This window comes from Lampetra fluviatilis, chromosome 21, assembly GCF_964198595.1.
Source record: "Lampetra fluviatilis chromosome 21, kcLamFluv1.1, whole genome shotgun sequence".
Classification (NCBI taxonomy): domain Eukaryota; kingdom Metazoa; phylum Chordata; class Hyperoartia; order Petromyzontiformes; family Petromyzontidae; genus Lampetra; species Lampetra fluviatilis.
The window spans coordinates 11,358,399-11,484,983 of NC_136295.1; the positions used below are offsets into that span (position 1 = coordinate 11,358,399).

Here is a 126,585-nt window from a genome sequence, read left to right on the forward strand (position 1 = left end):
TAAACAAGTCCAGGGTTTGCTTTGCATTTGTATACAATGCTGTTGGGATATTAAATCTAATACACGTGTGTGTGTGGGCATTGGGCCTTCACATCGCCTTGGTTTGCTTTGTCCCGTAAACGACACGACATTGAAGCGTCACGCAACACTCGTCCGTTGCGGACTTAACACTCCACCGAGTTATAACATCCACCTGTCTTGACCGTCTGTTCACAGGCGCCGAGTAACTCTCAGCCCCCGGCATCTGGCGGCCACGATGGCGATGCGGCCCAGAACGTGGTGGCGCTGCTGCTGGCTCAGCTGCTGCAGGGCGCGGGGGGGCAGGAGGCCGGGGGGCAGCAGCAGGGAGGACTGGGTGGGAACAACCCTCTCCCAACGCCGACGGCGGAGCAGCCCAAGCCCCCACCACCGCTGCCCACCACTCCCTCCACGCCCGTCACCGTGGCGCAGTCCAACTCTGTTCCGATGCGAGCGGCGGAGGAGGCGTATCCACGACAATCGTACCAGCACAAACCGGACTCAGGTGCCCGTACCATGTGTTTTTCTTTATTATCACAGGTTGCTGAGTGCAATAGCAAAGGTCCAAGATGCCAAGAGGCCTGGACGTCACTTTCTGCTGCTGTTAGCCATGGTCAGGAATCAAACTCGGGTTGCCAGGTTCATATCAGTGTGCCAACTGATGTCACCGCTCCACTCCCGTCCCATACAGAATACCAGGGATGTAGTGAATTCAATGAAAGCTGTCTCGGGTGTGGACCAATCAACTTCAAGGACAGTGCACATTGTCAGAGTTATGTTTTTTGTTTGCATTATGACTGCAGGTATTGTGGTCTATGCAAACATGACTCGTAAAAAAGGTGTCAGTTTTGTTGCCAGATAGAAGGGTAAAAAAAAAACAATTATCAATTCAATGAATTTTCAATATATGGGGGTCGCGATTCGATTCAGAATGGATATTCTTTTGTATCGTCGGTCCCGTATGTTCTGTCACACGACCTTCCTGTGTTTCCCCCGACCCAGGCTCTGATGGCTTCTCTGCCCGCTCGTCCGCCGAGCTCTCCAACGTGTCCCCGTCTCCTCCGGATGAGCAGCATCAACCGGCGCTGCCTCCTCTACCGCCGTCGTCAGCGCCGCACACGCCGCTGCACCGACCGCGCACCCCGCAAACTCAGCCGCAGCAGCAACAGCAGCAGCAGCGCATCCTACCCCCAAACCAACGCCCGCCAGAGCCCCCTGAACCACCGCCCTCCTCCTCGTCCGATGCCGACTTTTCCGGCACCGGCCAGGACTTCCGGGAAGACAGCGACGGCAGGCCGCCTCTACCGGGCGACCCAAACGCCGGCGTGAAGGCGGCGCTGATGCAGCTCCTGGTGCAGCACCGGCAGCAACAGCAGGGTGACGGCAGCGGCGGCGCCGAGGACTACGACTACGACTGCCGGCGCCAGCTGCCGTCCGACGTGTTTGGCGGCGGCGGCGGCGCCGTCGGGAGCTCCTACTCCAACGAGGGTTACCGCAGCGCGGACCGCTACGGCGGCTCGGATCACTACTCCGCCGCGGCGGAGGGCTACGGCTCTGAACGCTCGCGCCACCGCATCGACAGCCTGGGCTCGACGGCGGGCGGCGGCGGTGCGGGCGGCGGGGCCTACTCGGACCCCTACCCCCCCGGAGCGGCCGCCTCCAGCTTCCTGTCCGGCGGGCAAGCCCTGCAGCAGTTCCTCGGCGATCAGGACCTGAGGTTCGAGTTCGGCCATCGGCCTTCGGCAGAATCGGCTCTGCGGAGCGCCGGGAAGCCCCACGTGTACAGCGACGGCCCGGCGTATGGGGCCGGCGGCGGCGGCACGAACTCTACGGCCATCGGCGGCGCGGGGCAGCCGGCGGGAGCGACGGTGAACGCTTCGGGACTTGCGCACACGCCTCCTGGAAATGCCGCCGCCGGCGTGCCGGCACCGGCATCCTGGGGCTCACCGAAAACGGGCATTGGCTTCTCGCACCCGGCTTACGGATCGGACGGGAACCGTAACCGGGGTGGATACCCCTACTAGCGCCCCGGGGACAAGACAGGATTGGAACAGAGGGAGTGATGAGGGGCCAGCCCAGCTGTCTTGCTTGCCTGCCTGCTCCATCGCTCTCTCACATCCGCGGAGAGAAATGCCCCCCGGCACAGTGCTGTCCTGGCTGCATTGAATGTAGATCCTTTGCCAGGAGTGTCTCTAGGGCGAGGAGAAAGTTGCCCCCACCCGGAATCTGTTGTTGTGAGTTCTGTACGATAAAAGGAAGTTACATTTAAACGTAAAAGGACGTTGTGTGAACATACGTTTCGGTAAACTCAACCGCCGTTTAAATTGTTTTTTTTGTTTGCTCTTTTGTTATAGTATGGATTTTAATTTCGTTTTTGTACACAATATGAATTCAATACGAATAAATTTAATACCTAATGCATAAAAAGAATACGGAAAAGCTTAAAGTACGGTAATTATTAACTGAATTGAAGCGCACGTAATTATTCCGTAAAGAGCTGAACTGAACATTGTTACACAACTGATGTGACGACGTCCCCTGAAATGGGGTGGGCGGCTTCGACATGAGACTGTCCGTGACCTTTCGTCCTTCTGCCACAAGGCCAGCAGGCTCCTTTGGCGCGTGCGTCCGCCAATCTTCACTTGTCCGCCATCCTCGCTACAACAAGCGGTGGCTCCAGTGTACGTCACCGCCAATCCAGAGCCTCCACGTCCCCTCCATCCCTCCTGCTCCCCTCCCCCCGTGTAGTCTCACGCGACGCTCTCGATATGTGAATGGTTTCGGGACGAGAGAGGCGGCCAGAATATACCCAGGCATTGCTGCTGTAACGGGGGACTGCCCGTCGAATCGCGCGCGTGTGACGCCTTTTGCGAATGCTCGATCGATCGAACGAATGACCGAATGATCATCGGACGAACGAAAAATAATGCACTGTCCTTGTTTAAGGTGAACCTCGTTGGGGGGGTTGGGATGGGGGGGGGCGGGTAAGCGTGGTGGTCGGCGTATGAGGCCACGGACTCTGGCGTCGGGCTTCCGCCGCACATATCCCCTCGCCAAGGGGTCTGTGCAAGGGTCGGGGGGGGGGGGTGTCCCCTGTGAACCCCTGATTTGGGATCCAGGGCGCAGTTGTGCTGCACTGGGCAAGAAAAGCAAAATTCCCTGTAAAGTCCCTTCTCGTGTGCTGTTTATTACGATATTTTTACCGCAACAAGGAACTGGAGGGTGGGTGGAGGGGTTTTTGGTGGCCGTCGTTTCCATGTTCCAGATTTGACCGATGAGCGCTCCTGTGAGCGTCTAGGCATTTAGGGGCTGCCCAGCCTCGCCACGGAGCGTTTACTGCGAAGTGTGACGCAAAGAAACACAAATAAACTTGTATGGGAGGGCTGTCTGCACACCCGTTGTTCGTCTCCATGTGTGCGCCTGTTTGTGGATGTGTGTCGGTGGTGTGGGGATCGGTAGTCCGCCCTGAACCCGGCGACCCGAGTTGAATTCCCCACTCAAGGCCACCAACACCGGTGACGATTATCTGAACCGGTTCTGGGCCTCCCTCCTAGGTCGACTCGGCCTCAAATGAGTACCTGGTGTGGTGTGTAAACATCGCCACTCGGGAGGCAAAGGCGTTTGGGCGTGTTGCAGGCCACTCCCTAGTGTGCCATGCCGGCCTTCATAGGTGCTCTCGCTAAGCACTTGTGCTAACAGTCTGTTAAAGGCTATACGGGAGATCTGTGTAGTTAATGCACTGGGCTACAAACATGCAGACTTAAGTTCAATTCCCAGCCTGGTGCAGTTTGTACACCTCATTCACGTGGGGAATAAATTTGGATCATTGGAGTGGTATTCAACACCACTGCCCTTCCTGTGCTTTGCCCGCCTTTGCGGGTGCTTGCCAACCGCACTTTAGAAGCTTGAAGATAATGTTTTCGTGGGTAAATTACCATTTTACTGGTAGGAACCACCTGGTTCCACCAGCCCACAGGAGATTATTGTGTCCGTCCGTCGTGCATCAAAAAATGGGAGGGGTGGGGCTGGGTGGAGAGGGGAGGGGCTGGGTGGGGAGGGTGGGGCTGGGTGGGGAGGGGCTGGTCACCCCGTGGTGCCCTTTTAAAACTGAACGTTTAACCTACTCACGCCGGCTTGTGCCCGCCCTCAGTCAGGCATATTTGCGGAATACACCACGCCGCCGTTGACCCTGGCCATTGACCGAGCAACCCAACGTTCCTACCAGCTCCCTCCGCAGGAATGTGTTCCCATTCACTATTTGAGGATAAGGAAAATTTGTTCTCTTGGTAAGTGGTGAAAGTCTTCTCGGAAGGAGACATTTGATGAATAAATATACAGGGTGCTTCAAACATTTTTAACACTTGTGAGAATTTGCAACAATCCCGCAAGAAATGTGCCTCCGGGCTCTGGAGACCACCTTAGGAAGATTCCAGGCACATGTTGACAACGATGACGAACAAGTGGAGACTGACTTTTTGGACCTATTAACATCATATTTGTTATGTGGCAGAGTTATCCGTTATGTTTGCATTAAAAACGATAGTCCGATGTAACTGTTAATATTTGTTTGAAGCACCCTGTACTGTATATGTATTATCTGGGCTGGGAATCGTAAGTCCACCTGGCACGAGCACTTGGTATGATGTATGTGGTCGACGACGGTAGCCCCTCGTTTGTACGATTTCGGCCACGACACATCATCATTGTCACATGGTAGCCCCGAGTAGGAGGCGCTCACCTTGGCGGCACTTTCCTCAACAGCCGGTGTGTCACGCCGTGGCACGAGGGACGATTTTGAGTTTCTCCACCAAACCCACCCGCACTCAAATCTCAAGTGGAAAGGCTGCACAGGCCAGGTGGCATGTGGTTGAAGTTCAAAATATCCCGAGGGTTGGTGAATAACTGCCACAAAAGGATACAAAAAATAATGAACAGGATGCCATACTGTCGACGGTTTTTGTCCGTTACCTTAAGACGGTGCCTTTTTAACTATTTTGTAGGCTTTTATTTTTCGATTTAAAGCTTTCGTGACTGCAGGGATTCATCTTCTTGGTTCTTGCGGTAAAGTCACGTAGAAGGGAAATAATAAAATAAAATAAACATAAATTTATTTTATTTTATTATTTTTATTATTGTATTATTTCCCTGCTACGTGACTTTACCGAAAGAACCAAGAAGATATGTTGTAGGCCTCAAGTGATTTCCTGCTCGAATGCGATCGATGGCGGTGCTCAACAGCAACATCCAGTGGTGTATATTCTACATTCCTCTGGTGGGAGCGATTATATCCACAGGACGACCAATCTTGACTTCCCCACAAAGTGGTTTACTCATTTTTACCAACCCCAGTCGATATGTGCAATACCCAAATCCAATTTCTTTCGTATGATTAGGAAAGTAAAAACATAAAAACACGGAAATGCATGCAGGTGGGTATAGGGGACCCTCCTGGGAAATTATCAGAACATTTTTCATATTCAACTCTTACCGCTGGATATTAAACCCAATGTCCATTTTACTTTTTGTCCAAAAGCTGATGCCAAGACACTGACATGCAGCTCCTCTGCGATTGTTTTCCCCAACTCGCATCTAGTGTGTAACCGATTCGCCAGCGTTTTCCCGACTTTGGAGGTTGCGCGTCGGGTCGAGACGAGTTGTGGCGATGGCGCCGGCGGTGCCGTTATCGGTGTCTGGAGGAGAGACTGCGCTCGCAAACACGAGCCTCTCCAACTGAACCATCGCTTAAAAGTAGCCCCCCCCCCCCCCTCTTGATATGCATATTATTTTGTCAAGGCGCTCTTTTCCCCCCTTCCAACCTAGCTTATATATATGCTCCAAGCACGTGTGCTGTTTCATTCAGACGCTGTCGCCTCGACAGACCTGGTTTTCACCTGAGGACGGCTGCTTGCGTTGTGGCCGAAACGTTGTGAGAATTGTTTTATTATGTTTTATTTTTATTATTTTATTACTTCCTTCTACGTGACTTTACCGAAAGAACCAAGAAGATAGCCCCCCCCCTTCTGAATCGCAGAGCCTTTGCAGGTTCAAGTCTCCTCCATCTGGGAAGGGTGTGTCAGATGGACCCACGAGAGGGCTTCCACGGGGGAGACCAGACGGTTGCAATGAAATGAAGAGCGATCATTGAAGGCTGTCAAATTGCAGCTCGTTCTGATCGCAGCTGCTTGACCTCTGAACCCATGGCCAATCGACGCGACGTGCGGTTGCCACGGTGGCTAGGAGATGTTAACTACCTCGCCTGGTACACAGGAGGTCGTGGATTCGATCCCGACCCTGACGCCTGTTGCTGTATATTTGGAGGTTGCGTGTCTCTCTCATCATCATCACGGTGGCTAGGAGATGTTAACTACCTCGCGTGGTATACAGGAGGTCGTGGATTCGATCCCGACCTTGACGCCTGCTGTGTATTTTGAGTTTGCATTGTTCTTCCTGTGGTCGCGTGGATTTTTATTCGGGTCCTCCGGTTTTTCCCCTCCATAATTAGAAACAAACTCCTGCTTTAAATTCCCACGTGATAAGCCACTTTGTTGAGCTATAATTTGTGGCCATGTCGCTTCTAAAATAATAACCATATAACTCGGCGGGTCTTACCTGGCAAAATAAACATTTTCGTTTATACTAGTTTAATGCATTACACAGCCCTCCCTATCAGGGTCACAATGCTCTTGCCTTCGTTTTTCATTAACAGAAAAGGAAAAACACATGCCACCTGATATTACTCCAAACGTCATGCAAACGAGTGGACGGGAAAGCGATTGAAAATGGAGAGACGAATCGCCCTTGGCTAGGTCACTCGGAGCATTTCGTGAGACGCGGGCGGGAGACCGGGAGGCACGGGTAGAGGAGAGACACGCAAGGACAGACGGAGATTTGTTGAGACACTGGAGCGACGCATGGGGAGACACGAGGAGAGAGACACTTCTCGAGACCCAATGCCATAGACTAGCACAGAGAAACGTTGACTCACATCGAGACCCGCTGAGAAACTGGAATGCCCTGGTAGTAGCTTCAGTATCATCACCGCTTTCTCCACCACACGGACGCTCGAAGCCCACGTAGCTTCGCAGGAGAACTGGTCTGGTGGCGCCCAGCACTTTATGCATCATCATCACCATCACCCACTGCTATTGTGATCCAATTATTATTAATTCGCCCGGAGCCCAGGACCGGCACAACATTATCACCACAAGTTGACTTTGTCCTCCCAAATACCAATTAGTGCCATCGACTCGTTGGACTCGTGTATAGTTAGAAACCCATACACTCACACGGAGCACCATACACTCACACAGAGACCCATAGACTGGCACACGTAACAACAGTGTCAATCAACTGGATCGTATTGTGTCGTGCACATGGGTCAGTTCCAACGAGGTTGCATGCGATGCGTCATCATCAGCAGCCATGGTCAGTCCACTGCTGGATGAAAGCCTCCCTCCCCCCAACCTCCACCATCTCCCACGATCCTGCTATGTGATTTTAATTCTCCAGGACTGCCGTTGCGTGCGGGGGAACGAGTGTGATGCTGCTTGCCACGTGGCCTCACGAGAGCGTCGATGAGACATCGAACGTGAGATTTGAAAACAACGCTGACATGGCAGTGCTGCACAAACACAGCTTATTTTAAGAACACATTCCTCGTTAATAATGCAGAGTGTGCGTGCGAAGAGAGATTGATTTATGGGGAGGATGATTCCGAGGCGTGGGGAACCACAGACAACTATTTCCCAAGTTCTGGTGTCCTATATCTGGATGTTTGTGATCACCTCCATGAATGCAACGGTTGTGCGTCCTGTGGTTACCAGGGTTGTCAGCTGTCCCGTATTTTTCCCGGATTGTCCTCGTGTTGTTGGGGGAAGTCGCCGCCGCTGTGCTCGGAATTCTGCCAGTCTTCCCAGGACATTAAAAGTCCCGATTTTTAACCAGTTGTGTTAACAACAAGTCACAATACGACTAAAAATACACCACTCGCCGAAGGCTATGCTTTTTACATGCGGGTCCCCCCTCTTTCAGTAATATGAGATGTTGAACTTGAATCACACACACACACAGAGGCAACAACGCGTGTTATCTAGTAAAGGGAATAGACTTTATTAAGCACCAATTGAGGTTTTTTTTATTCTAAAATAACCTGAAATTCCTCAACAAATATACCCATACATAGTTTCAGGGGAGCTTGTTTTTGTATCTTAAAAAAGCGTGATATATATTATGTCAATCATTAAATATTGCATATATTAATACGTTATACGTTGACATGAATAGCACTTAAAACAGGATAACGTAAGTTATGATAGAGACCTGGCAGCGATGGTTTAACGCCACGGCGGTTTTATTGAGTTGAGATGCAACTACCAGAGTCACAGAACCTGCCCACCACTCACCACCAGTCACAAAACCTCTCCACCACTCACCACCACCACCAGAGTCACAGAACCTGTCCACCACCATCACCACCACCACCACCACCAGAGTCACAGAACCTGTCCACCACTCACCACCACCAGTCACAGAACCTGTCCACCACTCACCACCATCAGAGTCACAGAACCTGTCCACCACCATCAGCGTGGACGTCGTCCGCTTTCCGTCACGAGCATCATCAAAACTCCATCGCTCACCGCAACCGGTTATCCAACGACCCCTTCTCGCATCAGCACGACCACGCACCACTCACGCCTCTTCAACACCACCACCACCCCCACCACCACCCCCACCACCACCCCCACCACCACCCCCACCACCACCCCCACCACCACCCCCACCACCACCCCCACCACCACCACCACCCCCACCACCACCCCCACCACCACCACCACCCCCACCACCACCACCACCCCCACACTTCCCATTTCTACCCACGCTGCACCAACCAGAACCAGCCCCCCCCCCATCACTTACCAGTCCTGGTTGGAATCCCCTCGCATCGTCTCTTTTCCAAGCTCGCATCACCTCGTTCAAGAGACGCACGAGCTCTGATCTATTCACGATCTATTCACGATCTATTCACGATCTATTCACGATCTATTCACGATCTATTCACGATCTATTCACGACTGTAACCGTGCTGCTTTGTTGCTGGAAGTTTGGCGTTCTGTGTCTTTGGTCCCGTGCCCAGCAACCGGCGTCCATGCATTAGAAGAATACAAAAAGGAAAAACACTGAGCTGGAATAGCGCGGTTTAACACGTAGCAGGACTTTCGCGAACAATATCATCCATAATATATAAATATATAAAAGTGTACAGCGCACACCGGTGTTGCTGTACTCGTGACGAATTGGCCACGTTCTGTTTACGTGACAACCCTTACTAGTTGGCTGTGTCGGGTGGTGGCGGGTTTAACGACACGTTTATTTAAAACCTCTATTATGAATTTATGCAATATAACCCAAAAAAAACCTCTATTATGGATGGCATATCACTGACAGCCTAAGGGGCCGTCCATAAATGAAGTCACTCGATTTTGGACGATTGTGACCCCCCCCCCCCCTTCGTCACACGGAGTCACAAAAAGTCAGACCCCCCCTCAAATATGACGTCACAAAGCTCTGCCCCCCCCCCCCAAAAAAAACATGCCTCAAATCGCTTTAAACTTTTGTCATTGTAGTGCGTATTTAATGTGGCGCTGAACTCTGTGGTAGGAGAAAACATTTATTTAAAAGTCTATTGAATTAAGTAGAACGTGTTATCTACATTTATTTAAACTTGCGCATTTTTACGTGACGTCACATTTCTCAAACCCCCCCTCGTCACACATTGTCACAACAAATGTCTGACCCCCCCCCCCCCCCCAGGTGCGTGACGTCATTTACGGACGGCCCCCTAAGTTAAAATCCGGGTGTGAGCCAGCTGTGATTGACACCGTGTTCTCAAGCAGCCTGCGTCGTCACCGACTCACACGCGGCCGCCTCTAACCCAGCGCTGTGGAGGCAGCAGCGAGCGTTGGTGGATCACCGCACAGATGGTGCTGCGTCCCACGAGGACGTGCCAGTACCCTGCTTGGCTCGCCAAAGGAGGGAAGTACAAACAGCTGGACCGGTTGCCATCTGTTTCCGTCTGTAGGGGGATTGAGCGTTGCCCCCTCTCGCGCGTGCGGGGTTTCTCCGGGTGCTCCGCTTTCATCCCCACGTTGTAGAATAATAATAATAATGAACACAACTCGTCGTTAATTTGTCTTTAAAAGATCTGAACATAACAAAACCGCAATGCAGCAGCAGGACCCTTCTTCCAAAATAGTCCTACGACTCAGCGTGGCTTCTCTGGGTAAACCAGTAATTTACCATCTATTCCTTTTAGATTTGAAGCTTTCGTGACTGCAAGGATTCATACTCTTAGGTTTTTTTCCGGTAAAGTCACGTAGGTAAAAAATAAAAATAAAAAGTTAATAAAAGTAATAATGGAAATAAAATAAAATAATAAATCACGACGTTTCAGTAATTTTAGCTGTGACGGTCCCACCTGATGACGGAGACTTGTGTTGCCTCCGAAACGTTGTGATTTATTATTTTATTTTATTTCCATTATTACTTTTATTAATTTATCATCATCATCATCATCGCCGTCAAGAGTCCCGAAGAGACCTAAACAGAGACACGTCGACTCAGGGCGGACAATCCAAACTCTCGCGTAACACCGCGGCTCTTGATACATTTGTATAGTGGGAGCAAGTGAGGTCATCGGCAGGAAAGAGCTGGATGACGTCATAGGGTGACGTCATGTCACCCAGAGAAGAGGGGTACTTAAGGGGGGGGGGGGGGGTCGTTGTGTGGAGCCGAGAGGACACGGACGACACGAAGGACGCGCCGCGTGGCACCGGACCCTCATCCGGGGTCGATCAGTGGGGAGCTTGGGTCAGGAGTTAAGCGGGTCACGGCACGGTCCACGCGAAGGACCACGTGTAGAAGCGTCTACCTCTGGCGTCATCCGGTGACTCTGTACGCGAGTGTAGCAGTTAATAAACTGGCAATAGCCCTTACAGAGAATCTACGTGATGAGTTTACACCTCGACACGTTTATTACACCCTCCTGCAACCCCGTCGGACGCGTCGACGCGCCGACCCTAGGCGCACCCGCACGCCTCCGCCACCGTGTCGGGCACGTTCCTCTTCACCACGTGCTCGCCGTCGTCGTAGTAGAGCAGCGACATGGCGCCGAGGCGCGTGGGCACGCAGCAGGCGGGCTGCGAGTTCGCGGGCAGCAAGCCCCTGAGGCGGTACTGGTTGACGAGGACGCTGTGGAACGACGCGGCCGTGCCCGGGGTGCCCGCGGCGTGCGGCGGGCACGCGCCGCGGCAGAAGTTGGCGAAGTAGCCGTCGGGTACGAGGATCCAGTCGTGCCAGCCGATCTTCTTGAAGTCCACGTAGAAGCGCTGCAGGCAGCAGCGCCCCTCGCTGGCCTCGCAGGCCGAGTCGCCGCCGTCGTGGCGACGGACTCGACTGGACGACCACGAGGACGAGGAGGAGGAGGGGGAGGAGGCGGCTGAGTCACCGCGAGATCCGCGCATCACCAGGAAGGGTCGCTGGCCAAGGTCCTGAAATGGCTCCTGCTGCTGCTGCTGCTGCCCCCCGGCGTTCTGTTCGCCGTGCCGCCCTGTCGCGCCTCGCCCCTCGAGCCGCTGCCCTGCATCAGCTCGCTTTCGACGCCGCTGCTGCTGCCCCGGATTTCGCGGCGTGTTCTGCGCGGACCTCGCCCCGTGGGCTCGCTCCAAGCGGCGCCATTGAGCGCGCTGCCCGACGACACCGCTAGCACCGCCACCACCTCCGCCATCGTCATCACCACCATCGTCATCACAGCCATCGCCGCAGCCGTCCTTCGCAATCACCAGGGCGAGGGTTCCCTCCCCACGGCGCAGAGCGGAGCGCACCGGTCGAGTCAGACGCACGCGAACCCAGCGGCTCGGGTTCGACACCCGTACCCGGACCTTCCAGGGTGTGCGCCCCGTAGCCTCCCCGCTGCCGTTGACACCGCCAGCGCCGCCAGCGCCACTGGAGGTGACTGGTGGGGACGAGATGGTGACGGTGCAGTGGCCGAGGCCATTGACGTCCGCCGCGGCTGCCGCCACGTGGAGCCACAGACGCGCCCTGCTCACATGCAGCCCTTCCTCGAGTGGCAGAGAGAACAGCAGAATGTGGCCCGTGGCGTCTGTGGGGAGAGGAGGATAGGAGGCAAACCTCGTCGCGATTTCACCTCGTCGTGATCTCACCTGGGCCCAATCTCACCTCGTTACGAGGCACACCTCGTCAAGTAGCTACTCCACATGTAGTAGTTACTACACATGTAGCAGCTATTACACATGTAGCTACACATGTAACAGGTATTACACATGTAGCAGCTACACATGTAGTAGCTACATATGCTACGGGCCCGCACTTTCAAGGGCCCCGCGCTAAATGCTTTCAAGCGATCAATTCCGGTTCAGTGATTCTGCACTTGCTCTATTACTATAGTACTATACCGCCTTCAACTTTTATGACTGGGTTCTTAAGGTTAGCGATTTGTCGTATTATCTGGCAGTATAGCAAATGAAAAAATACAAATACTTTACTCTGCAAGTTACAAATTTGATTGTAATATTCATGTTTAATTTTATTTAGGGCCCCTTTATAACACACGCTACAGGCCCCGCACTAGCTTAACCCGGGAACTGATTGCACCCGCTCTGCCATACGAGAGTAACGTTACTTCTCAGAGACGGAGTTCAGCCAAATTAAGTGCCCAACTTGAGCCAAGTAAGCTTTAGCCAGAGCTCAGTCTGTGGAACTCTCTGTAGTCGATATCAACATTCAGTCTATCGGGCTCTGTGTACGTCATCGGCGACTCTGCTAAGCCCATCAAACTCGCCATGCTCTCGTCACAGGTGGCTGATATCTGGGTGCGGACTCAGGTTATCAGTCTGGTTGGAAGCTCAGCGTTCTAATTATATATTTATATATTGATATATGCCAATGGAAGTTTCTGGGCACGGGGCCCAATGGCTCAAAAACGCCAAGCGACCAGCAACAAACGTTGTTTAATTGAGCAAGTTTGTTGTTGTTTTAAGGAGCTTGAAGGAAACGACGAAGGAAGGGAATTGCAAAGTGGAGCAGTGCCAGAGAAGAAGCAGAAAGAGCAGTGAGGCGACCTGCGTGAGTGTGGTGAGTGAGTGGGTGAGTGAGCGGGTGGGTGAGTGAGTGAGCGGGTGGGTGAGTGAGTGGGTGAGCGGGCGGGTGAGTGAGTTGGGCGGGTGAGTGAGTGAGCGGGTGGGTGAGTGAGTGAGTGAGCGGGTGGGTGAGTGAGTGAGTGAGTGAGCGGGTGGGTGAGTGAATGGGTGAGCGGGCGGGTGAGTGAGTTGGGCGGGCGAGTGAGTGAGTGAGTGAGCGGGTGGGTGAGTGAGCGGGTGAGTGAGCGGGTGAGTGAGTGAGCGGGTGGGTGAGTGAGTTGGGCTGGTGAGTGAGTGAGCGGGTGGGTGAGTGAGTGAGCGGGTGAGTGAGTGAGTGAGTGAGTGAGCGGGTGGGTGAGTGAGTGAGTGAGCGGGTGGGTGAGTGAGTGAGTGAGCGGGTGGGTGGGTGAGTGAGTGGGTGAGCGGGCGGGTGAGCGAGTTGGGCGGGTGAGTGAGTTGGGCGGGTGAGTGGGTGAGCGGGTGGGTGAGTGAGTGAGCGAGTGGGTGAGTGAGTGAGTGAGTGAGCGGGTGGGTGAGTGAGTGGGTGAGCGGGCGGGTGAGTGAGTTGGGCGGGTGAGTGAGTGGGTGGGTGAGTGAGTGAGTGAGTGAGCGGGTGGGTGAGTGAGTGAGTGAGTGAGCGGGTGGGTGAGTGATCGGGTGGGTGAGTGAGTGAGTGAGCGGGTAGGTGAGTGAATGGGTGAGCGGGCGGGTGAGTGAGTTGGGCGGGCGAGTGAGTGAGTGAGTGAGCGGGTGGGTGAGTGAGCGGGTGAGTGAGCGGGTGAGTGAGTGAGCGGGTGGGTGAGTGAGTTGGGCTGGTGAGTGAGTGAGCGGGTGGGTGAGTGAGTGAGCGGGTGAGTGAGTGAGTGAGTGAGCGGGTGGGTGAGTGAGTGAGTGAGTGAGCGGGTGGGTGAGTGAGTGGTTGAGCGGGTGGGTGAGTGAGTTGGGCGGGTGAGTGAGTTGGGCGGGTGAGTGGGTGAGCGGGTGAGTGAGTGAGTGAGTGAGTGAGTGAGCGGGTGAGTGAGTGAGTGAGTGAGCGGGTGGGTGGGTGAGTGAGTGGGTGAGCGGGCGGGTGAGCGAGTTGGGCGGGTGAGTGAGTTGGGCGGGTGAGTGGGTGAGCGGGTGGGTGAGTGAGTGAGCGAGTGGGTGAGTGAGTGAGTGAGCGGGTGGGTGAGTGAGTGGGTGAGCGGGCGGGTGAGTGAGTTGGGCGGGTGAGTGAGTGGGTGGGTGAGTGAGTGAGTGAGCGGGTGGGTGAGTGAGTGAGTGAGTGAGCGGGTGGGTGAGTGATCGGGTGGGTGAGTGAGTGAGTGAGTGAGCGGGTAGGTGAGTGAATGGGTGAGCAGGTGAGTGAGTGGGTGAGCGGGCGGGTGAGTGAGTGAGTTGGGCGTGTGAGTGAGTGGGTGGGTGAGTGAGTGAGTGAGTGAGCGGGTGGTTGAGTGAGTGGGTGAGCGGGCGGGTGAGTGAGTTGGGCGGGTGAGTGAGTGGGTGGGTGAGTGAGTGAGTGAGCGGGTGGGTGAGTGAGTGAGTGAGTGAGCGGGTGGGTGAGTGAGCGGGTGGGTGAGTGAGTGAGCGGGTGGGTGAGTGAATGGGTGAGCGGGTGGGTGAGTGAGTGGGTGAGCGGGCGGGTGAGTGAGTGAGCGGGTGAGTGAGCGGGTGGGTGAGTGAGTGAGCGAGTGAGTGAGCGGGTGGGTGAGTGAATGGGTGAGCGGATGGGTGAGTGAGTAAGTTGCTGGATTAGCGAGTGAGTGAGTCAGTAGTTGTGACCTGCAGTGTGGTGGTAGTGCTTCTTTCGCGCCATACGCTGCCAACCGCGCTAATCGGATGTGCGGGGTAAGGACGACAAACTAAACACAAGAAGCAGTTCTCAAGAAATGAGTCGTTCAACACAGTGTGTAGCGTAATCAGAGCCACATTCATGGGAACTGTAGCCACGGTAGTAACGATAGAAGACATCCGATCCACCCAAAGCATTCTCAATAACGCTGTCACCATCTCTCTCAGCCACCGACTCACTCACAAACTCACTCCCTCTGTCACTCACCCTCTCAGTCACAGACTGACTCACAAACTCACTCCGTCACCCACTCTCTCACAAACTCACTCCCTCACTCCGCCACTCACTCTCTCAGCCACCGACTCACTCACAAACTCACTCCGCCACTCACTCTCTCAGTCACCGACTCACTCACAAACTCACTCCCTCTGTCACTCACTCTCTCATTCACCGACTCACTCAAAAACTCACTCACTCACCCTGTCACCCTCTCAGTCACAGACTCACTCACAAACTCACTCCCTCACTCCGTCACTCACTCTCTCAGTCACCGACTCACTCACAAACTCACTCCCTCACTCCGCCACTCACTCTCTCAGCCACCGACTCACTCACAAACTCACTCCCTCTGTCACTCACTCTCTCAGTCACCGACTCTCTCACAAACTCATTCCCTCACTCCGCCACTCACTCGCTCACCCTTGCACCAATTCTCTCAACCCACCGACAAACTCACTCGCCGCGTCTCTCCCCGCTCACCACCTCTCCCGCACTCCGGAGCGCAATCTCCCACCCACGACCTCGCCGTCTCCACCGCACTCTCTCGCCCCTCCTACCTCTCTGTGCAAACCGCACGAGCCGCACCTCCTCCTCCACCTCCTCGTCTCTCCGACGCCGCGCGCTCCTCTCCGCCTCCTCCATCACCGCTCGGAGCGCGATCCGCGGCAGCGGGGCCCTGGGGCCCCCCGCGAGGCCCCCCGTGGCGAAGGAGTCCCCGAAGGAGCGGGGCCTCTCCTTGAGATTCAGGGTGCTCAGGATGTGCCTCTTCGCCGCCTCCATCAGCACCTCCTCGTCCCACGCCGTCCGCGCGGCCGGCGACTTCGAGGCGCACGCCGACGAGGAGTTCATCACGAAGCCGCCGCCGCCGACGACGACGAGGAAGAGGAGGGGGAGGACTCCGAGGGAGGTCATGCTCGACAGTGTCCGGAGCTCACGCACCCCGCGCTCGGAGGGGATAGGAGTGGCACGAGAGGGGCCGTGGTGGAGGTGGAGGTGGTGTGAGTCTGGAGACACGGGCAAGGAACTTTCCAGAGTGGTGCACCTCTCTTGTTTAAACTCCCCCCGCCGCCCCGGCTCCTCGCTGGGAACCCCTCTAGCCCTGTGCACGCAATAGCCACGCTGTGGACACCTAAGGGGTAGCAGATGTCGGGAGAGTTCCAGCGGATAGGGGTTGTCTGGCTCCCAAATACCCCTGACTGTGGACCCCCCCACCCCACACCTCCACACACCTCGCGATGTTTTGACAGAACCCCTCCGCGTCCACCCGACCCCGGTGCGACGACGACGATGATGATGACAATGAATGATGATGATGATGACGATGATGATGACGACGAAGATGGTGATGATGATGACGACGATGATGACGACGACGATGATGATGATGACCTGGTGGGTAACTCGGCGTCTGTGATGCGTGGGCGGCGTGGGGGTGGCACGCGCCGGGGGGGAGGGGGAGGGGGTCGAGGGGAGGAGGCGGTTTGAAGGTCGTTGGTTAAAGTCAGCAGCAGCTGATGATGATGATGTTGATGATGATGTTGATGATGATTGTTGTTATCGTTGTTAAAACAGAGTCAGCGTCTTCATTTATCCTGTCAAGCACTGTCGTTGTCATCTTTCGCATCGTTTTTAAAATAAATTTTACAATTGGCCCACTGGTGCTGCGCTTAGAATTGTCATCGTGACCATCGCTATCATCACGATCCCCGTGTCCCTATCATTGTCATCCTCGCTAGAGGCCAGCGAAATCCATTGTTGGTCTGTGTGGTAGCGATGCCGTGTGTGGTGATGTTGCGTGCGATGATGATGTGTGTGATGATGTTACGTGTAATGTCGATGTGTGTGCGATGGTGATGTTACGTGTGATGTTGATGTTACGTGTAGTGTTGATGTGTGATGATGTTACGTGTGGTGTTGATGTGTGTTATGGTGGTCTGTGATGATGTTGATGTTACGTGTGGTGTTGATGTGTGTGATGATGATGTTACGTGTGGTGTTGATGTGTGTGATGGTGGTCTGTGATGATGTTGATGTTTCGTGTGGTGTTGATGTGTGTGATGATGATGTTACGTGTGGTGTTGATGTGTGTGATGGCGTTACGTGTGATGTTGATGCTACGTGTGGTGCTGATGTGTGATGATGATGTTACGTGTGATGTTGATGTGTGTGATGGTGGTCTGTGATGATGTTGATGCTACGTGTGGTGTTGATGTGTGTGATGACGTTACGTGTGGTGTGATGTGTGATGATGATGTTAAGTGTGGTGTTGATGTGTGTGATGATGTTACGTGTGGTGTTGATGTGTGTGATGATGTTACGTGTGGTGTTGATGTGGGTGATGGTGGTCTGTGATGATGATGATGATGATGTTACGTGTGGTGTTGATGTGGGTGATGGTGGTCTGTGATGATGATGATGTTACGTGTGGTGTTGATGCTACGTGTGGTGTTGTGTGATGATGATGATGTGACGTGTGGTGTTGATGTGTGTGATGATGTTAAGTGTGGTGTTGATGTGTGTGGGTGACTGCTGCTGTGTGTGTTGTGGTGATGACGCTCCGTCCGTTGGTGGTGTGTCACGTGTGGTGTGTACGTGGGCGGCTGTGGACGATGCTGGTTGAACTTCTTTCGCACCGTACGTCGCCGACCGTGCTAATCGGAGGTGCGGGTTCCGATGCGATGTGATCACGGTGTGTGTGGTGATGCCGTGTGAGTATGTCAGCGAGATTGGCGACAGCATCGCGCAAGATAAAACTAAAATGCTCAACTATAAACTCGTTTTCTATTTTACCAGGTAAGGTATTCACCGAGCGCTGGAGCTCTTTTTCAGAAGCCACAAATTATGGCTCAACGAAGGTGGCTCATCGTGTGGAAATGTACAGCAGTCAAATACTCGAAACGCGTGATGTTGCTTCTACACATGGAGAGGAAAACCCGGAGGACCCGGAGAAAAATCCACGCGATCACGGGGAGAGAAAGAGACGCGCAGACTCCAAATATACAGCAGCAAGCATCGTCAGGGTCGGGATCGAACCAACGACATCCGTCATAGCAGGCGAGGTAGTTAACATCTCCTAGTCACCGTTATGATGATGAGAGAGAGAGACACGCAAACTCCAAATTTCCAGCAGGCATCGTCAGGGTCGGAATCGAACCAACGATCTCCTGCACACCGGGCGAGGTAGTTAACATCGTGGTGTTGGAGGTGGCGTGGTGGTGGAGGTGGCGTGGTGGTGTTGGAGGTGGCGTGGTGGTGGTGGAGGTGGCGTGGTGGTGGAGGTGACGTGTTGGTGGAGGGAGCGTGGTGGTAGAGGTGGCGTGGTGGTGGAGGTGACGTGTTGGTGGAGGGAGCGTGGTGGTGGAGGTGACGTGGTGGTGGAGGCGGCGTGGTGGTGGTGTGGTGGTGGAGGCGGCGTGGTGGTGGAGGTGGCGTGGTGGTGGAGTCGGCGTGGTCGTGGAGGCGGCGTGGTGGTGGAGGCGGCGTGGTGGTGGAGGCGGCGTGGTGGTGGTGGTAGCCTGTTGCATTTCGGTTCAAACGCCACGTGGAACGACGGCGCGATGGAGAGTTGAGTGCGGCTATGAAAAAATAAGAATCAGCTGTTCCCTCTCTTGCAATAAAACGGGAGTCGTGTTGGGATGTTCAGACACCAACTGGAAACCTTTGTTTTGCAAGTTATCAAGTTACTGCATTAACCGCACACGGTACTTGCGGTGAACATGCAAACAAAACATGCTCCGATGATAACGATGGCATCGTTTTTGAAATCGATCGGTCTACACCAGAGAAAACAACGGCCTTCTTTAGAGTCTCGTCTCACCGGTGTCAGACCAGAGAACAACGCCAAAAAGGCGAACAGCAACAAAGACAATGCCACACGTATCAAGAGCACTTACAGCTCGGAGGGTGGGCGGGGGGGCGGGTGTGAGCAGCTTACAAAATGAGACTTTTTTTTATATACTGCCAAAAAAAAGGGTCCCATTTTGAGTGCGGGTGATGGGATGGTCGCGGGCGCCCTCTGGCGGTGAGTGCGAGGGCCCTGCCGACGAATCCACGCCGGCTTGGACCAGGTTGCGCTGTGCCCAGAAGCTCACAAAATCCTTGAAAGATCTCGACACGTTCCGTCTAGTGAGCTCCTCCGCCGGGTGAGGGGCACGTAGCCCGCGTGGCCCAGCCACCGCGTGCCCAAAGCAGCTTCTGTTTGGCCGCATAGAGGAGGGTGGGTGGGGGGGCTAAACGGGCACGACGTATTTACACCATTGGAACCTCATTTGCTAGTAAAAAATATAATTGGTTTTTTACCCTTTTATCTGGCAACAAAACTGACACCTTTTTTTACAAGGAGTCATGTTTGCATAGACCACAATACCCGCCTTTTGGCGTCATGTGGTCCAACACCATGTGAGACTAAGGAAAGCTGTCTCGGGTGTGGACCAATCAATTTTAAGGACAGTGCGTACATTATCAGAGTTGTGTTTTTTGTTTGCATTATGACTGCAGGTATTGTGGTCTATGCAAACATGACTCCTTGTAAAAAAAAGGTGTCAGTTTTGTTGCCAGATAAAAGGGTAAAAAAAACAATTATCGGGCACGACGCAGTCTGGAGAAGAGATGGAGCTGATGCGGTACAGGAGGATGTGGAGCTGAGCGGACTTGCCGAAGACTGGCACCGGCGGTGTCAAGATCGGCCTCTGTGGGGATGCAGGTGGAGCATCTGCCAGTCATCTCAGTCAACCCATGGCACCTGGGTCTGTCCTGTGACCTCCTGTCAGCGAGCCTTCGACACTTCACGTGGCCTCAAAGTGCACCTGGCCTGGTACAGGGATGTTTGGCCCGATATCAGTGACATTGTATGGGGGTTTTTTTAAGCGATGGGAGAAAACACAGACCAGGGGGAGAGGGAACACACACACACTCCACGCAGAAAGGCACCCCGGTCGGGAATCAATCCCAGGCCCTTCTCGATGTGCGGTGCGAGTGTAAGCACCACGCCAGCCTGTCGCCATGGCTTCCTTCCTTCTGCCAGATCCCTCGTCGTCGAGCTCGAGCGAAAATAACTGAAAACTAATTTCTTTAGAATTGCTTTTTGCGTGCGTTTAGTTTGTTGTCCTTCCCCCGCACCTCCGATTATCAAGGTTGGCTACGTGCGGTGCGAAAGAAGTTCAACGTACACGCACACAAAACAGGACAAGACTCACAAATCAGGCACGCGTGGACAGAGCGATTTGCTGATTTAAGATGCTCCTTTATTAGAACTTTTATTTGACTCTCGCGAAACTCTCATCACCAGATTCGTCTACAGAGCAAACTGCGTCGACGGCATGCGAGGCGGCCATTGTGCGGCGAGGTGGACTCAGAACTCCTCCCCCTCCTCCTCGCCCTCTCCCTCCACCGAGTCCACGCCCACCTCCTCGTAGTCCTTCTCCAGCGCGGCCAGATCCTCGCGGGCCTCCGAGAACTCGCCCTCCTCCATGCCCTCGCCCACGTACCTGCGGGCAACAGTCGTCAACGGCATCGTCGGCATCGTCAAGGTCATCGGTATCGTTGTCATCGTCGGCATCGTCATCGGCGGCATCGTCATCGGTATCGTTGTCGGCGTCATCGTCAACGTCATCGTCGGCATCGTCAACGTCATCATCGGCATCGTCATCGTCGTCAACACCATCAGCATCATCGGCGCGACCGCCAAAATCAGTGGTGGCGGTAAGATCGTCGTCATTGTCATCATCGCCGTCACATGATGACCAACAGCAGCATCAGTCATAGCATCGGCGCAATGATCTCTCGGCAGCATCAGTGTCATCATCGTCGTTAGTAGCAGCGTCGTCATCATCGTCGTCATTATCTTTACCATGCGGCAGCATCACCAGGCACGGCATTAGAAACCCCAACCCACACCGTCTTCGTCCGTCAGCGGTGGGACTCACGCCACCGTCACAGCGGGGCCCAACCGCTCTCCAGATCTCGCACGCAACCGGATTGCCCGCAACCCAATAACCCGCAACCGGATTGCCCGCAACCCAATAACCCGCAACCGGATTGCCCGCAACCCAATAACCCGCAACCAGATTGCCCGCAACCCAATAACCCGCAAGCAGATTGCCCGCAACCCAATAACCCGCAACCGGATTGCCCGCAACCCAATAACCCGCAAGCAGATTGCCCGCAACCCAATAACCCGCAAGCAGATTGCCCGCAACCCAATAACCCGCAACCAGATTGCCCGCAACCCAATAACCCGCAACCAGATTGCCTGCAACCCAATAACCCGCAACCGGATTGCCCGCAACCCAATAACCCGCAACTGGATTGCCCGCAACCCAATAACCCGCAACCAGATTGCCCGCAACCCAATAACCCGCAAGCAGATTGCCCGCAACCCAATAACCCGCAACCGGATTGCCCGCAACCCAATAACCCGCAACCAGATTGCCCGCAACCCAATAACCCGCAACCAGATTGCCCGCAACCCAATAACCCGCAACCGGATTGCCCGCAACCCAATAACCCGCAACCGGATTGCCCGCAACCCAATAACCCGCAAGCAGATTGCCCGCAACCCAATAACCCGCAACCAGATTGCCTGCAACCCAATAACCCGCAACCAGATTGCCCGCAACCCAATAACCCGCAACCAGATTGCCCGCAACCCAATAACCCGCAACCGGATTGCCCGCAACCCAATAACCCGCAACCAGATTGCCTGCAACCCAATAACCCGCAACCAGATTGCCCGCAACCCAATAACCCGCAACCAGATTGCCTGCAACCCAATAACCCGCAACCAGATTGCCTGCAACCCAATAACCCGCAACCAGATTGCCTGCAACCCAATAACCCGCAACCAGATTGCCCGCAACCCAATAACCCGCAACCCGATTGCCTGCAACCCAATAACCCGCAACCCGATTGCCCGCAACCCAATAACCCGCAAGCAGATTGCCCGCAACCCAATAACCCGCAAGCAGATTGCCTGCAACCCAATAACCCGCAACCCGATTGCCCGCAACCCAATAACCCGCAACCAGATTGCCTGCAACCCAATAACCCGCAACCAGATTGCCCGCAACCCAATAACCCGCAACCAGATTGCCTGCAACCCAATAACCCGCAAGCGGATTGCCCGCAACCCAATAACCCGCAACCAGATTGCCTGCAACCCAATAACCCGCAACCAGATTGCCTGCAACCCAATAACCCGCAACCAGATTGCCTGCAACCCAATAACCCGCAACCAGATTGCCCGCAACACAATAACCCGCAAGCGGATTGCCCGCAACCCACGGACGTGCGTGCACGAGCGGGCGAGATCAGGAGAGAGCGATTCTGTTGCGCAGCCGACGGGCTCAGGTGTGCGCGGAGCCAACTCGTTGCGGTGGTGATGGTGCACTGTCTACACCTGTGTACACGGTCGACCGATACCACAACAACAACAACAACGGCGGCAGCGGCGGCAAGGCACGTACCAGTGGACGAAGGCGCGCTTGGCGTACATGAGGTCGAACTTGTGGTCCAGGCGAGCCCAGGCCTCGGCGATGGCCGTCGTGTTGCTGAGCATGCAGACGGCGCGCTGCACCTTGGCCAGGTCCCCGCCCGGCACCACGGTGGGCGGCTGGTAGTTGATGCCCACCTTGAAGCCCGTGGGGCACCAGTCGACGAACTGGATGCTGCGCTTGGTCTTGATGGCGGCGATGGCGGCGTTGACGTCCTTGGGCACGACGTCGCCGCGGTACAGCATGCAGCAGGCCATGTACTTGCCGTGCCGCGGGTCGCACTTCACCATCTGGTTGGCGGGCTCGAAGCAGGCGTTGGTGATCTCGCCGACGGACAGCTGCTCGTGGTAGGCCTTCTCGGCCGAGATGACGGGCGCGTAGGTCGCCAGCGGGAAGTGGATGCGCGGGTAGGGCACCAGGTTGGTCTGGAACTCGGTGAGGTCGACGTTGAGGGCGCCGTCGAAGCGCAGCGAGGCGGTGATGGACGACACGATCTGGCCGATGAGGCGGTTGAGGTTGGTGTAGGTGGGGCGCTCGATGTCCAGGTTGCGACGGCAGATGTCGTAGATGGCCTCGTTGTCGACCATGAAGGCGCAGTCCGAGTGCTCCAGCGTCGTGTGGGTGGTGAGGATGGAGTTGTAGGGCTCCACCACGGCGGTGGACACCTGGGGGGGTGGGGGCCGGGGGGGCGTTGCGCCGAGTCGGTGAGCGGTTTTCACGATCGTGCAGGGGGGGGGGGGGGGGGGGCGCCGTCGCTGATGCGTTCTTGTTTTACTCTGCAGCGGTCGTCGGCCAAAAACTAGATGAGAGGACGTCAGCCCAGGAGAGACGGAGCGGTGACACCAGGGGTGGATTATTACTTATTATAATGATCATTTAATGTTGTTATTACACCGTTGGATTGTGAGAGAATGGCGACTGCTTGGGGAGGCCGCCTCTGATAATGATGACGACGACGGCGACGATCGTGACGACGATCGCACAAAGACGGTCACCACGTCGCAAACTTACGAGTGCGCTTCTGCGGCCGTCTGGAACGTGCTTCCTTCCGAATTTAGAAAGCCACTGGAGCTATGCACTTTTAAATCTCCATTGAAAACTCATTTCTTCATCGCTTTTGTGTATTAGTTTGTTGTCCTTCCCCCGCACCTCCGATTAGCTCGGTTGGCTACGTACGGCGGCGCGAAAGAAGTTCAACGTACAGTACATACATACGGTCTGTTAAGGCTATGTGGAAAATCTTTGGTGTTGGGGCGTGGGGGGGGGCAGGGAGGGTGGCCACCTGGGGGGCCGGGTAGATGGAGAACTCGAGCTTGGACTTCTTGCCGTAGTCGACCGAGAGGCGCTCCATGAGCAGCGAGGTGAAGCCCGAGCCCGTGCCGCCGCCGAAGCTGTGGAAGATCAGGAAGCCCTGCAGCCCCGTGCACTGATCCGCCTGGGGCGGGGGGGAGGTGAGAGGGGGGGTGGAGAGGAGGGAGCGGCGAGCGAGGGAGCATTAGGTTGACACCGAGGTCTTCGCGAAGCTGGGGATTGTGAGTGGAGTTTTTCTGCAGCTGCTCTGGTTTCCTCCTCCCTCCCAGCTTAAATAGACGCTCCAAGCCTGGGGTGTGTCATTCAGACTCTGTCTTCTCGACAGACCTGTTCATCACCTGAGGACGGCTGCTTGCGTTGTGGCCGAAACGTCGTGAGAATGATTTTATTATGTTTTATTTTTATTATGTTATTATTTCCATTCTACGTGACTTTACCGAAAGAACCAAGAAGATGCTCTGGTTTCCTTCGATACAAAGGTGGCCCCCGCCCACTCCCCATGTCCGTTCGCAGGCTCTTGCACCCAGTGAGGCCGACTGATCAGGTCCTGCGGTGGTTCTCCACGCGCCGACATTTAGCGCGGCGTCAGCAAGGCACTTGTTCCGTTACTCGGTAGTTGGTGCGTCCTGTCGCCGCGCCGTACGACATTTATCCTGCACGGTATCCGTGCCGCAGCCTGCGCTTCCCCCTCAAAGGCCCTGGTGCCCCCTCACCCCCCCCCCTCCCCCCAAAGAAGGATTGAGAGCCGCTCGTTACACTGGGGCGCTGTTGTCAATGGGCGCCTGTGTGTGGGGCCTTGTGAAACGGGGCTCCGAATGCGAGGTCATGGCAATGAAAAGGGCGATGATTTGGAGGCTTCATTGTTTAGGCAATGGAGGGCTGCCTCATTCGGACAATCTCCCACCCACCCACTGCCCAGCTGCCCCCCCCATCTCCCATCTCTCCCCCTGCGTCCACAAACTCCCACACTAATCCCTGCAGTTCTCCCTGCGCCCCCCCCCACTCCTCTCTCTCCGCCCCCGCCCGCTCTCCTGCGGTCTGTCGTCAACTCGCGTGAGTGGCCAGCGAGTCGGAGCGAGACGACAGAACGCTCATCGCTGCGCCGGCGATCGCGGAGGAGGGCGCCGCCGCTTGCTGCGTCTCGCGAGACGCGGCCTGCGGTCGTTCCACCGTTACGGGGGGCGCCGATGCTGCTGCTGCTGCCGCTGCTGCTGCCGCTGCTGCTGCCGCTGCTGCTGCTGCTGCCGATGCTGCTGCTGCTGCTGTGCGCGGTCCCAATCGGGCAATTTTGCGGCGTAATCTTTCGTCTGTCCTTGCGCGCGCCGCAGCGGCGTGTTCGGGAGCTATCGACACCAATGTGCTGCTGCTGGCCACAACGAGAGGGTCTGGGAGAGCGAGAGAGTCCCCCCCCCCCCACGCCCCCACTAAGGTCCCCCCCACCCCCTGCCCACCCCCCCCCCCCCGATTACGGGGTTTCCGCGTCGCCTTCAGACGCCACCACCACCGTCGCCGTCGTCCGGCGCGATCAGTTGAGCCGAATGGGATATCATCGTCGCATTTCGCGTCGGCGTTGTGTTTTCAGCTTCTCCCGAATGAACGCTTTGAATAGGTGGAGACTTGGGAGGTGATGACTCCTCCACTCCCCCTCCCCCCCACGCCCCCCCCCACGCCCCCCCTGCTCACCAGCTTGCGGATGCGGTCGAGCACCAGGTCGACGATCTCCTTGCCGATGGTGTAGTGGCCGCGAGCGTAGTTGTTGGCCGCGTCCTCCTTGCCCGTGATCAGCTGCTCGGGGTGGAAGAGCTGGCGGTACGTTCCCGTGCGCACCTCGTCTGTAGAAGAGGTGGCGGGGGGGAGGGGGCGTGGACAGGGGGGTTGGGGGGAGGAGTGAGACAGGTTTGCACCTGGCACCGTTTTTTTTCCACTGCCGCACCCGAGCCGAGCCAGAAGAAAAACTGATGACGTCCACGTACGTGCACGCACGTGCACGCACGTCATCGGAACGGGAAAAGGGTTGATTGGCCACCACAGCGCGCCGCTTAGCCTCTCAACAACCACCGTGGGCTTCCAAGTCGTGTTTTTTTGGTTTTCGCACTGCGGCCGTTTGCTAAGCCGGAACAGAACCGCGGCGACGCGATGCGCTGCTGGCCTGGGCAGGAAGGCATCAGAATCTAGCTCGGGGGGGCCAAAGCAGGGCCGGGCACGGGTCTGACGACGCCTCCGTTGCGTCTCGACGACCAACGGTTTGCCGTGAGCCTCACGCGGCCGCACCGCGCCATCCCGCCTGCACCTTGACGTGAGCGAGCCGCACCGAGACGTAGCCCAACTCAAGATTATTTGTCTAGCAACAAATAGACGCGAGCCGGGGCCTAGATTCTCGCTGGATATTTTGAGACTCGGCCAGGGGGCACGCGACCCGTATGCGTGTACGTACGTTGAACTTCGTTCGCGCCGTACGTAGCCACCGCGATAGAGAGGTATTCTGGATGCCACCGTGTGCTCGTGTGCGAAAACCCTTTCCCGGGTCACCAACCCGGACAGAAATTCCGTTTAACAAACACAAAATCCCACCGCACATCACTCGACCGGGATTGCACCGAGCGTCGGTGAATCGCATCATCCGCGACCACCACCAACCATTCCATTCCTCGCCCCGAGGTGCCCGTGCCATCGGTCCGTGGTCTCTCCGCTGCCAGCTTGTCTGGCTTGTTATTTTTCAACCCTTTCCCCCGTTCCGCAACATCTGCAAGTTGCACGGTAAGGAGGTGGGGGGGTGGGGGGTGCCGTTCGCCGCTGAACGCGCGAGAGGTTAACTTTAGAGAGGCGTAGTAGCGCCGTTGTTTTTCACGGCGTTGTTACTCACCGCAGAGAGCCGTAGCGACACGACCGCCGCACTCTACGATAGCCGGCGCCAAACTGTGCCACCACGAGCCCTCCCCCGCATTGGCCCTTTATACTTCTGATTCCGTTCGGAATCTATTCCGTTCCGACGACGCACACGCGCGCGTAATTGGAACGTTATCGGAAAGAAAAAGGAATGCCTAGCATGTCCGTGCACGTATGTCGTTGGCACGTACGTGCACGCACGTGAATGTAGGTGCATGTACGTCATCGGCACGCAGGTGCACGTACGTCATCGGCATGTACGTCATCGGCACATACGTCATCGGCACGTACGTCATCGGCACATACATACACGTACGTACACGTAGGTGCACGTGCGTCATCGGGACAGGGGAGAAGGGTTGATCGCCGCTTAGCCGCTCACCGACCACCGTGGGCTCCAGGTCGACAAAGACGGCGCGCGGCACGTGCTTGCCGGCGCCCGTCTCGCTGAAGAAGGTGTTGAAGGAGTCGTCGCCGCCGCCGATGGTCTTGTCGCTCGGCATCTGCCCGTCGGGCTGGATGCCGTGCTCCAGGCAGTAGAGCTCCCAGCATGCATTGCCGATCTGCACGCCGGCCTGGCCCACGTGGATGGAGATGCACTCGCGCTGCGCGGGGAGAGGAGGGGGGGAGAGGAGGGGGGGGAGAGGAGGGGGGGAGAGGAGGGGGGGAGAGGAGGGGGGAGGGGAGGGGGGGAGAGGGGAGGGGGGGAGAGGAGGGGGGGAGAGGAGGGGGGGAGGAGGGGGGGAGAGGAGGGGGGGAGAGGAGGGGGGGAGAGGAGGGGGGAGAGGAGGGGGGGAGAGGAGGGGGGGAGAGGAGGGGGGGAGAGGAGGGGGGAGGGGAGGGGGGGAGAGGGGAGGGGGGGAGAGGAGGGGGGGAGAGGAGGGGGAGAGGAGGGGGGGAGAGGAGGGGGGGAGAGGAGGGGGGGAGAGGAGGGGGGAGAGGAGGGGGGGAGAGGAGGGGGGGAGAGGAGGGGGGGAGAGGAGGGGGGAGAGGAGGGGGGGAGAGGAGGGGGGGAGAGGAGGGGGGGAGAGGAGGGGGGAGAGGAGGGGGGGAGAGGAGGGGGGGAGAGGAGGGGGGGAGAGGAGGGGGGGAGAGGAGGGGGGGAGAGGAGGGGGGGAGAGGAGGGGGGGAGAGGAGGGGGGAGAGGAGGGGGGGAGAGGAGGGGGGGAGAGGAGGGGGGGAGAGGAGGGGGGAGAGGAGGGGGGGAGAGGAGGGGGGGAGAGGAGGGGGGGAGAGGAGGGGGGGAGAGGAGGGGGGGAGAGGAGGGGAGGGGGAGAGGAGGGGGGGAGAGGAGGGGGGGAAAGGAGGGGGAGAGAGGAGGGGGAGAGAGGAGGGGGGGAGAGGAGGGGGGAGGAGAGGAGGGGGAGAGGAGGGGGGGAGAGGAGGGGGGGAGAGGAGGGGGGGAGAGGAGGGGGGGAGAGGAGGGGGGGAGAGGAGGGGGGGAGAGGAGGGGGGGAGAGGAGGGGGGGAGAGGAGGGGGGGAGAGGAGGGGGGGAGAGGAGGGGGGGAGAGGGGAGGGGGGGAGAGGAGGGGGGGAGAGGAGGGGGGGAGAGGGGAGGGGGGGAGAGGAGGGGGGAGGAGAGGAGGGGGGGAGAGGAGGGGGAGGAGAGGAGGGGGGGAGAGGAGGGGGGAGGAGAGGAGGGGGGGAGAGGAGGGGGGGAGAGGAGGGGGGGAGAGGGGAGGAGAGACACGAAGGTGATGATTAGAGGGTGGCGACGCAGCGGTAACCCTGGTGCCTCGCAGCGACATGCCGCCGGGTTCGGCTCCCGACTCGGACCGCCACACTGTGCGGAGTTGGCGTGTTCTCTCTCGCTCTCTCTCTCTATCCAAGTTTCCGCAATGGATTTCCTCCGGGTTCTCCGGTTTCCTGCCATAGTTAAAAAAGAAACTAAAGCCCTGTAACGATGTGGCCGGTATTTCCCACTGCTGATAAGCACCACTGCAAATTCCTCTATTTGGATCGCACGCAGCAGCAAGGAGGCCCCCTTTGGCAAACGTTTAGCGGCACTCTCCTGAAAGAGAGTTGCGAATCGGTGAGGCCTTCCTGGCTACACGAGCGGAATAACACCGCCAACAACAACAACAAATAAATTAATATTAAAGGAGTGAATCAATGAGGCATTCATGAATGGAGTTGGTTAAACGTCCCCAATGTAGGACCGCAGAACTTGGACAATGTTAATGGCGCCGGCTTTGGCTGCATCCCACGAACGATCGATTGCCTGTGCATCCCCCTCGCGCCTCCGTGTTACAAATCCTACAGCGGCGTTTGGATATACAGGGCGCTGAAAAAAATGTTAACACTTACATGGGACTATAGTTGTTAACGGAAAAAGAACGGATAATAAATACACTGCAACACGGTAACAAATGTCATGTTAATAGCTTCAAAAAGTCAGTCTCCACTTGTTCGCCATCGTTGTCAACGCGTGCCCTGGAATCTTCTCCAGGTGGTCTCCAGGCACATTTCTCGTGGTGTTGTTTTGTTAACATTGTTTTGAAGCACCCTGTATGTTGTATACACGTAGATATATCTTCAACAATATTTGTCAATGACACCACCGGAAAGCGAATGGAAGGGCCGTTGCCCGAAACGTCGCCCACTGTTTTATCCGTATATGGCCAAAGTGTTATTGACAGAGAATGCGTTGATTTTTTTAAATGTATTAGTTGTGCTTGTGTACCGCTGCCAACGCAGCAGCGGCATCATCGTCACGAAGTGATTTGCATAATTAATCAGGCTGGAAATCAAGCAGCCGCGTAACTGGGCAGGTAGGCAGACTGGCGGGTGGAAAGTCAGTCACTGGATCGGGCAATCAGCCGAGCGGGCGGGCAGTCAGCGGGCCGAACAGGTAAGCCGCCGTGCAGTCAACCGATTGTGCAGTCAAAGAGTCGGTCACACGAGGTGAGTTGAGCTAAAGGCGCAGCCCTGCAAGCGCTCGCTCGCGCCACTGCTGGCCGAAGGGCCTCCGCCCACCAGAAGGGAGCTCTGTTCTAGAAAGCCTCTCGAGTGAATCACAGAGGCGGTGAAGGTGGCATTAATTCCGTGCAACGATTAACGCGTCGGGCATGCACGCACGGATGATGCAGTCAGTCAGGCATGCGGCGAAGCAGTCAGGCATGGATGCAGTCAGGCATGCGGTGGAAGAGGCACTCAATCCCGAAGGCAATCAGGCATCGACTCAGGTTTGTGGTCTACGATTTGTGTTGCGGAGCCGGCGAGGAACCATTGAGATCTACTCGACAGGAAACCCGATCCGTGCCACAACAGATGCTCAATGTCGGGGATGGGGCTGGAGAGGGAGGGGGGGCGATGCAAGAATGGAGGGAGGGGTTTGGTAGCCAGAAAGAGCGGGGAGATGAGTGAATGGGAGATGCAGCGGGCCAAGGGGAGAGAGGGAGGAGTGTGGAGGGAGATGGTGGGAGGGGTGAAACAGATACAGGCAACGAGAGAGAGGGGGGGGGAGACTACAAAGGGAGGGGCGAGAGCGTTGACGGGGGAGCGGGAGGAGATAGCGGGGAGAGAATGGGAGGGAGGGGAGGGGAGAGAGTGGACGAGAGAGAGAGGTGCGAGAGTGAGGGGAGGGCGCAGGGAGGGAGGGAGTGTGCGAGCGAGGGGCGTAATTGAGAGGGAGGGAGGGAGGATGATTGGGTGGGGAGTGTGAGAGAGGGGGGTGGGAGGGAGTGAGGGAGCCAGACCCCCACACCTCCCCCCCCCAGCAATGACGCAGGAGATGTAAATCTGGGAGGGGCCCGAGGAGATGATGGGAGGATGAATGGAGGGGAGGGGGCGATGGGGCTGAGCCCCTGGACACAATGGAAATTCTCGACGACTCGGAACTGTGCGCATCGAGTCACTGACAACGCGACGGGCGGAGCGACGACTCGGATCGGATCTCGCAGCTTCTATCGAACGGGGATCTGCGCGGCTCGTGGTGCTACGTCCAGAAGAGTTTTGTTTTAATATTTAACAACAACAAAAAGAGATCGATTCGCGACTCCCCCGGGCCGTCACTTTGCGTGCGCCTCCGGTACGAGGGTGTTCTGAGACGTGGGTCACAGCGCGCGTGATTCACTGGCCCCAACAGTCGTCGCTGTGCTTTTTGCGAGCACCTATTAAAGGCCCGCGCGGCCCACGACGCGTGGATGTGGTCAGCCACCATGCCCCCGACCGCCTTTGTCTCCTCGGTGGTGATGCCGGGTTTTTTTGTTTTCACACCGAAACCCATTTAAGGCCGAGTCGACCTAAGGGGAGGCCCAGAACCGGTTCACGATAACACTCGTTCGCTGATGTTGGCTGTGGCCGAGAATCGAACTCGGGTCAACGGGATCGTAGCGCAGTGCGTCATTCACTGCGCCATCGCTCCGCGCACAACGATAAAGACAAAGATCACCCGTGTAGGCGACGTAGGCTGTTGGGGCAAGTGCCGTTCGCGAGCAACCCGTTAGCGAACAGCAAAAGGGCCAAGACGCACACGCGCACACTAAGACACACACACCATCATCATGGTATAAATACAACAACTGCCTCAGCGATAATTCGTAACGTTAACACAAATAAAAATTTTTTTTTTACAAAAAACCCAATACAATCGTCGCTTCCGTTATCCGCCGTCGCATCTCGCCATCCCTACCATGTTGACGTCGGCGGTCGGCTAGAGTGTGCCTTGGGGGGAGAGACAAAGACGGCCGAGTCGGAGGGAGGAGGAGAAGGTGGTGGTTGACAGTCTGCGCCGAGCGCTCACGGAAGGCGCGATGTGCCGATGGTGAGTGGGACGAGACTGGGGGGCCGAGGGAGCGGTGGGGCCTTTAAATACTGGGGGCGCGGGGGTGGGAGGCGTGGGTGGGTGGGTGGGGGGACTTTCGTGCGGCGCGTGCGTCTCGTTGTGCCGCGCGCTGCGCGAGACGCATCAGCGGGTGGCGAGCGAGCGCATTGGACGGGGCCGCCGTTCTCGCGGGGTAGGGGGCCCATGGGTGAGGAGGAGGGAGGGAGGATGGATGGATGGGTGTGGAAGGATTTGGGGGGTGGCAAGGGAGATGATGGTACAAGGAAGAGGGGGGACGAGATGGAGGTTGCTGGTGGTGGAGGAGGAGAATTGGATGTCGGGAGATTTTGGAGGATGATGCTGCCGGATGATATGGAGGATGAGAGGAAGATTCGAGGAGGATGGGGATGCAAAACGAAGGATGCGGAAAGAGGTGGGGGGGGGCAGGATTGGGGAGGAGGATGGGGAAGAATGGGGGGTGGGGGTGGAAGGAGGAGTTGGTAGATGCGATGGTGGAGGATGGGGGAGAAGGATAAGATGGATGAGATGGAATATGATGGGGGGAGAAGATGTGAGCATGAGAGGATGGGAGGGAGGAGAATGGCGGAGATTTAGATGAAGGAGGATGGGGGAAGATGGGGGGGGGAGGATGGGAGGATGGGATTGTGATGCAGGTTGGAGGATGGTATGGAGGGTGGTGGAGAGGATGGGGGAGGATCGGGAAGATTGAGGGGGGGGGGGGTTAACGAATGTTATTTATTTAACAAATATTTCACCGGCGTAATTTATTGATATGGAACATCTCATTTGCACGGATGTCCAGGGCATGGATGGGAGGATGGCATGATGGACGCTGGGAGGGGGGGGGGATAATGGAGGGCGAGGTGGGGGTGCGGAGAGGATGGGAGGATGGGGGAGGGGATGCGGCAAGATTTATGGGGCGGCCATTATTTTGTGGCAGCAGAGTGGAGCAAGGATGGGAGAGGTGAAAACGAGGATGGTGGAGAATGAGTGAGAGGAGACGATGGGAGGATGGGGGGGGGCAATGCGGCAGGGATGTGGGGACAGGTGGCGGGGGGGAGAGCTGTCATTGTTTCTATTCGTGTGGAAGAAGGCGGGGTGGGTGCGCTTATTGTTGAGAATTCGTTCTGAATTCGCGATGCCTGCGGTCACGCGGGGATTCTCATTTTAACATTTGACGCAACAAAAACATCGTCACCATACAGCTCCCCGACCCAGCCCCTCGCCTCACTCCCTCCCTCTTCCTCCGCTAAGCCCTCGCCACGGCAGAACGATACTGGAGATGTCATTTTGGTTCATTTACGCACGACCAGATTAAGCGATGGCGCAGCCGTGCACTCTGACCCGGCGACCTCAGTTCGATTCCCGACCACGGTTAACATCAGTGGTGAGTGGTATCTGAACGCACCCCCCCCCAGCCCCCACTCCAGCTTCACCAACCGGCACTGACCCAACGTGGTGAAGTATGGTCAAACAACCCCCCCCCCACTTCCCATGACCGGAACGGACTGGGCATTCCTTCATCCAGCAGTGGATTGACCAACAGGGCTTCACATGGACACCTGTACACTACTCAAAATACATCTACGCTAGGGCATAATACATGGTTGCTGTTAAAAACATTGTTGGTGTACTGCATAACATTTTATTTTTTACCAGGTAAGGCCCTACTGAGCTATATCGGTTTTTTAGAAGCGACCTGGCCACAAATCATTGCTAAACGAAGTGGCTTGTCACGTGGGAATTCAGCCAAATAATCTAAACGCGTGATGTTGATTCTACATGTGGAGGGAAAATCTGGAGGACCCGGAGAAAAATCCAGGCGACCACAGGGAGAGACACGCAAACTCAAAATAGACATCAGACCTCCTGCATACCAGGCGAGGTCGTTAACATCTCGCTACCGTGGCGCCCCTGGTATTTGTGAGTGCGGGTGTTTATGGGGTGCTGGTGAGCGGCTGGGTGAGTGATGGTGTATATAGGGTGATGGTGAGTGGCTGAGTGAGTACTGGTGTATATGGGGTGATGGTGAGTGGCTGGGTGAGTGCTGTTATATATGGGGAGGTGGTGAGTGGCTGGGTGAGTGATGGTGTATATGGTGAGCTGGTGAGTGGATGGGTGAGTACTGGTGTATCTGGGGTGCTGGTGAGTGATGGTGTGATGGTGAGTGGCTGGGGGAGTGTCTCTATATATGGGGTGATGGTGAGTGGCTGGGTGAGTGATGGTATATATGGTGAGCTGGTGAGTGGATGGGTGAGTACTGGTGTATATGGGGAGGTGGTGAGTGGCTGGGTGAGTGATGGTGTATATGGGGTGATGGTGAGTGGCTGGGTGAGTGTCTCTATATATGGGGTGTAGGTGAGTGGCTGGGTGAGTGATGGTGTATATGGGGTGATGGTGAGTGGCTGGGTGAGTGTCTCTATATATGGGGTGATGGTGAGTGGCTGGGTGAGTGCTGGTGTATATGGGGTGATGGTGAGTGGCTGGGTGAGTGATGGTGTATATGGGGTGATGGTGAGTGGCTGGGTGAGTGATGGTGTATATGGGGTGCTGGTGAGTGGCTGGGTGAGTGATGGTGTATATGGGGAGGTGGTGAGTGGCTGGGTGAGTGATGGTGTATATGGGGAGGTGGTGAGTGGCTGGGTGAGTGATGGTGTATATGGGGTGATGGTGAGTGGCTGGGTGAGTGATGGTATATATAGGGTGCTGGTGAGTGGCTGGGTGAGTGATGGTGTATATGGGGAGGTGGTGAGTGGCTGGGTGAGTGATGGTGTATATGGGGTGATGGTGAGTGGCTGGGTGAGTGATGGTGTATATGGGGAGGTGGTGAGTGGCTGGGTGAGTGATGGTGTATATGGGGTGATGGTGAGTGGCTGGGTGAGTGATGGTGTATATAGGGTGATGGTGAGTGGCTGAGTGAGTACTGGTGTATATGGGGTGATGGTGAGTGGCTGGGTGAGTGCTGTTATATATGGGGAGGTGGTGAGTGGCTGGGTGAGTGATGGTGTATATGGTGAGCTGGTGAGTGGATGGGTGAGTACTGGTGTATCTGGGGTGCTGGTGAGTGATGGTGTATATGGGGTGATGGTGAGTGGCTGGGGGAGTGTCTCTATATATGGGGTGATGGTGAGTGGCTGGGTGAGTGATGGTATATATGGTGAGCTGGTGAGTGGATGGGTGAGTACTGGTGTATATGGGGAGGTGGTGAGTGGCTGGGTGAGTGATGGTGTATATGGGGTGATGGTGAGCGGCTGGGTGAGTGTCTCTATATATGGGGTGTAGGTGAGTGGCTGGGTGAGTGCTGGTGTATATGGGGTGATGGTGAGTGGCTGGGTGAGTGTCTCTATATATGGGGTGATGGTGAGTGGCTGGGTGAGTGCTGGTGTATATGGGGTGATGGTGAGTGGCTGGGTGAGTGATGGTGTATATGGGGTGATGGTGAGTGGCTGGGTGAGTGATGGTGTATATGGGGTGCTGGTGAGTGGCTGGGTGAGTGATGGTGTATATGGGGAGGTGGTGAGTGGCTGGGTGAGTGATGGTGTATATGGGGAGGTGGTGAGTGGCTGGGTGAGTGATGGTGTATATGGGGTGATGGTGAGTGGCTGGGTGAGTGATGGTATATATAGGGTGCTGGTGAGTGGCTGGGTGAGTGATGGTGTATATGGGGAGGTGGTGAGTGGCTGGGTGAGTGATGGTGTATATGGGGTGATGGTGAGTGGCTGGGTGAGTGATGGTGTATATGGGGAGGTGGTGAGTGGCTGGGTGAGTGATGGTGTATATGGGGTGATGGTGAGTGGCTGGGTGAGTGATGGTGTATATGGGGAGGTGGTGAGTGGCTGGGTGAGTGATGGTGTATATGGGGAGGTGGTGAGTGGCTGGGTGAGTGATGGTGTATATGGGGTGATGGTGAGTGGCTGGGTGAGTGATGGTGTATATGGGGAGGTGGTGAGTGGCTGGGTGAGTGATGGTGTATATGGGGTGATGGTGAGTGGCTGGGTGAGTGATGGTGTATATGGGGTGCTGGTGAGTGGCTGGGTGAGTGATGGTGTATATGGGGAGGTGGTGAGTGGCTGGGTGAGTGATGGTGTATATGGGGTGATGGTGAGTGGCTGGGTGAGTGATGGTGTATATGGGGTGATGGTGAGTGGCTGGGTGAGTGATGGTGTATATGGGGTGCTGGTGAGTGGCTGGGTGAGTGATGGTGTATATGGGGAGGTGGTGAGTGGCTGGGTGAGTGATGGTGTATATGGGGTGATGGTGAGTGGCTGGGTGAGTGATGGTGTATATGGGGTGATGGTGAGTGGCTGGGTGAGTGCTGTTATATATGGGGAGGTGGTGAGTGGCTGGGTGAGTGATGGTGTATATGGGGTGATGGTGAGTGGCTGGGTGAGTGCTGTTATATATGGGGAGGTGGTGAGTGGCTGGGTGAGTGATGGTGTATATGGGGTGATGGTGAGTGGCTGGGTGATTGTTGGTATATATGGTGAGCTGGTGAGTGGATGGGTGAGTACTGGTGTATATGGGGAGGTGGTGAGTGGCTGGGTGAGTGATGGTGTATATGGGGTGATGGTGAGTGGCTGGGTGAGTGATGGTGTATATGGGGAGGTGGTGAGTGGCTGGGTGAGTGATGGTGTATATGGGGTGATGGTGAGTGGCTGGGTGAGTGATGGTGTATATGGGGTGCTGGTGAGTGGCTGGGTGAGTGATGGTGTATATGGGGAGGTGGTGAGTGGCTGGGTGAGTGATGGTGTATATGGGGTGATGGTGAGTGGCTGGGTGAGTGATGGTGTATATGGGGTGATGGTGAGTGGCTGGGTGAGTGATGGTGTATATGGGGTGCTAGTGAGTGGCTGGGTGAGTGATGGTGTATATGGGGAGGTGGTGAGTGGCTGGGTGAGTGATGGTGTATATGGGGTGATGGTGAGTGGCTGGGTGAGTGATGGTGTATATGGGGTGATGGTGAGTGGCTGGGTGAGTGCTGTTATATATGGGGAGGTGGTGAGTGGCTGGGTGAGTGATGGTGTATATGGGGTGATGGTGAGTGGCTGGGTGAGTGCTGTTATATATGGGGAGGTGGTGAGTGGCTGGGTGAGTGATGGTGTATATGGGGTGATGGTGAGTGGCTGGGTGATTGTTGGTATATATGGTGAGCTGGTGAGTGGATGGGTGAGTACTGGTGTATATGGGGAGGTGGTGAGTGGCTGGGTGAGTGATGGTGTATATGGGGTGATGGTGAGTGGCTGGGTGAGTGATGGTGTATATGGGGTGATGGTGAGTGGATGGGTGAGTACTGGTGTTTATGGGGTGCTGGTGAGTGGCTGGGTAAGTGATGGTGTATATGGAGTGCTGGTGAGTGGCTGGGTGAGTGTCTCTATATATGGGGTGATGGTGAGTGGCTGGGTAAGTGATGGTGTTTATGAGATGCTGGTGAGTGGCTGGGTGAGTGATGGTGTATATGGGGTGATGATTAGTGGATGGGTGAATACTACATATACTGGTTACATCGTGTGCTGGTGAGTGGCTGGGTGAGCGCCACCGGGTTCTCTGCTGCGATTGTGCCGAGTGGAGCATCTGGCGAGGGCCGGGCCACAGCGGTGACGTTGGGGGGAGAGGAGGCAGGGGGTGGGATGGGGGAGGCTGTGAGGATGTCACCAACCTCCCATCACCACCACCAACCAACCTCCCATCACCACCACCAACCAACCACCTCCACCGCAATCGTCCACACACTGCACACTGCCACGTGCATTTGCGAGCAAGAAGAACGCCGGTGGGAGTTTGTTGTTGTTGTTGTTGCAACCCCCGTGTCCATTTCGTAACATGTACAATATTTGTATGGTGGTGGCAACAACAATATCCATATTGGCTCAGCGCTGGGCGGATTCCGCCTTTGTTTGGTGATAGGTGACGTCACCCCCCTTGACCCCCACCTCATCCCCTAACCGCAGCACCACCCCGTCAACAACAAAGACAAAGGTCCCCTTCACGCTGTTCGCTGCCGGAGGCTGTTTGCGAGCACCTATTAAGGCGCTCGCAAACAGGCGGGCAAACGGGACGCACGTGACGTCTCACGCGCCCGCGCCGTGCGTTCATTTCACACCGAGTCGACCAATGGGTAGGGGGCCGTCCATAAATGACGTCACGCACCTAGGGGGGGTGGGTCAGACATTTGTGACGATGTGTGACAAGGGGGGGGGGGGGTTGAGAAATGTGACGTCACATCAAAATGCGCAACTTTAAATAAATATAGACAACACGTTCTACTTAATTAAATTGACGTTTAAAAAATGTTTTCTCCTACAACATCAGAGTGCAGCGCCACATTAAATACGCACGACAATGACAATAGTTCAAAGCGATTTGAAGCATGTTTTATTTATTTGGGGGGGGGCAGAGCTTTGTGACGTCATACTTGAGTGGGGGGGGGGTCTGACTTTTTGTGACGCCGTGTGACGAAGGGGGGGGGGGGTCAAAAATCGTACAAAATCGCGTGACATCATTTATGGACGGCCCCTAGGTTCAGACATCACATTCGCCCGCTGATGTTCCTTAAGCGGTGGGGGGGGGGTGCGAACTCATGTTTGGCAGGTTCGCCGGCGTGCTGCGCTCACCGATTCGTCACCAAAGACAACTACAAAAGTCCCCCGTACAGGCACACACACTCTCTACGGGCAAGTGCTGTTCGGCGAGCACCTATGAAGGCCGTCACGGCGCACGAAGACGGGTGGGTGATCGACACCACGCCCGGCCGCCTTTGTCTCCCCAGTGCCGATGCTTACACACCGCACCGGGTACTCATTTGAGGCTGAGTCGACCCAGGGGAGGCCCCAGGACCGGTTCATATTTCCGCCACTGATATTGGTCGCGAGCGGTTCGCCGGGTTACCAGCGCAGTGCGCTAACCGCTGCGTCACCCCTCCTCACTGACACAACGCACCACCACCATCATCATCACCACCACCATCACCACCACCATCACCACCACCATCATCACCATCACCGTCACCACCACCATCATCATCACCATCACCACCACCATCACCACCACCATCACCATCACCGCCACCACCACCACCATCATCACCACCACCATCATCACCACCACCATCATCATCACCATCACCACCACCATCACCACCACCACCATCACCACCATCATCATCACCACCACCATCATCATCACCACCACCATCACCGTCACCACCACCATCACCATCATCATCACCATCACCACCACCATCACCACCATCATCACCATCACCGCCACCACCACCACCATCATCACCACCACCATCATCACCACCACCATCATCACCACCACCACCATCACCACCACCATCACCACCACCACCATCATCACCACCACCACCATCACCACCACCATCACCACCACCACCATCATCACCACCACCATCATCACCACCAACATCACCACCACCATCATCATCATCACCACCACCATCACCACCACCATCATCATCACCACCACCATCATCACCACCACCACCATCACCACCACCACCATCACCACCACCACCACCATCATCACCACCACCATCATCACCACCACCATCACCACCACCATCATCATCATCACCACCACCATCACCACCACCATCATCATCACCACCATCATCACCACCACCACCACCATCACCACCACCACCACCATCATCACCACCACCATCATCACCACCATCACCACCACCATCATCATCATCACCACCACCATCACCACCACCATCATCATCACCACCACCATCACCACCATCGCCACCACCATCACCACCACCATCACCACCATCATCACCATCATCACCGCCCCGAACCCTCACCGCTCCGCCTACGCATCTTCCAACACCCCCCCCACCGCCATCCTCCACCAGCCCCCACCACCACAGACAAAGGTCCCCCGTGTAGCCTTAAAAGACTGTTGGAGCAAGTGCTGTTAGCGAGCACCTATGAAGGCCGGCACGGCACACGAGGGGGTGGGTGGCCAGCACCACGCCGGACCGCCTTTGTCTCCCCAGTGGCGATGTTTACACACACAGCAGCAGGTACTCATTTGAGGCTGAATCGACCTAGAGGACGCCCAAAACCGGTTCAGATAATCGCCACCGGTGCTGACCGTGAGCGGGGTAACCGGGTTCGCAGCTCAGCGCGCTAATCGCTGCACCACCGCTCCCGCCTCCCTCATCCCCCGCTCACAACTGCTGTCACCTGCTTGTGTCGGGAAACAGCATGGACAGCAGAGGTCACTCACTCATTCACTCCATCGCTCTGTCCTTCACTCCCTTCATTCCTGATTCATTCACTCCCTCTCTACTTCCTTCCATTGCTGACTCGTTCATTCCCTCAGTTCATCACTCCCTCCATTCCTTACTCGTTCATTCCATCACTTAGTCCTTCACTCCTTTATTTCGTATTCATTCGCTCTTTCAGTCTTTTACTCCCTTCATTCCTTGTTCATTCCCTCGCTCAGTCCTTTACTCAGTCCTTCACTTCTCCACAGCCCCCCACCCCTTCATCATTTCACTTTCTTTCTCTCCCTCCCTCTCAATCCCTCCCCTCTCCCTCCCTTTCAATCCCTGCCTCTCCCTCCCTCTCCCTCCCTCTCAATCCCTCCCTGCCTCTCTCAATCCCTCCCCTCTCCCTCCCTCTCGATCCCTCCCCTCTCCCTCCCTCTCAATCCCTCTCTTTTTTTTCGTTCATCATTTCGTAATTTTTATTATTTTATTTTTCTCCCTCCCTCTCCCTCCCTCTCAATCCCTGCCTCTCCCTCCCTCTCCCTCCCTCTCACTCACTCCCCTCTCCCCCTGGTGGTAGGGGGGGGGGCTCTGAACGTTGGGTGGGGCGGTCTCGTTGCCGTGACAACGCAATCAGTATGCGTGCTGCGTGCGCGGTGGAGGCAGGAGATAAAGACAAAGATGCCCTCCCCTCCCGTATAGCCTTCACTGACTCTTAGGCCAAGTGCTTTGGGCGAGCATTTACGAAGGCCAATGTGGTTGGGCAGTAACACCACGCTCGGCCGCCTTTGTCTCCCCAGTGCTTAAGCCATTCCTGTCAACCCATACGGTTTTACTCCATATTCTTGTACAGGGAAATAGTGTGTTCGGGCCCATACGGCGCACAGCCGTTTCAATACGGGCAAAAACTGTTTCTGTCTATTTGTTTGTGTCTCTCCCTTGCGATGGGACTTTGTGGGATGAACGTTGAGATGTATCAGGGGCACGGGGTGAACCAATACCTGTCTGAATTGGTCTGTAATAAGTTAGGGCACCGATAAGGAGTTGACAGGTATGTTAAGTTCACACCGCACCAATTACTCATGAAAGACTGAGTCGACCCCGGGTGTGCTCAGGACCGGTTTGGATATTCACCGCTGGTGTTGGCGATGGGCGGTGAATCGCAGCGCTAACCGCTGCACCACCGCTCCCCCAAATGCACCAGCAACATCTCGCTATCCCACCCCACACACTACCAGAACGCCACCACACCACACACACTACCAGAACACTACTACACACACTACCAGAACACCACCACAGCCACGGACTATACCACCACCCCACACACTACCAGAACACCACCACCATCCCCACGCACTACACACCACTGTACAACACCATACCACCACAGCATTCTATAAATACCACGCCGCACACTTTACACCACCACCATTCCACCCAGTCGTATCCTAACACAATTGTACACCAAAGACAAAGATGCCCTGTGTAGCCTTAACAAGGCTGTTGTGGCAAGTGCCGTTCGCGAGCAGCATCTGTGAAGGCCGGCACGGCACACGAGGTGGTGGGGTGGCCAGCACCACACCCGGCCGCCTTTGTCTCCCCAGTGGCGATGTTTTAACACATCGCACCAGGTACTCATTTGAGGCTGAGTCGACCTAAGGGAGGTCCAGGATAATCGTCACCAGTGGTGACAGCGAACTATGTTAAGAGGTGGGCTGGAATCGACAGTCCGGCAACACGACGCACATCACAACACCGCAGCTCCCTCCAGGTGTAATCTTTGTGCAAACGAGCAATTTAATCGCGCGAGGGAAGGCGATGTACAAATCACCCGGCAACCATCAACAACGTTCCCCTTCACCGCCAAGATGACGAGGCAGCCATCGATCATCGCGCAATTACATCCATCGCCATCCATCAACATCATCATCATCCCTCCTCATCCCATCCCACCCTAATCCTCACTCCCTCCAGAACCCCCCCCCCCCGTGTGCTCATTTCAAAGCGATCGCTGTCACATGCAAGTCAGTCGCGCTCGGTCCCATCGGCTCGGAAAAAATGAAATTAACCGGATCGTTGAATTGGATGACGACCGGTCGATGTGAAGGTTCAAGTAATCGATCTGCTTGTTGCGGTGATATCCGCTTGCTCAGAGGCTGGAAAAGGGGGAGAACAAAAATTAATTTCGATTTAAAGCTTTCGTGACTGCAGGGATTCATCTTCTTGGTTATTTCGGTAAAGTCACGTAGAAGGGAAATAATAAAATAATAAAACATAATAAAAACGTCGTGAGAATTATGTTATTATGTTTTATTATTTAATTATTTCCCTTCTACGTGACTTTACCGAAAGAACCAAGAAAACTAAAATAAAATCGCGTGCGACTTCTCCGCCCACCGTGCAGCGAACAGCCAATCACCGTCGAGCTGCCGATCGAAGCCGCCTCGCGATTGGCTGATGGTGCGCCGCGGCGGAGGCGTGGCTAGTCGTGAGAGGGCGTGGTCACGAATGTTAATTTGACCTCTTGTGGACGAAGCGCTTTGTGGCTTTATCAGATTCCTCCAGCGTCAAATAAATATTCTGATTATTACGAAATGTTGAAATTAGTTCGATTCGGTGCGAATTACGTTCGCTCCTCATTCCTCCAACCCCCACATTCTCATACAATAAAAAAGCATCACCTACCGCATTCTCCGGGTTATAAGACGGACATTACCCCCATGTATTTCAAAACAAAAGTTTGGGGGTTAATCTTTTAATCCGGTCTGTATCTGTGTGAGAGACGACACTTGCATAACCGTATTAATACCGTGAGTCTCACTCTTCGGTACGTCTTATAATCCGCAGTATAATCATGAAGTTCCCAGCCAATGAGAATACACTTGATGAAGAGCTGAAATAAGCGAGATTGCTACTAACTTGTGTGTTGTTAATCTCTTTGAAGCTGTGTACGGGTACAGGCGTGTTCACGCGTGGAAATCCGATACTCTAGAGTAATCATCGCCGATCGTGAGCAGGGGGCTCTGTTGATTCGTTCCCAGCCAAAACGACGCATTGCAAGGGGCCGCTCGAAAGCAAACCGACTGGGATTAGTCGCCTATGCAATGTAATCGATGATTAACATCGATTACATCACGTCATCGTCTGGACCCTCATATTATCACAGAGACACAATACGGCAAATATATACTTTAGCAGCATCGTCAGTCAGTCTCGATCTACCGCTAAAGTCACGGTGCCCGCACGCAAAAAAAAGTTCGCTCCGTCTCCACTTTGGCGGTGCCTCCACTTGCTTCTTTGTGTTTCGCGCACTCTACGTTTGCCACCACGCCAGCCTCTGTGAAGAAACAACTCTCGAAGAATGAAGGAGTTGGTGGGTCGCGTGGGGATGGAACTCTGGACGCATCACAGCAAGTCGGTTGTTTTTTTTTAAAGCCGATTGTTAAATCGTTACGATTCGTCGATTCTTTGAGGGTGGGATGCAGGAGGGTGCAAGAGAGTTTTGTAGAGTAGTTGCATGCCTATTCATTATGGGTCTTCTCCCACAATCTCCCTCCCCCACCAACACACCAACTACGAGTGCCATTACTGCCGCTGGTACTAAGCCAGCTGATGGAGATTTTACTGGTAGGAACCTCCTGGTTACACCAGCCCACAGGGGATTATTGTGTCCGTCCGTCCGTCGTGCAGGGAGGGGCTGGGTGGGGCTGGGTGGGGAGGGGAGGGTGGGGCTGGGAGGGGTGGGGCTGGGTGGGGAGGGGCTGGTCACCCCGTGGTGCCCTTATAAAACTCAACGTTTAACCTACTCACGCCTTCTTGTGCCCGCCCTCACAGTCGGGCATATTTGCGGAATACACCACGCCGCCATTGACCCTGGCCATTGACTGAGCAACCCAGCGTTCCTACCAGCTCCCTCCGCAGAAGGAATGTGTTTTAGCTGCTGCTGCTGTTTCTGCTATCGCTGCGGTGTCTGCAATCCACCAGTGGTGAATATGCATCCACATTCCCATGACCGGGGCAAGTACGTTCGTGAGTCACTTGTGATTGCTTCCCACAAAATGGTCCGCGTTGTTTCATCCACAGCGGAATGATGTTCTGGGCTCACGACGAAGGTGGACGAACGGCGCTCCCGGTCATCCTCAAGCTCGAGTGGTTGGCACTGCCCACATCGCGTCTGCAGGTCTTGACACATCTTCGACCGCGTGCGTGCAACGATGAACGGTTCAAGACATAACGGCAATCTTGATCTGAACGATATAACGGCAGCAGAAACAATGTCACGGATGCTGTGTTTACCACTGGCATCACCGTGTGAGGGGCACACCGTGTGCACTTGACGGTTGTATAGACACGCTTCCTATTTATTTCCATATTCGGCCGAGGTTCATCTGGCATGCACTTGTACAAAAAAATTCCCCGAAAAGCTTTTGCCATTGGGATTTGCGGAATATCCGCATTAAGTGATGGGTAATTTTGTCGAAACGTTAGTAGATGCACACCCCTACATAGTCCACAGATTAATACAGATTTATATGGTCCAGATTTATGTATTCATAGCATTATACGCGGTATAGATTGTGCGCTCTATAGTTGACATCCATACGAATGTCTGTGTACACACCATAAATCCACGCAGCCTTAAAAATCCATGCCAATATTGATTCATACGGCTGTGTGTCACGGAGATTCACACCGCTACAGATTCTGAATATTCACGCCGCTGGAGATTGTACATTCGTCCTGTTCGAGTCCATAGATGGGTTTAATTCGTGACTGGAACGATTCTGTGTGGAGTTTGGATGTTCTCCCCCATATTCTGCATGGATTTCCTCCAGGTTCTCCTGTTTCCTCCCATAGCAAAAAAAAAACCCTCTGTACGATGTAACTGGTATTGGCTAAAACATCCCAATGCTGATCAATATACATGCAAGCTACTCAAGTGGGATTGCACACAGCAGCGACCATTGTGCCCTACTGCAACAAAACAAAACTAATTGGCAGGACCATCCAGGAAAGGAGTGCTTGAGACTCAAGTGAGGCTGGGCTGAGTAAAGAGGCGTTATGATACAAAAAACTAAATGCCTACATGCCACGGTACTTTGTGTATATACTGTGTTTGTCTGCGTGTGGACACCTTGCAATTGGGATGTTCCATCTGCAGGGATTCTGAACGTGAAATATCTTAGCTGATAAATAGATATAACAATAAAACAATACCAATATATGACCCCCAAATTGCAAAAAAAATAGAATTCACGAGTGTTTTCAGAACGAATCCTTTCTGTTCAGAATGGCACCGTGAAGGTGCGGGAAGAGGAGTTTGTTTAATAATTTACGCCCTTATTCCAGGCATTGACATCTGCTACATTCTAAGAGCTCGTGCGCCCCATTATAGCGTGTGTTTGCGCTGCATATTTACCATGTATTCAAACACATGTAATGTCAGTGCTGCTTCGAATTCCCATAGCTCACCCGAGCAGAACTTGCCCTTACGGACAACGTGTGCCCAATAATAACGACACTTGCGTGATTTATAATCGGGCCGTGCTTGCAATCGCCATCGGCTCCATAGCCGTGGCGTGGGTACTTTTTAAGCGAGGGATTATTGTGTGGTGACACCAGAAAGTACACTCGGTAGTGGGGTAGCTGTCCACCCTATAGGTGGTTCTGAAACATAATTCGGCTGGGGTGTTGGAAGCTATCACGTAAAAAGGGGGTGTTAAACAGGAATTGTTTTCGGTATGGTGAGCTGTCCAGCCAATAGGGGGTGCTGACACGAAATAGAGTTGGTGGGTGGGGAGCTGTCCAGCCAATAGGAGGGTACTGAAACTTAGGTTGAATATCGGGAGCTGCCCAGCTGACAGGGGGTGCTGAAGCGATGAAGCGGCCATCAGCTGCATTGACCCGAGAGGCTGAGAGCCGGGGAGCCGGGCGAGCCAGGTCCAGCATTGCTCTCTGCACGCTGGATGTACAGATTCAGCAGCTTCATCTGTAGGGAGGGGCAGAGGGAGGCAGATTTAGTGTGAATGACTATACATATGGGATATAGGGGCAAAGCCAAAGGAATTGTGAGGTTTCTAACACTCCAGTGTCTCCCTACATGTGTTATCCAGGAAGGTTTACGGTGATTGCAGTGCATAGTTAGTAATGTAAAAGTTGCAACTTTAATTTAACAATGCAGTGAATTCGGTAGCAGGTGAAAGGGAGACTCGCCTTGCTGCCAGACAGGTGAGTGAGGTAGGGGGTGAGGCTCTCTCCGATGGCAGTGTGAATCGCCACGAGGCAGAACACGCTCGCTTTCCGCACGCTGCTCTCCGCGTTGTCGTAACCCTGGTGGGGATGGGGTGGGGTACAGGGGGGCGGCCGTTGTAACCAACTTCGGAGTGGCTGATGATAATTATAATTTCGATTTAAAGCTTTCGTAACTGCAGGGATTCAACTTCTTGGTTCTTTCGGTAAAGTCACGTAGAATGGAAATAATAAAATAATACAAATAAAACATAATAAAATAATTCTCACGACATTTCGGCCACAACACAAGCAGCCGTCCTCAGGTGAAAATTATTTCATTGTTTAATTTGTATTATTTTATTATTTCCATTGTACGTGACTTTACCGAAAGAACCAAAAAGATGCTTATAATTATCTAATTTATATTTATAGAGCGTGTTCACTCAAGGCGCTTGCCATACAATAATGTTTGCAGGTGTGTGTGCGTCTGGTTGTTGTTTGGGCGGTAGTGTGGTGGCAGCAAGAAGGGCCTGGGTTCGAATCCTTTTCGTGTGGGTTTTGTGTGTTCTCCCCCTGTTCTGTTTCATCCGGGTTCTCTGGTTTCCTCCCATAGATAAAGAAAATAAAACATACAATGTAACTGGCATGGGCCAAAACATCCCAAAGTTGTATAATTACTTGCTAATTACTCAATTGGGATCACACACAGCAGCAACATCGGCCACATTATTGCAAAAAGTTGGCAGGACCCTCATGTAAAAGACTCGGAAAATATTTCCTGGGAAAGAAGGGAAAAAAAAAATAATCTGGGACTTAATCGATCAGGCACTCAATGGAATTCATTAAACGTTCCGTATGTATGTTGAACTTATTTCGCACCGTACGTAGCAGGCCATACTAATCAGAGGTGCGGGGAAAGGACAAAAAACTAAACACAACAATAAGCAGTTTTAAAGAAATGAATGCTCTCTGGAGCAGAGCTGCTGCTGTAAAGACCTAGCCAGCTTTCATAACTGTACATGGGGCAAAGTCTACCCGTGTAGCTAATACAGGACCGCAGAACTCGGGCAATGCCGGTTCAGGCTACCTTCAACAGCGCCAATCGAGTAGTTTCCCACGTAGCAGTCGAAACAACAACAACAAACACCTGCAAGAGGCCCGGGATGATGTCGGGCAGCAGCTGGATGAGCGCGTTGTACGGCAGCCGCTGCATGACGCGCGTTTGCATCTTGATGGCGGCGAGGTTGATGGGGAAGTCGGCGGTCTGCACGATGGGGCACAGCACCTTGAGGCACTGCTCAGCGGGCAGCGACGCCGCCAACACCGACGCCGTCTCCTCGGCGGCGCGGCACACCTAGCGGCGTGCGGGCATGGGGGGGGGGGGAGGCGGGGTCACGTTGGAGCGAGGTCAGGGACTGTATGCATGGTGAACTTCTTTCGCGCCGTACGTTGCCAACCACTCCAACCGTGCTAATCGCACCTCCGATTATCACGGTTGGAGTGGGGTGAAGTGGATGCGGGGTGATCACGTGAGCACTGGGTGACATGGGTCCAGGGTGACGTGGGAGCGGGGTGACGCGAGCATGCGTTCAGGGCGGTTGGCGGTGTAGGTTTGGGTTTGAGGTGATGGTACTGGTGACGCCGGTGGGATTCGTTGTGGTGATGGTGATCGCCTTGGTGGTGGCTGTGGTGGTGGTTGAGCTGATTGGCGATAATGATGGTGGTGGTGGTGGAAATGTCTGTGGTGTTGATTGATCTCAGTTAGGGTGCTGGGGGCAACAGCGATGATTATAGTTGTGATGATGGTTGTGGTTCTCCTACCTCTCTAGCCTCTATTTATGAGTTATGAAGAAGAGCTATTGACCAAAACATCGCCTCTAATATACTTTTTACATTAAAGCCACAGTGTTACCGACGACAGCGTTTTGTTTACCGGTTATGATTTTGGTGGTGTTGCGCGAGAGTGGTGGTGGTGGTGGTGGCTGCTTCCCTCCCATACCTCCTTGTGTGGGTCTCTGTGTGCCTCCAGGACCTTCATGATGGTGAGCTCCGCATACTTGCGGAAGCACGTGGGCTGGCGACGCAGGAACTCGCTGAGCACTCGCAGCGCCAGCGAGCGGGTCACGTGCTGAGGGCAACGGTCAGGACGACGCGGGAGGGTGGGAGGGGGGGGTGACAGGTGAACGTTACGAACCGGTCTTGTTCAAAGGCGCACCGAGCGAAGACGCAAAAGGCCGGTCGCCGAGACGAAAATCTCGACGGGCTCGCAGAAGCGGACGCCGCAGAACTACTTGCGGGCTGGCTCACGTCTGCGTCCGCGAGCGTCTCGAGCAAGAGCAGCAGCACGGTCTTGAAGTGCTCCTCCCAGGCGGCCGCCGGCTCCTCGCGGCCGGCGCGCTGCAGCTCGCGCAGCGCGGCCCGCCGCTCCTCGGGGCGACCGCCGGGGCCCGTCAGCTCGGCCAGCAGCTCGGCCAGGGACGAGGCGGCCGGGGGCCCGCCCTGGCCTGGGATGGGCGGGGGGGGGGGCGAGAGAGAAGCACGAGGAGGTGTGGGTGGATGGGTGGATGGGTGGGTGGGTGTGGTTGGGTGGGTGTGGGTGGGTGTGGGTGGATGGGTGTGGGTGGGTGTGGTTGGGTGGGTGTGGGTGGGTGTGGGTGGATGGGTGGGTGGGTGTGGTTGGGTGGGTGTGGGTGGGTGTGGGTGGATGGGTGTGGGTGGGTGTGGTTGGGTGGGTGTGGGTGGGTGTGGGTGGATGGGTGGGTGGGTGTGGTTGGGTGGGTGTGGGTGGGTGTGGTTGGGTGGGTGTGGGTGGGTGTGGTTGGGTGTGGGTGGGTGGGTATGTGGGTGGGTGTGGGTGGGTGGATGGGTGGGTGGGTGAGTCGGTGTGGGTAGGTGGGTCAGTGGGTGTGGGTGGGTGTGGGTGGATGGGTGGGTGGGTGTGGGTGGATGGGTGGGTGGGTGTGGGTGGGTGGATGGGTGGATGGGTGGATGGGTGGGTGTGTAGACGGTTACATGGGTGGTTAGGTCAATATGTATGGTGTGTGGACCGACCAGTGGTTTGATTCATGGCTGGCTGAGCGAGTGAGGGGGTACATGGTTGGGTGTAATCATGGGTGTACGTGTGTGCGTGTGGCCACACGGGGACGTGGTGCAGTGTGGTGGTGTGAGCGCCACTCACTGTCGGGGGTGTCCCGCCCCCCCTCTCCCTCCCTCCCCAGTGCCGCCCCCGTGCCCTGAACACGGCAACACACAAGCTGGATATAAGCACGCCTTGTGCAAGCACAGTTCTCATACAAGCAACGAGTCCTCACGTTCCATTGGTGGGGGGAAGGTAAAGCACAACTTCGGATACAAGCACACTACATCGGATATAAGCACACACCGGTGGCCATCTCATGTTTACACCCTTGAACCAACAGTGGAAGATCCACATTCCATTGCAAATATTTCTATGAAGGCATCACACATATGTATTGATTCATTTACCCGTGTAAAATTACCAACGTTATGCAACCCAAGGTAAATTCATCAAACATAAATTGTGCGCTCCGCTCATTTCTTTAAACGCACTCAATTGAATTAGTTCTCCTCGCTTCAGCTGTGGCAAAGTGCACGAATTCTTAATTCAAAGGCAACCGTCGCTCAGCTGTTATTTCAACATGGCAAGGAGGCCCTAAGGGAGGGTGTACAAAATACGAGGGCCTGAAGGCTTTACTAGCCCATGGGTTAATCCGACCCTGCCGATAACCGACGATAATACCAACAACGGCAAAGATAACAACGGTCTTCTTGGTTCTTTCGGTAAAGTCACGTAGAAGGGAAGTAATAAAATAATAAAAATAAAACATATTTTATTACTTCCCTTCTACGTGACTTTACCGAAAGAACCAAGAAGATGAATCCCTGCAGTCACAAAAGCTTTAAATCGAAAGATAACAACGATAGTGGCCGTCACGCCGATGGGCTGCGGCGATGCTGACGATCACCTGCTCGCGCCCGGCGGTGGCGGCGGCCGACTGCTCGGTGAGGTCCTCCTGGCTGCGGTAGCTGTAGCTCTGGATCGCCTGCGACACGCCCCGCAGGGAGCGGTAGAACTCCTCTCCCGCCGCCTCCCCGTCCGCCTCGCTCGTCCTGCCGCCAGAGTTCGTCCGAGCGCAGCGAGACGGGCACGGTCGGCAACGCTGCTGCTGCCGCAACGGCGCGGGTGTGCGTGTGGGCTGGTGAGCAGGTGCTGCTCGCTAACAGCACTTTCCCCCAAAAGTCTCTGAAGGTTATGCGGGAGGGAATCTTTGTCATTGTGCACGGTCGTGCGTGGTTGAGGGTGTGTGTGGGTGAGTGTGGGTGTGCGTAGTTGAGGGTGTGTGTGGTTGAGGATGTGTGTGGTAGCGCGTGATTGAGTGTATGGTTGTGTGTGTGTGGTTGTGCGTGGTTGAGTGTGCATGGTTGAATGTGCTTGTGCGTGTGCTTGTGCGTGCGTGTGGTTGTGCGTGCGTGTGCTTGTGCGTGCGTGTGGTTGTGCGTGGTCGAGTGTGCGTGTGGTTGAGCGTGCGTGTGATTTTGCGTGGGTGTGCGTGGTTGAATGTGTGTGTGGCTGTGCGTGTGCTTGTGCGTGCGTGTGGGTGTGCGTGGTTGAATGTGTGTGTGGCTGTGCATGTGCTTGTGCGTGCGTGTGGGTATGCGTGGTTGAATGTGTGTGTGGCTGTGCGTGTGCTTGTGCGTGCGTGTGATGTGTGCGTGGTTGAATGTGTGTGTGGCTGTGCGTGTGACTGTGCGTGTGTGTGTGGTTGTGCATGGTTGAATGTGTGTGTGGCTGTGCGTGTGGCTGTGGGTGTGCTGTGCGTGTGGCTGTGCGTGGTCGAGGGCGGTGCGAGCGGCTACCCGGGAGACACGGTCCCCTGGGAGGAGGCGGAGGGCGAGGTTACGGGGCTGACCCTGTTCGCTGGGGGGCGCATGGGGGCACGGTGGGCAGCTCCACTCGGCGACGCCTGGAGCGGGGAGGGACAGGGAGCGACACAGACGACGACCTCGGGTGACCCAACCAGACCCATACAACTTGACCCGACCCAACTATCCTGATCTGGCCCAACTCGACCTGACCCCTGACCCCACCCCTGACCTCACCTACACAGACTCGAATGACTTGATCCAACCAAACGTCCACTCAACAGGAGCCAAGCAGACCCACGTGACCTGACGCCACCCAACCTGATCCGACACAAAATGACCGCAACTTATTCGACTCGTACGGCCTTCCCAGCCTGACCTGAATTGACCTGACTTACTTAAAATCTGTCCCAACGTGAGCTTACCCGACCCACGTGATCTGATCCGCTGTGACCCGACATCACCTGAATCAACTGGACCAGAGCAGACCCACGTGATCCAATCACGACCTGACAATGACCTGACGAAGTGAAGCTCATTTACATATACTCATTTACATCATCGCCATCCTCCCCCCATGGCGTTATTCTCTACCATCTCAACCATCCCAAACCAACCCCACCATCCCCACCATCTCCACCATCCCCATCATCTCCACCATCCCCGTGATCTGCCGCCCCCACCACCACCAACGCCATCATCAGAACGAACGCACTCATCACCACCACCTTGACCGTCACCACCGTGCCGGAGTGATGTGGAAGTTACGTGTGCGGTTGGTCCCATTTGCTTGTTGGTATTGGAGGCTGGTGGTGGGGGGGGGGGGGTTCAAGAGGTCGGTGGGGGGGTGCGGAGGCTCGCCTGGTTGCCCCCGGCTTTGGGTGCCGCCTTGATGTGGTTGTGCAGGAGGCGAGTGGCCCCGTCCTGGAACGTCTTGGGCAGTGCCCCCAGCAGCATCGTGAACTCCGGGGGGTGCAGCTCGAACAGCGCAATCAGCACCGCCTGGGCCGCCTGGGTGGGGGGCAGGAGGGAGGGAGGGAGAACGCACGCACGGGTCTGTGGGTCTGGGTGCGCGTGCATCGCAAAAGAACACGCACACACGTACCTGCGTCTAAAGGGAACACAGACCCGTGTGTGTCTGCGTCTCCAAAAGTACACGCACACACAGATCTGCGATCATCTGAACTGGTCTTGGACCTCCCCTAGGTTGACTCAGCCCTAAATGAGTACCTGGTGCGGTGTGTAGTAAACATCACCGGCCGGAGGGGGCAGAAGACAAAGGCGGCCGAGCGTTGCGCCCTCGTGAGCCGTGGCCGCCATTCACCGTTGCCGCTCTCTAACAACAGCTCTTGCCCCCAGCAGTCTGCAAAGGCTATAATGGGGGGCTGGGGATCTTTGTCTTTGTGTGGTCACGTGGGCGCCCTCGCACCTTCCTGACTTCCGAGCTCTTGGGCTCCGTGGTCCAGGTGATGATGCGCGACACGGCGAGCCTCGTCTCGCTCGCGTTCACAAAGCCCCGCGGCTCCATGATGCGGCTCAGCGCGCAGATGTACCTGAGCACTGCCACCTTCACCTGCGGGGGGGAGGGGGCGGCGGGGGTGGAGGGCGCGGTGAGTATCACGGCCCAGGTCACGCGGCCCAGTGGGTTCACAAAAACCTGTTGATTTTTTTTTTATCGGGATTCCGCTTGTATTACCCAGCAAAGCCTCGCTGAGTCTCAAGACTCGTCGTCAGGAGGGTCCTGCCACGTGCTTGCAAGTAGGGGGCGATGTTGCTGCTGCTGTTGTGCATGATCGCAATTGAGTACATTTGCAGGTGATCTTTCAGCATTGGGATGTTTTGACCGACACAAGTTGTACCGTGTGGGTGGTCATTGTTTAGCTATTAGGAGGAAACCGGAGAACCCGGATGAAACAACCCACGCAGAACAGCGAGAACGCGCAAACTCCACACGGAACGGTGGCCCGAGGTCCCGAATCGAACCCAGGGGCTTCCTTGCCGTGAGGCGCGAGCGTCGCCGCTGCGCTGACGGCCAAAGCCGTAGGGGTGGCAGTGTGGGTTCGTGAACCCATCTGTGCGGACCACCGAACGTCATCTTCCCCCTACCGCCGCGCGCGTTTGAGTATTCTTGTTGTTGTCTCTTGTAGGCGGTGCAGCAAGCAGGACGCATCTCACCTTGAGGTTAAGCACCTGCGTCTGGTCGACCACGAAGCGCATGAGGATGTTGAACTGCAGGTCCGGGGGGAAGCATTCCCTTGTGGGCGCGCACACCGCATCGTCCCATCGTCATCACACCGTGCCATCACGCCGTACCGTCACGCCGTACCGTCACGCCGCTACGTCATACCATAATCTCATCACATCATACTTTCGCATCGTTCCATCGTCGTTACACCGTCACATCGTCACACTATACCAACACATCATACCATCACAACATATCCACATTAATGCGCTCACCATGAGAACATGGCATCAGACCATCACAACACCATGATTACACCATCACATCGCACCGTTCCAGCGTCACAATCACGCCAGCTGATGCCACTGCAGCAACGGCGTAACCATCGCACCACTGCATCGCTCCCGCACCGCAGTACACCACCCACCCCACACCTGGGCAGACCTAACCTGGTGAATGACCTCATCCAAATTTGTGACCTTAGTTGACCTCACATGGCTGACCTGTTCTGCTTTCACCTGGTGACCTTGACATCCAGGTAACCATGCATTGACCTCACCTGGTGACCTCACCATTCTGACCTCACCTGGTGACCCCTGATAACCTCACTTGACCTCACCTGGTGACCCCAGCTGACCTCACCATGCCGACCCCCGCCTGATCTCACCATGCTGACCTCACCATTCTGACCTCACCTGGTGACCCCTGCTGACCTCACTTGACCTCACCTGGTGACCCCACCTGACCTCACCAAACTGACTTCGCCTGGTGCCTTTGCTCGGCTCACCCGGTACTTACCCCTCATTCAGCTTGCCTCAGCAGGCGAACTCACCCCTCACCAGGCAAACTCACCCCTCACCAGGCAAACTCACCCCTCACCAGGCGACCTCACCCCTCACCAGGCAAACTCACCCCTCACCAGTTGATCTCACCCCTCACCAGGCAAACTCACCCCGCACCAGGCAAACTCACCCCTCACCAGGCAAACTCACCCCTCACCAGGCAAACTCACCCCTCGCCGGGGCGACCTCACCCCGCGCCGGCCTCACCTGGTGACGTCGAGACAGCGCTGGGCCTTGGCCTGCACGGAGCCCAGCAGGTCGGCGCCCATCTTCTTGAGCAGCTGAGTGAGCAGCACGAAGAGCCAGTCGTGCAGCTCCGCGCGGTGCGTCAGCACAAAGTCCACGAGCGTCTCCAGGAACATGCTGAACACCTGGGGGGGGGGGGGGCGGTGCACGGGGGGGGGGGGGGTAGAGGTGAGGAGCACCGTTGGAGGTATGGGCCGCGGGTGCGTGGAGTTGGGCGATTGGGATGCGGTGGTTTTGGGTGGGGAGGGGCGCGGATGCAGCAACGCATGGAGTAAGGAGGATGGGACACGGGGGTATAGGGGCATAGAGACACGGGGGTACGGGGACGAAAGGACGTGGAGATAGGCGGACACGTGAACGTGAGGACATTGTCTGTAAGGGCACGTGAGAATGTGGGGGGATGGGGGCGTGAGAACGTGGGGGGACACGGGAACGTGAGGACGTGGGGGGACGTGGGGGGACGTGAGAACGGGGGGACACGGGGACGTGGGGGGATGGGGACGTGAGAACGGGGGGGGGACGGGGACGTGAGAACGGGGGGACGTGAGGACGGGGGGACGTGAGGACGGGGGGACACGGGTTCGCAGCGCCGAGCACAAACCGCCGCACCGCCCCAGTGCTGCGTAGTACGCCGCATCAGAATTGGCCGAGTGTTTGTGCGGAACTCACTCTCTGCAGAATCCCGATCCAGGGCAGCGGGCACGTGGGGCCACAGGGGGCACAGGGGGGGCACAGGGGTTGGAGACTTTAGGGGAATGGCAAGAAGGGCATTTCGGATTCGCCTCTCGACGTTGCGTTACGAGTGGGGGGTGACATTACAACTCGCGTGACTCTCGTCGCAGATCCAGCCGGCACACCCACCAACTCACCTGATCCTCACCACAAACAACAATGGAAATTCAACGGCACCCCCCCACACCCCCACCCCTCCCTCCGTCCCCAATGGCACATGCCTATCAAATGTATGATTTTTTAAATGGGGCCACGTTCATTTCCGCGGCCGTTGTAAATGGTGGAGCGGATAAGCTCTGCCACTTAGCTCGTCCGCAGGTGTGCGAATGAATTGGAGGTCATCAGGTGACCAGGTGGCCATGTGACCAGGTGACCGGATATCAGGTGCACAAGTGATAAAATAATGATCAGACAATACTCATCCCTCACATAGATGTGACACACCTTACTAGTTGGCTGTGTCGGGCGGTGGCAGGTTTAACGACACATTTATACATTCACGCGATCTCACCCAAAAAAAACCTGTATTATGGATGATATTGGTCGCGAAAGCCTACGACGTGTTAAACTGACCCTCTGTTAGATGTGGCTCCCATTTCTACGCAACACTCCATAGATACATTGCGTAAAATACACACCACAGAATAATCACAAGTGGACAATGCCTGTGTCACGTCGGTCTCTCCTCGTGGTAACGTAATTGTTTACACATCCCACCAGCCCCGCGGCCACGTGATGCGCGGGCCACACACACCTTGCTGTGCGGATCGGCGAACATTCGCGTGAAGATTTCACAAAGACGCTTGAGCTCCACGCGGCTGTGGGGACACGGGGGGGAGACGCGGGGAGGTGAAACGGGGGAAGATACACAGGGAGGAGACACGGGGAGGAGACGCGCAGGAGGAGAGACACGGGGAGGAGAGACACGGGGAAGAGACGACACGCAGGAGGATAGACGCGGGAGGGAGACACACGGGGGGGAGACACGCGGAGATACATGGAGACACACGAGGAGACCGCGGGGAGACACACGGGGGGAGCGGGGAGGAGGAGGCGGTAGTGTTACTGTCATCAGCAGCAGCAGGAGGAGGCACTGGAGGCACTGGAGGAGGCGGGGCGAGCAGCAGTAGCAGCAGTAGCAGCAGGAAGAGGCAGCAGCAGCATTACGATCATCAGCAGGAGGAGACAGAGAGGAGTAGGAGCAGCAGCAGGAGGAGGAGGCACTGGAGGAACGGGGCAAGCAGCAGCAGCAGGTGCAGCATGTGCAGCAGCAGCAGCAGGTGCAGCAGGAGGAGGCGCAGTGTCGGCACCTGAGCGTGCGCTGTGCCCGCAGCAGCGCCTGCAGCGCCAGCAGCCCGTCGCGGCGCTCCGCCCAGTTGGAGCTGGCGCAGCGGTTCAGGATGTCGGCCACGTCCTCTGCCTGGCGCACCAGGTAGGGGCCCGGGGCCCCCGGCGCCAGGGGGGCCCCGTGAGCCCCCCGCGACCCCCGCGAGCCGCACGAGCGCTCGGAGCAGGCGCTGGAGGCGTCGCTCATCGCGTCGTCGTCCGACGTCATCCCGTAGGCGTCGTAGCGGCGGCGCACCGGCTTGCGCTGCAGTGCCGGGAGAGAGTGGGGGGGGTAGAGAAGGGTGTGTGGGCGGCGAGGCAAATTGCCGTTGCGATCGACGGTATCGATCGTGGCGATTCAATACAGGCGTTCGGATGTTCTAACACCAAATAGGAGCGGTGTTATACTGGTAGGAACGAAGTGGACCAGCCTACAATAGAATATATCGTCCGTCCGTTTGTCCGTCCGTCCGTGTAGCAACATCGCCCCCTACTGCAAACACTTGGCATGACCCTACAAAAACCTTTAGACTCTGTGAGGCTTTCCTGGCTAAACACGTGTAACATTCCCTTATAATTCCCTGAGATAGCTTTTAATTAAAACTTTGAAATTAAATAAAAAAAACTCACAGCGCCCTAAAGCCTACAGCTAGGCCTAAAGCCTAGAACTAGGCCTCAAAGTCTCCCTTCGTATCATTCCCCCGCGTGTGTGCAAGGGAGTTAATGTTTAACAATGTTACATTCCCTGATGCTTTGAAATAGAAACATTTAAATTTAAAGCTTTTACATAAATAATTAAAACAGGTAAATTAAAAATTAACTCACGGCGCCCTAAAGCCTACAGCTAGGCCTAAAGCCTAGACCTAGGCCTAAAGCCTAGACCTAGGCCTCAAACTCTCCCTTCGTATCGTTCCCCCGCGTGTGTGCAAGGGAGTTAATGTTTAACAATGTTGAGATCTCTTTTACCAGTGGCAAAATATAATGGTAGGTTTTTACCCGTTTAACTGGTACAAAACTGACACCTTTATTCAAGGCATCATGTTTGCAATGACCACAACACAAGTAGTCAATAAAGCAAACAAAAAGAAGCAACTCTGATAAGGATAATAATATGCACTGTCCTTGAAGTTGATTGGCCCACACCCGAGACGGCTTTCTTTAGAGCCTAGTCCCCATTGGTGTAGGGCCAGATGACACCAGAAGGCGTACAACTCAAAAACAGTGCAATATCAGAGTATTGAGAGTTCGGGGTAAACATTTACACTATGAGATCTCTTTTACCAGTGGCAAAATATAATGGTAGGTTTTTACCCTTTTAACTGGTACAAAACTGACACCTTTATTCAAGGCATATTATTATCCTTATCAGAGTTGCTTCTTTTTGTTTGCTTTATTGACTACTTGTGTTGTGGTCATTGCAAACATGATGCCTTGAATAAAGGTGTCAGTTTTGTACCAGTTAAAAGGGTAAAAACCTACCATTATATTTAACAATGTTACATTCCCTGATGTTTTTTAATAGAAACATTTACATTTAAAGCTTTTACATTAAAAACAACTCCCTACCCCCTCCTCGTCGGCGGCTTTCCAGCCTAGAGCCAGGCCTGGGAATCTCTCCCCCGCTAGGGGTGTATTGGGCGGGGCTACAGCGGCAGGGGGCGGGGCTACGCGGGGCCGGGCGGGGCAACGGCGGCAGGGGGCGTGGGCACGAGGTGGAGGCCGGGGCTACGCGGGGTTGGGGCGGGGTTACGGCGGTAAGGGGCGGGGCAACGAGATGGGGCGGGGCCACGGGTGGCCGGGGCGGGGTTACGCGGTTGGAGGGCGGGGCCACGGGGCATCCACTTATTGGCGGCCATTTTTTGCCATTTCATTTTATTATAGCCATTCAATTGTTCGTTCCTACCAGCCCACCCCGCAGGGTCCTGTTTGGTTCATTTTCAGTGGGGGGCGGGGTGCATCTACGCCGAGAAGACATCATCGGTGCGAGGAGGGCATTTTACACCATTGGGGGGTTTGACAGCAGCACATTGGGGGTGTCTTTCACAGGAGTTGCCTGTTGTGTGAAGTTGTCTGTTGTGTGGAGTTGTGTGTTGTGTGGAGTTGTCTGTTGTGTGGAGTTGTGTGTTGTGTGGAGTTGTGTGTTGTGTGGAGTTGTGTGTTGTGTGGAGTTGTGGGTTGTGTGTAGTTGTGTGTTGTGTGGAGTTGTGTGGAGTTGTGTGTTGTGTGGAGTTGTCTGTTGTGTGGAGTTGTGTGTTGTGGAGTTGTGTGTTGTGTGGAGTTGTGTGGAGTTGTGTGTTGTGTGGAGTTGTCTGTTGTGTGGGGTTGTGTGTTGTGTGGAGTTGTGTGTTGTGTGGAGTTGTCTGTTGTGTGGAGTTGTGTGTTGTGTGGAGTTGTCTGTTGTGTGGAGTTGTGTGGAGTTGTCTGTTGTGTGGAGTTGTCTGTTGTGTGGAGTTGTGTGTTGTGTGGAGTTGTGTGTTGTGTGGAGTTGTGTGTTGTGTGGAGTTGTGTGTTGTGTGGAGTTGTCTGTTGTGTGGAGTTGTGTGTTGTGTGGAGTTGTGTGTTGTGTGGAGTTGTGTGTTGTGTGGAGTTGAGTGTTGTGTGGAGTTGTCGGAGGCCGCACTAAAGGCCACCAGGGACCGTCAGTGGCCCCACGGGGCCTTGCTACAAAGGTCGAAAACGGGTTTTGATTCCTTACCCTACCCGTACCCGGCCGCACCAGGGTCGCAATCGGGTACCCGATACCCATACCCTACCCGATACCCGGTTACCCGTACCCGGCCGGGTATCGAGTAGGGTACGGGTACCCGATTGCGACCTCTGGGATGAAGCAATGTTGCAGGCGCGGGTGGGTTGATTCTAGGAACTTGAATTGTGAGAAGAGACAAGACGTTGGGAAATGAGTGACAAACGGTGACTCACCAGTGACTCACGGCCTACCCGTACCCGTACCCGGCTGCACCAGGGTCGCAAACGGGTACCCGGCCGGGTATCGGGTAGGGTACAGGTATCGGGTACCCGATTGCGACCTCTGCCTTGCAATGAAGAACCACTGAAAACGGGCACCCGTTGCAAGACATCGCGTCTGCATTAACCACACGTAGTGCTCTGTGCTAAAACATGCAAACAAGCACGCTGTGACATTAGCGTAAGCATTGTCTTTGAAGCGGATTGGTCTCCCTTGTGGCCTCGCCTCGCCACCGGTGTTAGACCGAAGAACGACACCAAAAGGCGAACAGCACAAAGGCAAATCCAGATGCCAACGCATGATTAGCTCGGGTTGAGCAGTCATCATCGGCAGCAGAACGGTATCATCATCATCAGCAGCAGCAGCAGGTTGGACAGAGATAGCGTCATCACTGGCAGCGCAGGTGACTTCACCGTCAGCGGTAGAACAATGGTCAAGAGCAGTGGTTCTTCTTCTTAACCTGGGGTGCATCCACGCACCCCCTGATGCCCTTTCTGGAGGTACGAGACACGGCCAGATTTCTTTAGGAGGCAAATCATCTAAAGACAAGTTAAGCACGGGCACGCAAGTACAACTACGTTGCTTCATCAAACCCCTTGTATGTATTAACATTTTAGAAAAAATTACGATGGAGAAGGAAAGTGGTGCAAGGCTGCAGTAAAGGTTAAGAACCACTGGTCAAGAGATACCATCAGCAGCGGCATTGCCATCATCATCATCATCAGCAGCGGCATTGCCATCATCCTCATCAGCAGCAGCACCCAGTGACGGATTCTCCTAGCAAACGTAGCTACCAATGCTACGGACCCCGCACGTTCAAGGGCCCCACGCTAAATGCTTCCAAGCTATCAATTCCGGTTCAGTGATTCTGCACTTGCTCTATTACTATAGTACTATACCGCCTTCAACTTTTATGAACGACTGGGTGTTTAAGGTTCGCGATTTGTCGTATTATCTGGCTGTATAGCAAATGAAAGAATACAATTACTTTACTATGCAAAATGTGTGTTTTATTATTAATGGGTTTTTTAAATTTAGGGCACCTTTATAACAAATGCTACAGGCCGCGCACTAACTTAATCCGGCACTGGCAGCAGCGGCATGAGTATCAGCACCATGAGTAACAGCAAGCTCCACCAACCTACCTTGATGCACCCATCTCAGGCCTATATAAGACCTTGTCTCAGCAGCTTTTTCTCTCTCTCTCTCTCTCTTCTCACCTGAAGACGATTGCTTGTGTTGCGATCGAAACGTCGTGATCTATTATTTTTTATTCACGTGACATGACCGAAAGACCCAAGAGTATGAACTACAATAGTATGATGCGTATCAGCAAACGTCATGCCAGGCATCATTCATCTGCCACTATCTTAAACTACAATGAATCGGCATTCTTCACCGTCATCATCATCATCATCTACCTTTATGAAACAGGATCATCACATCCCCATTTTCTACCGTTCCTGTCACGGCGATTCGTGAAATATCACCGCCCGTTATCCATCCAACCCCGACCGCAATCACTCATCACCCACGCTCATGACCGCACAGCGTAGTTCACCAGACTCGCCGCCTCACCTTGGCTCTGGTGCTTCCGGTCTAGAGGGACAGCGAGATGACCGGGGGGGGGGGGGGGGGACACACGAGAAGAAGTGAGACAGGGAGACGTGTGTGTGTGCGTGTGTGTCTCGTGGTGTACGTGTGCACCCAGTGACGATTGTCTGAAGTGGTCCTGGGCCTCCCCTAGGTCGTCTCAGCCTCAAATGAGTACCTGGTGTGGTGTGCAAAATCATCTCCACTGAGGAGACAAAGGCGGCCGGGCGTAGTGCTGGCCACTCACCCCCTCGTGTACTGTGTCGGCCTTAATCGGTGCTTGCTAACAAGAATTTCCCCAACAGTCTGCTAATGCTATATGGGGGATCTTTGTCTTTGTGTACATGCACACGTGTGTGTGTGATGGTGGTAGTGGTGCATCTGCATTGGCTAAAACGCAGAAAGTTTGCACAGTGTGGAGCACGGTTCGTGCATCTGCCAGTCATCTCAGTCAGTCAACCCATGGCACCTGGGTTTGTCCCGTGACCTCCTGCCAGCGAGTTTTCGACACTTCATGTGGCCTGAAGGTGCACCTAGCCTGGTACAAGTGCTGTTGTGACGTCACCGCGACTGAGTGCCAAACGGCGGTCGTTGTTGTTGTCCAAGTTTGTCTCATGTCCCCATTTGTTCCTGTCTCCCTGTGTCTTTCTATGTCTGTGTCCTTGTGCGTCTTCACGTCTCCCCACGAATTCCTGTGACATCGTGTGTACCCCCGTGTCCCTATGTCCCATATATCGTGTCCCCTTGACCCCCACCTCCATGTCTCTGTGTCCCCCCCCGTGTCCCGCCCCCCGTGTCCCCCCTCTTGTATCCTCGTTGTGCCACCCCGTGTGTCCCCCATTGTGTCCCCCCCCCCCGTGTCCCCCCCCGTATGTCCCCCTCCCCTTGTATCCACATTGTGCCCCCCCCCGTGTGCCCCCCCCCGTGTGCCCCCCCCCGTGTCCCCCCCCCGTGTCCCCCCCCCGTGTCCCCCCCCCGTGTCCCCCCCCCGTGTCCCCCCCCCCCCCCCCCCGTGTCCCCATGCGGCACCAGCGCATCCGCCACGGCCGCCTCCACGTCGGACCCCGGGTCGAGGAATCGCATCGCGTTCACGGACGACGAGATTCCCCGGCTCTGCATCAGCGAGTAGGGGTCTACATGCACCCAGCACACACACACACAAAGGCAAAAATCGCCCGTGTAGCCTTTAATGGGCTATTGGGGCAAGTGCTGTTAACGAGCACCAATGAATGTTCGCACAAGGATGGTGGCGTGTTAAATAATCAAATTAAACGTGCATTTCGAATCCCCTTGCCTTGAGTGTCAATGCTACTGCGGGTTTACAACGGTCGCTTAGCGCCTTCCGAATTGACGGCCAGCCAGCCGGGGCCAGCGCTCGCCGCCCTATCGGTCTGTCTAGCCGGGGTGGCACGCACGGACACGGACACAGCCCGCACTGCCCCGCGCGTCGTCCCGTCGACCCCTTCGCCCACCTGAAGGCACAAAGCTGTTGGTGAGGGCGCTGGTGGAGCGGGACTGCTGTCGCGTGGCTGGAGGGGGGGGGGGGAGAGGGGAGGGGGAACACAGTTCCATCTTATGTTTGTGTCACCAGGTGAGTGCCACGGTGGCTAGGAGATGTTAACTACCTCTCCTGGTATGCAGGAGGTCGTGGGTTCGATCCCGACCCTGATGCCTGCTGTATAATTGGAGTTTGCGTGTCTCTCTCTCATTCTTCATCACGGTGGCTAGAAGATGTTAACTACCTCGCCTGGTATGGAGGAGGTCGTGGGTTCGATCCCGACTCTGATGCCTGCTGCTGTATATTTGGAGTTTGCGTCTCTCTCGCTCCTCCCACCACATGCGTTTGGAGTATTTGACTGCTCTTCATTTCCACGGGATAAGCCATTTCTTTGAGCTATCATTTGTGGTGGCCAGGCGCTTATAAAAAAAAACAATATAGCTCAGTGGGCCTTACGTGGTAAAATAAAAATTGTTTCATTTTATAACTCAAGAGACCAGGATGGCGTCTCATTTCACAAGAGTGGCCTGTGAGATAGCTGTACATACGACAATGTCCGTGTATGTGAATCTGTGTGTGTATATGTGTCAATCTAAGGGAGAAAGTGGTAGTGCAGTGGTTACCGCACTGCACTATGAACCCGCAGGCTCGGATGTTGATTCCCGCTCACGGACAAGATCAGTGACGAACATCTGATCCGGTGCTGGGTCTCGCCTAGGTTGCCTCAACCTTAAATGAGTACCTCGTGGTGCGGTGTGTACGCATCACCGGCGGGGAGACAAAGGCCGCCGGGCGTGGTGCTCGCCACACCGCACTTGTCCCAACATCCTGACAAGGCTACACGGGGTATCTTTGTCTTGATATCTCTACGCGAGCGAGTGCTCTCACTCACAGAGCGCCGTGAATGCTCGCACGGGGCTGGGGTCGCGGCTGCTCTCCCTGCTCGTGTCGCGGCTGCAGCCCTGGCTCAGGCTCACTCGGGGGATGCGGCTCCCGCGGGCTGCACACGCACACACGCGCACACACACACGCACACAAGCGCACAAGCGCACACACGCACACACGCACACACGCGCACACGCAACAAAGATGAAGATATCCCCTGTATAGCCTGAAACAGACTGTTGGGGCAAGTGCTGTAAGCGAGCACCTATGAAGGCCGGCACAGCACACGAGGGGGTGGGTGGCCAACACCACGCCCGGCCTCCTTTGTCTCCCTAGTAGCGATATTTACACAACGCACCAGGTACTCATTTGAGGCTGAGTCGACCTAGGGGGAGGCCCAAGACCGGTTCAGGATAATCGTCACCGGTGTTGGCCGTGAGCGGGAATCGAACTCGGGTCGCCAGGTTCATAGGGCAGCGCGCTAACCACTACTCTACCGCTCCCCATGCGCACACACATGCGCAAGTGGACGCAAAGGTGGTGGATCAAAACATCGCTTTAGGCGAGGCAGGAATTTGATGAACGGCAGTCAGGGCACGGGGTGCGGGACGAAGCCGCGGTGTGACCGGAGGAAACCCCGGTGCTGTATTCAATGGCGGAGCCAGGATTTTCAGGTAGCGGGGGAAACCCCTCCAGCAATGAAAAATGATAGAGGAGATGTTAGTAAGTAAGGATTTGTCCTGTGCTTTTTAATCGACGCGTGTGCGGCGATGGCGCAGCCATCGATCGAGGGTCGAATTCGAACCGCGCTGTGTGATCGGCATCGCGCTCGCTGAAGGTGAATGCCTTCAGGGAAGTCGTGGACTGTATACGCAACTGCGCACAATTCTGTGAGTCACTTATAACTGCTTTGCCGTTACTTATTGCCAATTATGGACTCAGACTATTGTCCTATCATCTCATAGAGTCCCTGGTACATAATAATATGCTACACAGTGGCAGTGGGGGTCGCAAAATGACGTTTTATTACTAATAAACCCCAATGATCTCATCGAAATTAGGGATTTCGATCGGATCATTTGGGGGGGCACGTGCCACCCCACCCCCCACCCCCCACTGGCTCCGCCAGTGGCTGTATTGGAAGCCACCTGGCCTATCGTTCCACACGATGCTCCGGGTCGTTTTTTGATCCTCTCTTCTCTACATTCGTAAACCGTGGGCCCCTTTACTGCAGCAATACCTTTGCCGGCTCGAAGCATTCAGGCCAGCCTGCCTACGATCCATCATCCTGGGTTTAACCAGACTGGATTTAGGAGTAGGAACCGTTCTGAATGGGGCCGCGCGCGTGCGTCTGGTGTTCTGAGAAGTGGCGGTAAGGCGCTCTGTCATATACCGGCCCAATGGGACGGCCGGGTGTATGTGTATCTGTGTGTTCGCGCCTCGATCAGTGTATACACAGTCGTGTGAGTAAGCGAGTGATCGAGTGAGCGAGAGAATGAGCGGGTGGGTGAGAGAGTGAGCGAGAGAGCGAGCGAGTGAGAGAGAATGAACGAGAGAGTGAGTGAGAGAATAAGCGGGTGAGTGAGAGAGTGATTGAGTGAGCGAGAGAGCGAGTGAGAGAATGAGTGATTGAGTGAGCGAGAGAGTGAGTGAGAGAATGAGCTGGTGAGTGAGAAAGTGAACGATCGAGTGAGCGAGTGATCAAATGATTGAGCGAGAGAATGAGCGAGTGAATGAGCGAGTGATTGAGCGAGAGTGAGCGAGAGAGAGCGAGAGAGTGAGTGAGAGAATGAGCTGGTGAGTGAGAAAGTGAACGATCGAGTGAGCGAGTGATCAAATGATTGAGCGAGAGAATGAGCGAGTAAATGAGCAAGTTCTAGATTTGAAGCTTGAGCAAGTGAGCAAGTGATTGAGCGAGAGTGAACGAGAGAGTGAATGAGAAAGTAAGTGAGTGAGCGAGCGAGTGCTCTCACTCACAGAGCGCCGCGAATGCTCGCACGGGGCTGGGGTCGCGGCTGCTCTCCCTGCTCGTGTCGCGGCTGCAGCCCTGGCTCAGGCTCACGCGCGGGATGCGGCTCTCCCGAACTGCCGGGACGGGGTGTGGGGGGGGGGCGAGAATGGACACTTACAAAGAATCACCCACAGAGATTCCGAGTTCTTTAGTTGAACCAGGTGAGACGTCACAGAGACCAGGATGAGGCTCATTTGCAAGGAGTCACCTGGGGGGCATCGGTCTGCAAGTTGGGGGCAACGATTGCTGCTGCTGCTGCGTGCATGCGCATGATCCCACTTTAGTCCTTTGCGGTATGAATTTTTTGATTTGTCAAATTTTGCACCCCTGACGCCGGCACACGATGGCCCCACTAGCCAATGACATCGGGGGGATCTTTAACTCCCAGCAGACGACGCGTATGCGTTACCATGGTTATTACACACCCGCAGTAATAACCAGGGCAGCCGCTGGATTCTAACCGTGAAGCTCTGGAAAACACACTACCGCTATCAGTATTGTCTATAACCTGATAGATTGTTGGGGCAAGTGTTGTTAGCGAGCAGCTATTCAGGTCGGCACAGCGCACGAGGGGGTGGCCAGCGGCACGCCCGACCGTCTTTTCTCCCCAGTGCTGATGTTCGAACACCGCACAAAGTACTTGTATAAGGCTGAGTCGACCTACAGGAGGCAAATGACCAGTTCACATCGCACACACATTGACAAACATACTCAAATGCACAACACACAGACTTGCACACGTGAATTCACGCAAGCACAGACGCACGCAGAGACCGTCAAATCGCTACACTAGAGAACCTGGTTTAACCGCAGTTGGGTGGCTCAGGTCTAGGGCCTAAGCACAGAAAATACTGGAAAGATCCAAAGAAGCTTTAAGAGAAAACGTAAAATAATTATAAGGAAATATGTAAGCCTTAGTGCGGTCGCAACACTGTGGGCGTGGCAGCCGTCGCTAGGGACTGCATCATCACCCCCATCGAACCGGCCAATCAGCTGCCAGGAACCACAACCCCATGCAAAATGGCCCCCTTGAAGTAACCCGTGCAACATGGCCGACGTGATGTTGTTACAGTCAGACTATGTCTGAAGGAGGTCCACTTGTGTTCGTGTTTATTACATTCGTTATTAATGTCATTAATATTATCATCAGTGTTACTAATATGAATGTTGTCGTTGATTATGTTATTTCTTATCAGTTGACTCTTTTTTCTACTTCGACAATCGATGTACGAGCACCCCTTAAGTTTTCTCCTAACTTTACGACGCTTTTGTGTCTGAACCCCTTTACACGCCTCGCCACTCACGATATTTCTAGAATCGCGCAAGTCGTCCCGTGTTCGGGCCCCTGCGTTAGTTTCCAGGAACTCGACGGTTCCGACCGAGATTTTGGACTCCAGTGGCCAGTTGCATAAAGACCCCTCAAGGGAAAGATTGATTCAGAGTTACGGGCATTATTTATGCAACTGACCCCAGGTATTGGCCCTGCCTGACCACCACGCTACCCGACTTTCTTTTGCTCTCTCTAAGATTGCAGCGCCCGTTGTTTTTAGATTAGGCAAGGTCTTGCCCCATGGCGCTCCAGCGGCCAGAGAGGCATCCTCACAAAGCCACCCACATTCATCGACCTTCGCTCCTTGCGAGGAGGTTGCTCCTTCTCGTGAGATCTGCTGCTTGCCACTCCTGCTGTCTGGAATGATCTTCCTCTCGTACTCCGGTGCGGCTGAGACTCTGGCCTTTGCTCGAGTCAAGGCTAAACACTCATTTGTGTTCATACCATCTTCTTGGTTCTTTCGGTAAAGTCACGTAGAAGGGAAATAATAAAATAATAAAAATAAAACATAATACAATTATATAATAACGTACGTTTCTTTTATTGTGTTTTATTTTTAATATTTTATTATTTCCCTTCTACGTGACTTTACCGAAAGAACCAAGAAGATGAATCCCTGCTGTCATGAAAGCTTTAAATTGAATAAACAGTTCATATTTTTTGTATCTTATCATCATCACGATCCAAGGACAAATAGCCTGTAGGTGTCCACTGCACATTTGGCCATTTGTTTCCACTTTCCTCTGCCAATATACTCAAGTAGTGGCCAAATCTTTCTCGCACCAATCTCTTATGATGTCGTCGTCAAGCTAATCTCTGTTGGGTCTTCCTCTCATTTCCGGTTCCTTCCATTTTTCCCGAACGACGCCAGCACACTTTTCACTTCCCCCGCCGTTCGTCCAACCGTTCCTATTGCCCTCTTTCGTTTTTTCTACCCAACTACTCTCAATGACTCACTCACGCCGCCCACGCAGCGTCGGGGGGGGGGGAGTGGGATTCGGTCGCCTTTACACGCCACGTCAACAACTACCGGGGCGTTGCATTTGAACCCTTCCCCGACCCCTCCGGCTGATTCCGCGCGGCGCCCCCGTACCGGAGGGCCCGAGCCTGGCCGGGCTAGAGTCTCGGCTGCCCCCGAGGCTGCGTGGGATCAGGCTGCCCCGCTGCCCCGAGGGGCCCCCTGCCCCCGCTTGGGGGGCCTGGGACAGGAGCGGCGGCGCGGGGAGGGCGCAGGCCGGCGCAGGGATCGGGGGCCGGGGCCCACGCGACACCCTCGTTCCGATCCCCGCCAGGAACCGGCCCGGGGAGCTGGAGCGGCTGCCTGAATGGGGGGGAGGGGGGGATGCGAAATGCCGATTGTGTAAACATCGGCACTGGGGAGACAAAGGCGGCCGGGCGTGGTGCTGGCCACCCACCCCCTCGTGTGCCGTGCTGGCCTTCATAGGTGCTACTCGCTAACAGCACTTGCCCCGACGGTCTGTTGAGGCTATACTGGGGGATATTTTGTGTCTGTCTATTAGCCTGGGTGTGTGTGTGTGTCTGCTGTCTGCTGTCCTCTGTCTCTGCCTGTCTGTATGTGTATGTTGAACTTCTTTCGCACAGTACATAGCCAACCGTCCTGTCCGTCTCAATCTGTCTGTACGTGTGTCTGTCTAGTAGCCTGGGTGTGTGTCTGTTGTCCTGTGACCTTGTGTCCGTGTGTGTGTGGCCACTGGCGTGCTGGTGCGAGTGCAGGCTGTGGTGTGGGGCCCACGCTGGTTCTGGGAGACGGATTTCGCCGCTGGGCGTCCGTGCCGTTCGCCGGGAGAGCCCAGGGAGCCCACGCCTCCCGGCTTGTGCAGGATGCCTGGGGAACACGGCGGTGATGGTGACGTGATGGTGGTGGTGGTGGTGATGGTGGTAGTGATGGTGGTGGTGATGGTGATGGAGGTGGTAGTGATGGTGGTGGAGGTGGTAGTGGTGGTGGTGGTAGTGATGGTGGTGGAGGTGGTAGTGGTGGTGGTGGTAGTGATGGTGGTGGTGGTGGTAGTGATGGTGATGGTGGTGGTGATGGTGGTGGTAGTGATGGTGGTGGAGGTGGTAGTGGTGGTGGAGGTGGTCGTGATAGTGGTAATGTGGTGGTGGCGGTGATGGTGATGGTGGTGGTGATGGTGGTGGTGATGGTGATGATGATGGTGGTGGTGACGGTGATGGTGGTGGTTGTGATGGTGGTGGAGGTGGTTGTGATGGTGGTAGTAGTGATGGTGGAGGTCGTAGTGATGGTGGTGGTGGATGTGGTAGTGATGGTGGTGGAGGTGGTAGTGATGGTGGATGTGGTAGTGGTGGTGGTGGAGGTGGTAGTGATGGTGGTGGTTGAGGTGGTAGTGATGGTGGTGGTTGAGGTGGTAGTGATGGTAGTGTTTGATGGTGTTGCTTCCTTTACCGCCAGTGACGATGATGACGTTGCTGCTGATGACGACGATACAAGGACAACGACCCCAACTTAGCGCGTAAGTTGTCGCATCGGTTAGCAGTTTCGAAAACGCAAAACATCTCCGCTTTGATGGGACTTACGTGAACCATCACCGGCTGATGCTTTGTGTAGTTTCAAGAGAAACGTCGCGAGTCCAATCGCTAAACTTGGCCCTGAGAATTTTCCTTCAACCTAACCATCGAGCGAGCTGCGATGATCATAGTTGCCACTTCGGTAAACGATTGTACACCGCGTGACAATTTAACAAAGATGGTCACCGCATCGCGCGATTTCAGAGGCGCATCTGCAGCCGTCTGGAACGCGCTCTTCCTTACGGTATTAGGAAGCCACCGGAGCTTTGCACTTTTAAATCATCTAGATTGAAAACTCATTTCTTTAGAACTGATTTTTTTGTTTAGTTTGTTGTCCTTCTCCCATACCTCCGATGATCACGGTTGGCTATGTACGGTGCAAAAGAAGTTCAACGTACATATACAGTACATACATTGGGCAGCGTCGGGTGGTGGAGGGTTACACGACATAAGTTTGGTCAGATCATTTCGTGGCCTAACCCAAAATGCAACTGCGGATTAACAACGAAAACGAATGACGGTGATCGTCTTCATAGTCGTCGTCATCATCGTCATCCTCATCGTCGTCGTCGTCATTATCGTCTTTGTCGTTATCATCGTTGTCATCATTGTCATTATCGTCATCATCGTCGTCATCATCATGATCGTCGTCATTATCATCGTTGTCATCATTATCATCGTCGTCGTCGTCATCATATTCGTCATCGTCGTCATCATCATCATGATCGTCGTCATTATCGTCTTCGTCGTCATCGTCGTCATCGTCATCGTCGTTATCGTCGTCATCATCGTCGTCATCGTCATCATTGTCATCGTCGTTATCGTCGTCATCACTGCAGGGCGACCGCTCACCGTATCCGCTGCTCGTCACGTGGTGCCGGGCCGGTGCTGTCGGGGGTCGCTCTCGGCCCAACGCGACCCCCGACCCCACGCCCGAGGCGCCCCCCGAGCCGGCCGCCATGCGCGCCTTGGCGCTGTGCGCCGCCCCCACGTCCACGTCGCTGCGGGAGCGCTGCATCGCGCCGGGCGCGCAGGGCGGGGGCTTGCGGGCGCCGGCTGGCACTGGCAGAGAGAGAGAGGAGAGAGATCAGCTTCGAGTTGGACTCAGCAACGCCACGTTTAGTCGGGCACCAAATTTAACGCAAAGTCGGATGTGTTGTTTGTTGTTGTTGTTACGTGTGTTTTTGCACCCCCCCACCGAAGCAGTTACCATTAAATATTTCGTAAAATGTAATGCGGCGATGTTTTAATTTCCACTTGATAAGCCACTTCGTTGAGCTATCATTTGTCGCCAGATCGATTCTGCAAAAAGAAGCTAATAACTTAGTGGGCTTTACCTCGTAAAATAAAAAAAATCATTTAATTTGTATTGTTTTAGTGATTTGTTTACCTTTCCTATACTTTGCACTCCTACCGCGTTTTTGTATTGTTTGTTGTTGTAACGTTCTGACCCCGTGCTCCTCCTGGACCATCTGTGAAAAAGAGCTTCATAGCTCATCGGATTCCTCCAGTCACAAATAAAGATTCTGATTCTGACTCACCGCACGCAAGAACCAACCCGGTTTCACTACAGGCAGCTGCGGTGGCCGAAACCTGGCTTCACGCCCAGGATCTCAACGCCCTGACCCCCGAGCCAGCCGGCCACCTCGTAGGTCACTCGCTCGCGACGACACAACCTGACTGGCGCCAGAGGTCACAACCGGGTACCCGATACCCGTACCCTACCCGATACCCAGCTACCCGTACCCGGCCAGGTACGGGTACCCGTTTGCGTTACCCTGGTGCGGCCGGGTACGGGTAGGCCGTGAGTCACTGGTGAGTAGACGTTTGTCACTCATTTCGGGTAGGGTACGGGTACGGGTAGGGAACGGGTACCCGGCCAGGTACAGGTACGGGTACCCATTTGCGAACCTGGTGCGGCCTGGTACGGGTACGGGTAAGGAATCAAAACCCATTTGCGACCTCTGACTGGCGCTCACCTTTGGTCGTCGTCGCCTTGTGTACGTTGTGGGGCAGTCCTCTCTTCCCCAGGTGGCGGCTGTGTTCGGAGCGGGGATGGGACAGGAGGTTGATGGATGGGGTGGGGTGGGGGCGGGTGGGGGGGTGCAGAGGTGAGCACAGGCGAGTGCACTGCTCACCTGTGTTAGTGTTCTATGGTGTTCGTGTGACATTTTTCTGGTGTCGCCGTGTTAGTGATGTGTTCGTTGGCACAGTGGGAACCACAGCTGGTGCATCTGCCAGTCGTGTCAGTCAGTCAACCCGTAACACCTGGGCCTGTCCCGTGACCTCCTGCCAGCGAGCCTTTGACACTTCAAGTAGGCCCCAAAGTGCACCTAGCCTGGCACAAGCGCCGTGGTGGCGTCGCCGCCAGCTCAGTGGCGAACGGCAGCAGTTGTTGCGATACGGTTTTGTAATGTCATGGCGTTCTTCTTCTCGTGTCCTGCCACCACAGTTGCATCGCGCACGTGATGATGAAATGCCCAGCAGTGGATAGACCATGACTCGTGATGATGACAATGATGAAGATGTGGCCCGGCCTGTAGCCGTGGCGAGGTCCTCCACGGTACCCGGCTCCACCAGGAGCCGACAGAACGGTCGGTGCGCCACTATCTCGGTATTGTGGGGTCGCGGTGCGAGTACGTGGCACGCTATTAGAGCTCTATGGTGGAGTACTCGTACAGGGGTCCACAGCCTGCGCTTCCCAAGATGCATGTGGCTCTTCGGCTTCTCCCTTGCGAGCGGCCGATTGGTTTCTTCCTTTGTCACTTAAATATTAAACGCAATTGAACGTAAATTGATTCGATACGGCAGGGAATGGGTCACCGCGGAATGACTTGGTGACGACAGAATGTACAACAGTCAAAACTGTATTGTTAGAGAATAACTCAAGGGGGGGGGGAAACGAAAAAGACGCAGTTTGTTCCACCGCCTGTTTTGTTGAAGTCAGCATGTGTGTTTGTCATCCGCTGTATTACCCGCTGCGCCTGTGTTCGTGGCGTACGAGCGGCTCCTGCGTGCGACGGGGCTCTCGGACTATTTTGGTCAAAAACAAAACAAAAATCTCTCTCTCCTTCTTCTTCCTCTCCTTCCTCCTCGAAATGTTTGCCGACCATCGTACACCAGCACGTCATCCGTGCGGGCACCGAGATCGCGGGCCGTGCGGTGGCCACCGTGATCGCGGGCCGTGCGGTGGCCACCGTGGCACGGCGGCGGCCAGCCCTGCGGGGGTGCCCCCCGCCCAACTGCCCCCCTGCCCCTCCCTGCCCCCCCCTTTCCCCCCGCTCCCCCTGCCCCCCAGCCCCCCCCCCCCTTACTTGAGGCTCTCCTGGGAGCTGCTCGACGATCGGTCCGAGTGCGGCTGCAGGAGGCCCGAGCCGTTGGGGTGGGCGCCCCCGCGCTGCGCCGTCACGGCGCGCTGGTACGACGGCTCCAGCGACGTCAGCATGGCCTTGGCCGCGCCGGGGGCGTGGTTGTGGAGCCCCCAGTAGGCCCTGGGAGCCGGTGCGGGGGGCGCACGCGCGTTAGGGGGGGGGGCTGTGATGCCCGTGGTTTGGATTGGGCGGCGCAGCGGTAACACCGGGAGCCGTCGCGGCACGGCCGCTGCTCGTTGCCGTGTGTGCAACGGTAGTCCGTTGTTGTGTGTAACGGTAGTCCGTTGTTGTGTGTGCGGTAGTCCGTTGTTGTGTGCAACGGTAGTCCGTTGTTGTGTGCAACGGTAGTCCGTTGTTGTGTGCAACGGTAGTCCGTTGTTGTGTGCAACGGTAGTCCGTTGTTGTGTGCAACGGTAGTCCGTTGTTGTGTGCAACGGTAGTCCGTTGTTGTGTGCAACGGTAGTCCGTTGTTGTGTGCAACGGTAGTCCGTTGTTGTGTGCAACGGTAGTCCGTTGTTGTGTGCAACGGTAGTCCGTTGTTGTGTGCAACGGTAGTCCGTTGTTGTGTGCAACGGTAGTCCGTTGTTGTGTGCAACGGTAGTCCGTTGTTGTGTGCAACGGTAGTCCGTTGTTGTGTGCAACGGTAGTCCGTTGTTATGTGCAACGGTAGTCCGTTGTCGTGTGCAACGGTAGTCCGTTGTTCCTCACCCCCGCACTTTCCGATTAGCGTGTACGTTCCGAGAGAAGTTCAACATACGTACGGCAAGGGGCCCGGGTTCGATCCCCGACTCGGCTGCCTCGCCGTGTGGAGTCTGTGTGCTCTCTCTCTCTCTCCCCCCTGGTCTGCGTGGTTCTCTCCGGGTTCTCCGGTGTCCTCCCATTGCTCACAAAACGAAAACCCATGCAGTGGAACCGCTGATGGCCAAAACATCCCAATGCTGAAAAATTACACTGATAACACTGGTCAACACACCTTTTCTGGCATAAGGTATTCCAACGGTTTTAAGGTAATTTTGGGGTGCTGATTCCAAATCTGGCATCAGTTTTTGTCTATCACATCAGATTTTTGAGATATCAAATATTGCAATTTCAATAAAAAAACTGCAGAAGAAAAATATTAAATAAATGTGGATATCTACGTAAAATTATATTATAAACACACAATCCTATAAATACAGCGCCATATTTTAACACTAAAGCAGTCACTGACTCGCAACAACTTGCAATCATAAGTGACAGAGTTAATTTCGGGTAAAATAAATGAAAATGGGGTATGCCGCTAGCATAACATTGAGATGTGATAGAGCAAATCTGAGATCAGATTTGGAATCAGCACCCTGAAATTAGTCTAGAACAGCTGCAAAAGTCCAGGCCAGAATTTTTTTTTTTTTGTTGACCAGTGTAATTATTACTCACTGGGGATCCCACATAGAGCAGCAACATCATCCCCCTCCTTCGAAAACTTTGCAGGATCCTCCTGAGAAAAAGAGGCTTGAGATTCAGTGAGGCTTTCCTGGGTAAAATGAGTGTCATGATAATAACAACAACCCGAAAAACGGATCAAGAATAAAAATGGCACGATCGTAATCGTGTATCACCCTGGTGAGTTGTTGTTATTGTTACGTCAATTTGGGCCCTTTAGGGTTCTTCATGACCCGGAGCCCGACCCGGGATCCGATTCAGGGCCCCGCGCTCCCACTCACTTCCGCGCCTCGAGTCTCGCGTCCGAGTCCGCGTCCGTGATCCCCTTGCGCACCGTGTCCACCAGCAGGCCCACGTGTCTGCGGACAGGCGGAGAGACAGGCAGACAGGTGGGTGAGCCCATCGTATTTGCAAATGGCGAGAACACCCATCGTCGCGACAGAGACATCCACGCAGGTCGGGAAAAAAGACAAGTTTCAACGGACACGCAGGAAGACATGTCGAAAAATTAACCCGTAAAAACAAAGTTTTTCACTATAAATCCTTTATATGCGTGGCATCGGTTTTATTTTATTATTCATTTCTGTTTTTCTTGAGTAAGAGTTTCATTTTTATCACATTGGTATTTTAAATAAAATATGAAACATTTCTTTTCCTAAAAAGTGGAAAATTTTGGGAAAATTTTTCACCAAAATAAATTGTCACGCACAACGAGTCTGTGTGCAAAATGTCAGCTCGATTGGATCACGGGAAGTGGGTTAAAAAACGACCGAAAGATGTGCACGGTCGTAAGCGCGCAAGCAAGTGAACTTAATATTAAGGATTTAAAAAGGGCACTCGGCCTGCCTGCATTATGCAAAAATACCATCGACAGTTCCCGAACAACTGCATTTTGGCCCTGCTTGTCGCATTCACAAATTCTAGACGCGTTCGAGCGGAGGTCGTTGAGCGAGCAGTTGCCTCATGGTGGACATCTGAGGCCCGTGAGCAGCGGCGTCACGATGCCGTCCACGTGGTTCGAGAGCGGCGGGCGCGGTTGCAGAGGGCTTAGCGGATGACCGCATTCGTTCAGCGTCAACGCCGATGCTGTCCCGACCCCCATACCAACAGTGACGGACCGCCGTTCCCCCCTGCCCCGCCCCGCTCACCTCTCCAGCGCAGCCGTCTGCCACTCCTGGAACATGAGGTCCAGGAACTCGAAACTGCGTCTGAGAAGGCGCACGACACGGCAAGCGTTCAACCTAGCCACTCATGGCTAATCATCATCATGGTCGTCGTGGTTTGTTCGTTCTAACGCGTCTCCCATGCGGCGCAAAGGAAATACAGGTACTTGAGATCATTACAAGGTTAGAAAAAGTCAGTTTAACACGTAGGCTTTCGCGACCAATATTATCCATAACAGAGTTTTTTGGGATAGATCGTGTAAATATAAATTAAACAGGAGGAGCTTTTCTCCACGACTCTGGCTGATGGTGCTGGTTGTGATTACCGGCGAAACGTCACAGTACTCGAATTGTAAATGTTGTAGTGGGTTTACTCTCCAATGCGAATTTGGCATGCTTTATTTACGTGACAAACCTTGTCACTAATTGGCTGTGCCGAGTGGTGGCGGGTTTAACGACACATTTATATTTACGCGGTCTAACCCCAAAATACCTCGAATATGGATCAGGTTAGAAAGTGATAACGAAACAGTCCGGCCAATTTAACACAAAGGTTTTCTCAGCCAATGTTACGATTCATAATTGGCCGCGTATTGATCCGACCAAATTAGCGTCCATTATGAATCCTCCACCACTCTACGCAATCCTCCTAACTTTGGCGATGAGCGTCACAACGTTTCGTTTGAAGCTACGTCAAATTTACTGAGGCTACGCTCCAGGAAGTCAGAAGAACAATCCAGGAGGTCAAAATGCACGGAACAAATGAGTGAACTTCATCTGAAAGCTCAAATCTGGCTTGAGATCAACCGGCCTCGTGGTTGTTGTTTGTTTCCGAGTCCACTTCGCCTGTCGTCTGCTGTTCTCACCTGCGCACCGACACGGCCTTGGAGGCGGCGTTGGAGCAGACAATGGGGGTGAGACGCGGAGCGTGTGTGTTCTGTGCGCCCACACACAAGCACACACAGACACACACAGACACTGCGGTCGGTGCAATAGCAACAACGATTTCTGCCCGCAGCCACGGTAGTGAGATATCAACTACCTCGCCTGGTATACAGGAGGTCATGTGTTCGATCCCGACCCTTACGCTTGTATAGTTGGAGTTTGCATCTTCTCTCTCCGTGCTACCACAACCGAAGCACGGTGCTCGCTCGCTCGCTCGCTCTCAAAGAGAGAGGACGACTCATAGGCGGCGTGAGGAGAAGCCACACACGCGAGCGGGAAGGCAGCAGCAGCAGCAATGCGGCGGTGAGGAGCCCGGCGCCACCAACGATTGCCCAAGCTCTGCGATCCTCTATATATCAAGGCGTTATCGGGCAATGAATGAGTCGTTGGATCAGTGTTCTTCATTGCAAGGCCACCATGGGGCCACTGGCGGCCCCTGGTGGCCTTTAGTGCGGCTCCTGACGTGCGGCGGCCCTCTTCACACACCGATGATGTCCTATCGGCGAGCTCTCAAAACGAGTGAAGAACAACCGTGGTTTAGATGATGGAGAAAACCCCACGGGTGCGAGGAGGTAGCGCTATCCACCGCCTCGTGGCCACCTCGCTAACAGCACTTTACGCCAACAGTTTGTTGAGGCTACATGGGGGATATTTGTCTTTGTTGTAAAATACTTGTGTGTGTGTGTGTGAACCGGTCCAGGGCCTCCCCTAGGTCGACTTCGCCTCAAATAAGTAGCTGGCAACGGTCTGTAGACTCGGGAGACAAGGGCGGCCGGGCACGGTGCTGGTCACCACACCAGCTCGTGTGCCGTGCCGGCCTTCGTAGGTGCTGCTCGCTCACGGCGCTTGCTGCTACGGCCTTTTGAAGGCTCTCTCCGGGGGCATCTTTGCCTTTTGTACCTTGAGGATGAGCCGGATCGCCACGAGCCCGGACGTGGCCATGACCTTGGCGCTGTTCGGCACGAGCGCAAACAGCCCGGTCAGCACCGCCTCCGCCGTGAACTCAAACTTGTTCCGCAGCAACGCCGACAGGTACCTGCGTCGCCCCGCACACGTGCACAAAACAAAGATCCCCCGCGTAGCCTTCAAGGGACCGTCGGGGCAAGTGCTGTTAGAGAGCACCTATAAAGGCCGGCATGGCGTGCGAGGGGGTAGGTGGCCAGCACCCCGCCCGGCCGCCTTTGTCTCCCCAGTGGCGATGTTTACACATCGCACCAAGTACTCATTTGGGGCTGAGTCGACCTAGGGGAGGCTCAGGACCGGTTCAGATAATTTTCACCGGTGTTGGACGTGAGTGGGAATCGAACTTGGGTCTCCGGGTTCGTAGCGGAGTGCACTAACCACTGAACTACCACTCCCTGAACTACCACTACACATGCATGCATGCGTAGTCACTACACACATACACACATACACAATGGCAGTGACCAACGTGCCCACGTTAGCGTTGGTGATTGCAATATTGATGATGGTGGTGTGGAGGGTGATCATTGTAACTGGTGATGGTGATGTTGATTTTGTTGTGGATGATGATGCTGATGATGCCAATGATGATGACAGTGATGATGATGATATTGATGACGGCATCTCGCACAACGACAATGTTGACGATGCTGACAACAACAACGACAATGTTGACGATGCTGACAACAACAACGACAATGTTGACGATGCTTAAAACAACAACAACAACAATGTTGATGATGCTGACAACAACGACAACAATGTTGACGATGCTGACAACAACAACGACAATGTTGACGATGCTGACAACAACAACAACAACAATGTTGACGATGCTGACAACAACAACGACAATGTTGACGATGCTGACAACAACAACAACAATGTTGACGATGCTGACAACAACAACAACAATGTTGACGATGCTGACAACAACAACAACAATGTTGATGATGCTGACAACAACAACGACAATGTTGACGATGCTGACAACAACAACAATGTTGATGATGCTGACAACAACAACAATGTTGATGATGAGAGCGACGATGACGCCAATGACGACGATGGCGGCGAGGACAACCAAGGCGACATTGACGACGACGATGCACGTACGCACGCTGCCGTGCCGTACTTAGCCAACCGTGCTAATGAGCGCCTCATCATCATTATTGTGATAATAAGGCCGATGACGTCATTGACGACGAGGACGACGAGAGTGCCGTGGCGACTCACGCGAGCGTGATGCAGGTCTCGCGCACGACCTGCGAGCGGAGGTCACGCACGCTCAGCTTGAGCGCCGGGTCCATGAGCCGCAGCTGCTGCAGGAAGCCCTCGTGCTTGATGGCTCCGGCCACGAGCAGCGAGCGGACCTCCCTCACCTGCAGGGGCCCGGCGCAGATGAGGAAAGATCAGAGACGAAGTTCCCCCCCCCCGTGTAGCCTTCAACGGGATGCTGTTGGGGCCAGAGCGCTGTTAGCGGGGCACCTTTTAAAATGGACGGCGCGGCGCGCACGTAGGTGGTGTGGCCGGAACCGAACCCTCCCGCCGTTGTATCCCCAGTGGCGATGTGTGCACACCGCACCAGGTATTCAGTTAAGGCTGAGTGGACCTAGGGAAGGCTCGGGATCAATTGTCATGTGCCCTGGTGCAATGAATGAAATGAGGCCCACCACTGTCCCAATTCTGCCTCCACCTCCGACCCCACCCACCGCCCTTCACAGCCCGGTGCCTGGGCCCCTCCGGCCCATGGGGGAGCCTTGCGCACTCCGTAGCTACACCACTAGTCCCGTGGAACTGCTGTGAAGGTGCCGCGTGTGGCTCGGTCACTCACGGCGGCCACGCGCTGCTCCCAGTCGTGCTTGTCGTCCGACAGGATGTCTCTGATCTTGCTCATGGCGTCCTCGAGGTCGCGGTTGGAATAGATCTGCGGGGAGGCGCAAGGCTCGAGTTCGTTTTTGTTTAAACGCTGCAATACATCACCACTCGAGCTTCAGTTCCTGCAGAAGCTCCCGGAACACGGAGCGAAACGTCGGACACCGTGCCAAACAGCGCGCCCGTACGACCGCGGAATGTCGTGTTCGTCCGACTTTCGACGGTGTGGATTCCCAGATTGAGAATCTGAAATAGCCACCATTGGGCACTGAGCAGAGACCTACAGACTGTGGGAATGTGGGACCCCGAGGCGCTCTATGAAATTACAGACACGCACGCACGCTCGATATCGACAGCACACCATTGATCTGGGCGTGTGACCTGGGGCATTAGTCGGCCAGTGAGGGGGGGGGCGGGGGGGGGAGGGCGATGATTGCGATGTATAATCGAGTAATTTGCGGGTAATATTCATATTCAGCAAATTTGGACAGCGGTGCTTTGCGTCTTCTGGTGGCGCGTGGGGACACGGGGACGATTTGAGCGGCTACGTGGCGCAGGGACGCGGAAGGGCGGCGATGAGGATGATGAGATGGATGTCGGGAAAATCTCTAAGGGAGAGGAGGAGGACGGATTGTTGAGAAAAAGAACCAAAGCGTTTAATTCCAAGAGCTGGAATGCATCCATAACTGAGAAATAAATCATGTTCATTATGATGAGTTGTTCGTACAGTCCTCGGTGACCGGGCCGAGACCATCGACTCACTGCACGTGAGAAGCATGTTTAACCACGGGCAGCAGTAGCTAGCACCCGGATTCGAACCCAGGGTCTCGGCCGTGCCGGCTTCGCACTCTGACCCTCTGAGCCACCGCCACTGCACAATGCATTTCTGTGCACGGAGAGTCTTCTAACAAGGGCGGGGGCTCCCTCGATGGACTGGCTTGCCAGCTTGTGATGGCTAGGAGATGTTAACTCCCTCGCCTGGTATGCAGGAGATCGTGGGCTCAATCCCGACCCTGACGCCTGCTGCTGTATATTTAGAGATTGCACGTCTCTCCCCGTGGTCGCGTGGATTTTTCTCCGGTTCCTCTCCACATTTAGAATGAACGTGCGCCCAGAGTATTTGTTCTCCACGCGACAAGCTACTTCGTTGAGAGCTATCATTCGTGGCTAGGTCGCTTCTTAAAAAAGAGCTACATAGCTCACGGGTACTTTCCCTGTAAAAAAAAAAAAATGTTAATAGTTTAGTTTGTTCTCAGACGTCCGTCGTGCTCTCACCTGCACGGAGGGGACGTCCTCAAACGCCTTCGTGAAGTCTTCCTCATCCACCGCTCCGGCACCCTCCCGCCCTGGGCCCGAGACACGGGGACGCCATGGAGAGACACGGAGATGGATGCAGGTGAGACACAAACAGAGACACGAACCAGGCAACCCAAGTTCCATTCCCGCTCATGGCCACCAATACCAGTGACAAATATTTGAACCGGTCCTGGGCCTCCCTTAGGTCGACTCAGCCTCAAATGAGTACCTGGTGCGGTGTGTCAACATCGCCTCTGGGGAGACGAAGGCGGTCGGGCTAACAGCACTTTCCCCAACAGTCTGTTAAGGCAATACGGGAGATATACTTAATTTGGAGCTTTCGTGACTGCAGGAATTACTCTTTGGTTCTTTCGGTAAAGTCACGTATAAAGAGAAAATAATATTTAATGTATTATTTTCTCTTTATACGTGACTTTACCGAAAAAACCAAAAAGTTATACGGGAGATCTTTGCGTGCCTGTGTAGCTACACCTGTGTGCATGCGTACGTCTCATCCGGGTCACGCCGGTGCCGCGTGCGCCGTACCTGTGGCCGCCTTTGCTGACCAGGGGCCCTGCCTGCGGCCTGCCCCTCCCTGCCCAGGGCCCCGGCGGCCGGCCTTGCCTCCCGGCGCTCCCTTTCCCTCCACCGGCTCATCCTCCTCGTGTGCCTTGTCTGGCCGGGGGGAGAGAGAGGCCACGGCCGCGCAAAGGTCAAGGTCAATAGGTCACCGCAGCCCACGCCGCCACGCGCCTCGCCCATCGCGTCATTTCCTCCCGGATAGATCTCGCAGCGGAGTCCGCCGTCTGGCTTTAGGTCTTCTCCCTGGTCGACGACCTCTCTGAGTGCCACTCCATGTCGGCAATTTACCTCCCCCAATTCCGATTTGCTCTTTCCATGGTCGCAGAACACAGTGGCCCGAAGGCCGAAGGACCACAAGCGGTCAGCAACAAACGGCACTCCGATTAGTACGGTTGGCTACGTACGGTGCGAAAGCAGTTCAACGTACGTACGTACAAAACATGAAAGTGGTGATGGATGGCAACCCTGCACACACGTGGCCACGTATAACGCCGTCCACGGCGCTGTCCACGGTGCTAGTAAATGTATCGGGGAGCACAGCACTGGACTGGGTGGGTGGGTGACAGGATACGGGAGGGAGGGAGGGGGTACTTGGAGCCATAAGCTTGGTTTAGCACGGCCAGTTGCAGTGAGCAGTGTACAACCTCGTGGCAGACCACAGCTCGCTGAGGAGGATGCGACAACGTCGGGATTGTGTCACCACGTGGTCACAGGCGGCAGGGACTCGTCAGCTGGCCGTGGGCCCACTCCATGAGTACCGCTCACCCATCACAGCTCCCCCCACCCCCCCATCTCACCCCCACCCCACACCAAGCCTTCCCCACCCAACCCCCCCACGCTAATGCCTCCCCAGGCCGCGTGCTGCTCACAGGCCCTGCTGACATCATCAATCCACAGCGACATGCAGTAGACTCACTGTATATGTGTGTGTGTGCATAGTGCTGTTCTATGGAGAGAATGTTAAATTTTTGTCACATTTTCAAGCAATCTCTTGTTTTTTTAATAGTCAAACTAGCCTGGGGGTGGTTCTCATTTGTTGATTACAGGCCTCAGTGTAAATTCCACATTCCTCTGGCAAGGTTTGTTCACGACACTGCTGATGGAAGGCCCTCCTAGAGAGGCCCTCTGGAGGTTATTTTGGCCTACTCTTCCAAACCAGGCAGCGGTGTTGGATATAATCTGCGAGTACCCACGTTTTACCCCACTATATCCTACCTTCCCATTTGACTAACCATAGTGTACTTTATTTATTATGCTGCCAGATGTACAGAAGGTGGCAGAGGGGATTCAAGAAACTTGCACCGTCATCCCAACTGCCGCGCCGGGAAATCCAGTGAAACTGGCGATTTCTCTATTGCAAGTCCAGTGCGCTAACCATTACATCGTCGATTACTCTGCCATTAAAAACCAACCCTGGTTTCAGCAGCCGACCTCCTCCGCTGGGGGCCCACAAACCCATTAAAGATGGCTAAGTGGCAACAGGAAGGCTCATAATGGCCATTTCGGGACACCGAGGTTGGGTTCAACAACTTCGGCTGAACATTCTGGGTTCAAATCCCACCTAGGTCGCCACCACAATGGTGTTGTTACACAAGGTAACACGGTTGAATGTCTTAGGTCCACCACAATAATTACCGCACGCAAAAAATATCCCCATCGTATGAAATGTCGTTTTCCTAGGCAATGCTCACCGACTCTCAGTGACTGTTTCTTTTTTCAGGAGGGTTCTGCTGCATTGGGATGTGTTGCTAATGAATGTAACGAATGAGAGTTTGGTTCTGTTTTGAGAGGAGACTAGAGGACCCGGAGAGAATCCACCAGGCATACGAGGGGGCAACTGACGTCTTCCAGCCTCCTCGCAGCCTAAGCCGACACAACACCTGGCCCCGTTGGTCACCCACCCTCGTACGAACCCGTCTCAGGCCTGCTTAACTTCACAGGATCAAGTGCGTCCCATCGTGATTTGGTCTGTGGGTGAACTTGGCTCAAGTTAATTTGGCCCAGCCCTACTGTTGGTAGCCTTAATAGCATGCGGAAGGAATATTCTGATAACCCAAGACAATTTTAAAGTATATTATGTACTGTACATAAAAACGTGTTGTGGTCATGGGACACGGTGGTTCATGGACCGTCCTGTAAACCTCCCGGCCATGACCAACGTCAGTGGCGAGTAGTATCTGAACCGGTCCTGGTCACCCCCTTCACGAGCCCGCACTGACCAGCGTGGTGAAGTATGGTCATACAATCCCCCCGACAGGCCCAGCATGGGTCGTCATTCATCCAGCAGTTGATTGACGACAGGATGAAAAAATACTCAATAATTTTCAACTTTAAGAATAAAGTGGCGGGCAGACAACATTATCGCCCTGTCTGCTCCCGGCCCACTACGATCTTTGTGAGCCAGTTTTCGATAAATTACTTGTTAAATAAAAGCCATTCCTTTCACGTTTCGTTAACCACAGTGTTGAGTTAATTTAACTATGTACGGCGAGTTGACGCATGGCCACGATTTGGGCAGCTGCATCCATTTTTCACGTGGCTTTGCCATTGTATTTAAATGCAAAATGTATAATTAATTTTGGGTTCCCCCCACCCTGCCCCCACCCCCCCTGTAATTCCTCACACCAGATGTGGTCCATTGCCACAGCTCCCCCGCTGCGGCCGTCACGTCTGTGCCACACCTGCCGTCAAATTAATGGGGGGGGGGGACCCCTTAGCCCGCACTGAAAATCACCACCTAAGTTTGGCCCACGCCGTTGCGACCGATTGCAAATCTCCGTTCTCTCCGCGTCGTCAAGAAACAACATTCAACGTAAAGAAATTCTAAAAAATGTACAATCGCTACAAGCACGAAACTGATGTGTACATGCGCGTGTCGCCGTGCAACTCACAGGAGCAGATCTTCTTGCAAATGAGCCTCTTCATGATGACGAGGGTTTAACCGCGCTGCACACCCAAGCGTCCCGCCCACGTTAAGCTCAGCAGCTGTGCCTCCGTGCGTGTTGTCTCTCTGTGTGTCTGTCTGTCTCTCTCTCTCTATGGGCGGGCGTGTGTCCTTAATCTCAAATGTGCCGGCTAGCCCGGGGGCTCTTGGACCAGTTTCCGGGAGTGGCGATCTTCCCTGCGTCCAGAGCGGCGGGCAGGATGGGAGGCGTAGCAGCACAACGCAAGCTTCGCCCAAATGTCCCCTTAATCTTTAATTTCTGCCGAGGCTGTTTCCATCTTCCTCGCACGCACGCCCGTCCGCCCGCATGCGCGTCTTGTCTTGTCTGTCCGGCTGTCTTGTCTGTTACACCTTTCCTCTGCTCCCGGCTTCCCACTCCTCCATCTTCTCTATCCCTCCTGGCACGATGATGTCACCGCAAGGTCCAAGCGAGCGAGCGAGCGAGCGTGCGTAAGTGCGTGCGTGTGCGCGCGAGCGCGCGTACGTAAACGCGCACGCTGCGAGCATAACAACTACCTTGGCAAGGCGGAACGCCGCCGGCTGGAAACCCCTCCCGCCCCTCCCCTAAACCACACCCCCCCCACCCCGCTTACTGCCCACAACCCCCCCCACTCTCCTCTCCTCCTCCCTCCGCTCCGTCTGCCCCAGCCTCCTCCTCTCCAGCTAAATAAGTAATATTTTGAAAAAAAAAATTAAACACGCTTTAATGAAATGTACTAGTAATGGCAGAACTCCACGACTCCAGGAAGTGGCCCCGAAGCTTGCCGTAACGTAAGGGACCGTGGTGATTTACAGCCAACGTTAGTTGAGCGTGGACAATTAGACCCAAGCCGAAACATAACACGAAAAATAATGTTAAATTTTTTTTATTTTAAATGTTTTATGATAGAACATAGTATTGTCATCAGTATGACATAAGTATACCAAGTTTGCAGTCGATACCACATTGGGAAGTGGGTTAAAATTGAGTTACAAGATTTGAGGATACAACAACGACAACAACAACAGAGTGAGTTAATAAAAAGCGTGTAATAATAATAAAAACTATTTTAAATTCTCATATTGGACTGCTCTATTCAATCACGGGGGTGAGACTCAATTCCTCGCCTCGGCGTCCCACCCACCCCGCGTGCCTCGCTTTCTGCACCCCCGCCCCTGCAGTCAAGATTTGTCTTGGTTCGTCCCTACGTTCAAATATTCATGAGTCACATCCATCCGATTTCTCAGTGGTACAGTCTGATGGGGTGATAAAGAGGCCCCGTGCCAGCCCGTCTCACAGCGGCCCTTGCGACAGCAGCATCCCAGCCCGGAGCGTCCCAGCTAGCAGCAGTGCGTGGTCCCACCACACAGTAAGCAACGGCACACCGGCCCAATCCAACTGCACACGGGGCCCATTGCATAGCAGCCCATGCCACACCAATCTCATCCCATGACATCGTAGTCCACACCCGTTGTGGTCCACACCCATGGTACACCAACACCCTATCATGCTTCTAGATTTGAAGCTTTCGTGACTGCAAGGATTCATACTCTTAGCTCTTTCGGTAAAGTCACGTAGGTAAAAAATGAAATTAAAATTAATAAAAATAAAACAATAATATCACGACGTTTCGGAGGCAATCCAAGTCTCCGTCATCAGGTGAGACTTGGGTTGCCTCCGAAACGTCGTGATTTTATTGTTTTATTTTTTATTAATTTTAATTTCATTTTTTACCCTATCATACGGCACACCAGCCCATGAAACGCCAGCTCGTGACAAGCCATGCCATGACAGACCAGCCCATGACACACCAGCACATAACACACCATCACACGCAACACCAAACCCGTGGCTAACTACAGACCAACCCACTCGCGATTGGCTCAGCTGAGCTGCTTCACGTGTGAAGACACTCGCACACGCCACCAAACTCCTGGTGCTGGTACAGTAGAAGCAACACGTGGCGTTTGTGGCGAGCCCGGAGAGAAGATAAAATCATCAAACTCGACACCCCTTAATCATCGACCCCACCCCAATTTGCTTGTTTGCAAACAGCAATTTATACGTTAAAGTGGCTACAATTCACATGCGTACAGACGTTTATTGGGAGTCATCACAGCCTGATCCACCAACTCCGGCCCGCACGTCGCCGGATTTGCAGTGGTACGCTTCATCACTCCCTCCCCCATCCTCCCCCAGATCCAGGGCAGCAGCACGGGGCAGCCAGTAACAGTAATTGGTGCGCCCGTGTTTCCAGGGTGACGGTGAGACCAGGCACACGTGAATGACCTTGGGGAGGATGGGGAGGGGAGTGGTTGTACAGGTGAGACCTGGAAAATATCTCCAGTGGAGAGCCCTCGGTGCCTCGCGCGTGGAGTCACGTGGACACCCATACAGTGGCGTTTATAGGGGACCCGCAAAACCGCGTGGCTTCATATATCGGCGTCCGAATACATCCGTGTCTCAAGACGCCCTTCGGAAAACAGTGAACGTAGCGAAACTGATGATGATTATTTATTTACCCAGGAGAGCCAGCGTGAATCTGAAGCCTATTTGTCTGGAGGGTCCTGCATTGGGACGTTTGATCGACGCCAGTTACGTTGTGTACGTATCTGTTGGCTACGGGAGAAAATCGCGAGAACCCGGAGGGACAGGGGAAGAACATAACAATCTCCACACAGAAAGACGCCCCAGAGTCGGGAACCGAACCCAAGCCCTTCTTGCTATGAGGCACACGCGTTGCCACCCTTCCGCTCAACATAATTGTTTCTAAGAGACAGGGATGCAGCCGGACATCGGCAGAGAAAATTAAGAAACTCTTGGGCAATGCCTTGAACAGGGGCAGTCCACAGCACGGATGTTTGTTAGGGGAGGGGGAGTTTCAGACACTGGGGACAACAGAGGAGAATGAGCGACCTCCCACCCACTAGAGCATAAATGGAGAGCTCGACTTACAATCGGAAGGTTGTACATTTAATAATCACCACGATCATAACCACTACCATCATCATCATCATCCCTCCACGGCATCGCTCAAATGAGCAACCACTTTGTGAAAAGTCAGCAGTGGTTGTCGAATGGATATACCTGCCCCCGTCATGGGATTGTGCAATTTCCGCCACTGGCTTAAGGTCGCCAACGAAGACGTGAGAGGCTGTGAATTCAAGTAATCATAACGGCGAATCGTCGTGGAAAGAGGCCTTTGATTTGTTAGACTTGTCCGCGTGAGTCTTAAGTCGCTGTCCAAGGTGCTGAAGTCTCCACTGATCAGTGGCCCGGATGGAGACTTGGCAGCAGTGAGAATTGGTAACCATACTGCACCGACGAGTCCGAATAACGGCGAAACTGGGCTACCGTTGTCTCCCTCTTATCGGCCAATCAATGAGTGTTTACATGTGGGAGAAAACACGGATGCAGTGATCGCGTTCACGATACATGCGTCGAAAGTGTGCTTCTCAGAAATTTAATGAATGACGATATACAAAAGTATATGCGTGCCACATTGCATACAAGCACGCGTGTGCACATCGTACGCAAATTATATGATAACGTTACATTTAGAATAACGGAGAAAACAAATCTGTACAAACGAGGAAGATAAAAAAAAAACGGGACAAATTACGAAACGGTAAAAAAACACACTTAGATCAGAGTTGAATCAATTCGCGGCCCAGAATCGCCACGATTCGCCGAATCCTCAGGAGAGTAAATCCATGATTAGAGTTTCACTTCCTCAACACCACGGGGGAGCTCGTTATAAACAGACGCGCCGTGGTTGTTCAGAACGCACGAGGTAAAGGCTCAGCCTTGCAATGCCCTACTCACACCACCTCTGGCGTTTCACTCGAGGTTATTTTGGGCCCATTTTCCCTGCTGGCTACACATCTTGGAAGTGGTGGTGGTAGCTGGGGGGGGGTGGGAGTACCCACACTTTAACCCACGACGCGCGACCTAACTGTGATGTACTCACGTATACTGCTGGGTAGAGAGAGAGAGAGAGCAGGCGAGGGGGTGGGGCGGTATAATAAACGTGCTTCATTGTTTAAATTGCCGTGCCGGGAGATCGATTAGAACGGGTGACCTCTGGCGAACGAACCATTGCACACTCGGTAGCTCTCTGACATCACCATCCCGCGAGGTTCAACGTTGTGACCGTTTGATTTTCGGCAGAAGTTGGACAATCGAATCACAGTCTGCAGGTTTCATCTGGCAAAAATTCAAGGTCAAGTTTGTGCGGTTTAACCAGGTGGGAATCCAGGAGACCAGGAATGAGTCTCGTTTGCAAGAGTGACCTGGGGTCACCGCTACCGCCGCAGTTTCCCGAAGATGAAGGTGGACGGTGGATGTGGATTAACAGATCGTGAATCTGAAGTATCCTTCGCGGGGATTAGCAGAGACCAACAGACTGAGGATGTTAGACCCAGAGGTGCTTTATGTAATTGTCGACGCGCACCCACGATCAATATCGCTGGAGCCATTGATTTGTGCGCGTTGTCATCGCGTAACACGGGACAGCAGGGGCCCATTAACACTGTATCATAGACCTAATGTTCATCCCTTTGTTATTCCACTGCTGGATGACTGCCTCCTGCACGCCGTGTGGGCCACGGGGGTTGTGTTTGATCTTACTTCACCGCACTGGTGAGGGGTGGTGGAGAAGGAGAGGGGGACGTGGTTCAGATGTCACGTGCCACGAACTTTAGCCAGAAACACCTAAGTAGTTTGAACTGGAGCTGTGGCGCAGTGGTTAGCGCACTGCACTGTAAACCCAGCGATTCTGATTTTGGGCTGAGAGCAACCAGAGGAAGACTTCACTTCTGTGCACATATAAATACAAGACGTGTTTGCCCATCTACTTTCCAGACCATAGGATCGTTTGGCCATACTTCACCACGCTGGGTAGTGCGGGTTTGTGCATAGAGGGGAGCGGGGGGGGGGAGCACCCAGCAGCGGTTTAACTCTCACGAGCCACTGATGTTAGTCGTGCCGCGGACTCGAGGTCAGGTCGCCGGGTCCGTAGCGCAGTGTAGCTCAGCCAATGTGCAGCCACACAATTGTAGCCACTTGTTTGAATTAGTTTTCATTCATTTGCTCAGATCAAGGTCACATCTCGCGTCAACCCCCCCCCCTTCCCCCGAAAGGAGATTTTCTATCCCTGGACAACCGAAACACCCCAAATGTGCCCGATCTCGTATCATCTCGGAAGCTAAAACGGGCTCCCAGTAATTATGGAACGTCCGACCAATGTTTGCGTCAACGTTGATCCGACGATTCCGACCACAAGCTAACGTTGGCCCAACGTTCCATGTGTACTGCGCTTGGGCCTGGCGAGTTTTTTGACGGGAGACCGTCTGGCAATACCGCGTGTTCTCGTCTCGGGCTGCAAGGTGTCTTGCAGATGGCTCTACAGCAATAGATTATTGCATCTATCCGTGCAAAAAAAGCTTGCAGGGTTGTTTTCTTGTTCAATATCTTTTTAACCCCGGGTTCTCCGGTTTCCTCTCGAACGAAACCAAAACCTTGAATTCATGGAATTGGCCACAGATCCCAATTGGGAGTCGGTGAGGCTTTTCTGGGTAACGATGGCATTGTTGATATCACGACTGAATAGGACATGCAGAGTGAGCCTGTGACAATGCACGTATTATATAGGTTCCGTATGCAGGATACACTCGTGTGTGTGTGTGTGTATATACTGTGTGTATATGTATAGATTTGAGTACGGCGCTACGATAAAGGAGCATAATGCGGGTGACATCAGTGGCGAGTGATATACATGACACTGTCCATCCATCGTCCGCTCCCTACCACCACGCTTATCCTTAACCAACCCGCAATGACCAGCGTGGTGACGTATGGTCAAACAACCCTCGCCTCCCCCCCCCTAACCCCACTACTGACGGCGTTGGGAGGCCTCCATCCAACAGTGGATAGATAAAGGGCTGCCACTATTGTTATAAATATTTATATTCCATGAAACGCACGTTGCAACTAATGCACAAAAAGACAAAGATCCCCCGTGTAGCCTTAACAGACTGTAGGGGCAAGTGCTGTTAGCGAGCACTTATAAAGGCCGGCACGGCACACGAGGGTGGCCACAACACCACGCCTAACCGCCTTTGTCTCCCCAGTGGCGATGTTTACACATCGCACCAGGTACTCATTTGAGGCTGAGTCAACCTCGGGGAGGCCCAGTACCACTTCAGATAATCGTCACCGGTGTTGGCCGTGAGCGGCAATCGAACTCGGGCCGCCTGGTTCGTAACGCAGCACGCTAGCCGCTACACTACCGATCCCCACTAACGCACAACACACACGCTGCATATACAGATGACGCGAACGTAAATACAAATACGCACGTGTATAAAGACATAGGTTCACCGTCACAGGACTTGGAGCAAGTCCTGTTAGCGAGCACCTATTAAGGCGGGCACGGCACACGAGGGGCTTGGCGGCGTCCAGCTAAGTCGACCCAGGATGCAGGCTGAGTCGACCTCCGAGCGGTTCAGAGTCTCGACGCTGTGAGCTGAAATCTATCCTCGGGTCGCCGGGTTGAGAGCGCAGTGTGCTAACCACTACGCCGCCGCTCCCCCGCCACGCACACACAAACACAAACACGCGTGCGCACAGAACACACCCACACAAGCGTCGTGTCAAGTCTGGCGCGATCCGTAATCAGGAGGGAACTGGTATATTAAGCTACAACGCTAATTGATTGGCTAATTGACACCGATAATTGACGCTGCCGACGCTGCGGATTAAGGAAGATGCCACTCTCTCGTGCCGTGCCCCATCGCGCACCGTGCCAACCTGACCCCAAGATTCAACCCCCAAGTTCCATGGCCCCTTCCTTCACCCATTCCGCCCGCCACCCCTATTGCTTACCAGGCAGTTTCTGAAGAAGGTCAAAGCACGTGGAGCGAAACGTCGGACACCATGGTGAAAATACGCGATACAACCGGGTCGTGCACTTTCTACAGACACCGGCTGAAGTTGGCACGGTGCAATGAGGTGGAGTGGTCAGCACACCGCCAGGCCGCCTTTGTCTCCCAGTGCTGATGATTTGACACGCCGCACCAGCTACTCATTTAAGGCTGAGTCGACCGAAGGGAGGCCCGCGACTGGTCCAGATATCACTGACCCATCATGTTAGCCGCGGCCGATGATCGAACTCAGGTGGTCTCGTTTGCAGTGGGCTAAACCACTACGCCGCACACACACGCATAGAGATCATACATACGGCATCATGCAGTGTGGATGCATAGAGCGTCTAGAAGCAACCACATGTCAAGATGCTTGTACAGGGGACAGTTGGTGTGTTTATTTTATAGAGGCGCTCGGTTCTAGGCAAAGGGACATGGACGAAGATTTGCAGTCTCCATCAACAGGGGGTAGTTGAGGCGATATCACGGGTGGCTGGGCGGCGGCTGACTGGCGTTGTCGAGTGAGATGAGAGTGGAAGAGGTAGGAGAGAGTGGATGGGAGGAGAGCGAGATGGGAGAGCGGGGGGGGGAGGTGGGAGAGTGCACGGAGGGGAGTAGAGTGCGACACGCCATCCCACGCAGATGTAACAGATGGTATTAGTCCACAGATGTTGTCTCGCATTCTCTATTGCACCTCGACGCCCAACGGGAAATGGAGTTTCTAAACCGTGTGTGTGTGTGATTCACCACCCTCGCCTCCACGGTGCTGGATAACGGACGCGTATAGCCACCAACCAAACAAGGGGGTGGGTAGCTTGCAACCACGCCCGGCCGCCTTTGTCTCCCCAGTGGCAATGTTTACACACAGCAACAGGTACTCATTTGAGGCTGAGTCGACCTAGGGGATGCCCAGGACTGGTTCAGATAATCGTCACTGGTGTTGGCCGTGAGCGGGAATCGAACTCGGGTAGCCGGGTTCGTAGCGCTAACCGCTACACTCACACACAATTACACACCACGATACACGCACACAATTACACACATACACAGTATCATCACACAGCGTCGCACACACACATACATCATGCATACAAAAGATAAAGATCCCCCTGTAGTATTTCACAGACTGTTGGGGCAAGTGCCGGTTAGCCGACAGCTCTTTATGACACGCATGCACTCACATCATCAACCACACACACCAGCACGCGTACACACATTTCGAATCGCATGCATGCACACATCCATGCAAAGACAAAGATATACATACACGCAATACCACGCACATACGCAGCATCACACATGGACACAGAGTATCACACACACACACACAGCGTCGTACACGCACGCATGCACAGCATCACGCACGCGCATCATCCCGCACATCTGACATCTGTCTCTGTGTCAACCGCTCTGTCTCACCTCCGCCTCCTACCACCATGGCAGGACTGGACGCGTTTGCCGATGCTGATGCCAGTGATGGTGATGTTGATGGAGAGATGTTGATCTCTTTTTGGTGGGGGGGCAGGGGTAGGGGCTGAAGGAATAGGAGGTAATCGAGGTGGTCGGGCAGGATTGGATGGGGAATAGGATGGGGATGATGGACTGGTAGTGGTGGTGGTGGTTTAGCGTTCAACCACCGTTGCGGAGCTTCCACAGATGATCCTAGCGACTCAGCCGGCGAAACCAAGTTGAGAGGGTTGGAGGAGGGGGGTGGAGACGACGAGATGGAGCAGAAGAGGAGCCGACCCCCGTTTATCCCTGGGACTTGGACTGGACCACCATGGCGAGGGTATCACGGGACCTCCCACACACAGCCCCCCCACTCCTAACGCGTTATCATCTCTAATGCCACGCCACACTCAAATAAGTATATTGCCATTTCAGAGGTTTTTCCCATCTCGTGATGATTTGTTAATATTTCGATTTAAAGCTTTCGTGACTGCAGGGATTCATCTTCTTGGTTCTTTCGGTAAAGTCACGTAGAAGGGAAGTAAAAAAATAAATACTTTTTTTTCTTATTTTATTATTTCATTTTATTATGTTTTATTTTTTTTATAATTTTATTACTTCCCTTCTACGTGACTTTACCGAAAGAACCAAGAAGATGATTTGCTAATATAATATACTGTCTCGAGATTATCGCCCGTGTGTGTAATGTTCAACATGCTGACTTGCAATGCAGAGGTGGCTGGTTCTATACGACCTCCCGGCGCGGCAGTAGAAACATGGGCACGATTCCTAACCCCCACCACCACCAATCACCTGTGTCCACCCAGCAGTATAAATGGGTATTCCAGAGTGAGTCCACCAGCAGGTCGGGTTCTTCCTCCTCTTTTAAAGACGTCTGGGCAGTGGTGGAAGTGTAGGCCAAGTGCCGCTCCTTCCTAGCGGTGCCCCCCTAACGCCAGCAGTTGCGTGCGCCGGGCAGCTCGTCGGTGGTTTCAGTTTCATTCATTAGGTTTGACCCTGTGAGCCATGCGGCTCTTGACTCGGGTGCAACCGCAACAAAACAAAAACATGAACAAGAAACATCTTAAAGAGACTACTCGCAAACAGAGAAATCCAGGAAAAAACACCGCATTTCAACGCTGTGTGCAAAAATCCCAGTGGGATGCAAGTCAAACAATAACAATCGTAAGACAATTTAGATTAAAGTTATCAGGTTAACTCTGTACTACAACAAACAAACATGGCCAATACTCTTTGTTTTTTTCGGTAAAGTCACGTAGGTAAAACATAAAATTAATGAAAACAACTAAATTCGCGTCGTTTCGAAGGCAACACAAGCCTCCATTGTGTTGCCTTCGAAACGTCATGATTTTATTTAGTTGTTTTCATTTATTTTATTTTTTACCTACGTGACTTTACTGGAAAAACCAAAGTAGTATGAATCATTGCAGTCACGAAAACTTCAGATCTAGAAACATGGCTAAACCGAAATGTTTTCAAAATCACCAAAATAAAGCTATAAAAACAATGTTAACTGGCTACGTTGCTGTGTAGCCAGTGACATAGTGGTGGCTACGATGCTGTGTAGCCAGTGACATGGTGGTGGCTACGCTGCTGTGTAGCCAGTGACATGGTGGTGGCTACGATGCTGTGTAGCCAGTGACATGGTGGTGGCTACGCTGCTGTGTAGCCAGTGACATAGTGGTGGCTACGTTGCTGTGTAGCCAGTGACATGGTGGTGGCTACGCTGCTGTGTAGCCAGTGACATGGTGGTGGCTACGCTGCTGTGTAGCCAGTTACATAGTGGTGGCTACGCTGCTGTGTAGCCAGTGACATAGTGGTGGCTACGTTGCTGTGTAGCCAGTGACATGGTGGTGGCTACGCTGCTGTGTAGCCAGTGACATGGTGGTGGCTACGCTGCTGTGTAGCCAGTGACATGGTGGTGGCTACGTTGCTGCGTAGCCAGTGACATGGTGGTGGCTACGCTGCTGTGTAGCCAGTGACATAGTGGTGGCTACGCTGCTGTGTAGCCAGTGACATGGTGGTGGCTACGTTGCTGTGTAGCCAGTGACATTGTGGTGGCTACGCTGCTGTGTAGCCAGTTACATGGTGGTGGCTACGTTGCTGTGTAGCCAGTGACATGGTGGTGGCTACGTTGCTGTGTAGCCAGTGACATTGTGGTGGCTACGCTGCTGTGTAGCCAGTTACATGGTGGTGGCTACGTTGCTGTGTAGCCAGTGACATGGTGGTGGCTACGCTGCTGTGTAGCCAGTGACATGGTGGTGGCTACGTTGCTGTGTAGCCAGTGACATGGTGGTGGCTACGTTGCTGTGTAGCCAGTGACATGGTGGTGGCTACGCTGCTGTGTAGCCAGTGACATAGTGGTGGCTACGCTGCTGTGTAGCCAGTGACATGGTGGTGGCTACGTTGCTGTGTAGCCAGTGACATTGTGGTGGCTACGCTGCTGTGTAGCCAGTTACATGGTGGTGGCTACGCTGCTGTGTAGCCAGTGACATGGTGGTGGCTACGTTGCTGTGTAGCCAGTGACATTGTGGTGGCTACGCTGCTGTGTAGCCAGTGACATAGTGGTGGCTACGTTGCTGTGTAGCCAGTGACATTGTGGTGGCTACGCTGCTGTGTAGCCAGTGACATAGTGGTGGCTACGCTGCTGTGTAGCCAGTGACATGGTGGTGGCTACGTTGCTGTGTAGCCAGTGACATGGTGGTGGCTACGCTGCTGCACTCGGCCTGCCTGTAATTCAGCACCGTGGAGGGTTGGTGGACCACCGCACAGATGTTGCTGTGAAGCTCCCCCTCCCGTGGGCGTCCAGGAGGCTGCCGTACCCCTGGATCACCAGGAGATGGCGGTACAGCGAGTGGATCAATCGCCATCGGTTTCCATCTGTACGGGCACTGAGCGTTTCCACCTCGCTTGCGCACGTGGGTTTTCTCTGGGTGGCCCGGTTTCTTCCCACACTATATCGCAATTGGTTGAAAACATATTAGAATAAAAAAAACTATGTAGCTGCAGGGGGACCCTCCTGCAAAAAGAGTCATACGGCTCGGTGTAGATCTCCTGGATAAGTAGAAAAAAAGACAATAAATTACAGGGCTGTACCTTTCCAAATTTTTACCTTTCAACTATTTGGCATAGTTTCAACTGCTGATGAACGCGAGTATGGGCAAGGCAGGGCACGTCGCTGTAGGGGATAATGACCGATGGTGAAGAGTAATGATGTCTTGCTTACGATGTTTTCTTTTATAATATACTGATGTTGTGTACAAATTTAAGTGTCTCCCTTTTCAATTGACCCATGGGATGCTTGTTCGTGGACAACCCCGCTGGTGACCTCAAAGGCATCAGTGGAAAATCCATATTTGTATGACGGGAGCAAGTTTGTCAACGCTGAGAGGGAAGACCACTCGCTGGTCTACAGATACAGCCAGGGAGTGGCATAGTTTCTCTGCAGCCTCCTGCAAAATATGTCAAAGTGGGTTTCTTGCCAACGTCTTAAGCCAGTGGTGGAAATTCCACGTTATTGTGGCAAGAGTAATATATAAATGTGTCGTTAAAGATTTGAAGCTTTCGTGACTGCAGGAATCCATACTCTGGTGACTTTGCCGAAAGAACGAAAGAGTATGTGTCGCTAAAACCCGCCACCACCCGACACAGCCAACTAGTAAGGGTTGTCACGTAAACAGAACGTGGCCAATTCGTCAGAAGTACAGCATCACCGGTGTGTGTTGGAGAGCCAAGCCACAACATTTACAATCTAAGTACGACGTTTCGCCAGTAATCACAACCAGCTTCATCAACACTTCATAATTACTCTTAGGTTTTTTCGGTAAAGTCACGTATGTAAAAAAATAATCGAAATAATATAAATATTTTATTTTTATTATTATTTGTATTTGTTTTATTTCTATCATTTTAATTCTAAATTTTTTTTTTCATTATTTTACCTACGTGACTTTACCGAAAGAACCTAGGAGTATGAATCCTTGCAGTCACGATAGCTTCAAATCTCGAACTTCATAATTGATGCGTGGCATATAATAAAATAACAACTCCGCAACGTCACGAATCCTGACCAATGGCGAGGCGAACCGGCGTCTCAGTGACCACGCCCACCTCGCGCTGACTCTATAAAAGCGCGCGTCCCGCCACGGAGCTCGCCTAGTGGAGGCCTCGCTCCATGCCGGGTGGGCCGCATTTTATTTTAATTAGTAAATTATAAAAAGTAAATCAAAGTTAATTGTCGACGGTCTGCCCGTTGTTGGTGGCGTGTGTTGTTGTTGTTGTCGTCGTTCGGGTTCAAGGTGCCTCTCTCGTCTCGTCGGCGGGAGCCCGTGGTGGCGAGGTGGGTTGATCGAGCGATTAGAAATAAAAAGCCGGTGCCGCTACGTAGCGCTTGGTCAACGTAGTAACTAAAGTTACGCTTTTTTTCTCTCTCAATTCGATAACTTACAAGACCTACGAGATTGTTAAACGAGGTTTGTGTGAGTGTGTGTCACGCATTGCCACATACCCCCGCGTCCGGTTACACAATCGTCATCAATATCGTCAGCCAGGGTCTATCCGCTGCTGGATCAAGGCCTCCCCACCGCTACCTCGCGGATTCCATCCAGACGCGTTCCCATTTCTCCGGCTGCCGTCACCCTTACTCACGCAGACCCTGTGTCAGCCCCTTGCTATCAGCCCCCTACCTTATTACAGATCAATTCACACCGTATCGGTCACCCCGTGCGCCTTATTAATCTCAACGTTTATCATACAAAGCCCCGTCGCAAGAGAGAAACACAAACACATTTTTTTCGTCTATATCGAAACGGCTGTATCGCCGTATGGATCTGCAAACTCGAATTCCCTGCACAAGAATAAGGGGTTGAACCGTATTCTTGGGTTTTTTCGGTAAAGTCACGTAGGTAAAAAAATAAAATTAAAATTAATAAAAGTAAAATAAAAATATAACAAATATCACGGGTTGACGGCTACGCCAATACTCTTTGGTTCTTTCGGTAAAGGCACGTAGGGAGAAATAAAATAAAACAAATCACGACGTTTCGATCGCAACACAAGCAGTCTTTATCAGGTAGGACAACCACAGCAAGAAAATGCCACCTGCTTGGACCCCGTGTGTCCACATCATCCCTTCCTCCCATCCTCCACGTCGCATTACCCCCCCCCCCTTGTGTATCCACAACGTGGTGTGCTGAACTTCTTTCGCACCGTACGTAGCTAAACGGAGGTGCGGGGTGGATGGACAACAAAGACAAAATCCCCCGTGTAGCGTCAACAGACTGTAGGGGCAAGTGCTGTTAGTGAGCACCTATGAAGGCCGGAGCTGTGCACGAGGGGGTGGGTGGCCAGCACCACGCCCGACCGCCTTTGTCTCCCCAGTGGCGATGTTTACACACCACGGGAAGGCCAATAAACACTGAAACACACGCGCGCACGCAAAGGGGTTCTATGCTTCTGCTGAACACGCTTCACCCTCCTCCATTCTCTTCGTTAATACCCACGACGTGTCTGCTTCACGTGTGTCATCGCAGGTTAATGTGCGTTCATCACGAATGAAAACATTTACGAGGCCTTTACGGGTGCTTAGAATCGGCTACGTCTCTTTGCCAGCATTGGTCTGCGTCTCTCTCACCTGAGCTCGGTTGTATATTGTCCCTATTACCTGCCCGGTTGTAAGTCTCAACATGAATTGTATGGGATACCTGGCCTTGGCTACCTGGTATCTACGTACAGTAAATTTTAGCTGTGACGGTCCCACCTGATGACGGAGACTTGTGTTGCCTCCGAAACGTAATTTATTATTTTATTTCTAATATTATTTATTTTTACCTACGTGACTTTACCGAAAAAACCTAAGAGTATGAATCCTTGCAGTCACGAAAGCTACCTGGTCTCATCACCTGTATGCCTCCTGGTCCTCTGGTCTTTGGCGTTTGAAAGGACTCACCTGTACAGCCAGTTTCGAGTCTTACCTGTGCGTTCTGAGCCTTTGGTGGTGTTTGTGGTAAACACACATCACGACGAACCTGGGGAGCTGGTCCTGGGTGTCCCCCAGTCCTTACAAGTCCAGTACCTCAACACTCACAAGTCGTGTGTTTGGTTTGTTGTCCTTCCCCCGCACCACCGATTTAGCACGGTTGGCTACGTACGGTGCGGAAGAAGTTCAACGTACACACACACACATCACAGGTGCAGCGTACACACGTCAGAAGTGGGAGACAAAGGCGGCCGCGCACGGTGCAAGCCTCACCGCCCCCCACGTACCCCATGCAGCCCTTAAAAGTTGCTTGCTTCACGGTTCTTGCCCCAACAGTCTACGAGACTTCAATGAGGGGATCTTGGTCTCTGTGCGTGTCTGGTCAGGCTCTAGGTGTCCCTGTTCGCCCCGACTTTGCCAGATCCTGCTCGGTATTGACAACCGCCCCCACCGCTCTACTGCTGTGTTTGCTTCTGGGTAAGGCTCTGGTTTCTAGGGAAGTGACCCCGCTGTTGTGACTGTGATTAGCAACCTCTGGTGTCACCTAGGAAGCACGGGCACTAAATGGGTCTGGCAAGAGGTTAAAAGGTAGACGGAGCTCTGCTATCGCTTGCTCTCGTCAATACTCGCGCAAGAGCCTCCCAATAGAGAACATTCAAGAGGAGCCCCTGTATATTGTGTATTTGGCCTCCTCTTCCCGCGTTGGCCGGACATCTTGGAAAAGGTGGGAATACACACACACTTTACCACCACAACCACCACACGTGACGTGCCGATTGTCCCGCTTGGGCGCCACGGTGGATAGGAGGTAACTACCTCGCCTGGTAGTGCAGGAGGGTCGTGGGTTTCATCCCTACCCTGATGCCTGCTGTATATTTGGAGTTTGTATGTTCTCCCCGTGGTCGCGTGGAATTTTTTCTCCACATTTACAATCAGCATCATGCGTTTTTATAGAATTCGGCTGCTATCAATTTCCACGTGATGATAAGCCACTTCGTTGAGCTATTATTTCTTTGATGGCCAGGCCGCTTCTGAAAAAGAGCTACATAGCTCGGTGGGCCTTACCTGGTGAAATAAAAAATAGTTTAAATAGCCAACGTCGCCGCGCGGTGCTATCTCTCGAAGAGAGGACAACTCGGAGGCGCTGTGAGAAGGAGCCGGAGTCACCCAATGATTATGCAAGCTCTGGGGTCCTCTTTATATCAAGGCGTTATTGGCCAATGAATGAGCGTGTGAGGGTAAACACTATCCACCGCTTCGTGGCTACCACCGCTTCGTGGCTACCACGCAAACAGCACTTTACCCCAGCACTGGGGAATATTTGTCTTTGTTGTGTATGTGTGTGAACTGATCTCCGGCCTCTCCCCTAGGTCGACTTGGCCTCAAATAAGTATCTGGCATAGGTCTGTACTGTTGATGAGCAGACAAAGAGGCAAAGGGGGATTGTTAGGAAACCTGCACCATCGTTCTTAAACTGCCGCGCCGCGAAAATCAAAGCGCCAACCTCCGGATCGTGAGTCCAACATGGGAACCGTTAAACCCACGGCAGCGGCCAAGTCCGATAAGAAGTCGTGATTGAATCGTCTCAGTCCCCCGCAGTGCCACGTCAGGCAGGCAAAAATATGCAGCCCAGCTGCCGTATGTTAGACCCAGCGTCATTTTTTACTCTGCAGCGTGGAATTTGAAGGGCGACTGCCAAAAGTGTCATGTTCAGACTGGATTAGTCAGCAGCTGGATATAAGCACACACCCCCTTTGGAGCAAGTCCGGATGTGCGTGTATGTCAGAAGAGTGCTTGTATCATGGGATGTCGTTAACGTCCCCCCCACCTCTAACAGTATAATGTGAGAATGTGTTGCTTATATCAGAACTGTGTGCGGTGTGCTTATTTGTGTGCGGTGTGCTTATTTTCATCTTCTGTTTGATTAGCATTGTAATGCTGGGCTCTGGGAGTAGCTGAAGCTTGTATAACTAGAGTGCTCGCTTTCTCACGAGCCTCATAAAATGCGTTACCCGTCAACTGGAATGTGCCGCTCGACGCTCACAGAACGTCCTGTCGAGTGGAGGTTGGTAAACATACGATGGGGGTTAGACCGGCCACCTAATAGCGTGACATCCGTGGCTGGTCACGATGACTATAATATCGCTTAAGTTTGCACCAAAGGGCAAAGATTGCACTTTTGCTAATATTTAACAATAGGGTGCCAGCGTAGTGCAGTGCCTCACAGCACGAAGGGCCTGGGTTCGACTCCCGACTCGGGCGCCCTGCTCCACTGAGTGCGAGCGAGGTTCAGTGCTTATGAACGTGTGAGTGAGGTTGAAGGAGATTGAGTTTGTATGTTCGTCCCCTGTTTTGCATGGCCTTCCTCTGTTTTGCTCCCATAACCAAAAACAACCCACACAATGTAACTCATGTTATTGGCCAAAACATCCCAATGCTGAATTATGTACCTGAAAATTACTCGATTGTGGTTACACATTGCAACCATCGCCCGCATCCCCCTGTCCTGCATGGCAAAAACAAACGATGTCATTGTTATCGGCTAAACATCACAATGATGAAAAAATTATTGCATATTACTCAATTGGAATTTACACGCAGCTGCAGCAGCAACATTGCGCCCCATTGTGAAAACTTGGCAGGACCCTCCTGAAAAAGAGTTTTGAGACTTGGTGAGGCTTTCCTGGGCAAAGAAGCATGATGATAACTTTAACAACAGGTCTCATTTACAACTGTGCTTGGGCTGGTGGAGGCGTTACAATTAAGCTGCCTTCGGTGTTTCGTACAATTGGTGACCCCTCCGTTGTATATTTCGTACGTGTTATTTTGTACGTGTTATTTTGTACGCTATGCTACGTGTGCTTTTTGCCCGTAACACGTTTGTTTCGCTTGACCAGGCACGTGGAAGAGTCTAAAGCGCAAGGTATGAGCCACAATGGCGCTGGCACCACCGCCGCCGCCGTTGTCCGCCGGTCACTGCGGCACACTGCGCCGCGAGCTCGGCCCAGACGCCGACACGGGCGGCCCCGCTGCACGGGGGCGACCGGCAGGAGCCGCGACCCCCCAACTCGGAGACGGTAGCCCCCCGCCCCGGACCGACGCCGGCAGCCCGCGGCACCGAGCGCGCCGCCTCGGGTCGCCGGCGCAGGATGTCGTTGGCCCCGCCTCGACGACGCTCGCTCCTTGCCACGCCGGTTCGGGCGAGCCGAGGCTCACGGGAAGGCGGAGGGTGCAGTCGGCGCGGCCGTCCGTCCGCCCGGCCCCCCGCGCCAGCGCCGCCTCACCGGCGCCGGGAGAGACGACGGTTTTCGGGCAGTGGCAGCGGTTGGATTTCCTGCGTGGCCAAAGTTTGCGAAGGAATTCGAGGACTGCCGCGGCGGGGTTGGGTACCGGTGGCGGTGGTGACGGCGTTTTACCGCGGATCGTTTCGGGGTGGAGCGCACGTCCGGGCGCCGCTCCCCACCGCCAGCGCGACGTTTCGACGGCGCAACAGGTGGCACGCAAACCCGGAGCTCACCCCACGCACCGTACGTCACCACAGCCACCGGCGCACGTGAACCCCTTCCTGAGACAGACGAGCGTCAATTTGCTCTTGGACGGCACCGCTGCTGCTGCTGGGTTTGTGGAGAACGCCGTGCCGGCCGTCGAGACAATCCATGACCACCGGCTGCTCAACGGAGCGAACGCCGGCAGCGTGGCGATGCCCGTGGGACCTGCCACGCACGGCGGAGTGACGGACGCGTCGAGCGGCCCGGAGCTGCCCGTGATGCAGCTGACGGCGGCCGTGCAGAGACTGGCCGCGGGCGTCGCGAGAAGCGGGAGCGAGCCAATGGTGAATCCGCCATGCGGCCCCATCGCATCGCTGCGCGAGTCTCCTCCGAGCGTCCGTCCGACGACGCTGACGAGGAAGCCCAAGCCGAGCTCGCGCAAGGCGAAATCGGATCGCGCGAAAAACCCGGACGCGAAGCCGAGCGCGGGCAGAACACGGGGCGGCCCTGGGAACGCGCCGGTGCGCCGGGTCGGCGCGCGGCTCGCCGGCAAGGGCGGCGGCACGTCGGCCGCGCACTCGGGGCAGGGGCAAGACGGGCGCGAGCTGGAGCAGCGCGGGTGGAGGGCCGGCAGTCCACCCTCGGAGCTGGGCAGCGGGGACTGTGGGCAGGACGGAGAAGAGGAGGAGGAGGACGGGAGCGAGGCGGTGGAGGATGACAGTTCGGAGGACTCTTCCGCGCAGTCTGTGGACCTCATTGGTGACGACGAAGATGACGGCGACGAGGAGGAGCTGCCGGATGGACCGGACGAGGTGGGAGATGAGGTGGACGTGAGTGACGGCAGCAGCACTGACGATGAGGGAGGTGACTACGCCGCGGCCTTGGACCTCGCCGTGAGCACTGCCGCCTGCAGGTGCGACTCCCGTGCGCGGTGATGTCATCACACGGCTCTGACAGATCATCATCACCCATGATTATATTTACTGCTGGATGAAAGCTTTCCCACGTCATTGACGTGACTCGCCTTGCGACGTAACATTCCATCAAGCCCCGAATTGTTAATTGAACTTTTTTGACAATAATGGGTGATGGAAGCCACTTCTTTTTGTGTTTAGTTTGTTGTCCTCCCGCAGCTCCGATTAGCACGGTTGGCTACGTACAGCGCGAAATAAGTTCAACATATGTACGTACAAGGGAGGGGTTAATGAAACATATGTGACCAGATCATTACGTGGCTTTTAGTCCAAAAATCAATATTCGTGAAGAATCAGTTTGCATATCTCAGAAACGCGTCGATGAAAGAAGGACATTTCATTGCTGTGAACACCCGGCGTGGAATTTCAAACTTGCACGTGGCCAGGGATCGGTAAGACTGTCCCTGTCCGTCTGTCTCCCCCGCAGTGTGCCGAGCAGCGCCCAGGACGGGCAACCCAAGCCGGCGCTCGTGCCCAGCATTTTCGACAACGTGCCGCCCACCGTCTACTTTGGCACCGCGGAGGAGACGAGTGAGAATTGCCATGTTCTGCTTCATGCCGGTTCCTCTACCCAGGCAGTGGCGTAGCAGTCGAGCGTGCAGTCGGTGCAACTGCACCGGGGCCCAGGTTGTCGGGCTGTGGAGAGAGTCGTGGGCATTGGACAGGAGCCTGGAGAGCTACATTTAGTTTCTTGCATCAGGGCTCATTCCCAACCCCACAGTTTCAACCTCACCATGCCACCCCCACCATGTTGCCACCCCCACCATGCCAACCCCACCATGACGATCCCACCTTGCCACCCCACCATGCCACCTCTGCCATACCACCTCCGCCATGCCACGGAGGGCTTAAACGCGCAAACGTTTTCGCGCAGAAAGGTTCAATCCACAGCCTCACATAATTTTTTTAGATTTGTTTAATGCGTCGGCTTTCACGACCAACATCATCTGTAATACAGGCGTTTTGGGTTAGATCTGTCTGCGGCCCTTTGCTGTACTGCCACCTCCTGGCAGCTCACTGCTCTATCAGTCTTAATGCCTACAAATCTTGATATGTGTTGGTGGTCACCGATACAAGTACCAACCAGGCTCGAAACTGCTTAGCTTCTGAGATCGGGCACATGCCAGGTAATTTTTGGCCATAGGCTTTGAATTTATATCGCGGTTTAACGTGACCCCCATCTGCAGACTCTCAGAAACACGGTGGGGCATGCTTATTTATGGGTCTCTATGTGGGTCTCTGGATGCCTATGTCAGTATATGAGGGTGGATAGCCAGCACCACGCCCAGCCGCCTTTATCTCTCCAGCGCCGACATCTACACACCGCGCCGGCTACTAATTTTAAGGCCGCGTCGACCTAGGGGGAGGCCAAGGGCCGCATCGAAGAGTGGTCACCAGCGTCGGGAAATGCAATACGGGGATCGTGAAATGGGTCCCTTCCGTTGACGCCTGCGTCCCGTTTCTCTCCTGCGCAGTCGCGACGCTGCCGTGGCCGCTGCGCAGGAGGCTCAAGTGGAAGATGAGCCCCGTGACGCCGCAGGTCGTGCGGAAGGCGTTGGCGCGCTCCCACTTCCGCCCCACCACTAGTAAGCGCCTCGCCCACCCGCCCGCCCGCCCACCTCCTCCCGCCCACCTCCTCCCGCCCGCGTCCTCCCGCCCACCTCCTCCCGCCCGCGTCCTCCCGCACGTTTTCTAATTATCTTGTCACGTTACGCGATCCCAATGTCGGCCGCTGTCGTTGTCCCAAGCGGCGGTGCTCGCAAAGTCCGCGGCCGCGGTTTGCCGTTCCACCTTTGGCCGATCTTCTCCGTTCGTTCTCAGATGAAGTCGTTGGACGCTCCTACTGCTTCTTCTTCTTTCGTACGGCTGATGTTGATGCAGAGCAACGACTTCAATTTCCCATTCGGGTGGCCAAAGCCAGACAACCGCGTCATGAGCAGTGGGAGTGTATCATCATCGCCGTGATGTCTCCTTCGTATTTGTGGATCGGGGCATTGCGTCGTTTATACGTTGTACGGTCTGTTCCGGATGACCACAGTCGCACAATGCTGGAGAGTTTTTCCACTTGTACATCAGTTTAACCGCATCTGCCATAGTTTGTGCGGGCGCGGTTTACACACGCCGCATGCGCCTGATGATGACGATTGTTGTTTTGAGCAACCGCGAGCTTCTCCGGAAAGTTCGCCGAAGAAGCCCTCGGCACACGGAGAACTTTACCCAAGGAGCTCCGAGGCGTGCGTGACGCGAAACGTCGGACGTCGTGCCGTACGACCGGCCGCGTAAGCGGTACGACCCGTAAAACGCGCCAGAGAGAGAGAGAGAGCGCGCGCGAGAGAGTGCTGCGTGTCGTGGCACGGCTGGCCTGTGCGGGAGGCTGTGGTGCAGGTGCAGCAGCAGGCAGCCAGGGGGCAGTGTTGCGCCGGGCGCTGTGGTGCACGTGGCCGCTGTTATAAAAAATTCACTGTCGTGCAGTGGGATGAGGGGGACAGCAGTGATGCATCAACAATCCCGGCGGTCGTGACGCACCCGTGACTCACGCTGCTGCTCGTTACTGCGCCCGGGGTGGCAACGTGACGGAGGACCCGCGCCCTCTTTACCATCGGAGAGAGACGGGTTTATTTTTCTCCGTGAGACATCAGTGGAAGCCCTTTCCTGATGACGACCGCTTGTGTTTCGATCGATGCGTCATCGTTTTTTCGTTATTTTCTTTGAACCTACTTACGTGACTTTACCGAAAGACACAAAGAAAAGTGGAAGTCGCCTTTACAAATACATGTAGTTTGTTATTGTTATTAAATCCCGAGCCTTCCCCATAAAATCTGAGATATAAGAAGGGGAAAAAAGTGATTTCTTTACTTAATATTTATTTTATTCACTGATTACTTTTCTTATGCTACTCATTGCGGGCGGTTTAAATTTACTCTGCTCAGTCGGTGTGAGCAGCTGAGGTCGTGACGGGCTTCTTTTTCTCATTCCTGTTGCTGCTCCATGTCCCCTGTAGCTTTCCCGTTCTGCTGTCATGCTTGTGTGTATGTTGAACTTTTGTTGCACTGTACATAGCCAACCGTCTACTTCATTGAGGGCGAAAGTGGCACGTAAAATGACGACTGATTGAACGATTGAAAGGATTTGCTCCATGCCGAGGAAATGTCTCCTGACTCAATAAAATGAGTACACTTTGTGCAAAGTCAAAAGTACAGGAGCGCTTCAATGTGGTTGTTCCATTGTCGTTGCGTGGAAGAAAGAGAAAACTGTCGCGTCGTAGGAATGTGGGCGTTCCACCACCGGCAGATAAATTAACACGGATGGTGCGTGTGAAATTACACGGCGACAATTTGGGAAGCCCTTCATCCAGCAGCGGAAGGGTCATGGCTAACGGTGATGGTGATAACGACATCGGGGTTCCGCGGTGGTGAGATGTTAACTACCTCGCCTGGTATGCAGGAGGTCGTGGGTTCGATCCCGACCCTGATGCCTGCTGCATATTTGGAGTTTGCGTGTTTCTCTCCCCGTGGTCATGTGGATTTTTCTCCCGGGTCCTCCGGCTTTTCTCTCCACATTTATAATCTACGTGCTTTGAGAGTATTTGACTGCTATACATTTCCACGCGATAAGCCACTTTGTTGAGTGATCATTTGTGGCGAGGTTGCTTCTGCAAAAGAGCTTTTAGAGTTCCGGTAACATAAAAAGTTTAATAGTTGAATGGCTGAATGTAAAAAGTAAGTGGGATTGGGCAGGACAGGTCTCGCTGGAAGGGACGGAAGTCGAGACTAATAAAGGAGTGGCAGCCCAAGGAGGGATCGCAACCCATCGGGCTGTCCATCAGCGATGACGTTACCTCGTGTGCAGGTGATATACGAGTTATGACGGCTTGGGGAGAGCTTCATTCAGCAGTGGACTGATCATGACGGTGGCGCTTTTGACTTTTTAATCCAATCAGGGCCTTCGACTCGAGGCGCTTGACGTAGCTTACAAAACGATGGGTTGAGGAATGAGTGGAGGGGGATGGGAAGGAGTGGAGTGGCAAGGGGAGGGAAGAGAAAGAGAACGGGCAGTCGCGAAGAGGGTGAGGCTTGAAGAGAGGAGAACGGAAAGGGTGGTTAAGGAATTGACGGTGGCCCGTGCGTGCTTCATCGGCGGAGGGAATGGATGAGAGTGGCCAGGCCAAGCGGGCCTGGTTGGCTTTGCCTGCGAGGGGATAACCTGGCGCGGCGCCGCTCTGTCCGCAGAGAGCCACGACTGGCTGGGCTGCTGGGGCCGCCACATGAAGTCCCCGGGGTTCAGAGCACTGCGTGAGCACCAAAAGGTGAGTCTCCCACTCCGTCGCTTCTAACCCAAAGCGTTTTAACTTGGGAATTTGTTGCGGTCGAGCAGAGGCATCGAGGTTAGTGGCCGCCGCACTGAACCCCGGTGACCTGAATTCCATTCTCGCGCAACTGGAGTGAGCAAAATACTTATGTGTCTATGTATATGTCTCTGGTTCTGTGTTTTATCTCTCTCTCAAATTTAGCATTCTCAGGAAGAACGTAATCAACCAGGTAGGGTGTTGACTGTTATGTTGTCCGACTCTCTGTTGTATTACATTACATTTCTAAGTATACTAGATTTGTGTTTCTATTTCATTTATACCTGATGATGATTGCTTGTGTTGCAATCGAAACGTCGTATGCTAGTATTTCATTTATTATTTTCTTTTGATAGGTGACTTGACCGAAAGAACCAAAGAGTAATTCCTGCAGTCACGAAAGCTCCAAATAAACGACGAATTAAAAAACAACGTTGCAAACGAGGCGTGAGGAATGCGATGAGAGTCGAGCCAATTCCCTCTGGGAAGGGGGCTTTAGGGCGGCTCCTCCGTAGTAGAGGCTCTTCCTCCGTCAGCAGTGGCCGCGAGCGAGCGATCGCACGGCCGCACCGTTGTTCCCGTGATTCGTACGATCCCTGCGACTCATCCCGCGTCTCGTCTCGTCCCACCACCGTTGTCCACCCCGCAGCTGAACCACTTCCCCGGCTCCTTCCAAATCGGGCGCAAGGACCGGCTGTGGCGGAACCTCTCGCGGCTGCGCGCGCGGTTCGGCCAGCGCTCGTTCGGCTTCGTGCCGCGCTCGTTCGTGCTGCCGCAGGACACCCGCGCCCTCCGCCTCGCGTGGGCCGGAGGCGGCGGTGGCGGCGGCGGCGGCACCCACGTGCGCTGGATCGTGAAGCCGGTGAGAATTTACCGAAGCGGCGATTGCGCCCGCCCGTCTCGCGAAGGATTTCTGGGGCTTGTGCCGTAGTGCTATTGTTGTTATTATTTATGATTATTATTATTATTATTGCGCCACTTGTTGACCCAGGAAAGGCGAGATGTTAACGGAGTTTAACACGTGGTAGGCTTTCGCGATTAATATCATCCATAGTAGAGGTTTTTTGGGTTAGATCGCGTAAATATTGAAATGTGTCGTTAAAACCCGCCACCACCCGACACAGCCAATTAGTAAGGTTTGTCACGTAAACAGAACGTGGCCAATTAGTCACTAGTACAGCACCACCGGTGTGTTGGAGAGCCAAGCCGCAACATTTACAATCCGAGTACGATGAAGCTAGTTGTAATTACGAGCGAAACGTCGTTAACTGCCTCGCCTGGTATACAGGAGGTCGTGAGTTCGATCCAGACCCTGATGCCTGCTGCATATTTGGAGTTTGCACGCTCTCTCCCCGTGGTCGCGTGGATTTTTCTCTGGGTCCTCCGTTCTTTTCTCCCTTCCACATTTAAAATCGACATGCGTTTATTAAAGTATTCGGCTGCTATAAATGACCACGTGATAAGCCACTTCGTTGAGCTATCATTTGTGATGGGCAAGTCGCTTGTGAAAAAGAGCTACACAGCTCATTTGGGGCCTTACCTGGTAAAATAAAAAATAGTTTAGTTTTTAGTTTAAATGGCGGGCCGGATGCAAGCCCGCTGGCCGCCACAGGATTCCCCGCTGCACCGCGTGGTGAAGCGCGTGGGCGTGCGTGCGTGCGACTGTCTCTCCAGCCGGCGTCGGCGAGGGGGATCGGGATCAAGGTGGTCAGCAAGTGGAGCCAGCTGCCCAAGATGAGGCCTCTACTTGTACAGAGGTAGCGCCACTCGTCATTTTTGTGCAACACGTCGACTTTCGCGACCAAGATCCACGAGGTTTTTTTTTTAGATCGCGTAAATATAAATGTGTCAGGTTTAACAACGCATTTATATTAACGCGATCTCACCCCAAACAAAAACTAACCTCTAATTGTGAACTCTTGGTTTTGACGGTGAAATTCGTGGCGATACCGTTCGTCGACGAAGTGCGTTTCATTATTTTTTTCCAGGTAATTTTTTTCGTTTATTTACTTTAGACAATGACTACGACCTGACACCAAAGCCTGAATGTGGCGAGACTAAATGAGCGAATCTGCATGAAGACTGGTACGGAGATAATTGAGCGAACGAGCGTGTTGTTTGTCACGGCTGCTCAGCACGGGGCCCTAAAGTCCCAAAAACACCGGTGGCCAACTTGGGAAAAACTTTCGTTGGGAGGGAAACTCCTCGGTGGAGCCGTGCGAGGGAAGAAGCGGAAAGGGATGAGTGTTCTGACCTGCAGCGAGTGGGTGAGCGTCGTGAGTGTCCGGGTGAGCGGCTGCGTTGTTGTCACCTGAGGAGTGGTAGTTGACACAAGTCTGCGCGGGAGACCCGAGTCCCCTGACGTGGAGCAGGAGGACTCGACGAGTGACGCGACGTGAGCGGGTGAACTGCGGTGGTCGCGTTTGAAGAGCGTGACGGGCAGGCGACTGACGTGCGTGCATCCGCAGGTACCTGCACAAGCCATACCTCATAGACGGCAGCAAGTTCGACCTGCGCATCTACGTGTACGTGAGCTCGTACAACCCCCTGCGTGTCTACGTGTTCAAGGACGGCCTGGTGCGCTTCGCCAGCTGCAAGTACGTGCCCGGCGGCGAGCCGGTCCCGACGGGAGATTGTGCGCACTCGGAGTTGTCCTCATCTTGGACGTAGATTCATGAAGTTGTGCGTGATGATGACCCCGGTTGAATTAGAGAGCGGGGTTGTTCATAAAAGCGGTGGTGTGGTGATGGTGACAGGAGGACAGCGTGGGAGGGGTTAGGGTCGGTTCGGTTATGTGTGTGTGTGTGAACTTCTTTCACACCATACTTAGGCCACCATGCTAATCGGAGGTGCGGGGAAATGAGTGATGGGGGTTGGGGTAGACCTGGTCCGTAGCTGGGAGGCAGTAGCAGCAGGAGGATGGGCAAGGGAGAAGAGATGTGGGGGTTGTTTTAAGGGAAGCAGGCGAGAGTGAAGATGGCACAGTGCAACAGAGCATGAAGAGAACGTCATCGATGGCACCTTTTTTTGCCAGGATCACGGTTCGCCTTTTGGCGTTCTCTGGTCTGACACTGGGCCCTAAAGAAGACTGTCTCTGGTAAAGGCCAATCAGTTTCAAAGGCAATGCCAAATTATAATCGGAGCATTCTAGATTTGAAGCTTTCGTGACTGCAGGAATCCATACTCTGGTTCTTTCGGTAAAGTCACGTAGGTAGAAAATAAAATAAATCGCGACGTTTCGATTGCAACACAAGCAATCATTAGGTGGGAAAACCACAGCAAGAAATTTTTTTTGCATGTTCACCACAGGTACGTGTGGTTAATGCGAATTTGATTCCTTGCAAAAGGCTTCCATTTGGTGTTTTAACATCTTAACGCCACGGCTTACATCAGCGGCGAATGACATCTGAACCCAGCCTTGTGATGAAGTATGATCAAACAACCCCCATGGCCAGTACCACTCTCCCCGTCCCAGAGATGCGTGTAAGAGTCCAGGTTTTCCATTGAGACTACAGTCAATGTTGCCGTTGAATCGGCGATCGCGATGATGACGTGTCTGTATTTTGTCTGTGCGCCTCATCGTATTGACACATGCGTGTCTATCTCCCCGTGCACACCCTCAGCGGGAGTGGCCCAGGTAAGTTGCGGCTGAGTGTACATGTGTTTTTGCACAATTAGTCATTTACAATGTTATATGGATTCGCACACGTCGCAAAGTCCCCCTCCCCCGCGGACTTTAACGTGCTGCCACCGTCACACGCTCGTACGCACGCACACACGCTCGCACGCACACACGCACACACGCTCGCACGCAGGTACTCCTCTTCCACGAAGACTCTGGGCAACCGCTTCATGCACCTGACGAACTACAGCATCAACAAGAACAACGCGGCCTACAGGAGCAACGACGACCGCACCCAGTGCGAGGGCCACAAGTGGTGAGCGCCGGACGCTCTGGGACCCCCCCCCCACCTCCCCCCCCCACCCCCCCTTTCTCTCGCTCTCGCCGGCCACGGACCATCGCTTAAAACTGTCCGACGCGCTTTCCCGGGTCGTACCCGCGCGTCGTTTGGGGCGGTGGCCGACGTTTCGCTTCACGTGCTTCTTCAGGAACTCGGATGGAGTGGCTCGAATTCTCCCTCAATTTTATATCTATCTTTTGTCGTTGTCCTTTCCTCCCGCACCTCCAATTAGCACGGTTGGCTACGTACGGCGTGAAAGAAGTTCAACATACATATAACGTTTCCGGCTGCTGCTGAGATGTTCACCACCGATAAATACCAGGGTGAACCCACTTGCTGTACTTCCGTACGCGTCTGCGTGGTGTGTCTGCGTGGCACGGACCCGTGAGGGGCGTGAGAGCGCCCTACGGCGCAAGCTCGAAACAAAACACAACCCGTCGCCAGCGGGAGACCGTCTCAAACGTTTGGTGGCGGTCTCGCGAGGAGGAACCATCGTCGCGCGCTACTTCACTCACGGGCGCCGCCGTTGGGTGGGCGATTCGCGCCGGGGAGAGTTCACCGTGTTTGCGATCCGGGGCGGGGTTCTCTCATATACGTTCTGCCGGCTGGCTGCGTTGCCAGGGTGTGGACCCGTTGTTACCGCTGCTGCCACCGCCGCCGCCGGCTGTCAAAACGTTTGTGCGACGGGGTGCGGCGTGTGTTTGGCCGCGGCATACACAGAACGAAATCGCCCGGCGAGCTGATAAGCGCCCACCCACGCCGGACGTGTCGCTCCTACCGTGGGCGTACCACCAACCGCGCACCCACCCGCCCACACGCGCACACACGCACACACATGCCCACCCGCACGCACGCAGGTGATAAGCGGCACCGGAGAGCGGAGGGCACGAGAGGGGAAGAGATAAGGGCGCCACTTTCAAACGGAGCGCTTGTGAAGACGGGCGGTGGCGGAATGCTAATGGCAGAGCGCTGAGCACACAGGGCGGGGGTTGGGGGGGGGGGTCGGCGGCGGTGCCGGCGTGTGACGTGTTTGCTCTGTGCCTCGACTTGGCAGGGCCTTGAAAGCGCTGTGGGGCTACCTGTGTGACAAGGGAGTCGACTGCCGCCTGATATGGGAGCAGATCAAGAATATCGCCGTCAAGACCGTCATCGCGTGAGTGCCCCCCCCCCCCCGCGTCATCGCGTGAGTGCCTCCCCCCACCCTGCCCCCCGCGTCACGCGGCCGCCCTTGTGGCGTGGGACGGACGCGGACTGATTTGTTTCTTTGGTTTTATAATCGATGGAGAAACCTGACGTGGTGTGTAGGGGGTTACGTCTCCGCATGCACTCGCGACGGGAAGGCCTATTTATTTGTCCTGGCATACGCTGGAAAATAGGCATTTGCTGCATTGTTGTCCAACTGGCTCGTAACTTTTTGGCCACTCCACCACCACCACCACCACAGGGGAAGGGTCTCCAGAATCCGGCGAAATATTGGGATTGTGGTCTGGGGTATGGAGACCGAACGAATTTATTTTATTTTATTTATTTTCTCTGCGGTGAATTTTTTTTCTCTCGTTATTTACGTATTCTTTTTTTTATTTGATAAGCAGTGGGGATTTCTTTTTGGATTATCTGTGTACGGAACTGGATAATTGATGTGCAGCGTTGTGGGATGCAATTGCATGAATGACACGATATAATGAAAACATTTTCATGATATCTGGTACCAGTGGTTCGTTGCGAATCAGGATGATACAACAATGGTTCATTGTGATACAGGATTATACAACTCATAATAGATTGGGGCGGGTAGCATGGTGGGGGAGCGCCGAGTGACATCTGAACCTGCCCTCGCCCCCCCACCACTCCCCATCTTCACCATCCCTCATTGACCAACGTGGTGAAGTATGGTCAAATAAGCTTCATGACCAACAGGGGGTGAGGAGCCCATCATCCAGCAGTGGATTGACATGGTCTGTAAAATCATTACGTGAGTATCAAAGCTAGTAACCTATGGAATTCATGAAATTCGAGCCATGGCACATTGGACCGTGATTCCAAACCCCAGTGATAAAAACCTAATGAGATGGACCCAGACTGACCTCACTTTGTTGTTGGTGCGTTGTGGGCACTGTGTGAGCATGCTAGATTTGAAGCTTTCGTGACTGCAAGGATTCATATTCTTGGGTTTTTTCGGTAAAGTCACGTAGGTAAAAAATTTAAATAAAATAATATAATATTTTAATTTTTTACCTACGTGACTTTACCAAAAAAACCCAAGAATGTGAGCATGCTACGAACCTGGCAATGTAATCCCGGACATGGCTGACATCCGTGGCGAATATCCGAACCTGTCCTGGGCAATGCCCCAAGTTGACTTATCTCTTAATGAACACCTGGTGCGATGTGTAAACATCCTGACGCCTGTATATTTGGAGTTTCCGCGTCTCTCTCCCCGTGGATTTTTCTCCGGCTCCTCCGATTTTGCCCTCCACATTTCGAATCAACGTCACGCGTTTGCAGTATATGGCTGCTGTAAATTTCCACGTGGGATGAGCCACTTCGTGGAGCTATCAATTTGTGGACGGCCAGGTAGCTCGGTGAGCATTACCTGGTAAAATAAAAAAAATAGTTCAGTTTATAAGTTTTAAAAATAGTTTCGTAACTTTTTTTTAAAGCGTGTCTGCTCGCGTGTCCCGCGCAGCTCGGAGCCGTTTGTGAGCAGCCTGCTCGCCCAGTTTGTGGGGAACCGCCGCTCCTGCCACGAGCTCTTCGGCTTCGACGTCATGCTGGACGAGAAGCTCAAGCCCTGGCTGCTGGAGGTCAACATCTCGCCCAGGTGAGCCGCGTGCTCTCGCCCCTGCCGCTCCCTCCCACGTGGTCCGCGCCAGAAAGCCGTGCAGTAGATGCTGGATTATAAGCACACCTTGTGTATGAGTGCACTTCTGATGTATAAGCATCCGATGGGGGAGGTGGGATCGTTAGGGAATACTCCTGATATAAGCACACTACTCCAGTTTCCTCCCACGTGTATAAACACTCATTCTTAGTCTTAAAACATCTTAATATTTAGAGGAGTGCAGAGCTCGGGCAAATGTTGGCAACTGCTCACCTCCTGGCTGCCTTTCAGCTTGTCTGTGGATCCTCGACAAGGCTGAGATGCAATTTGTATAAATGACCCCATGTAAAACTAAACCTTATTTTTCACCGATTTTCCTGTAAAAAGACCAAAATCCTCCATCCACTTTCACAGCATTAAAACCTTGCGACGCGTTTCCTGCTTCTGCTGCATGCGACTTATTTACGGCAGCTTCTTCAGGAACTTCTCCCGCGCGCTAAGAGTTTTTTGACCGCCTTGGCGAGGGTTTCTGCCGTTGTGCTTCATACCCCTCTCCGACCTGGGGCGCCACGGTGGCGAGATGTTTTACTGCCTCGCCTGGTAGACAGGAGGGTGTGGGTTCGAACCCGACCCAGACGCCTGCTGTATATTGGGAGTTTACGTGTCTCTCTCTCCACCGTGGTCGCGTGGGTTTTTCTCCGGGTCTTCCGGTTTTCCCCTCCACGTTTAGAATCAACGTCACGCGTTTGGAGTTTTTGGCTCCTATACATCTCCACGCGATGAGCCACTTCGTTGAGCTCTCATTTGTGGCCAGGTCGCTTCTGAAAAAGAGCTATAAAGCTGCTTGCGTTGTGGCCGAAACGTCGTGAGAATTGTATTTTATTATGTTTTATTTTTATGACTTTATTATTTCCCTTCTACGTGACTTTACCGAAAGAACCAAGAAGATTAATCCCTGCAGTCACGAAAGCTTTAAATCGAAAAATATACAAATAGTTTAGTTTTTAGTTTAAGTGGCCTGTTGTCGCGTAGTGCCGTACAGCACAACCGCGAAAAATCTTCGCAGTCGAATTTAAAACTCGCAAGCCCGGGTGGGAGAGTTGACGGGAACGCTGTGCGGTGGTGCGCCCGTGTGCGTCGCAGCCTCCATTCGAACTCGCCGCTCGACGTCGCTGTCAAGGGCCAGATGATCAAGGACCTGTTGAACATGGCTGGCTTCCAAATTCCAGCCAGGTAGGGGGAGACGCACGCACATGTTCACGCGCACACGCGCTCGCACACACGCACACACGCACTCACGCACGTTACACGCTCGCGCATTGCACGCGTCACAGCGAGCGGATTCCCAGCTTGCAGGGAGGCGGTGACGGAGTGAGAACCGGGAGCGACGTTGCCACCAACGAGCGCTCCAAGCACGCGTTCTACCTCTCCCCACGCAACCTCGACGAGGTGAGACAATATTCCACGTCCAGCGAAGCGTCGCCTCCCTGCCTGCCTCCCTGCCTCCCTCCGTCCCTCCCCTCCCTCTCTGCCTCCCTCCCTGCCTCCCTGTCTCCCTCCCTCCCCTCCCTCCCCTGCCTACCTCCCTCCCTCCCTCCCCTCCCTCTCTGCCTCCCTCCCCTCCCTCCCCTGCCTGCCTCCCTCCCTCCCTGCCTGCTTCCCTGCCTCCGGGCGTTTTCCCAACGTGTGAGTTCTCGTTTCCTTGCTCCTCTTTTGCCATTCGTTCCTCTCCTGGGCGATGATCTCCACGTCCCACTCCACAGTCCTTCAGATCTAGGCTCGCCACTTGGAAGCACCTTTTCCAGGCCAATGTTTCGCAGAAGGGGGGAGGGGGGCGATGTCGCTGCCGTGTCTAATCCCAGTTGAGTAATTTTCGGGTAATTTTTGAGCATTGGGGATTCTTTGATATGCCAAAAGGGGAAAAGCAACAGTTTTGAAACGTGGCATCAGGGTGCCTAGCACCAATTACATTGTACGGTGAGTCTATGCTGTAACGCGTGTTCACACAACGCGTTTTCACCATACCATGGTTCTTCTATCGGGGGATATTTTTTGCACGATGCGTAACGGCGCCCGTTGTTATAACCCGGTTTATGAGCAATCGACGACGGACTACTTGCTTCGCCTGCGCTGCCGAGCGGCATTGGAATTCTGGGTATACGCACGGAATGATACCGTCCGCGCGGCGGCTTACTCTCATATCAGTACTTTTTTCCCGCCATGGGAATAGCTGCAAGGTGACTCAAATGTGATTGAAATGTGCACTGTTTTATTCATGCCCAATAAACGTGTGCACAGTAATTCCTCACTTAGCTCGTTTCCACTTTACGCGGCACTTTTCAGCAACGCGCGAATCGCGTTAAATGAGGAATTGGTGTACGTTTATATTTTTGCTTCCTTTTGCAAAAAGTGTGTTTGAATTAACGGTTTAAATAAGCTGAGACAGGCGGAATATTTCTAACGAGCGTGCGTGTGTGCTCCGTGCGTGTGCGTGCGTGTGTGCTCCGTGCGTGTGTGTGCGTGTGTGTGTGCTCCGTGCGTGTGTGTGTGTGCGTGCGTGTGTGCTCCGTGCGTGTACGTGCGTGTGTGCTCCGTGCGTGTGTGCGTGCGTGTGTGCGTGTGTGCTCTGTGTGTGCGTGTGTGCTCCGTGCGTGTGTGCGTGCGTGTGTGCGTGTGTGCTCTGTGTGTGCGTGTGTGCTCCGTGCGTGTGTGCTCCGTGCGTGTGTGTGTGTGTGCGTGCGTGTGTGCTCCGTGCGTGTACGTGCTTGTGTGCTCCGTGCGTGTGTGCGTGCGTGTGTGCGTGAGTGCTCTGTGTGTGCGTGTGTGCTCCGTGTGTGCTCCGTGCGTGCGTGTGTGTGCCTCACGGCGCCGTGGTCTGGTGGCGGTGGGCGGCTCAGCGCGGCACGCTGCTGGACACGCTGACGCCGGGCGACGTGCGGGTGCTGGTGGAGGCGGAGGACGAGCTGCGGCGGTGCGGGCGCTTCGAGCGCGCGTTCCCCTCTCCCTCCCCGCGCTACCTCGTCTTCTTCACGCAGCAGCGCTACCACGACCTCCTGCTGCACCGCTGGACGTTGGTGCACCCGCCCGGCACCACAGCAGGTGCCGTCGCGGTCCCGCCTCCCCCATCGCTCGCCCGCCCGTCCGCCGATGACGCGATGCCATGCGGCGATTCGCTTTTAGGCCACGTCATGGTCTGGCCAAAATCTGTGTCGTAACACCCCTTCGCCACCTGACATAGCCAAACAAATTAAGGGGACATCCATTTAGTAGGTACGCAAAAATCTGTCAAATTGACCCCTCCCCCCCCTCCCTGTACCCACGCGTACTTTTTACACCCCCCCTGCTTGACGCACCCCCCTCCCCCCCCCTCGAATCCTATAAAACGGCTGATATTTAATCCACGCAGAAACGATCAAGGATTAACAATATTAACGTGTTTAAGCAAACAGTCCACCGCCGGCTGCATGAAATAATTAAGTTGCGTACCTTGGCCACTTATTTTGCTGAGCTGCGTGATAGCTGCAGTCAGGGGTACGGTGGCACACGAGTGACACCTCTCCCACAGTCCCACTTGTCCCGGTAGTGCTTGTCTGACAGCTGAAGAAACTGAACTGTTTGAAAGCCAATGTAGACAAATTATTATCGAGGCTTCACCACCCCCCTCCCCCCGCCGTTTCCTATGCGTACATTGTCAGTAGACCCCCCCCCATACGCAAGCGTACGCATTTGGGTTAACCCCCCCTTCCCCCTCCACGCGTACTAAATGGATGGCCCCTAAGCTGTCACGTTTACGAGTGGTTAATGACGCGCCGGGTGTTATTGTTTCGGCTCGCTCGCCGATTGAAGTAAAATAATTAAATTCGCATCGCGAACATTTTTCAGTGAGACGCGACATCGCGCTTGAGACTGCGCCAAGCATCTTCAGGACAAGATCCAGGAAGTTGGAATAAAATGCAGGGAGTCAGAATGGGGGTCTTTATCATCACGTGACATCACCCAATAATAAAATGCAGGAAGTCAGAATGGGGGTCTTCACGTAACTTCACCCAATAATGAAATGTTAATCGTAGTAATGGCTTTGAAAACCTGCCACGTGCCAAGTCGATTTGTTTATGAAGGTGTAGCCCAACAATTTCTTGCTCACGCCACTGCTGCTGGATGGGGCCTCCTCTCAGAGGGAGATCTAGAGAGCCCCTCCAGAGAGCAGTGTTGGCCCTCTCTTCCACGACGATCGCCCGACCGTGTTGGAAGAAGAAGCGGGAATTACCCAAACTTTACCCCACCGCACGCAACCTGCTGATTGACGAACTGTGGCGTTGCCCATTCGCACTGCTGGGTGGACAGAGGCAGTTGTACCGTTGTTGAAACTTTCTGCGTCGTGGGATGGAATCGATCCGACGACCCTCTGGGTTTTGCAAGTCCGTGGCGCTAGCCATTACGCGACAGCAGAATCCCAGCGGGCAGCACGCAGTCGTAACATTCTAACGAATCTACGTTTCTTGTTCAGGCATCGATCTTCTGAAGCGCCTTTGCAAGAAGGGCGTTCACCTGGGCCCTGCAGAGGACCCCGCCCACATCGTAAGTAGAGGTCGGGAACGGTGCGGCGCTCGGTGGTGTGGCGGTGGCGGTGGTTGAGTGATTGTGGTGTGAAACTACTGGACTTCTGTGAAAAAGAGCTTCGAAGCTCATCGGATTTATCCAGGATAAATCAAAGTGGTGGTGTGATTTTGGTGGTGGCGGTGGTGGTGTGGATGTAGCGTGGCAGTGTGCTTGTGGAGCAGTTGCTGAACTTACGAGAGGGGAGCGGTGGCGCCGTGGTTGGTGCACTGCACTCTAAATCCACTGACCCCAGTGATGGTGTTGGTGGTGTTCTCAGTGGGTGTTGTTGCACTGCGTTACGAACCCGGCGACCCAAGTTCGATTCCCGCTCACGGCCAAACACCGCTGATGATTATCTGAACCGGTGATGGGCCTCCCCTAGGTCGACTCGGCCTCAAATGAGTACTGGTGCGGTGTGTAAACATCGCCACTGGGGTGACAAATGCGGCCGGGCGTAGTGTTGGCCACCCACCCCCACGTGTGCCTTGCCAACCTTCATAGATGCTCATCGCTAACAGCACTTGCCCCAACAGTTTGTTGAGGCTATGCGGGGGATCTTTGTCTTTGCTCTAAGTCCGACTCGTCGTCGTCATCATGTTCCTCTCCGTGCCCGCTCCCTCGCCCCTCGCCATGCGCAGTGGACTCCGTCGGCGAGGTCGGAGCCTCGCCCCCGCGCCGTCGTCACTGGCGAGGCCGCCAGCGCCAGGTGGGAGACCCTCGCGGGGAGACGCTCGCAGCTCGGGCGCCGGCAAATCGAGCCGTGCGACGAGGGTGGAAAGCAGCAGCAGGAGGAGGAGGAGAAGCGTTGTGACCTGCAGTGTGTGGAGAGAGTGTGTGGGTGGGTGGGTGAGTGCATGAGGGAGTGTGTAGGTGGGTGGGTGTGACCTGCAGTGTGGAGAGTGGGTGGGTGGGTGAGGTGAGTGGGTGGGTGGGTGTGTTGCTGTGACCTGCAGTGTGGAGAGTGCGTCAGTGAGTGAGGTGGGTGGGTGGATGAGTGCGCGGGTGGGTGAGTGCACGAGGGAGTGGATGGGTGGGTGTGACCTTCAGTGTGGAGAGTAAGTGAGTGAGGTGAGTGGGTGAGTAGGTGAGTCAGTGAGGTGAGTGGGTGAGTGAGTGAGTTCTGACCGGCAGTGTGCTGGTTGAACAGTGGATGAGTCAAACCAGTCAGGATGGCGGAATGGGTGAGTGAAGTTTGTGGGAGCAGTTGTTAGTATTATGGTTGTGTACCCAGGAAGGCCTCACTGAGTCTCATGACTCAATTTCAGGAGGGTCATGTCATATTTCTGCAGTAGGGAACAATGCTCATTATGTTATATTCCTAATGAGTTGTTTCCAGGCGATTGTTTTCTTAATGTGTCGGATTTGCACCGTAATGCCAGAGACACAAGGACCTAAACTCTTACGAATGACGTGACGGGATCGTTAACATCCACTGCGAAGCAGATTATATCACGGGTAACACCCGTGCAGTATTAACCGGGGCAGCCTGCTTAGACGCCAACCGTCAAACCTCTGCGCCAAACGGTGAATGGCACCGCCGCCCCGGAGGCGGCATAGCAGCGACACGGAACGGTCTCTTTAGTCAAGTTGACCTGTTTAACCAGGTGAGAACCCAAGAGACGACCAGGGCCAGGCTCGTTTGCGAGAGTGATGAGGACGCGACCGAGGGCCGACGAGGCTTAGCTAAGGTTCAGGTCGCATCGGCCCCCGTGGCCGACTATTGTGACGGGAATTGCAGCCGAGCAAAAGCCTTCGCAAGGCGGAGATTGCAGTTTTCGCGGGGTGGGGTTGAGGCCATCGCAGTTGAAGCCGACGAAAGTTTGTTAAGGGGAATGATTGGTGGTCAGGGTTAAGGGTTATAGTTAGGGTTTGGGTCATCAGTTGTGGCCGACTCCAGTCTGTTAAGGGTTATGGTTTGTTGTCGGGGGTTCGGGGTAGAGGTCAGGCCTGGGGTCACATCTCTTAAGAGCCGTCTGCCGTGATGAAGTGTAACTAATTTCTAAACAGAGCCATAACTCGCGCGGGGAGGGTTTTTGTCATTTCACCGGCGACCTCCACAAACGACGGCACTCCGCTCCACGTCTCGGTTGCTTCCCAAGTGGCTTGGGAATGAAACGCCGCGTTTATTTGGCCGTCGTTTTACGTACTTATTCTCCGAGCCCAGTTTGACTACGGGTGGCCAAACATGAAGTCGGCTCCGTTATTAGGTGTTGGTGTGGGGGGGGGGAGGGTGTGTGTGCAATTCCACCCTCCCCCGCTCCCCCTCAATATTGTCAGGTCACCCACTCAATTGGTGAACTCTGTAAGTCTTCTTAGTCGGTCACGCTTTGATCTTCCGTGCGCGGTAGTAGTCATCGTCGTTGTTGCCTAAAATTGAAAGCACTTTGTTGACGAGCGATTTCGTCACGAATTTCATAACACCTACCCCGCCCTTCCGCGCAACTCTTTCGCTGCTTGTGACGAGACCGACCGACGTTCGCTTTCGCAGGGCGGCCAAGCCTCCCGCGACGGAGCCGGAGGAACGGGAGAAGGAGCCTACACCTGGGCCCCAGGTGTGCGGGATAAGCTCCAGCCTCGGATTTATGGCTCTCTCGCAAACCCAGGGCGTCCACCGAGCCTTCCGCGCGGCCGGTAGCGTGGGCGACGTCGCTTGACACCTCCGCGCAAACCCCCGCCCGTCGTCCCGTCGTCATCCCACACCTCTCGACAGCCCTGCCTCCCGAGTCGCATGGCCCCATCCTACACAATCTCGCACGTCAGGAGATTGTGGAAGGGTTGTCCCCTACTACGCAAAAGGTGGTATGCTCCGAGGCAGCCGTCCGCACCTGGGAAGAAGTTGCGATATGATGGTGCGTGCTGCAAGCGGGGCGAGCCACCGCGCTTGGTGGAGTGGGGGGGGCAGGTGGGGGGGGGGGGGTTGGTGTTTCACGGAGTTTGCCACCCGTGTCGGCTCCCGTGGGGGGATCGCCGTGCGTGTGTGTGCGCGTGCGTGCGTGTGTGTGTGTGTGCGTGCGCGCTCCCCCGGGGCCGTGTTGGTGGGCGCGGAGTGTTTGTGTCGCCCTGTGCTCTCCCAGCCTGCGCTCCATCTCCCTGGGGCATGTTTACTCTCGGAGTGTTTTTTTTTCCTTTTATTATTTTCCTTTTATTTTTTGTTGCCTTAAACCCCTGACCACTGACTGTCTGGGTCCTATGCAAGTGCGTGGTATGCGCCAGATAGTGCTGAATTATAGTTTTTTTTGTGTCCCCTTCCCTTTAGTTCTTTTTAAGTGATTATTTATACACGCTGCACCCATATACATGTTTTTTTTTTACATTTCATTCCAGCGGACGTTTCCTGTGTTGGCGGGTGACACGTGCTCGGGGGTTAGCGGTTGACCCCGTGGGATGGCGGGGAGGGCGGGATGGGAAGGTCGGGGTGCCGACTTGCCGCGGCCGCTACTGCCGCCACCGCCTCTGCTGTCACGTCTGGGCGCCCTCGTGTTTACACTCACGTGATTCAGTACGGCCGCTCGGCCCTTGTCGTGGGCCCGAGCGGCCGGGCGGGGGAGGAGGCGGGGGGGCGGCCACCGTGGCCACACGGCCATCGCCCCTCTCCCAGCGCAGACCGGGCCGCCACCGCCACCGCCGCCGCCACGGCGTGAGATTTCGCAGAGCCGCCCCGCTTCCCCCCCCCCGCTCCCTGGCCTCCGTTTGCCGCGCGCGCTCGCTCGCTTAAGAATGCTTTGAATAGATATATCTGTGCGCTGGTGCTGAGGATGCAAGCCGTCGTGCTTAATGATTATGTATGGCCACCGCGGCCCCCGCCGGCACTCCACCGCAGGCCGTGCTTTTTTTATTTATGTGCGTAAATTTTTTTTTCCTTCCTTCCCTCTGGCGAGTTTGCGAGCGCGCGCCGCTGGTAGCCGCAGTGAAGAGGACGGCTTCCGTCCGACCGCCGGCTTCGTGTTGCCGCCGCGTCTCACCCCTCCGCGCGCGTGGAAACGTGCTCCACTTGCACTTTGGTGAAAACGTTCCCGATGGTTGTGTCCCCGATTTTGCCGACGACGAACAGGGGTGGATTGGGGGGGGGGGGGGGCTAATTTATCGCGAAGGTGCGATGCGTTTCGGTCGTTTATTTGAGATGTGAATCTCGCCGTATGCTCAAACTGAGATGTGTGTGCCTTGTCACTACTGGTTGAGGTGGCCAAAAATCTTTTTTTTTTGCTTTTTCCCACAATTCTATTGCAATAGTTCTAAAGGTGTCTTGTCACGAGACAAAGTGACCATTCGGTACTCTGGCAGGGTGGTGCGTCACCCTGTGTTAAAAAGAATGGCTTGCGGAAGGATATTTCACGGAACTACTTTTGAGATCCCATCAAGTGACCTCCGTTCCACATAGCAGGGCACAGCAGCAGTTTCCCATCCGCTCTGCTGTATGAGAGTAGTGTTTGTCAACCAATGTTTCGGTGACAGTCAAACTGATATTTGATTTCTCGGAGCTGGAATTGAGCCAAATTGAGTAAAAGCACAAATGAATGTGGTGGGGCGGAAGGGGAGGGTGGCCTTTTTTTGTGCAGTCATCGGCAATCGGGCAGCACCAAGAAACTTACGCCGTTGTTTCAACTGTCGAGCCGCAAGATGGAATCGAACTGGCGCCAACTTCTTTTGCACCATACATAGCCAACCGCGCTAATCGCACGTGCGGGGGCCAGACAACTAACTAAATTCAAATAGCATTTATAAAGAAATTCGTTTTAAAGCTAGAGATTATTTAAAAGTGCGTAGCTCCCGGTGGCTTCTTAATATCGGAAAGAAGAGTGTTCCAGACGGCCGCAGAAGAGCATCTGAAAGCGCCGCGCGATGCGGTGGTACTGCCCGCGCTCGAACCTTTCCAGTGTGGCAGCATCCCCCGGTGGCTCCAACGTGAGTAGCAAGACCCGGTGTGCCATTGCGTGGGTTGTATGTTGGACTTTTATTGTTGAATCATATTTTCTCGGCCAGCTCATATTGGCGGAAAACGCTTACATTGGCTTGCTGCAGGTTCGGCAGTATTTCTGTTTACGAAACAAATAATGTCCTTGTCGGAGATTCGCAAATTGTCTCACTGTGAATACGCCATTGGAGGCTTTTCTTACAGGAAGTTCGGAATGGCGTGCGGAGCAGACGAATGTTTGTACTTGGTGCAAGCATCTAATCGTGAGCGTGCCTGATTACATTTCAGTTTTAGTCGTGTTACGGAGTCTCAAACATGGCAGGGGCAGCGCTGGGTGTACATGCGTACTCGGCGGCGAAAAGATCGGCAACAAACGTTGACATTTTTACGGAGGCGCCAACCGAACTGATTAGTTCCAGAGCGATGAATAAAACCAAAACGCTGGTCGTGCACGTCCGTAATCACGTGGAAACGTGACCTGGCGCGCGCACGCCCAGCGTTTTCTCACTTTTGAACAATTCCACTTTTACACTTGGGGGGGAGAGGGGAAAGCGCCACCTGTGTTATCACGTGCCTTGCTCAATCAAGTTAGCCGCGACGTGGCTTGCCTGCGCGTAAGGTAAGCCTGCGCCGTAAGGCCGGTGTTCATCGTTGCAAGGCCCCGCGGGCCACTGGCGGCGACCCCTGGGCGACCTTTAACGCGCGGCCCCTGTTGTGCGGCCACCGACGATGCACAACGTGTGATGAAAACAACTCCCCCTCATCGTGCTGCTGTCAATGTGTGGCTGCCCTCGTGCACTGATGACGTCTTATCGGCGAAAGTGGCCCGCTCTGAAACTTGGTGGAGAACACTGGCATGAGGCGAAGGTGGTGGCGACTTGAACCTCTGATGACCTCTTGTGAATTTTAAAATGACGCTGTCGAAAATGAGTTGAATCGCTTGCGATAGGTCTACAGTGGGACCAAAAAAAAACACTGGGCGAGTATTTCACGCCGAATGCAAGTCGTTCAAACTGGACAGCAGTGTACATTTGATTTTATATATACACACATTAACGTACGTGTGGCGTTTGTGTCTGCGCGTCTGCCGCTAATCATTGGGTCCCTCTCCCGTGGACCACCAGCCAGTGAGCCATCGACGCGACACGTGACGGCCTCTGAGTACACCTAGCCCGGCGCCAGCACCGTGGTGACGTCACGTACGTGTGTACGTGGAACTTCTTTCGCATCGTACGTAGCCAAACCGTGCTAATCGGAGGTGCGATTAGCACGGGTGTCTACGTGCGTGCTCGCATCACGCGTGGGATGCGAAAGCTGACAAGCGCTCGCCCTGGCACGGTGGTGGTGGTGGCGGCCTCTCGGTCCGTCCACGTGGTTGCTCTCCGAGCCGTGCGTTCTCCGGGAGTGCACCGAGCGAGTCTCCTCATCGCCGCTTGTCTCCGGAATGGACGGGGTGACCGCCCTGGCCGCCCTGGCTGCCGCTGTTGCCATTCTTCGTGTTGTTGTTGACGCCTTTTGAGCCCGGGGGGAAATTGGGCATTTTGTGCCATAAAGACGACACCGACACCGTACGTACGTGTGATTTAAAATTAACAATAATTACGTGGGCAATTCTTGGGTGGAATGTTGACGATTGGTTTGATGTTGGGGATATTTTCTGACGCTCTCCATGTGTATTTGTGATTTGAACGTGCATTTGTGGCGTCATGCTTTTACGTGGGGTGCCACATTAGGAGGTTTGATGAAAGTGGCCTCGTTTAATGAATGAGTCCCGTTAAAGTATTCCTGCTCATGTCATCGTCAAGCCTTTGTCAATCCACTGCTGGATGAACATCCCCCCCCCCCCCCCATGCAGTGTCTGCCACGGTGGTTGATTGACCATACCTCTCCCTGCCGCTGGTCTGCGCGGGATGGTCGAGCGGCGTGCCACGGGCCGCTTTGGATATATCACAAGCTGCTGATGTTAGCCATGACTCGGAATCGAACTGTGACGGAGGGTCGTGTATTACAAACACATTGTGGTTCTTTCATCCTTGTGGGTGCCATGGTGGTGAGATCTTAACTACCTCGCCTGGTATACAACAGGTCGTGGGTCCGATCCCGACCCCTGACGCCTGTATATTTGAAGTTTGCGTGTGTCTCTCCTCGTGATCGCGTGGATTTTTCTCCAGGGTCCGCCGGTTTTTTTCCTCCACATTTAGAATCACGCGCTCGGAGTATTTGGCTGCTATACATTTCCACGTGGTAAGCCACTTCGTTGAGCTATCATTTGTGGCCAGGTCACTTCTGAAAAAGAGCTGTATAGCTCAGTGGGCCTTACCTGGCAAGATGATGTTTTTAAAGACAAGTTTGTGCTCTTTGTGAGCTGGCTTCTGCTCCGCTCTAGCGCGTGAACGCGTCGAGGTGCGCGTGTGCCCAGGGCGCGCGTCGCTGCGGGGTCGCTCCGTGCTCGCTTGCTGCTCTACCTCCCCCGGAGCACCTGCAGCTTCGAGTCTCCGTCTCTCCGAGCGATCCGGTCGAGTTAAATAGGCCAGCCGATTGATTGTGAGGCCGCGCTGTTGAAAGGTCGCATTGGCAAACTCCGTGACCCCGTGGGACGGTGAAAGCTTTTGTAGCAAGCGAGGAGAGATGCTGCTTCCACGTGAATTATGCAACCGCTCTCCCGCGTGCGTTTCGTCTTTGGGACAAGGCAGCATCACGCTCGGACTACCCCCCCCCCCGTTGCTGATGTTTAACCACTGCTGCAGGTACTCATTTAAGGCTGAGTCGACCTCGAGGAGACCCCCCCCCCCCCAAACCGCTTGAAATACCACCGATGGTCGCCCCGGCCGGGAATCCAACTCTGGTTACTAAGCGGGGTGGGGGTCGTAGTGTAGTGCGCTAATCACTGCGCCACCGCTCCCCCCCCCCCCTGTACGAGAAGGGGGGGGGTACATTTTGGAACTTCTCGTCGCACTGTCCGCATGGACCGGGGGGCGAGGGGGTGGGGGCGCGTTGCGAGGAGTTTCGCAAAAGCGCCGCTGTGCAGTCGAAGCGGCCTTGACCCCAAAGCCTCCACGGGGGGGTGGGGGGGTGGGCTACGCGTTGACCCCTTGGCGTGACCTCGTGTGAACCCGCCTTCACGTGTGGTGTGTGGAGGGGAGGGTTTGTGTGTTTGCTTAATTGATCGTTTTTGGGGGAGGGGGTTCCCCCCCCCCCCCCGTGTCATCAAATGTGAAATAAACAAATGAGTTGTTTTCCAACGCGGCTGAGCGTGTTGTGGCTCGACCACGTGTCCGTGCGAATGTTTGGACTAACTCCGGGGGCGGGTGGGTGGGGGTTGTTGGTGAGGGGTGGGTGGATGGTGAGGGGGTG

The 126,585-nt window shown here is 54.4% G+C and overlaps 4 protein-coding genes across 11 annotated transcripts in view; 2 read left to right on the top strand and 2 right to left on the bottom strand.

Annotated features, from left to right (window-relative positions):
• LOC144938230 (uncharacterized) overlaps positions 1-3,408 on the top strand; it is a 21,289-nt gene extending 17,881 nt beyond the window's left edge. For all 5 annotated transcript variants that reach the window (XM_078866055.1, XM_078866056.1, XM_078866057.1 and 2 more), the window contains 2 exons: positions 217-523; positions 1,021-3,408. In XM_078866055.1, the coding sequence (XP_078722181.1) occupies positions 217-523; positions 1,021-2,042 (1,329 nt within the window). In that variant the 3' untranslated portion in view covers positions 2,043-3,408. The remainder of the gene's footprint in view (positions 1-216; positions 524-1,020) is intronic.
• A 17,038-nt stretch (positions 3,409-20,446) lies between these two features.
• Positions 20,447-31,723, bottom strand: LOC144938232 (tubulin alpha-1A chain-like). Its single transcript, XM_078866060.1, has 6 exons — positions 31,547-31,723; positions 27,295-27,517; positions 25,710-25,858; positions 23,998-24,150; positions 22,689-23,380; positions 20,447-20,711 (listed from the first exon to the last, which is right to left on the bottom strand). Exons 1-6 carry the CDS (start codon positions 31,547-31,549, stop codon positions 20,576-20,578), a joined length of 1,356 nt encoding a protein of 451 aa, XP_078722186.1. The 5' UTR covers positions 31,550-31,723; the 3' UTR covers positions 20,447-20,575.
• An 11,924-nt stretch (positions 31,724-43,647) lies between these two features.
• LOC144938234 (CLIP-associating protein 2-like) lies at positions 43,648-92,447 on the bottom strand. Of its 4 annotated transcripts, none has more exons than XM_078866067.1 (33): positions 92,103-92,447; positions 80,801-80,929; positions 80,234-80,304; positions 78,918-79,010; positions 78,320-78,465; positions 77,021-77,156; positions 76,042-76,112; positions 75,161-75,220; positions 74,294-74,371; positions 72,534-72,710; positions 71,199-71,257; positions 70,072-70,281; positions 68,429-68,521; positions 67,769-67,996; positions 65,312-65,419; positions 63,342-63,449; positions 62,424-62,480; positions 61,981-62,084; positions 60,937-60,957; positions 56,378-56,658; positions 55,822-55,885; positions 54,297-54,460; positions 53,238-53,316; positions 52,492-52,635; positions 51,924-52,073; positions 51,057-51,163; positions 50,165-50,309; positions 49,357-49,411; positions 48,486-48,682; positions 48,178-48,306; positions 47,326-47,532; positions 46,161-46,277; positions 43,648-45,936 (listed from the first exon to the last, which is right to left on the bottom strand). In XM_078866067.1, the coding sequence occupies exons 1-33, from the start codon at positions 92,119-92,121 to the stop codon at positions 45,838-45,840; spliced, it is 3,906 nt and encodes a 1,301-aa protein (XP_078722193.1). In that variant the 5' UTR covers positions 92,122-92,447; the 3' UTR covers positions 43,648-45,837. The 4 variants fall into 4 exon arrangements, with proteins under 4 accessions (XP_078722193.1, XP_078722192.1, XP_078722195.1 ...); XM_078866066.1 differs by lacking the exon at positions 92,103-92,447 and adding an exon at positions 83,728-84,215; XM_078866069.1 differs by lacking the exons at positions 67,769-67,996; positions 92,103-92,447 and adding an exon at positions 83,728-84,215.
• Positions 92,448-96,335: 3,888 nt separating this feature from the next.
• On the top strand, positions 96,336-121,180 carry TTLL4 (tubulin tyrosine ligase like 4). Its single transcript, XM_078865765.1, has 17 exons — positions 96,336-96,492; positions 101,028-102,531; positions 103,020-103,123; positions 104,068-104,178; positions 106,822-106,898; positions 107,587-107,799; positions 108,612-108,694; positions 109,406-109,534; positions 110,753-110,875; positions 111,954-112,052; positions 113,586-113,720; positions 114,864-114,953; positions 115,070-115,169; positions 116,618-116,819; positions 118,228-118,298; positions 118,958-119,025; positions 120,808-121,180. Exons 2-17 carry the CDS (start codon positions 101,066-101,068, stop codon positions 120,971-120,973), a joined length of 3,237 nt encoding a protein of 1,078 aa, XP_078721891.1. The 5' UTR covers positions 96,336-96,492; positions 101,028-101,065; the 3' UTR covers positions 120,974-121,180.
• The last annotated feature ends 5,405 nt before the right edge of the window (positions 121,181-126,585 follow it).

Coding starts and splice junctions, on each gene's coding strand:
- LOC144938232 (XM_078866060.1), bottom strand. Junction 24,151..25,709: donor TCGACCGCATCCGCAAGCTG/GTGAGCAGGGGG, acceptor CCCCCGCCCCAG/GCGGATCAGTGCACGGGGCT. Junction 23,381..23,997: donor CCATCTACCCGGCCCCCCAG/GTGGCCACCCTC, acceptor CCACCCCCCCAG/GTGTCCACCGCCGTGGTGGA.
- LOC144938234 (XM_078866066.1), bottom strand. CDS start 83,761: ATGAAGAGGCTCATTTGCAAGAAGATCTGCTCCT. Junction 68,522..70,071: donor CGTGACGAGCAGCGGATACG/GTGAGCGGTCGC, acceptor CGTGTTCCCCAG/GCATCCTGCACAAGCCGGGA. Junction 62,085..62,423: donor CAACAGCTTTGTGCCTTCAG/GTGGGCGAAGGG, acceptor GGGTGCATGTAG/ACCCCTACTCGCTGATGCAG.
- TTLL4 (XM_078865765.1), top strand. CDS start 101,066: ATGGCGCTGGCACCACCGCCGCCGCCGTTGTCCGCCGGTCACTGCGGC. Junction 108,695..109,405: donor AGGCCTCTACTTGTACAGAG/GTAGCGCCACTC, acceptor GTGCATCCGCAG/GTACCTGCACAAGCCATACC. Junction 116,820..118,227: donor CCCGCCCGGCACCACAGCAG/GTGCCGTCGCGG, acceptor TTTCTTGTTCAG/GCATCGATCTTCTGAAGCGC.